The sequence below is a fragment of the Panicum virgatum genome, chromosome 5N (genome assembly GCF_016808335.1).
Source record: "Panicum virgatum strain AP13 chromosome 5N, P.virgatum_v5, whole genome shotgun sequence".
Lineage (NCBI taxonomy): Eukaryota > Viridiplantae > Streptophyta > Magnoliopsida > Poales > Poaceae > Panicum > Panicum virgatum.
This window is the reverse complement of record NC_053149.1, coordinates 15,220,864-15,328,469: the sequence shown is the minus strand read 5'-3', so window position 1 is coordinate 15,328,469 and position 107,606 is coordinate 15,220,864. Positions and strand designations below refer to the sequence as shown.

The window sequence follows — 107,606 nt, the reverse complement described above, 5'->3', positions numbered from 1 at the left end:
TCCAGTGGCAGAGACAGAGGCCTCCGCTCGGGAAAGCGTGTGGGATGTCATCGACTTCGTAGCTGCTTATTTCAAGCGGGAGCCTGCAGATTCCTGAGCTGGACCATCACAGCAGGCGAACTTTTGTTTTTTGTGTTATGCAAAAACTTTATACTTGTTGAAATTTTAATAGAAGAAAATTTAAACTTAGCTGTTTGTCAGTTGCTCTGGTTTGCGGTATGTAGCACCCCGGCGCCCTGGCCCCCTGGTAGATAGGTTCAGTTGTTAGAACCTATCTGCCATCGGAGCCAAAGAAGACGCTCCGGACCCCCGTATGAGGTTGGGCAAGTGTCCTTGGGCATAGGTGTAGCATAAATTACAAGTCGAACGAGCGACTGATTCCCTGTTTAGCAGAAAAAACTGCAGAGAGGAAAATCCAACTCGCTAGGATGGTAGTAATGATACTGCAAATTAGCTGTTTGACGCATGCAGAATCGATCCTTGGTGTCTGGCTCAAAGCGAACGCTCCGGGCCCTCTGGGAGACAGGCTTAGTTGTTTTGAGTCTGTCTACCACTGAGACTGGACCTCTATCTGCATGAAGCCTTAAAATGGATGCCGGGACCCCTTGGTAGGTAGGCTCAATGGTTTGAGGCTAACTACCACCAGTCAAGGCCTAACCTGTATACCACTCAAAGTCAAAGCTTAGTAGCAGGCCCGCGGGACTTATTCTGGACCGGCCCCCAAGCTAGTACGAGGTCCGGGGCTCCGCGCAGGTCCAGGCAGCTCAATGCTTGTTAAAGAATGGTGGAGTGTGTTGGCTTAGGGTACGGAACCAGGCTAAGGCGCTACACAGGGCTCCGGACCACTCCAGGAAACAAACACGACTTTACCAGACCTGGCTCCGACGATCCGGACCCTTCCCTAGCAGTGGGTGAGGCCATTTTGTCGTACTCGATCCTTTGAGATATGGAGCCGGACCTGCCGTGTAGGACTTAGGAAGCCAACCCTTGAGCTAGAACGAGGTCCGGGCCCCTAATTACCCAGCTTCGGGTACTAGAGCACTCGTTACAGGGTGGTGGAGCGTGTAGGCTTTGGGTACGGAACCGGCTAAGCGGCTACACAGGACTCCGGACCACCCTAGGAAACAAGCACCCCCTCTCCAGAGCAGGTCCCTAGGGGTCCAGACCCCTCTCCCAGCAGAAAGGGGGTCCGGACCTGCACGGCAGTCCGGCAACTCAATACAGATCTTAGCTGTATCGACAAGAGTGAAAGTCCGCACGGGGGTTAGAGAGGCAAAAGCTCGAGAATCGAAATGCGAAATAAGATTTTGACACAAAGACAGAACTGGGGGCAAATCTTTCCTTTGCAACTTGATATACATGGCTTGCACGATGGATGCCAGAGGCCGGGTTTATGAGGGAGGACCTCTACCGCTCTGGGCCGTGCGTTAATGTTAGCCGATGGTGCGATGGATGCCAGAGGCCGGGTTTACGAGGACAGACCCCACCACTCTGGACCGCACGCTAATTCTATCTTATTACAAAGGAAATTTTCATTTTCTTGCTCTGTCTAAGTGTAAAACTTACGCAGATGCTCTATGTTCCATGGGTTGGGTAGCGGCACCCCTTCTTCTGTCGCAAGGCGAACGCATCCGGGCCGGCATACTTCTGTAACCTTGAAGGGTCCCTCCTAGCTGGGGGAGAGTTTGTTGAGCCCTGCTCGGTTCAGAATCCGCCTTAGGACGAGGTCCCCAGTCCGGAGCTCCCTACTATGCATGAACCGTTGATGATAGCGCCTGAGCGCCTGGTTGTAGCGTGCATTTTGGATTGTTGCTCGCCACCTTCGCCAACGATGCCCACATCGTCATGCCGTAGTTGTTCCTGCATAGATTTGTCAAAAGCCTGGACCCGTGGTGAGCCCAGGTGAATTTCCGGGGGAAGGCATGCTTCAGCCCCGTAAACCAGGAAGAATGGGGTCTCCCTGGTGGCTCGGCTGGGTGTGGTCCGATTGCCCCATAGAACGCACGGAAGCTCATCAACCCATTTTGCACCATGCTTCTTCAAGCAGTTATAGGTGTGGGTCTTGAGTCCCCTAAGGACCTCTGCATTCGCTCTCTCGACCTGTCCATTGCTGCGGGGATGTGCCACGGACGCAAAGCATAGCTGGATGCCGATGTCCTCGCAGTACTCTTGGAAGAGCCTGCTTTTGAATTGGGTCTCGTTATCCGCGATGATGCGGCTTGGGACGCCAAATCTGCACACAATGGACTTGAGTAATGCGACTGCTGATTTTTTGGTGATGTTCACCACAGGGGTAACTTCCGACTATTTTGTGAATTTGTTAATGGCGACGTAGAGGAACCGGTACCCGCGGACGGCCCGGGGGAACGGCCTTAGGATATCCACGCCCCATACGGCGAATGGCCATGAGGGCAGGATCATTTGCAGAGCTTGAGCCGGTGTGTGTATTTGGTTTGCATGGAACTGTCATGCTTTGCAAGACCTTACCAGCTCAGCTGCATCCTGGAGTGCTGTCGGCCAGTAGAAGTCATGCCGAAAGGCCTTACAAACAAGCGTGCGAGATGAGGAATGACCTCCACACTCGCCTCCATGGATCTCCGCGAGCAACTCGCGGCCCTCTCCCTGGGAAATGCACCGCATGAGGATACCATTGGCGCCACGGTGGTAGAGATCCCCCTTTACCACCGCGTAGCGTTTAGCCAATCGTACTATGCGCTCAGCGGACACATCGTCATCAAGAAGGATATTGTCTTTCAGGTAGTCCCGGATCTCGGAGATCCATGCGTCGGGACCTCCCTAAGCAGATGGGAGTGGCTCTTTGAGGTCTCCAGGGTCCTCAACAGAGCACACAACCCAGGGCGGGCACCACAGATTGAATGTCGCCGGGACCGCTAGCTTCGAGGTGCTAGCTTGATCCCCTTCAACCAGTTCGGCAGGCTGGGCGGTAGGTCTCAGCGACCGTCTTTCGAAGACGCCCTCGGGCACGGATGCCCAGGTAGATTGTCTCGCGTTGAGATCATCTGCTGCTGAGTTGAATTCGCGGGGAACATGTTGCAGTTCCAAAGCGTCGAAGTTCTACTCGAGCTTCCTCACGTGAATGAGGTATGCCGCGAGCTAGGGATTGTTGCAGCTGCAATCCCCCCGGACTTGCTTGATGATTAGCTGAGAATCTCCCTTCACCAGGAGCTGCCGGACCCCCCAGAGACAGGGCTTGTGTCAGGCCAAAGATCAAAGCTTCGTACTTTGCCATGTTGTTGGTGGCCTTGAACCCAAGGTGCACCATGTACTTCAGCTGATCTCCGTTTGGGTCGATGAGGACCACACCAGCTCCAGCCCACTGCTTGCGGACGGACCCGTCAAAGAAGAGTGTCCAGTGGGGCTCAGTGAAGACTGGTGTCCTGACTTCCGGCTCCGGGGGTCCGACGTTGAGGTCCGAACCCCCAGAATTGATTTTGGAAGGAGTCCATTCTGCTATGAAATCAGCCAGGATTTGGCTTTTGACTGCATGGCGGGGCTGGAAGTCCAGCTAGAACTCAGACAACTCTGCTGCCCACTTGGTGATGTTGCCCGTGGTGTTGGAGTTGTGCAGGATCGCTCTCAGCGGGTAAGAGGTCACTACGACAAATCTGTGTGCCTGAAAATAGTGGCGCAGTTTCCTAGACGCAATAAGTATGGCATAGATAAGCTTATGCATCTCAAGATACCTGGCATTTGTCTCGTGGAGGACTTCGCTGACATAGTAGACTGGCTTCTGGATGGTCCGGACCCTGGCCACCGGGTCCGGCTCGCCCTTGTCCACCACGTCAGGTCCTTGGGCCCCCAGCGGTTCTGGGTTCCCACTGGGTCGAGGCTCCTCCGGACCCCCTTGTCCGGGGTCCAGACCTTCAGACAGAGGAGTGGCTGCCGGACCCCCATGTCCGTGGTCCGGCTCACCATCCTAGGCTGAGGAGACCCTGGTGTCCCCCTGGCGGGCTTGCTCCGTCCTCTCGGCGACCAGCACCATGCTGACCGCTTCTGCAAACGCAGCGAGATAAAAAACAATGTCTCACCTGGCTCTGGAGCCACCAATACTGGCACTGAGGTGAGGTGCTGCTTCAGTTCCTGGAAGGCTTGTTCAGCCTCTTCAGTCCAAGTGAATGGACCGGACCTCCTCAATAGCTTGAAGAAGGGGAGGGCCCTCTCAGCCAGCCTCGAAATGAAGCGGCTAAGAGCGGCCAGAGATCCAGTAAGCTTCTGGACATCCTTGATGCGGCCAGGAGACCTCATCGCCTCGATCGCTTTGATCTTGGATGGGTTTGCCTCAATGCCTCGATGTGAGACCAGGAAACCCAGCAGCTTCCCTGCCGAGACGCCGAAAATGCACTTCTCGGGATTCAGCTTCGTGCGCGTGGCGCGCAGTCGGTCGAAGACGAGGGACAGATCCTCAACTAGTGTTGACTCTACCTTAGTCTTGACTACAATATCATCGTCATACACCTCAACTATATCTCTAATTAGATTACAGAAAGTTTTGTTCATAGCTCGCACAAACGTGGGTAAGGCATTCTGCAGACCATATGGCATGACAATATAGCAATAAAGTCCATCCACTGTTACAAAAGAAGTATGTTTCCTATCCTCTCTAGACATCTGAATCTGGTGGAAACCAGAGTATGCATCTAGGAAAGACAAAAGGCCACACTCGGAGGTGGAGTCCACAATCTGATCGATACGTGGAAGAGGATAGGGGTCTCTAGGACATGCCTTGTTGAGGCTGGTGCAGTCGATGCACATCCGAAGCTTCCCGTTGGCCTTTGGGACGACGACCGGGTTGGCCAACCACTCGGGGTGGTGGACCTCCTCGATGAAGCCAGCGTGTAGCAGCCTGCGGACTTCTTCACGGATGAAGTTCTGCCGCTCCACAGACTGCTTCCGAAGTTTCTGGCGTACCGGCGTGGCGTCAGGGTAGATCCTCAGATGGTGCTCGATCACTTCCCGGGCGATCTCGGGCATCTGTGACGGCTCCCAGGCGAACACGTCCACATTTGCCTGGAGGAAAGTGATGAGCGCGTCTTCCTATTTCTCCTCTAGGTTTCTCGCGATGCGGGTGGTCCTGGAGGAGTCCGCTCCGATCTACACGGTCTTCACGGGAATATTGTCCGGATCAAACGGCTGAACCTTAGGTGCCTTTGCGGGCGCCCTGGCTCGCGAGGTGGATGGGTCCTCCTCGGAACGTGCAGCCTTTGCCACCAGAGCATGCAATTTCTCAACTGCTGCGACGGCAGCGGTGCGGTCACCCCGCACGGTGAGGACACCGGCCGGGGAAGGCATCTTCAGGACCAAATACCCGTAATGGGCAATGGCCATGAAGCGGTAGAGAGCCGGCCTGCCAATGATGGCATTGAACGGGAGGTTCACCTCCGCAACATCGAACTGGATGCTCTCTGTGCAGAAGTTCTCCTCGGTCCCGAACGTGACCGTCAAGGTGATGCTCCCTAGAGGGAACACCGGATGTGGGCCCACTCCGGAGAATGGGCGAGAGGGAGTCAGCTTGGACTCCGAGATCTGTAGCTGCTTGAACGCTGCATAGCTGATGACGTTGAGGCCAGCCCCACCGTCAATCAGCACGTGATAGAGCCTGATGTTGGCTATGACAGGGGCGGCGACTAGAGGTCGTACACCAGCCCCGGCCATGTTCTCCGGGCAGTCAGATGGCCCGAAGGAGATGGTGGTGTTCCTCCACCTGTGGTGCGGCCCCGCTTTCGGGACCCCCGGCTTCGCCGAAAGGACCTCTCGGCGAAGGGTCTTCACGTCCCGCCGGGAGACAAGCTCCCAACTCCCACCGTACATTATGTACAGCTTCTTGCGGCGCTCCTCGGTGTCAGAGTCAGAGTTTTCGTGGCTGTAAACGCCCTTCAGCTCCCGAGCGGGGGATTGGTACCCCAGCTCCTTCTCCCCGACAGCGGTCACAGCGGTCTCACTGTCGGAGGCTTTCTCCTTGCCAGACCGCTGGCGAGGAGGGGGTGAGCCGTCCTTGGAGGTCTGCTCATGCCGCCCACTGACCCACTTCGCGAGTTTCTGGATCTCGCGGCAGTTAGCGGCGCTGTGGCGAGCGATGGGATCAACTGGGCATGAACCTCCATTGCCACCTTGCGGGCGCGGGCGCTTGCCATGCGCATTCTGGCCCCCAGCCACTGCCACAGTAGCTGGTGCCGTTGCTGCAGCGACTGGATCGCCGGGATGTGGCTCCCCGCGACCCCGGTTCTTGTTCTTCTTTTTCTTGCCACCACCATGGACGGTAGCCCCGGAGCCACCAACCTTGGCGTCTCCGTCTTGGGGGGCTGAGTGCCATGCGCGGCCCTGGCACACTTGTCAGCCAGGGAGAAAAGCGTGGTAACGCTTTCCACCTCGTGCGTCGCCAGTTTCTCGAGCATCTTCTCATCACGTACCCCCTGACGGAAAACAGTAATGATAGATGCGTCAGAGATATAAGGAATGGTACCCCGTACCTTGGTGAAGTGCGAGATGAATGCCCGGAGCGTCTCTCCGGGTTTCTGCCTCACGACGTGGAGGTGAGCCTCCACACCATGCTGCTGGTACGCACTGGCGAAGTTCGCAGTGAACCTCGCACAGAGCTCCTCCCAGGACTGAATCGTTCTAAGAGTGAGGTTCATGAGCCAAGTCCGGGCTGGCCCAGTCAAGGCTACATGAAAGTATCTCGCCATGACAGCGTCGTTACCACCAGCTGCTGTGATGGCGGTAACGTACACCTGCAGGAATTCCGACGGATTAGTGGTACCGTCGTACTTCTCCGGCAGGTGCGGGCGGAACTTGGACGGCCATGCCACCGCGCGGAGGTGATCCGCCAGCGCAGCGCAACCCACCCCAGCCACCAGGGTGCCCGCCTGTATCCGGGCGTTTCCCGGAGGCTTGGGTGCCGCTGTATCCAAGTCGGCGTTGAGGTTGCGGCCCTCAATGTTGAGGCGGCGTTCTCGCGCCCTTTCCACGGAGATGCGGGCATCCTCACCCGCGCGCTTGCGGTTGAGCTCCGCCCGTAGGTCTTCTGTTTGTGCACCCCTCACCGCGGGGGAGCGCACGGATGCCGACGCACCGCCCTGACGCCGGTGGTAGGGTACCTCCGCATTGCCAGGCGGAGGTCGTTGCCCAGTCCTTGTAGAACTGGGGGAGGCCTGAGCCAGATGGAGGAGACGGTCAACGTCGTTCCGCCACTGCCTCATGGCGTCTGGCGAGGCTGCAGCAGCCGGAGGGTTGCGAAGCAACTCCCTAGCTGCCGCCAGCGCTCCGCCGCTCGCAGCTTGTGAGGGGGCCCTTGACGGGCGCCCTGACTCTTGCCGACGTGCAGCGCGTGCCGCTGCCGACAGTGGCTGCTCCACGGGCATGGTTGCCCCTGGCGCAGGAAGGCGAGAGGCGTGTGGCGCGGATGACGCCACACCCTCCGTCATCTCCACGTCGTCGTCGTGGTGGGAGTGCTCAACCACCCGAACCATGGAGATGGGGAAGAGATGAGCTAAAACTAGCTAAAGCACCCCTACCTGGCGCGCCAGATGTTGTGGTGTGCAGACCCACAGCCGGGCGGCGTAGTGCACCCGCCTAAACCCAGAGGGTGAGTACTCGGGGTTAGCTAGGATTAGCCCAATCTCGGCGGAAGAACGCGATGAACACAGCAGGTTTAGAGTGGTTCGGGCCGCCGGAGCGTAATACCCTACGTCCACTGTGTGTTGTATTGATTGCGCTCTCAAGAGGTTGAGAACAGGGTGGTTCGGAGTGAAATCGAGCTTGTGTTGTGAGAGTCTTGGCGTGACTTCGAGAGTCCCCAGTGTGCAGCGAGCGCCTCCCTTTTATATCTCAAGGGTGGCGCGTACATGGCCGTTGAGTCCCCGACAGGTGGGCCCAACGATGGAGTATAAAATGACATATTGTACAGACATTATGGTATTGCAGGCGACGGAGATCTCGTTCCTGGATTTCCTTGCTCTGCCCATGGGAATCTTCCATCCGGCATAGCCATGCCATGTCTTGTCGAAACGGCGCCAGGGTGTAGCTTGCGGCGTTGCCTGCAGCGTAGCTGAACGGGTCGTGTAGCTTGCGGCGTAGGCGGTATGATGAAAAGGTGTCGTACCGTCGTATCCATTTAATGCGGCAGACGGGCTCTGCGCGGATGCGGCGCATGCAGCTGCACTGTGTACCTCGGTAATATGCGGTCTACAGTGAGGCCTGACAAAGGCTGCTCCGCGTGCCGCGGCGGCAGAGCACGCCTAACCACCCGCATTGAATGTGGTGGGTGGGAGAGTCTTCCAGCGGAAGACTCGCGCCCGCGCCTGCGGGACACGTGGCGCCCCCAGACCCCGCCCCGGCGGTATGTTGGTTCTACGCGCGTGGGAGGTCCGGACGGACGCGGGGAGGTGGGTCGGAGCCCTCGGCTGTTGGCGCGGAGCTTCCCCTCCTCAGGGACACGTGGCGTCACCGGACCCGTCCCGGAGCGGGGAGCGGGTCCGGGGCCGTTGGCCCGGTGAGGTAAGAGCCTGACCCGTGGGCCCCGGCTGCTCCGCCCCTTATGGCGTAGTTACGGATGACTACGCGAGTCTTGCCTTGCTGCAGTAGGAGTGGATATCCCTGTTACAGGGTGCCGACAATCACCTTCAGGAATAGGAGGAGAAAACGACTATTGCAGAGCTATATGTAAAGATATAACTTTATTCCATCTGATAAATGTTACATCAGATTCCACTAATAAAAATATCAAAGATTCTCATGGCTTTTCTCCCCTACCATATAGGCACGCATAAAAGTTATTCAGTAAAAGATCAGCATCGATTCAAACGGTGCTGAAATGTGTGGGAGGTGTGAAGGTGCAACTACTATCTGCTAAAAATATACCATTAATTTAGAGAAAGATTAACAACGACGGGTGAGAAAGTTGCAGACGAAAAGCAATTGAAAAGGAAAGCAAACCACCGAGGCACCATCCACAGGACTTTATGGCCCTCATCAAATGACAGTTGATGGCTTACACCGATATACATACCAGCAATGAAATGTTTATTTGCGTTTGCAGCTGCCTATTCTAAGCTGCAGGACAGTTAAGTACGGGGGTCCTTCCAAGTTCCGATATATCATTCTCCCAGAGAGAAGGCCGTAATATCTTAGCTTCCAGATTCCAAGGCTTCGTCTCCGATGACTGCGCGGCTATAGAGAAAACCTCGGGCGCTGGCATGCATCAGTGTCGAGGATAAAGATCCATCAGATGGCCATGGATGGTCCATCTTGCAGATTCATCTCGTGGTTTACATGTTTTGCAGCTTGTATTCTCCTGGAGTCCATTGTTTCTGCTCATTCATGGTGCACTCCACATCCTAGCCCAAGGCAAGAAGCAAGGTTCGAGCAGAAGACAAACAGGTTCTGGGAGTACCAGGAACAGAGTAATACTTGGGTGGAAATAAGCACGCCGTTCGACTTGATGTCTTGCATCAATGGTACCTGCACAAAGGTAGGATCAATCGCAAGGAAATCTGCCAGTTTTCCTGTTCATAGTCAAGAGAAGGAAGATGCAAGGCTTGATGAAGAAGATGAAGAGGACAGAAATGACCCAGTCCTGCCCGTAAGGAAAAGAATTTCCTTGACAAGAATGTCAGAGTCATCAGTATGGGTGACAGGCCAAAGCGGGTCGATCTACGAGAGGTTCTGGAACGGGGTGATGTGGGTGATCGCTCCTCATGAACTCCCTACTTCAGCTGGCTATGCCACAGCGACTTTCATTGTGAATACAACTATCCTTGCTCTGTCGGAGGCTGGAATCCTTTACCAGGTAAGTTGATCCTCATGATCTAACAAAGAAGCAGTTCTAGCTTATTCAAACTTAGGATTCTAGTCACCTTAACACTATTATTGCTATGCCATATGTATAGGTCATCCTTGAAATTTTCTCTTCAAGTGTTCAAGTTATGATAAAACAGTGGTTTATTACCTTTTTTTTAAAAACAAACAAACATCCCAGTTCGTTTTGATTATCCTTTTAGAGTGTCCTTAGTACATGTGCTCAAAACTTGAGATACCGACAAAAGAGGAGCAGCTATTGTCATTAAGAGCAGATAAAATCTTAAAGAAGTTGTACAAGAGCAAAAGTAACATAGAATTAAGAGCTCAACCGAAACTAATGAAAATAGCAGAGGATCAGGAAATGTCCAGATTGGGGTTGTACAATCCTCATAAGGCAAAAAGAAAAAAAATGATTGGTCATCAATAACAATATCATGTAACATGAAAAGATGCATGCAGTATTCTTTTTTTTTACACTTGAAATCATGCTATTTGCATTTCTGAGCTATCAAAACATGAGATGAGATGTAATAGACAGTTAGAAACACTAGTCAATATAAGGACACATCCAAGAGAAATTGATTGCCAAAATCAATTCATCAATTGCAATTTAACTCATGTTTCTACATTTCTCAGCTACAACTAAATGAGCATGCCCAGCCTATATGGACAGAGATGACTTTCAACTCTGACCAGCAATTCACAAACCTTGGATCGAAAACACAAAGTCAAACTATGCGTATAAGAAATGGGATTGTATCCAATGACGGGAGGTGAGTATCTACCATACTGGTTCCATCTAAGTACAGTTGTGCATCATTAGCCAGTTAATTTTAATCAGCTAATATGCAATGACTGACAGATGTTTCTTAATCAGGAAGCTTTTCCTATCTATCATGAATGGGTCCCTACTTGAGGTCACAGAAATTCAGCCTCTAAGGTTTGAAGCTTTAAGCCTGCATTGTTGTATTACTCAACCTCATCCTCCTTGCATGGCTGTAGCATCTAACTCCAAATTCATGAAAAATCATATGAATGACGAGGTATAATAAATGGTAATGACTTCCATTTATACTCGTTACTGACTAAAGAACATTGGTATTCCATTTGGAGGTTGAAATTCACACCGAATGCTTAGGTACTAGAGTCAATGTTTTTATACACCATATTTACTAGAGTGAATGTTGTTGTTGCTGTTTAAATTAAAACTAATTGATGGCATCAAACAATCTAAATTTTTCTCTTCACTATGCATACTATCATGACCTACTAAACAGGTTACTAATGCACAGGTGGAATTACCACGGGCGTCCTCCAGGAGGAGATGTATCATATATATCTGATGCTGGAAATTTGCGACCAGGGACTTTGTTCACAGTAAGGTATGCTAAACACATGTTGTTTATGAGCAGAAGGGAAGTTCCTTTTCAGTCTACTTTGTAAAGAATACAGTTCTAGAACGTCCCACTTTGCTCAGCTCCTGTCCTTATCCAAGGCTGAAGCAGTTCTACTTAGCAAATTTGTCACCCCTTCATCTGTGGATGCATTAGACATAAAACTAGAAGACACTGATAAATTAAACAGCACAGATGATAAACATCTTAGACAAGTTCGCACCATACTCACTGAAGTTATTTATCCAATAATAAGTGGCATGGTTGTCAAGAGTCTCTTTTCCATAATCTGTAAGGTATATTTGTTCAAATTGTTGGTCCAATTTTAAGATTGGATAATGCAGTGCAGTTCCACTGGAGACCTATACGAGTTTGACAAAGAAACGAAGCCATCATGGAAAAAGCACATCTGGAGTGAAGAACTAGCAGAACATATTTCATTAAGCTCATCAGCTGGCTGTGCTTTGCATGGTTTGTCAGGGTCTAACTCAGTGTCCCTTCTCTTAATATCCAAGGTATGTTGTATGTTATAATCTGTTTTATCATAGTGAATCCCAGATAATATAGGTGCCTTATGTTTGAAGCCCACTCACAATGTAATCTCTGATCACACACACAAAAAAATCTCTAATCCATGGTGACTCTTACATTACGAGTTCCTGGCAGATGATTTATGAAGCTAATGTACGAAAAAGGAAAAGAACTGCATATCCTTAGTTGGATATCAATAGCAGAACAGTGAAAGTAAATGCCAGTATGAACATCACTATCCACTAGGCAGTTGAACATTGATAATGATTTAAGCTTCATTAAATTAATTACTAATAAGCAAAAGGAAGAATTAATTGAATACTGGAATGATAGGAGTCATAGCCAATGCTTATTTTTCCGTTGCAAGAATTGCAAGAACAAATTTTCCACTTCAATTTGTTAAAGATAGTTATAGATTGGCAGGATGGCATTTTAGTGGAGCGGCGATTGCATAGAAGGAAGTGGAAGTGGGATAAACATGGAGCTCCTATGGGTCAGAGACTCAGTTCAGTTACAGAAGTTAAGCAGGATGAACTCAGTGACGCAACTTCTATGTTTTTTACGACAACCACAGGAAAAGTATTCGAGTATCAGATTCCAAAATATACAGGTACTACTCATTGAAAACACTCATTTATTTGTGTCAAATGCCAAGCAAGTCAAATAAACAAATTAAGATGATATTAGTGTTTCAGAGAATACCAAGGGTTCTAGGAGGAACTAGGTAATTATTTTTCACTAAGAAGAAGAAAGGCTTAATTGAAGCTTAATTTAGATTGAAACATTCGTATATTCGAAACAAACCAATCAAACTGGATTTAAACTTCTTGCATATAGGAGTATATTGACATGGTTTATTTTTTTTACTGGACAAGGTGGGGCTCAAAGCAATAAGATAAGAGGGCAATGGCTGAATCACATGTCCCCTGAGCATGCAAAGGTTGCAAGAAACGTCCGAGGTGTACAGGTTCAAGTTGGCAGAATGATATTCCCACTAGATGATGGTAGGCTTGGGGAGCTACATTTTTCTGGGATTGGAGGTGCTGATTTTGGTCCGAGTCAGCAAAATACCATAAGAAAGAAACTATCAAACAAGTATGAGTGGTCCATCCTCGATGCACCAGAAACAGAAGGTTGGAATGCAGAATATTGCACCGAAGAGCATGGTCCTACCAATTGTATTACTGGAGCAAAGAGTGTAGCTACAGACACTGAACCAAATGACTTGAGCAATGCCCAACCTTCCAGAAGGCGCAAAGTAGAAGAGAAGCAGCACTACTTAGATGTCAACAGACACCAGAGTGATGAGACTGAACCATACAACTTTCTATCAAGAAGCATTGATCTTAACTTCCACATGCGAGTCATGCATGCAGACAGATCACTTTTTCTTATAACTGATAATGGTTTGACGTTTGAATATCTAAACAGCAATGGTATTTGGTTGTGGTTAAGACATGAGCACACTACAGCCATGAAAGGTACGCTAGGAAGCTACAATGGCAGCTTGTATCTTGTCGACGTGCATGGGAACTTACATATTAGAGAAAGAAATGGAGATGAACTGTTGTGGATTAACTGCACAGCAATGAAGAAGGGAAGACACGTTGCAAGTGGATCTCCATGGGATGGCATCCCTGGTCTGTTGCGCAGAATGACAACAGATGACACGCTCTTTTTTGTTAACAAGCGAGGCAGGCTGCTACAGTTCATGGTAGAGTTCAAACACAATTTAATTTGAGTCATGATAGCCTTGTTAGATGAAAAGTTCATATTTGACATTTTCATTAGAACAATTGAAAGCTGAAGATTTGGAACTTAAAAAACATTATGGTTAAGCAGCATTGGTTCCTTCATAGTTCCTCAAAACCTATTTTTAAAAAATAAAAACAGATAGTTCTCTCTAGCTAGCAGTGAGCAACTTAGAAACAATGAACATGATTCATGGTAATGATATGTATGTATGTATGTCGCCCAGTAATCCATAGCACACAAAAGAATACAAAGGCAAAATTTCTCAAATAGAGACAGAAACAAAGAACTCAAGATATGTCAATAACATGAACATCATATAAAATTACTCTGGTACTAGAGTTTAATTTTTCAAGCCAGACACATCATAGACAATCTTAAAACTATCATTGACTTTGTTCTGAAAGTTGGGCCTTCTATTCACAAGTTGATCCTGTTTCATCCATCCACTCTTTCCATGATCTATTAGTAGATGCAGGCAATGGAATAGCTAAGAATACAAATTCAGGCAGTAATAGAAGTCAAAACATGGTAACTCAGATTGCTTATAGGTGCAGTAGGTCAGATAGGAACTAGAGAGATTGAACTTCTCTTATAAAAACATGATAATTTATTAAACACGTTAAATTTCGAAAGCAAGTGGATATATGCCACCATTAGTAAATTGCAACTGAAAAGAACAATTGTACAGGGAGAAATCACAGGATGGATAGAGAATGAGTCGATGGTACATGTGTCTTATTACCTCCATTTACTATTTCCATTTACCATCATTTTTCAATTACAAAGACAATGAGAAAAGAAGTGAAGTTACTATCATATTAATTTTCCAACACAATCCTCTTTCATACTAATTATGTCACTAGTTCCTACTCTTCAACAATATCCATTTAACATAAAACAATTACCAACACGTTACCTCATATTCAGACGCATGTGCAGGTTGCATTGCGGAAATTCAAGTGGAAGGACTGCCACAGCCCTCCTGACACCAAGGTTGCATTCATAGTGGACCAGGAGGTCTTCAGAAGAAACATCATCTTCGTGGTAGGGCGCAATGGCCGCCTGTACCAGTACAACAGGATCACAGAGTTATGGCACAGGCACTACCAATCACCTCACCTGATCCTCTCGCGATCCCCAGGGACAGCCATGCGACCCTCGCCCCTGTCCTTGTCCGGCTCCCTATTCATGATGTCCGAGCACGGGGGCCTGGTGGAGTACCACTTCAGCCCGCAGGACGGGTGGGAGTGGGTGGAGCACGGGACGCCGCACCGGGACGTGACCCTCGTCGGCGCCCCGGGCCCGTGCTTCGACGGTTCGCAGCTGTTCGTCGTCGCCTCCGACGGGCACGTGTACCGGAGGCACATGGAGGGGCGGACGTGGAGGTGGACGTGCCACGGCCACCCGCCGTCGGAGCCGGCCGCCGCGGACGACCACACCTGCGCCACGCCAGGCGCGGGCGCGCATCACACTGACGGCTTCAGCGGGAGCTGCGACGGGAAGGTTTGCACGAATTAAGCAGCGCATTTCATGTCAGGAACCAAACCGCATTGCCCGGTGTGCTGATGGCGCTGTGGCATTTGGGCGAACAGGTGGCGGCCGTGCGGCCGGTGCCGTTCTCGGGGGACGCGGTGGTCTTCGAGCTGCGAGACGGCCGGGTAAGCACCAAGCAAGCAACCTCGCGCGAGCTGTTCATGCATGGATTGCCATTGCATCGAATTGCGATGCATCGCAGGAACCGAACTCTGATTGTTGAGCGCGGCTTTGTCTAATTACTTGTGTTCTCGGCGTGCAGTTGGCGGAGCTGCGGCGGCCGCCCTCCGCGGAGGGGTGCGGCGGGTGGGAGTGGGCCCGGATCATCAGCACGCCGACCAGCGCCGGCATGACCAGCTACTGGAGGGCCGTCGCCACGTAGCCGCCGCCGGCCACTTTGGCTCCGCTGCCGGTCGGAGTACCCGGTTCATATAGCGAGCCGGAGGCAGGGTTAAATTTTCCCACTGGGCGCCTCTAACCGCCGGGTCCGGTTCCGGCTAACCGGACCGGTTAGTCCGGTTACCGGTCGGAACTGGACAAACGCAAATTTGAATTCAAATTTCCCCGTTGAAACGGTTCTAACCGGTATACCGGCCGGTTTGACCGGTTTACCGGTCGGTTTGACTGGTAACCGGTCAAATTCAATTTTTTTTTCTTTTTTTTATTTAAATTCAAATACCCGCAAAGTATACTAAATAAATGTTTGTATAACATATTTTAGTCTAAATGAACCATCCAACCCTCTTTTGTACTATTTTTACATTATATTTGTATACTTTTGTATGCACGTTTTTTTTAACTTCAAATCCCCGCAAACCATACTAAATGAACGAATTTTTGAGAAAATTTGACACCATTAAATTCGTCGCACCTTGAAGTATTTTTAGGAATTTTTTAGGAATTTTTCATTTTTTTGAATTTAAATTTAAATTTTGAATTTGGGCCGGTTTGGTACCGGTCCAAACCGAAACCGGACCGGACCGGTTTGACTGGTAACCGGTCAAACCGGAGCAGTTCCCACCGGTTAGGTAAACCCTGGCCGGAGGTGGTGGAGTTCAAAATTTGAAAAAGTTGAAACAAAGTAGAACCATCGATTTGCCACTCGGAGGAAAAGAACTGTGCTGTGGGCCGTGGCCAATCCGTTCCGCGTGGACCCAGGCCGGTTTCCTGATTAGAATTGGGCATCCCAAGCTAGGAAGCATGGAAGGCTTCAGAAAACTCAGCTTATGTGTATTCTTACATCACACTAGAACCTTCGGCGCGCGACGCGCCCTAGCCCTATCATACAAACAATCAAAAAGCATGTACGAAAATAAAAGACAATCAGCACATCCGAGCAGCTTATAATCGAAGGTGTTTGTTTGGCATTTAGATGATTAACATTACAACACATCCATCCACCTTGCCTAGGTGTTTGTTCGGCACTTAAATAATAAATATTACAGCACATCCATCCACCCTGGCTACTGTACTGATAAGATCCGAGGTGTTTGTCCAGCAATTTCAAACCTGAAATTACAGCATATCTGATCACCTAACCATCCTACCGATTTTTTGGTGTTTGTCCGGCATCTAGAACATCATAATTACAGCACATCCGATCACCATAAATGGCATAACCAGTATCAATAGCTACCAAGCAGCCTACCCGGTAGCTTTTGATACTAACCTGAATCGTCATTGGAAGAGAAACGTAATCAAAATGCTACACACGTTGCAGGCACAGGCTGACGAAGATGATGTGTCGACGCAGACGAAAGGCACTTAAAAGTGGACTGCAACGCGGAGCGACAAAATGAGCATGAGCTTGTCTGCTCATGCCTCCTTGGTGGGGCTGCAAAATGACAGAAGTTCAATTTCCAACATGTATCTACCATGGTGATGTAAAAGAAGCATGCAAAACACGGTGTATGGTCCTCATCTAATGTGTAAATAAAGATTCTTGCCCTATTCTGCTATAATATGCTGGAGATATCCTGGACTACCTAGAATAGCTAGCTCATTCCAGGCTTAGCACATGTATCCTAGGGACATAGAATTTGCAGTGATGGACCTGATTTCAGAGAATACATCAAAACAACTCTGAAATCCCAAATCACTAATATTTATTCACATTGCTGAGCAACATGATTCTTTATCCTGAATAAACAACACATGCTATGTATCAAAACAATTTATCATCTATCACAATTACCATGAAAGCTCCAAGACACTAACAGTCTTGCAGTAGTATAGCAAGTACAGCCACCTAGGCTACAATTTTCAAATTTACATTTAACCTGACATGTCTAATTCACTTGAACATTCACATACCAACCAAGTATTCTAAGAAATTAGGTAGCAGCTAATTTGATAGGGAAGGAGCAGAGAAACCATCTGTTTCATAAACTCAGCAAGAAAAAAATACAGGATGCATATGTCTATATCCATCATTTGGTCTATAAATCAGGAAGGCTCATGGAAGCTTCGCAGATCAGCTTTCAGTTTGTTCATGAGCAAAGGTATGTGAGTAGATATATGACTGGACTACATGATTGGTTTGAAAGGAACATTAGCATATTTGCCAGGGTGTAGAGGCTAAGCCTTTGACTTAAAGGAGAGACATAGAAAGGGCACCTTTGCTGATCCGCGGAGGGTGCACCCCCGCTGCTGCCACCGTCGTCTTCTTCGGCCTCATCATCAATCAGGAGCTTCTTGGCCACGTTTCCTTTGCTCGTTGGACAGGACCTATAAGCAACATCATAAGCATTTGTAGAGAGCCGTGTGTCTATGTGAGAATTTGTAAGGATGGCTAACCTTTTCCTAGTGAAGGGCTTCTGTGGCACCAGAGCACTCTTAGAAGGCTTCATAGCAGGATTTTCAGACTTGTCCTAGGACAACAGACACAAAGGCGGTCAGCAGTGTGTTCTGTAAGCAGCAGCATGTAGTTTATAACAAATTGAGTAGCGTGTACCTTGTTATTAGCTGTGCTCTTCACACTTTGTGGAGTCTACGGTGCATCAGAGGCAGGTAAGGCAGGCCTGACTGGGGAGGCGTTGGAGGCATGGCTAGCATCAGAGCAGGCAGCAATTGGTGACATAGGAAGAGCCTGGCTCTATTGAGAAGCGCTCTGGTGAGAAGTGCCATGCACGCTGGCGGTGGCACCTTCTGACAGCATGAGTGAAGATGTCTGGGATGTTGCTGGCATCGCTGGAATGACAGAGCCTTCTTGACCGACTTCTCCGACCACTGTGTTGACCTGAAGTGTAATGGTGCCAGAATCTGTTGTACTATCAGTAAAGGTTACTATCCATGTGAACGTCTTCTCAAGCAGCTTTGTAAGTTCATCTGGAATGAAGTCAGCTGGGTTTTCAGCCACAAGGGTATCAGCTGATTTCCTTGTCAGTAGCTGAGCTTGCCTCCCAAACAGAATGAACTCAGCATTAGCTGTGTTGTCACCAGCTAGTATGGATAGCTTGAACCTATCGTTGATAAGATCAGAATAAGCAACAGAAAGTATCTGGTCAAGAAGCATGATCAGTTGATATGCAAATAACTAACCTTTGGTTGGGTATCCCAAATTCCCAATGTAGTTGCACTTAGGACCTGTGCACTTGTAGGAATCGCCGTGGCGCTTTGTTGTCTTCATGCATTTCTTGCACGCATTGTACCACCAGTTGCTACCGATCTTCCTTGCGGTGACAGTGACTATAAACTCTGTTTTCTGCATATAGCAACATGAGTCAGAAGAGAATGAAGCTTAGAATAAATTCATGAATGAGAGAACACCCAAAAGCTTCTAATAAAACCCTGATAGCAGAAGGACAGTATGGAAGTAGCATGGAATGCGTGAAGGGTTTGAAGTTTGTACCTGATACTCAAATGGATTGAGATCCAAAATCTCAGAGATTTTTTTTCCTGAGCAGGGTTCTTTTTGGACAGCAGCACTTGAGCCCTCGGACCAAACAATTGGCTTATACCCTGGCTTCGCGTTGTCAGGAAAGAGGAGGTAAGATGTTATCAGAAGCTGTTGAGTAAATACTGGGAATCTAAAAATGTGACTGTCTATATGAGCATAGCACCTAGCCAGAAGCTTCCTTGTGTCAGGAATGTCAGGATTGATGTACCACTTGCAAGGCGAACTCCCAGACAGGGACATACCTCCAAAGCTTTTGACAAGAGTACCAACGAACAGCACTACCTGTGGAGAAGTCTGGCCATCTTTGTGGACTTCATCCGCTGGGAAAGCTGTGGCACGCTCTGACCAAAGCACGACATCTAAGAGGATGTTGCTATAGCATCGATGAAAGGCTTAGTTAGAGATAGCCATCTAAATGTGTTCCTATAACTATTGGTGTGACATGATCTCTAGGCTATGATAGAGTAGCAAAATTATGTTGAAATGGCAGAATGTGAATAAGTATATATTGAGCAATAAAATCACCTTGGTGTCTGTATAGTGATGGTCCTCTTGGTGCTGCTGCCCTGCCTTAGCTTTGTTTGTGTTGTCCCAATACTTGAAATGGCAGCTATGACTCCAATAACATCTATGTGGAGAAACATCCATCGGTTAAACATGGCATGTATGGAGGAATATACCGGTATCAATACTGTAAGATGAATACACACACCAGGACAAGGTTTGTTTACCTGTGAACTGCGTCCTGATGTCAATACGTGCTTGAAGCTGTTCTGGTGAGGCAATTGAGTAGGAATACATTGGGAAAGCAGGAGGAACAGCAAGAACTTCTTCCACTTTGGTCCATTTTGTGAACACAAGCATCTGGTCATTTTCTACTGGCTTGTAGCAGATGTTGGAGCCTCTGACCCGAAAGTAGGAAAAGGTGTAGACACCTCCTTCCTTGACGCGGGTCCTGAACAATTCATCAGTTGGAGGGTAGACCTGAGCATGGATGCTATTACCCTGTTGGGGAAAAAAATAAGAGTTCCATAAGTACTGGTTAACAACAGATAATAGGGACTGAAAGGGTATATTACGGAGCAGATCAGAGCTGCATACCTCCACATCAATGAGAACCATGTTAGCGTGAAGGAGCTTTGTTTCGTTATTAGTGTCATAGAAGTTCCAGAACCTGGAAACGCGAACGCACACGCGATCGCTACAGTTCCCAGCCAAAAGGTTTGGAAGAAGCAGGTCTGCCATCTGCAAAAGACAAGAAAAGAGTTCACTGTATGTGAGCATAGGCAGGCAACATGAACAAAGCATGGGCAGTAAATACAAAGGACACCGTCCAATCAAGAACAGGACCTTAGCAAAATGCAAAGAACCATTGCCTATTGGTATTAGGCATAAATCAGCAAAAGGTGGAAGGGTTTCTTGCACAACAGGCATCTCAAAATAGAAGCATACAAGCCCACAAAATATATGTACAACAAAAGACATTGCAGTGCGAAGGTCTAGGCTGCTGCTGCATCAGCGGCAGCAAGAACCTCTCGATACACCACATTCCGAGTCTGCGATCCACACGTTCCATCATCGTTCTCGATCAAAATCCTAAGTCCGCTTCTAGACGTGGCTCTTGAAATCGCAACATACAACTGCCCGTGCGTAAACACAGGTTTTTTAGATAAAGGCCTACCCTTGATAGGGTTCGGCCCTGGCTTTTATTAATTGTCATCGCATAGCACACACGTACAGGGAACTGCCGGCGCTGCAAAGTGAATGGCCATTTTACATCAGTTGTGTTAAGAGCTGTCCTAGGTATAAGTACGGTATCTCTGACATGCGTCCCTGTTAGCATCACACACTATAAAAGGCGCTGACCAAGTTCAGTAACAAGGAGCCTAGTCCCATTGCAAAGGCCCATACTTTGATTTAAGTTCCGCAATAGCATCACTATGGTTCCTCTTTTAAGCACAAGTTTATGTGTAGGGAAATTATTTGCTTCAATAGAGTTTAGAAACTCAACGGGATACAAGATGTCAAAATCAGGAATCTGCTCGGATGTTTTTGATATGGTGTCGCAGCTTATATATGTCATAGCATCGCCAGGTAGCATGGAGACAATGTAGCTATTGATTTCATCAACCGTTTGGTTATTTGGGCACACAATTGCTCGAGAAGCTAAATACGAAGGATCACGATAGCATCTTGGCAAATCAGGATAGACCTCGGATACAATAGCAGCAACCTTGTCACTCTCGGTGTGAATTAGTAGATCATCAGGAATAGTAACCCATGAGGTCTCGCATTCGTCCCCTCTCCTCTCGGCATGGACAGTACCGTCACCAACGGCTAGGATCCATTCACTAAAGCGTTGCAGCTCATCGCGTTGGTCCCCTTGCAATGAAGGGTCCCGCAGCCGCATGTTGGTATGCAGTTTAAGCAGAACCACATGCTTCCATAGCCTAGAGTTCGTAATTGATGCGCCAACCACAGCTGCACGCGAACCCTTTCGCACCACCGGTAAGATTTGGCGAAAATCGCCGCCAAGAACTGACAGGCTTGCCTCCAAAAGGAAGCATGGCATTGTCAGGTTTATGCTCGGACAGGATGTCTTTCATTGTTCTATCCAATGCCTCGAAACAGCGCCGGTTGGTCATTGGGGCCTCGTCCCATATAACAAGTGATGCTACCTGTATAAGTTCGGCAAGCATAATACCCCTTTTGATGCCACATACTGCAGTTTCAGTTATGTCAAATGGTATTTTAAATCGTGAGTGTGCAGTGCATCCTCTAGGTAACAGCAACGAAGCCACCCCAGATGATGCAACAACGAGCACAATTTTTTTTCAGACCGGAGTTTCGATATAACAGCGTTCCAGAGAAATGTTTTTCCAGTCCCACCATGACCACACACAAAGAAAAAACCAGCTGTCCCGTTTAAAATGCAATTCGTGATCCGTTCGAAAATGTTTTTCTGGTCAGAGTTTAGCTGCGACTGTAAAGATGAAGCGTGCATGGATAGCATCAAAGGCTCGGTATCGAGCTCATCGTTAATTAGTCGATTATCATACAGACCATAGGTTTGTACTGTCAAACTTGGCAAACCATATGTGGCTATGTTCCCCCCACAGTTTGCAAACATTTCTATTAGTTTTAGTATAAGAATGTTCATCAGTTGCTCATGTGGAACAACGTATCCGGGGTTGCCAAGTGCATTTATCAGTCCTTTGCGTATGTCATCAGTAAGGTAAAGCCAGTACTTATCAAATAAAGCACGAACGTTGCCGACAGAGCAGTGAAGCACAACAGTGACAAACAAATGCCTAAGCTGATTGGCTGATGCTGAGACTATAGCCTCATCAAACAACAAGATCCACTCATTGTCACTCTCTAGCAACCCTCTTGCCTTGCATGCCTCTCGGTATGTGTTGTACACCCTACCGTCGAAGGTTCGCACATCAGCGTAGTTTGTCGCACCTTTAACTATCATCAAGAGAATGCGTAAATAGTAGAGCTCTCCAGCAGTTGGATGCACGTAATACATGCGCCCAATTTTGGCACAAGGTGCCCTTTTCCGCCAGTAACGGTCAGAAGCAACCCAAGTCCATTCTTTGGGGAAATCACAATAGGTCAGGTTTCTAGCGCCACTGTATTTTTCATTAGCATCAAACCACGCAGTTAGCATCGTGTTTTTTGCTGCTGGGCTAGAAAGCAATGCTCGCAAATCAGCCCCCGGCTCATAACGGACATGGTTCATTCTAGGAAGATGAACACACATCCGCTCTACTGGAGGTACTCTATAGTGGATATCGTATTCAAAGGTACGCCATAAGGCCTCGCAGACAGATAGGTATCTAGCATCTATGTATTCTTGAATCTCATTGCGCGGAGCCAAGCCAGGGCCAGGAGAGGCGTTAGCTGTTTTCGAAGTAACCTCAAAGTAAATTTTTGCTCTATCGCTTCCCTTAGTGACATATTTGAACAAGTACTTAATCATATTCGATTTATTGCACCATTCAACATTGATGTGGGCATTGTATTTCTTAAGAAGGTTCATGTTGTATGGTACAACGTTTCTATTATCAAGTCTAACACCATTCTTGATCACATGTCTACCGTCTTCCCTACGTCTGTAGATAGTGAAGCCAAAGGCATCTACTATAGTTTCTTCTTGGAAAGCCTTAGGGAAATTTTTCGAGCACTTATCATCCTTCATGCACGGGCATTTTTTATTGTCATTGCCACATGGGCCATGTATCATGAATTCATCAACTAATGCATAACCAAGTGGGTCCAGCTCTATGTTAGGTATCTCTGCACAAATAAAGTTATCAATGGTGGAAGCGTTAAAGTGTGAATCTGAATCAGCCAGCCATACAAGGCAATGTATATGGGGAAGGCCACGCTTTTGGAACTCTACCGTGTATAGAACTGCAGGATTAATAGCGCTGGTTAGGCATGCTAACAAGAAGCATAGAAATTTGACAATAAGTGGCAGATCATATGGACGCCTACCTGCCCGGACAGCGCCAAAGGTCCTGCCCTCTCTTATATCTTCTATGAACTCGTCAACTTTCATATGAAAAACTCGCACAACTAAATCAGATCGATCGCATGGTAATTGGACCTGGCTCATAACGAAGGGCATCAACTATTTCTCTCCATTTTGTATTGCATGTAAAAGTCACAAAAAGATCTGGAGGTCCAAAGACTCTGCATATGGCCATTGCGTCCTGATAGTTCATTACATGGTACCTTCTACCCCCAGTGAAGGTTGCAGGAACAACCGATACACCGCCAACAGAGTCCGCGGAAGTTAAACCTTTGTCAATCGCATCAGCTATTCCCTGAACAGACTCATAGCGCAGTTCCTTTTGGTGGTCAGCTATCCATTTTAGCCTGGAGCCCTCAACAGTCGAATAAAAGTCAACAATTAGCTGATCGCTCAGTCTACCATAACAGGTATATGGATTTGGTTCGTTCAGCCTGTAGTGCATATGAAATCTACCATACTCGAGCATGGTAACATATTTACGTGTAATGCCTTCCTCAGTCTGCATCTGTGTATCTAATGCCAAGGTGGAACCCATGATCGCCATAGGCAAACAGAAGTGGGTACTGAAGGGACATGTAGCATGGGTGCAGGCAGGAAACCCGTTTCAAATAATTGTTTTTAGTATTGACAAGAATGTCATAGGTATATTCATCGGCCGAATAGTCACCGACTATTATAGCTGCTATTTCACCACTTGTCAGCAGATTGTACTGGACATCTTGTCTAGAATTACATCCTAGCAACCTTAGAGTTAGTGCCTGGTCACCTGCATCCTCTAATCGTTCTCTAGCGTATCGAAAGGCTTTCACAAGGCTATTGTGCTCGTCCAACATTTGTAAAAGGGATAGCACTATCGCTGGGTCGGGCTAGTTAGCCGAGCTACCATCATCTTCGAAAAGGGATAGCCGTTTCTGTGCCTCATGTTGAGCATCGTATACGTACAGCTGGACAAATTTAGGCTCAGCACCTCGTGAGGGCACCAAAGAGCCAATTCGGTGGTGGACAACCCCATTTATCTTAAAGACATAAGGAGCAGTACCATTGTTTATCGTTTTATCAACACGCGCACCTAAAGAAGTGAATGCAAACAGGGAATTGTATGATCTTATCTGCCTAAGGAACCGTCTTGAATGCGTATCACCATCGAATTTGAGCAAGCTAGCTAGAGGTGGAGGAGGTTTTTTTGAAAGGTTTTAGGTCAATCTTTCCGGCTCTACAGCAAAGGCTGTACGCAACTTTTCTTTTCGATATGTTCGACGCACTCTTCACTCGTTCTTGAAACCAAAATACAGCACCGCACTTCAGACACTCATCAGATGGGCCACCGTAGTACGATCTGCCTGGATAAGCCTCTACATGAGCGGAAGGTAGGATCAGGGCCATATGGTTAGCAGGTAAAAGAATAAAAAGATGGTCTAAAAGGATAGATGGAAGACCTTTTAGTCTGTCCACATAGGCCTTATCAGGAGGAATTGTCAAAGCAGCAGTAGGATCATTAGCAAAGCATCTCTTATAGTGCATCCTACTGATTCGGTAACGGCGGTTTTGCGTAGCGATGTTTGCAGGGCAGTCCATCAAGGATCGTTTTCCTGATCAGTTTAGTTTAGTAAAGGATCATTGTTGAAGCTCGCAGCTAATTCAATGGATCATGCGTGTGTGAAACCAACTCACTTGTTGTTCTTGGTGGAACCGGAGGCTGGTGAAAGTGATCGGGTGCTCTAGCCTAAGAGGGGGAGGGGGTGAATTAGGCACTAATAAAACTTAGACCTATGGCTCCAACTAGTTTGCACAAAACTTAAACTAAAACATGCTTTCTAGATGTGCAACTAGGTTGTTCTAGTGTGAAACCCCTATCTCAAAAGAGTTTAGCAACCTATAGCCTTTCCTATCAAGAAGCTATTCTATGAAAGTAAAGGCACACAAATTGCTAGTAAGAAATGAGGAAGCTTAAAGAGCGGGATAGGAGATAGCAAACTCTTGACGCGGGTGTTTATCCCGTGGTTCGGTTAGCCACAAAGGCACACCTACATCCACGTTGTTGTAGCACTCACTAAGAGTATTGCTACTCGGCCACCAAGTCTCTTCCGTAAACACAATCACGGTCACCTTGGCCCCGGGTTCCACTAAGGAGCTTCTCCACAAAGGATGGGGCATCTCCACAGTCCCCCGCACAAAGATGTCAGTCGCCTGCTCCACACCAAGTCGGAGGGTCGATGACGTTGCCGGCGAGCTTCACGCTCCAAGGTGCCGGCGCACCAAGCTTTTGTTTTGGTTCGCTAAAGAACCACAGCACAAAGGCTCAAAGCCTTGCAATCACACTCACTAAGAGCTAATCCTTTACACAACACTCTCAAAGTGTGCTAAGGGCTAAGGATATGATCTTGATGCTTTTGTATGGCTTGGAGATGTTCTTGGGTGTGTGTGGGATGTCCAGCAACTCCAGCAATCTTCAAATGGCCGGGGTGAGGCATATATATAGGCCACCAAGTCTTGTAGACATTGCTCCAACGGTCAGCAGAAAATCTGTATATCACCGGAAGAACCGATGCCTCTGGCTAAGGTAGCGTCGGTTCTTCCGGTCACTCATAACCCGAAGTAGCCGTTGAACTTCTGACAGTTGACGCGGTGATCACCGGTTGAACCGATGCTTTGTACCGATGCATCACCGGTTCATCCGGTGCTTAAGAATCTACTCTTGGGCGCTGACGTCATTGCACCGACGCAATACTCCGATGCACCGTCGGTTGAACCGGTGCTGAAGAATCTTCTCCTGGGCTCTTGACATCGTCTCTGGAACATAGGACGCCCAATGCACCAATCCTCCTTTTTGACCCGTCGGTTCATCCGGTGCCCATAAGCTGACTTGGCTTCGATTCCCTTCTGCACCAGAAATCCATAGCGTCGGTTCTTCCGACTACCATCGGATGCACCGATGCCCTTGGCGTCGGTTCTTCCGGTGCTACTGACTCGTAGGGGCGGCCCTTTGGGCCTTGCTACGCCTATCTTTTCTTTCTCTTTGTCATCACTTGAACCTAAAAGCCTGAGAATGGTCATCTTAACAATCATATTAGTCCAAGTGTTGTGTTGTCATTCGATCACCAAAATCACTCGAAATGGCATAAATGGTGCCATGTTCCTTACAGCTGGCGACAAGGCTGGCCTAAGCGCACCAGATATGGCTGGCTGGATGGACCAAACAAGTCAGGCTCGCAGGAATGCCCACTGCTGCTAGCAAAAGCAGGTTCTCTAGAAAAGCCGAAGGAAGGGGCAACAGGGTAAGCAGGCAGGGCATTCTGTAGGGCAGGCCTCCTTTTTTGGGCTTTGGCACGACAACGCGCCGCTCTCTCACTCGCAGACCCAGGCATGGCTAAACAAAAAGAAAAGCAGAAAGCACATAGTTAATATTGGACAAAACACGTGGATGCACTGCTGCTACTCAGATATACGTGCATAGGGAAATGATCCAACATAGAAGAGGGGAGGTCTAAAAGAAGCAGAAGAAGAGGAGAGATGACTGTACATGGAGAATGGAAATCAAGAAGAGAAAAGGTATATATCAGAACCAAGAAAGGGAAGAGGAGTAAGCTAGAGAAGCACAAGGAGATGAGAGAGAACTGCACATAGAGAGGGGAAATCAAGAAAAGGAAAGGTATAAATCAGAACGAAGAAAGGGAAAAGGAGGAAGCTACAGAGGAGGTTTGGCTATCTAGAATTAGAAATGCCCTAGACACAAAACCTATAAAGAAGGCCTACACTGACAGCGGTATAAAGCTGGCACACAGAATTACACACAAGCTCACATGGAGCAATGCCAGACAAACACCTAGGCTAATGCAGCAAGGTAAGGAGAATTACAGGCAAGCCTCACACGGAGCACTGCCATCTACACAAGAGCAAGAAAGGAGGACAAACACCTAGGCTAATGCAGCAAGGTAAGGAGATCACAAAGCTACAAATGGGTCTTTCCCATGTGGGCAGCAGAGCACATGCATTAATAATATCAACACTCCACAATAAAAAACAAATAGGGCATATAAAAGAACAAGAAAGCCAAATAGCAACAACTACACAGAAAATTTTGCGTATAAAAGAGCTGACATGACATGAAAGAAAGATGAACAAGGCGTACCTTCACAACCACTGGTTGCAGCAGCAGGAAAGCAGGGATCAGCCTGTGCCCAGCAACAGCAGTCTAGCAACCATATAGCAGATCACATATAAATTTTTCTTGATATTGACCAACCATATATAAATCAAACTCGATAGGCTAAAGCACTCCAGCAAACTTGATAGGCTAAAGCACTCCAAGTTGTAGCTAGCTTAATCAGCAACCGCCATAATGCTAGGAGAATAAAAGTTGCACGAGGGATCATGAAATGGCAGTCATCTAAGCATGAAAGATACAATTTGGCATGCTGTCTAAAAACTCCATCTCAATTACAATACTTGCCATCTGACTATCCTAACTCACGACAACGACCAGCTGTTTACGTAACAGTAAAGGAGTCCAAGTCTACATGAACACCAGCAGGCAAATACTGTCTGCAAAAATACATCCTAGAGATTTAAACGATGTCCATGACAAAGTACAGACTAAATAAATATTAACAGGCCAAGCTAGCAACAATACCAATAGATCTAAAGAAACAGCCTCATGTTCCCCTCAATGGTATTCGATTCGGCCAATCAAAAATAACTATACCAGAAATTGTAAATCTAGCTCAGAACAGCAAGCACACTAACTCCAAACATGTCAAGCAAGTGCATGCATGGCATGCAGATGTGCAGACATTCAACCTAAGTAGACATCTCTAACTCCATAGAGCTAGAGTGTAACTTCTTTGCAGCATCCATTCAATTTAGACTCAGACTAATACAACCAGCAGAGAAGTGAAACTAAGAAGAGGAAAGGTATAAATCAAAATCAAGAAAGAGAAGAGGAGCAAGCTAGAAAAGCGGAGATGACAGAGAACTGCACATGGAGAGGGGAAATAGCAGACCATATATAAACTTAACTTCATATTCGCAGGCAATATATAAATCAAACTTGATATTTGCAAACTGTCCTATAATAGGCATATAACAAACTTTTAAAAAAGACCACCACAATAGCAGGGTACATGAAGAAAGAAGCCTCAAAGTTGCAAAGGCACAAACTGTGGACACGTCAAAGCCTATAGCCATGAACCCTGAATGCACATGGAGAGGGGAAATAGCAGACCATATATAAACTTAACTTCATATTCGCAGACCATATATAAAACAAACTTGATATTTGCAAACTGTCCTATAACAGGCATATAACAAACTTTTAAAAAAGACCACCACAATAGCAGGTTACAGGAAGAAAGAAGCCTCAAAGTTGCAAAGGCACAAATTGTGGACACGTCAAAGCCTATAGCCATGAACCCTGAAAATCTCAATGCAAAGTTACAAATCTGTTCTATAGCAAGCATATAACAAGTCATTAGAAGACACCAGCACAAGAGCATTATACAGGGTTAAATACACACCAGCGACAATACAATAACCAATCAAGCCATACTGGGAAACATATGAAAGAAACCACACCAAAGCAATTGTTCAAAGATTGGCACAACATAAGCTACACATACAACCACTTGCACAACTTTTGCAGAGGTGGTCCTCAGACAAGCTTTTCCAAACGAAAGATCCACCAAGAACCATATATAACTAAAAAAGAGCAGAGCACTGAGCAGCAAGATATGATAGCTCTCTACGTAGCACTACACATACATCAGCTCCTCACAAACATCAAGCTCAAGACTCTAGGACCTCAAAGACTACGCGATGTGCAGGTTTCCCATCGGCAGGAAACAACAACACAAATGAAATCATTTAAAGAAAGACAGAAGTTTAAATGGACAACGAGTGTACCTTGAAGATCTAGAGCATAGTCGAACCGAAAGGGAAGGCAGTTTCCTAACAGCAGGGAATCGAAGGGATGACGCAGCAACCTAACAAAAAAGCATCGTCATTAGTGAAATCGCTAAACAACCAAGACAAGGCACGACAGTAGAAAGCAAGACGAGGCAGTAGAGGAGAACCAGCCTCTCCCAGCAGGTGGAGCTCCAAACCCTAGGTGATGTGATCCATGGCCGCTCCAGTTCCTGCAGAGCATCAGGAGAAAAACATATCTCAGCCTAGGATGTAGCAATGCGCAAGCAAGGGTAAGATCGGCGACGGCAAGAAGCACATGGGCTCACAGATCCTCAGACTGCGTAGCAGGTGAAAAAGAGCAGCCGGATAAAGAACACCAAGAGAGAAGTAGGACGGAGAAGAAAGGGGGGAAGAGGAGGGAGAGGAGAGGGAAGGGGCGCGGCTCTTATCTCGGCGGAATAGGGGCCGGGTCTCGAGCTCCGGGAGCTGGCCGATGTGACGGGGCGGTCTCGGCCACCGGCTCCGACGGGACGTCGCGGCCGCAATAGAGGGTAGGACGGACAGGCGCCGCCCGAGCACTGTTCCGGCATGAGAGGCGGGGGCCACTGTTCCGGCGCGGGGAGGCGAGGGGATCCAAGGTAGATCCAAGGCCGGGTAGCCGGAAAGGCCCCGCCTCCCCTGCTGCCATCCTCAACAGCCGGCAAGGCCAAGCAGCCGCGGTCACCGCCACTGGGGCTCCACGCGAGTTTGGCCCACCAGACAGCGGCAGCGGGTGGCGTGGTGGGGTGGGGGCACTGTTCCGGTGTGGTGAGGCGAAGGAATCCAGGCGCAGGAGCGCGGGCGCGCGCTGCATCCCGAGGCTGTGCTGACGGGCAGACCAAGGCCGCCCACCTGCTCACCGCGCGGCGCGGCGCCCCGCAGGGCTGGACAGCAGCCACACACAGCCGCAGCAGCCGCCAGCTAGGGTCCACGGGAGGACGCCCCACCAAACAGCGAGCGGAGGCCGCTCCCAGCCACGTGCGTAGGGGACGCGGCCAGCGCGGCCAGTGTGCGGAACCCGACGGAACCGCGGCTGCGCACCCGGCCGCCGCTCCCTTCCATGCCACAGACAAACGGGCTCCACAGCCGGGCGTCCCCACTGACCAGAGACTCGATGACCAAATGCCGCGCACGCCGCTCGCTCCCGCCGCTCCGCCTCGCGGTCTCCGGCCGCTTTGGCTCCCACGCCAGCTCAACGCCAGCCGCACGCAGCCGCTGCCACCGCCAGCCGGGCTCCACGGAACGCAAGGCCCACCGGGCAGCGAGCGCAGTCTTCCGCACATGCCGCTCGCTCCCGCCGCTCCGCCTCGCGGTCTCCCGCCGCTTTGACTCCCACGGCAACTCAAAGCCTGCCGCACGCAGCGGCTGCCACTGCCAGCCGGGCTCCACGGAGCGCAAGGGCCACCGGCCAGCGAGCGCAGTCTTCCGCAGCACGCAGGATGCGCGCGGAGCTCGCTCACACGCCGTGGCACGCGGCGCGCGGCGTGGCGACACGCGTCCTGGAGCAGCCAGGAAGCGCGGACGCGCGAGCACGAAGGAGCAGGTGTTAACAATTTTGATTCTAGCGAGAACTAGTGAGTAACAGCTTTGTGTTAGCAATGTAATTTTATCTTAATTTCGTATGTGCATAGAGTATTTTTCCTGTCATAGGGATTTCAGGTTGGAGGCCACTTAACTGCAAGACGTAATATACATGAAAAAAGATCAAAATATTGTACTGCATTGAGTCTATGAGATTCCTTCAACCCTGCACTAACCGTGTGTTTGGTTGCGGGATCAGTGGGTTGGGTTGGCTCCAACCCTCATTTTGAGAACGGAGCAACCCATCCATTGTTTTGTTGCAGATCTGATTTTGGGGATGGAGTCAACCCATCACATGTTTGGTTGAGGGAATTGGAATACGGGTTGGATGGCAACACTAACTCCGTTAGTGGGCCCCACATGTCAGACTCCTCTCTCTCCATCTCGCCTCGTCCCGCCGCCGCCGGCGCGCCCCGTCCAGCCGCTGCCGGCCACCTCGCCCCCCCCCCGCTGCGCCTCCTCACCCCGTCGCCCGGACCTCGCCACCGCCGCCGGATCCGCGCCCGAGCTCGCCGCTGCCGCTGGATCCGCGCACGGCCGAGCTCGAGGCCGCCGGATCCACACGCGGCACCGGCCCGTCCCTCCGCCCCTCCACCGCCGCGGGCGAGCTCCGCCGCCGCCGCCGGCCTCTGCCACCACAGACGCGCTCCGCCCGCGGGGCAAGTAGGCCGAGGTCAGCGGCCTTTTCCGCCCGAGCTCGCCAGCGCCCACCTTGTCCGCCGGCCCCGCCCTCCTCCGCCATCGCAGCCGGCCAACCCCGTCCGCCGCCGCAGCCGGCCGACCCCACGCGCCGCCGCCAGCAAATCCGCGCGCCACTCCTCCCGCCATGGCCTCCGCGCTCCAGCTGCGCGCCACCGCGCTCGCGTTCGCCTTGGCCGCCACCGCGCTTGAGGTCGCCGCTGCCACGCTCGAGGTCGCCATGGCCGCCGCGCTCGAGCTCCGCGGCGCCGCACTCGACCTCGCGAGCCAGGTGGTGGACGGCGAGGCTGGGAGGAGCGAGCCAAGCGGCGGGTTAGGCGAGACAGGGCGGAGGAGAGAGACGGGAGGAAGACGGCAGTCACGCGACCGTGAGAACGCGGAGCGGAGCGGACTCGTCAGCCAGATTTCGTGGGATGGAGCGGACCCACATCTTCACCGAATATTCCTTTCTTGGGTTCGCTCCAACCCCTGCTACCTCCATCCAAACGCTCCAAAAAGGGGTCCAACCCATCCGGGTTGGACCCCTTCCTCCAACCAAACAGACGGTAAAGGTATTTGGGCAACCCATTGTTTTCATTCTTGGATCCCTTTGGTCGCTGAGCAATGAGACTTTGTTTTTTTTTGAAAAGAAAGAAAGAAAGAAAGTATGGGAGGTGTTGATGAAGCGTTCCAATTTTTTAAAAGAGAAAGGTGAAAATCAGCTTCAACTATACATTATTTTCAAAAACAAAAAACTTCCGATGTACATTACCATGACATTTTGGTGATGTGTATTAAAACAGACGTACCAAATGTATTAAGAGCATCAGTACTCGTCATACTCATCCATACTTTAAAAAATTATTTTATTCTAGTCATCGAAATTATTTCTTCTATATCCAACTCTTCCACATCTATCATACTTTATATTCAATTCTCTATATCAACTACCATCCGTGAGCCCACACGTTATATTCTATTTCTATTTCGCTCTCTATCTCTCTGCCTGTCATCTCTCTCTCTCTGGCCTCTCTTCTCCTCTCCCTCGGTCTTTGTCTCCTCGACGGATCCAGCGGCACCACCTCCCTACTCGACTCGGCGGCGGGGGAATCGACGACCTCGTGCACGCAGACCCCGCGCCGGAGCCAGACTCCGAGTAGCGCGTGGCGGCCGCCTCCCTCCACCCTCGCCCCTCCTCCCTCCATTGCTGCGACGGTCAGATCCGCAGCGGCGCCCCTTCTCCCTCCCTGGCGCGGGACCATGGCGTGCGAGTGGAATTGCGACGGCGAGGGTGCGCTGGCGAAGCAGGGCCGGATTCGCGGCGGCGTCCGCTTCCTCTCCCTCTCCGGCGGCGGAGGCTCGCGCGGAGCATCACGCGGAGCATCGCGGGCGGGCCTGGCAGGCGGAGCAGGGGCGGCGGATCCGCAGTGGGAGGACCAGCTGTGGCGCCTCCCTCCCCGGCAATCCCCAGTCGGCCTCTTCCTCCCCTTCTCTCCACGATGGCGGGCCGATCTCTCCCTCCCCCCTCCTCCTAGATCCCGGTGGCAGCGGCGGAGGTCCACGCAGGGCCATGGCTCGCCCCTCCTCCATGGCGTTTCCCTCCACCATGGCGTGCCCCTCCTTCCTCCTCCTCTCTGTCCATGGCGCGTGGGCGTTGGGGTGAGGGCAGGGCCCACGCCACCTTGACGGTAGCGGGCTCCCGTACATCTGCTCGCACTCGCAGTAGCGGAATGAGAGGTTTCTGCTATTTAGCAGAACCTTTGCAGTAGCCAGTTGCGACTCTTTTCCACTAAGGCCAGTTTGGTTTTTTAAGTTTTAGTCGTAAGTTCCGTGCATGTTTAAATACCAATTAGGAGCACTAAATATAGACTTATTACAAATCTGATTTCATAAGTCGTGACTTAATCACGGGACGAATCTATTAAACCTAATTAGTCTATAATTTGACCACTAATTGCTATAGTAATTATGCATTAATTATACTTAATAGATTCGTCTCGAGCTCTAATTGCAATTTATGCAATTATTTTTATATTAAGTTGACATCGGAACATTCGATGTGATAGCTAATTAAAAAAACAAACAAGGCCTAAACCGGTATTGGAGGGAGCGGTACCTCCTAGTACCCGGTGCAGACAGCCTAACTACTCCTTCGGTAGTTCATGTTGTTCGTGTAGCTTATCCAATAAATATGGCCTAGTATTTATGCTATTTATGCTGACCTACTTTCTCTTCATGTGAATTTCGATGCTGGTTCGACACAATTGAAGTTACACACTCTCCTCTCACTCGCATATCTCTATCTCTACTCTAAAAAAATCTCTCTTCTCCTCTACTCTACTAAAAAACCGTAAGCGGGACGCGGGCGTCTGTCGTTCGTCGCCTTGTGCGAGTCCGTGCTAATCCATCTTCGTCCAGCCGGTAATCAACGTGATTCGTTCGATCCTTTTCGTCCAGCCGCTAAGCTCTGTCGGTCGTTCGATGTTGTACGTCGTCGCCCCCACAGAACGCGCTCGCGCTGCCTTCCGTCATATGGAAAACCCGTAAACCTCGTGCCGCCTCCCGTGTTTATCTCATCTAATTTGTGATCCCCCGCGACTGCCGCGATCCCTGGCTCCCTGCCGTCGGGCGCCGCCGTCCAGTTCTGCGGTCGTGATTCCTCGTGAAGGTGCGACTGCGCACCTCGCGCCATCCCACCGAGCCCCCACTGCGCGTGGCACACCGCACCAAGCCTCCCCACCGGCGGCCGCTTCGTCGCCGACCCGCAGCCGCCGCGCGTCCGCCCTCGCGCCGAGCCACCGCCGGGTGTGGCCGTTCGCGTTCGGGCCGCTCGCCTCCCCACCATACATGCGTTGGAGGAGGTAGACAGGTGGGTGCTCCTTGCTCCCTCGCAGATCCATGATAGTAGAATGAAATGGGGACGACTGCAGTAGCTTGCCTCCGTGCCTCCCCATCATCCTGTCGTGAGCAGGAATGGCCCTGCACAGCCGCATGCCTGATCCTCCTGCGAAGAAACCACCCTGCGTAGCTGCCCGACGTGGAGCCCAACTCCCTCAGGTCACAGCTCATGCGTGCCAGAGCTCAGAGGAGTAAACAGCACCAAGACTCCAAGACGGCACCACCAAGAGGAAGCTCCCATGCTCGTGCTACTCAGGCCAAGGTACCTGATCCCCTTTTGCTTTTCCCCCTTAGATCTGCAATGATGAACTTGTTGTCATCTCTTAGGAGGCCACACAATGAGATTGGATCAAATGGACATCATCAGACCCAAGCAGAGTTCTCGTGAATCGGAGGAGGCAATGCAAAATTATGCATTTGCCTTCCCATGAACGAGGCAACAAGACAAGCAAGCTCTGAAAGAGTTTGATGAAACGAGTTAAACTGCCAAGGTACTGTGACCTTCTCCATTTGCCTTCATGCCCTTATAATGTTCGATGAAATGAGAATGTAACACAAGCCACATTTTAGATTAAATTTAATTGTAATTATGCTTGGTGGCAATTGAAAAAAAAATTGATGCTGCTTCAATTAGGATACAAAAGCATGCATATATGATTAGAGGGATGAATATTCATAAATATTTTCGCTGTAGTATTCAGATCAACTGAATTTTCTAAGCAAACCACAACTACTGCCATGTATGCAATTTGATTGATGGTGATGATGTACTAATTTGTCATATGGAGGCTTTAGAGGTGCAGGCTACTGAATATTTGGAACTGTTTTCATTAGAGTATTCAGACTAACTGAGTATGAAATCTTGGGAAAATAACACACTTATATGCATATCTTTTTCCTTACTGCTGTGACAGAAAAGTTTTACCATGTCACAGTAGTCATCTTGCATATTTTGTTGATTTCTAAAATTTTCCATCTGAACACATGAGTTGCTGCATCAGGGGTGACAGTGTGTATCCTAGGAGCAACTGGCCTAAATTCAGCTGAGGAAAAAAGAAGTACTGGTTCAAGGTATCGTTGCTAGCTCCTTATTTCTATAAAAATAAGGTCATCTTACATATGCTGGTTACATAACTGAACCTTCAGAACCGTTTTGAGGATTACGAGCAAATGAGTTTTTCGAACAAAATACAACTTGTGTCATGTAGGAACTCATGGGCGCAATCACATAGCTTACATTCCGCCTTTTTCTTTGCTTCTATGATGGAAATGTTTTACCATGTCACTACGGTCATCTTACATATGTTGTTGATTTCTGATATTTTCCATCAGAATTCATAGTTGCTGATTAGGTGCGACGGTGTACCCTGGGAAACTGGCCAACATTGAGCTAAGGCAATAAAAAGTTTTGGGCACGGTATTAACCATAGTCAATTCCTTAATTTACAAAATAATAGACTGAACTCATGACCTTTCTTTCAATAGCTAATTTTGTTGTTGCTTCATATGCAATTACCTTATGTGCTTTTGTGTTGCTTTGTGCATAAAAAATAATGACAACCACATGTGGTCATCACTGTTTGTGGCTAAACCTTAATGATAACTGACTCGCTTTTTTTATGGTCGTACAAAAAAAAAAAAACTGGGCAATCAGGGTTGCATCTGAACAAATGTCTTAAGATACAAGGACACGTAAGTGTGAACAATACAATAGATAGTTGCATATTATGCTCTGCCAATTTCATTGAAGGTATGCAAATTGCACCCGTTGGTGGCCACATGACATTGATTTTAAGGACCTTAAGATGCAGAGGGAGAGAGACTGGTATGCAATGATGATCGAAGAGAAGAGAGATGACATGAGCAAGTAGCATCACGAAAGCATTAATGTTTGATGAAAATATGAATGATATGAATAAGAAATATCTTTGGATATCATGTCGTACCTTGGATGGTTTAATTTTTAGTCTATCTTGGGGAAGTTTGCTTGTGGACATCAATGAGACTAAAATACCATGTACCTCCCATATATGTGTATTACTGTGATACTCGTTCTTCGCCCATAGCAACGCACGGGTACGGACCTAGTTTCATATTAACCGTGCCTTTTTTATCACAATATCGGTCGACGGCCTAGTTCTTAATTTTAGATGGGGCGGATACAAGGGTGCGTCTCTTATTGGTCCTGCATTTAGTAGATCCTTTGCTCGTTTGTTTTTTATTTGTAACGAACCAGACAGAAAAGTTGTCGATTATATTAGAAGCAGATGAAGCTCAGACTGGGCAAACAACAAATGAGAAAAAAAATTATAGGATTGGGCATTAGCACGCCCCACACAATATTAACAAATTACTCAACTGAACTTAACATCAGCTGGTTGGAATGGGGCATCAACACAAATGGACTCAATATTTATACACACACCAATATTTATACATCAATCGTATCACACATTTTTATCTCTAGCAACTCTATGTAATGACTAATGGTTATATGGACAGAGTTGCATATAATTCCTTGGTGTAAATCCATCTTGCCCATGTTATTGACTTTATCACACCAAGGACCATCTTGTCGAAGTGCTCAAAAGGTATTACTCTTTTTCCAGGGAGTACTTACGCTTTGCATAATTTATTCAAGGATCACTTGATGATAGCTACCTTGTCCTCTATATATGTAAGTACATGTTTGCATTCATATATTATTTATATCATGTAGTGCTGCCAACCCAACTCATTGCGATGCTATTGCATAAATAGATTGGTATTGTGAAAATGACAATAGAACTCTCTTTGCAGTAGAACAACCACTTAAAAAAAAACTAGGGGGCTTTGTTAAGCTCTTATCTGCAGACAATTAATTTCAAACATATTTTAAATATGTTTATGAAACATATTTTTTTCTCATCTAAAGTTGTTTATTAGTCAACACACTTTGGTGTCACACAAATTACTCCCAAATCTATATACAATAGCCAAAGCAAAAACTTCGAAAACTTTAAAAAATGTACTATCTTGAGTTCTTATGGACACATCCTTTCCACCTTCCTCCCCAATTAAAACTCAAATATTTTGAAATATTCTTCTAAGAAAATTTGTAAGCATTGATAACAATTTTTAAAAAAGATTTCTAATCGATGTGCCCTTGATCACCTAATTACTCGCATGTCTATCATGTGGTGGCATGCCGAATTTAGCACCATGAATTTCCAGATACTCATATTTTCTTTCGTATCTTGGATCATCATCCACTCATTCTTAACCCCCTTACAAAATCAAAATCGTGTGAACCAAACTTCACTCACAATTAACATTCAAAACTTTTTTATTATTTCCTTCCAAAAAAGTGAACCTCAACCATAAAATTAGAAAGCATTCATAATCTTCCACTAAAAAGATATTTTTTTCTTAATATCAGCTCGACTACATTTAAGCATCCATAGCTTTTCAATACAAAATTATTTTGCATGATCATATTTTTATAATATTAAAAAAACTAACATCGAAATAGTGTCTAAATTGAAACAAAGTTTGAAGAAAAAACACCCCGGAGGTTAACGTAACTTGGGCTGTCATCCACTCATTTTTAACCCTTTCCAAAATCCAAACTACCTAACCAAAGTATTTGCCTCACAGCTAACATTAATTGGTTTTCTAATTTCCTTTCCAAACAAAGTGCCTCAACTTGTGAAGGAGCCTATTAAATCTGAAAAACATTTATACTCATTAAGAGCAGATCTCCTCTTGATATGCTCTGACTGTCTGCCTTTCCTCCCCATCCATCATCCACCACATTGAGGGGGCGTTTAGTTCCCAAAAAAAACTTTCTATAGTAACCGTCACATCAAATCTTCGGACATATGCATGGAGCATTAAATGAAGTTGAAAAAATAACTAATTACACAGCATAACTGATTACCACGAGCTGAATCTTTTAAGCCTAATTAGTCCATAATTGAACATTATTTGTCAAACAACAACAAAATGTGTTACAGCACCCAAATCCAAACTTTTTCACCAGCTAAACATACCTTGAATTTTCAAACTTCCCCAATTACCTAAGCACAGAAATGGAAACAAAAGCTGGCAGCAGCACAGCCCCGGCCCGGCCCCGTTTCCTTTCTTGCACAAGGAGCCCAACACCAGCATTGAGACGTGTCGTCGATCTTCTAAATGCACGAGACTGCGCTGATTAGTTCGAATTATGAGTTCAGAATGCTGCAAGTACGGGAACCGCCATTGTTTACAAACCAAAGGCACATTCTTTTTATTGTCTTTTATACGAATAGTATTACGACAAACCGAGAATTTTTTTCTGAATTTTTGGTGAAGCAAATGAGGGTCGGCGGTATCTGGGAGGCGGCCGCCCCGCTGCCGGGCGGCCGGGGCCTGCCGCCCTGCTGCCGAGCTGCCTGGGGGGCTAGCCGCCCAGCTGTCGGTCTTCCAGGGGCTTTTCTGCAAAATTTTTGCAAAAAGGCTCCTGCCACCCTGCAGCGGGGCGACCAGGTCCCGGCCTTTTGCGAGGCTACCGGAGTATATTCCTGTAAATTTTGAAAACAAAAATATATTTTTATAAAAAACGAAATAAAAAATATAAAAATAAAAAACCGCCGAAAATGGAAGCAAAGCCACCGGGGTCGGGGGGGGGGGGGGGGGGGGGGGGGGGGTTTAGCCGGGCCGCCGGGCAGGTGTAGTGCAGGACAGCAGGGAGGAGGACGCTGCCAGGCCGTGCCGCTTGGGTTGCCACCCCCGCCGCTCCGTTGAACGCTCCGGGTCCACCGTGCACCGCGTGGAAGGCTGACCAACCGAGCTCGTCGCGGGCCCACTTGGCGGTGGGTTGAAACTGGTGGCCCCGGTCTACTCAGGGTCCCGTGGTTCTTGGCAGGAGCGCAGCCTTTGGGGAGCCGGGGAGGGGAATCGCGGTGGGCGGGGACATGCAGGAGGCCCTAACGGCTTGGTGACGGCGCCGCGAGGCAACGGCCGCGGTCCGCTCTCTGCACGGGTGTCCTCGCCTGCGGACCGTTGGATGGGCCGAAGCTTCGGATTCCTCGCCTCCGTTACGCTAACGCCGTACCAGACCGGATGGTACGCTCGCACGCTGCGTGGTGGTGGAGGGAAGTGGTAGAGCCTCGTGGTGTCGTCTGCCCTCGGGCGGTACCGTAAGTGACACTGACCGGTGGGTCCAAATGGTACTCGGGCCCGAACCCCGAAGTCAGTAAGGAATCTCGTGGCGGGTAACCGCAGGTGCGTCTCCCGGGGGCACAGTCTCGTCAAGATAATGTTCGCCGCGCCGGCAAAGTTCCTCCACCAGGCACAGCGTGTACCCTGCCCATGACTGGTGGGGCACGCGGTTTCCGGACCCACAAGTCAGTGAGGTAGTCGCTGCGTCCTATGCGGGCTTTAGCGTGCACCGAGGTAATGGCGAGCACGGGGCGGTAGGGCGTGACGAGCCTGCCGCGGCCAACGCTACCCTCCAGGTGTCACCAGATCACGGCCTCCAGCTGCGGGATCCTCACGGACGGCCCAGATCGGCTGATGATCAGAGCCCACGGACGGCCCCGCCGCGGCCGGGCGTAAATTACCTCGCTGCCCTTCCCTCCTCGCCGCGCTGGTACAAAGAGTGGGTGCCGGTGCAGGGGGCCGGCCGTGTGTTCTCTGTTGGAAAGGCGGAGGGGGGAAGCGAAGTTCTCGGAGGGGTCGCCATTGTCTTCCTCCACTGTCTCGGTAACGGAAAACCCCATTCCTCTCGCCCACTCCCTCCCTCCCTCCCTGTAGTAGATGGAAATCTGAGGTTTCGGCCGCGGATTGGAACCTCTGTTCTCGGTGCGGTTGTTGGCGCGGATTTGGGGTTTATTGTCGTGCTGCGGGGTTTTTTGTGGTGTGGGGTTTTGGCCCCTGTTTTGTGGTGCCTCGTGCTTGTTTCTGTGGTTTCTTGTTCCAAGGATCGCGGCATTCCTGTGCATGTTCACCAACGCGCTGGATTTGGGGTTGGTTTCCATTTAGGTAGGGTTTGGGTTGTGGTTTTAGTCCTCTTACCGTGCGTGCGGCAACTTTTTTTTTCCCTTGCGGGGGGGGGGGGGGGGGGGGGCTGGTTGCGGTTTTAGGCCTGTTTATCTGTTGGTTCTCGGTGAAGAGTACAGATGGTAGTGTGCTTGTGCGTGCAACATTTGGGGGGTCGGGGGTTTGGTTGTGGTTTAGGCCTGTTCATGTTGTTGTCTGTTGGTTTCGGTGAAGAGTACAGATGATAGCGTTCCTTGTGCTTGAGGCAACGATTTTTTCTTTTGGGGTGGGGGAGTGTGTGTGTGTGCGCGCGCGCGCGCGTGTGTTGGGAGTGGAGGATGCAGTTTTAGGCCTGTTCGTGTTGTTATCTGTTGGTTCTTGGTGAAGTGTACAGATAGTGTACCTTGTGGTGAGGAAATATTTGGGGTTTCATTGCTTCGGTTTCGTTTTTTCTTCTTCTGCGGATTTTGGTCACTTTTTTACAGTGTTCTAAAAAACGTTTTTAAACGTCGTTTAATCTTGATTAAACGCTGAACGGTGGCCAAGCGTTGCGTTTAATCACAGTGTCGTTTAATCACAACACACATTTAATCATGTTCAATCTACGTTTAATCACAAAAAACTCTAAACCATAGGCAAGCGTTCGCCTAGCGTCTAGCGTTTTTTAGAACCTTGCTTTTTTACATGGAGATGGGGTTTTCTTACTTTCCTGACGGCTTTTCCATCTGGCAGTCTGGAGATATAATAATGTGCTATCATTGTAGATTTCTTTCGTCTGTGTTTTCTTATTGTTTTATTGACGTTAATGATTCTTTTTCATTTGTTAACGAGCAGGATTGGGCAGCGGCTTTGAGCCGGATACAGTTGCCTGGTGAGTACATCAGTCCATATGTTTTACTGTTTCTGTATGAGCATGTCAAAAGGGCTCCTACGCAGGCTCTGAGTTAGATGTTTCTGTATGAGTCCTGCCACTACCAACTCATCAATGGAAGTGTTTTATTTGTTGAAGGTCCTTGTTTACTACTGTGGCTGTAGTTTTATAAATGATTATGTGTTTTATTGTTATAGTTTTATTCAGCCACAGCAATTGTGCTTTGCAGACTTGTTTCATCCTTTACTTCTATACAGCAGCTTTGCCTTGCTGCTTCACTGTATGAAGTATTAGAAAACAAACCCAATGTCAGGGTTAAATGTTACAGTTTCTATTTGCCGAGTGTCATATCTTGTCACTTAAGTTTATGAATGGATTTCACAACTTTTTTTCTTAAATTCTTGTTCATGTTGTGGTTCTGCTGCAATGAGATTCATTCCATGAAAGAATACCAATTTGAATTCCATAGTTTCATGGTTCTGTTATGGTCCTAAGTTTTTACTCGTTGGTAGGCTGATTACCTGTGGACTTTCCTTCTGCACCTTAAGTTTCATTGCTGCTTGCTTGGCTTATGCTGCATAGTGCCTAATCTAATTTGGTTTTGCTTTGCACTTGTTCATGCAGTGAGGCTAACGAAATGGATTCTCACAACGGGGAGGCTGATGACTTGCCTCCTCCACCTCCTCTAAATGCGTGCATTGAACCTCTTAAATCTGAGGAAACAAAGAAGCTGTTGAAACCTAAGAGGGCTCTGATCCCTAGGAAAGGTTTTGGCAAAAAGGGGCAGCAAATAAGGCTTGTAACAAACCACTTCAAAGTTTCTCTGAAGAACACTGACGAATTTTTCTATCACTACTACGTGTGTCTCTTATCCTTGTCTACTATCTTTCTTTTGTTTTCATGCTCATATCTAATTATCAACGCTATTTTCTTTATTATCTTTACCGATTGCAGGTGAATTTGAAATACGAAGATGATACACCTGTTGGCAAGGGAGCCGGCAGGAGTGTGATTGAGAAACTTCAGCAAACCTATGCCACTGAACTTGCAAACAAAGATTTTGCGTATGATGGTGAGAAGAGCCTGTTCACAATTGGTGCTCTTCCTCAAAATATTAACGAGTTCACTGTTGTGGTGGAAGATGTTTCAACTGGAAAGTAATGCCTCAGCTTTTTTTTTAATTTGTACTTATGTACTCTGATAATTATTCGTTATGTTAACTTCATTTTTGTGCTTTCAGGACTCCTGCAAATGGCAGCCCTGGCAATGACAGTCCACCTGGTAGTGACAGGAAAAGGGTCAGAAGGCCTTACAATACAAAGACGTACAAAGTTGAGCTGTCTTTCGCAGCAAAAATTCCTATGAATGCAATCGCACATGCTTTGAAAGGTCAGGAATCAGAGCATACTCAGGAAGCGATTCGAGTGATTGATATTATTCTGAGGCAGCACTCGGCAAACCAGTATGCATTTTTTTCACTCAATTTAGATGGCATATTTTTCAAATTGATGATATTATTTGACAGCTTTCTTTGTAACTGTTCCCTTCTGCTTGTAGGGGTTGCCTCTTGGTTCGTCAATCATTCTTCCATAACAATCCTTCCAACTTTGTTGAGCTTGGAGGTGGTGTAATGGGCTGTAGAGGATTCCATTCCAGTTTCCGTGCCACACAGAGTGGACTTTCACTAAACATTGGTGTGGTTTTATCATCTATCTACAAGCCCTGCTTAATACAATATAGCAATCAGTTCTTTATATGCAGTTGGTGATGTTTGCTTGTGTTATTTGATCTATCTATGCAGATGTGTCAACAACAATGATAGTACAACCTGGTCCTGTCATTAATTTTCTACTTGCCAACCAGAAGGTTGACAATCCAAACAAGATTGACTGGCAAAAGGTAACTTTTTCATGCTAAACGCAGATGCGTTGTGGCGGAATGAAGGTTGAATTCCGTTTCACCATACCTGCAGCTATCTATTATTGCAACTTCGTTTTACTTGTGCAGGCAAAGCGCTCATTGAAGAACTTGAGGATAAAAATAACCCCAACGAATGCTGTGAACAAGATTGTTGGTCTGAGTGACAGGCCTTGCAGAGAAACAATGTAAGTAGCATAATTATGTTTTGTATCATTGTTTGCACTGATGTTTGTTCTTTAAGCTTCTTCAGTTTCATTTCTTGCTCCTGTGTATCCTGTGTACATTTTCCACTCTTATTAAGTACTTGGTAATTTCCATGCTTATGTAGGTTTACACTAAAGCGTAGAAATGATGACAATGGTGACTCTGAAGAGATCAGTGTTTATGATCACTTCGTAAAGAACCGTGGCATAGAGCTCAAATACTCTGCTGACTTTCCTTGTATCAACGTGGGAAAACAAAAGCGGCCATCTTATTTTCCAATAGAGGTAATAATTGTCATTGGAATTCTAATGTTCCTTCTTTGAAAAGCTCTTTTCCCTACTAACGCATTGGTGCTTGATTCCATGTTTTCCAGCTCTGTACGCTTGTGTCTTTACAAAGATACACCAAGTCATTGACTACACTTCAGAGGTCTTCACTTGTTGAGAAGTCTAGGCAGAAACCCCAAGAAAGGATGTCTGTGCTATCTGATGTGAGTTTCTCCTTGGATTCGACTTAGGAAGCTAGTATTTGGTACGGATGTTTTCTTAACTGTGTTTTCATGGCAAATTTGTAGGTACTGAAACGCAGCAACTACGATTCAGAGCCTATGCTAAAGGCATGTGGCATTTCAATTGCTAAAAGTTTCACTGAGGTTGATGGTAGGGTGCTGCAAGCCCCCAAGGTTTGTTATACCTGTTTCTCCTAGTATATTTCTTCCCCTTTTGGTTACAGAACTATAGTAGCATAAATCTACCTTTTTGGTGCAGCTCAAAGCTGGTAATGGAGAAGACATTTTTACACGCAATGGGAGATGGAACTTCAACAATAAGGTAGCATGTCTAGAGTGTAATTTCTCCTTGTTTGTATGCTGATATGAATGGTGTCAACACATACTCATTTGAAATTCTGTTACCCAGAGGCTCATTAAAGCTAGCAGTGTTGACAAATGGGCAGTAGTCAACTTTTCTGCACGCTGCAATGTCAGGGACCTTGTCCGAGATCTCATCAAGTGTGGTGGCATGAAGGGAATTGTAAGTTTGTTTTCTCATATGTTGCACATTTCCACAAGGGCATTTTAATTCACATGCCTGGTATTGCAGAACGTAGAACCACCTTTTGATGCATTTGAAGAGAATCCTTCAATGAGGCGGGCACCTGCTGTAAGAAGGGTGGAGGAAATGTTTGAACAAGTGAAAACAAAGCTGCCAGGAGCACCCAAGTTTCTTTTGTGTATTCTTGCTGAGAGGAAGAATTCTGATATTTATGGTTGGTTATTCTTTTTTCTGTTGACTTCTGTAGCATATTTTTCTCTTTGCATCACTATTGCTATCGAATTTTTTTACAGGACCTTGGAAGAAGAAATGCCTTGCTGAATTTGGGATTGTTACACAGTGTGTGGCACCACCACCAAGAGTTAATGATCAGTACCTTACCAACGTCCTGCTCAAGATAAATGCAAAGGTCTGTTTTCTTTGTGCCTTGATACTCATGGTTTTACATTTGTACCTGAACCATTAGTGTTGATATGCTTACCCTTTTCAATCAGCTGGGTGGCTTAAATTCAATACTCCAAGTTGAATCATCCCCTGCAATGCCTCTTATATCCAAGGTCCCAACTATGATTTTGGGAATGGATGTGTCCCACGGTTCTCCTGGACAGTCTGGTGTACCTTCCATTGCTGCTGTAAGTATGATTTTCGTCATTTTCTGTGCTACTTTTCGATGAAAAGTTTTATCAACTGTAAATTTCTACAAATAATTATACTAGTGTGTCAATTTTTTCTTTTGTTTTTCTTAGGTTGTCAGTTCTCGTGAATGGCCTCTTATCTCAAAATATAGAGCATCAGTGCGCTCTCAATCAGCTAAGATGGAAATGATTGACTCGTTGTTTAAGCCACAGGGAACAGATGATAACGGCCTCATTCGGTTAGATATTTTACTTTTATTTCCTTGTTAGGTTTGGGAAATGTGGTATCCTCTGCCTTATGTTGTAACAACATGGTTTCTCCCACAACCTGTTTGAATTTGATGTTTGTTTTTCAGGGAGTGTCTGATTGACTTCTACACCAGTTCTGGGAAGAGAAAGCCAGATCAAATCATTATCTTCAGGTCTGTTATCATTATAATTTAACTGGTTGCAAGTTTGGTAGCAAATCTTTTTCTTCTGTGAATATCAATCTAGTCTGGTTTGAAAATTTGTTGCTGGTTTCTGCTTTCCTCTTTTTTATTGTAGCACCATGCTGATGTTCCTGTGTATTATTATAGGGATGGCGTTAGCGAGAGTCAGTTTAGTCAGGTGCTGAACATTGAGTTGGACCAAATAATTGAGGTACTACATTAACTTTCTTGGCGCAGTTCGATCTCAAAACTCCTTTTATCCAGGTATCCTATACCGCTTGCTTGTCCATGCTAAAGTAGTTCTATTGTCTTATTAGGCATGCAAGTTTTTGGATGAAAAATGGGACCCCAAGTTCACATTGATTGTTGCCCAGAAGAATCATCATACGAAATTTTTCATCCCTGGGGCACCAGATAATGTTCCTCCTGGTAATTACTTTATCACTCAGCAGTGTGCTGTTGCAATTGTAGGCTAACTTTTGTGTGACCGAATTATTATCTAATAATATCAATGGCTTAATCTGCAGGTACTGTGGTGGACAACAAAGTCTGCCATCCAAGGAACTATGACTTCTACATGTGTTCGCATGCTGGAATGATAGTAAGAATTTTCTGCCTTTTAGTTTCGATTATCGGCATTTGGTGTAGTTCCATTTATGTATTTACTACATAGTTTAAATACTAACTAAAATACCCTCATCCACTAGTCCTATACTAATTCAAATACCAATTTAAACTGGAAGGGCTTTCATATTATCAGTGGTAAAGTTCTTGTAGTTCTTTTGGGCAAAATAGGTGTTTTCATCCCTCAACCTTGTGGGTCATATTCATCCCTAAACTTTAAAATTGCCCAATCTAGTCCCTCAAGTTTTTTTGGTCAAACTTGTCCCTCAACTTTCAAAATAGCCAATCTTCCCTCTAGTTCTATTTATTATCAAACTCATCCCTCAACTTTCGTTTTTCTTTTTATTTCATTTCACTTTTCATCAGCACCGTATTTTCATATGCAGCTAGTATTCAAATATATGCAGTTCACTAATCCATCTTAAACCATCTTGTCTATTTGTTATCATAGTCATTGCCTATATCCATCGCATATATTGTTGATTATGTACACTCAATCTTTATATGTGCAGCAGGTACTAATGAGATGCTGCTTTTTGCAAAACATTTGCTATACTCATTTGTTTAGGCCAACTATTCTCAGATATACTGGGCTGATGGATGTAATCTAAATGCTTAGCTAGACTTATAGGCATATTATTCTTGACAAACTTAATCTGACTTACTATCTAGCTCTCTTAAGGGATTAGTCCGGCCCAAAAATGAAACTTGAGGGACTAGATTGGCTATTTTGAAAGTTGAGGGACAAGTTTGACCAAAAAAACTTGTGGGAGTAGATTGGGCAATTTTAAAGTTGAGGGACTAACTTGACCCTTGAGTTAAAGTTGAGGGAACAAATGGCTATTTTGCCTTCTTTTGGTCCTATAGATGTCAAAATTAGATGGAGTTTGCGCTGCTGGCACCTGAAAACCGGTTATGGCCAACCTAGCATGAAAGCCATTCATCCAGGGGTGTTAATGGGTAACCTTGGTTCTTTTGTTTAGTTTGCTCATTCTAGATTATGCGTGAAAACCATGCTCTGCATTGTCGGATTGTCTTGGTAGTGTTTTGTTTTAAATTGCAAGAGCTAAGTGTGTGCCTTTCTGTATCAGGGAACTACGAGACCTACACATTATCACATCCTTCATGATGAGATAGGCTTCAACCCTGATGACCTTCAGGAGCTGGTGCACTCACTTTCTTATGTGTAAGTACTAAGTAGAACTTGGATTACCTTATGACTTGTCATGGAACTTGCCTGCTGATTTCCAATTCTGGGGCTTTATTCTAGGTACCAAAGGAGTACAACAGCCATCTCAGTTGGTGAGTACCTGGGCCTTTGCTTGTATTTCTTTGACTCTGCAGTTCATATAATTTGCATGGAAATTTACCTTTTGTGTTTACCTGCAGTTGCTCCCATCTGCTATGCACATCTTGCTGCTGCCCAGGTCGGACAATTCATAAAGTTCGATGAGATGTCGGAGACATCCTCAAGCCATGGAGAGCACACATCGGCAGGCAGTGTCCCTGTGCAGGAGCTGCCGCGCCTCCACGACAAGGTCAGGAGCTCCATGTTCTTCTGCTGAGCTGCACATGCTCCGGTGCTTTCTGGGTGGTTGGCGTATGCCATTTGCCATGTTGCTTTTGGTGGATGTTTATGAACCTTGGTAGTTTGGTGACATCGGTGGTGACATGACATCGGGTGGCTTGATGCCCCTAAAATGTTTTCGAGACTCAGGAAGAACCATGTTGCTTTTTGGTGGATGTTTCAGAACCATGGTAGTTAATTAAGTAGGTGACATGGGGTGGCATGATCAATCCCCTAAACTGGTTACGTGACTTCGGCAGACTTAAACTTGTTAGAATGTGGTTGATCGCTATTTGCCATTGCTTCTACCGCTTTATTTGTTGCTATATATGTTGGCATTTGTGTTCTTGGCCCCTCTTGTCCTCAGCCAGAGATTGGTACCAGTGATTCGAAACTGGGAAGTGGGAACACTCGTCTAGACGACTTGTGATATTTGCCTAATGAAATCCAGAGGAAGCTGCCAATAAACTTGAAACCAGCTGACAGCTTCTAAGCATCGAACTTGCTACTTTCTAATATTATCTTGCTACTTTCTAATATTATTCGCCTGGTGGTTGCTATCTGTTCTCATGTTCGCATTTCTGGTTGAAGTACCGTGACAGCACATATCCCATGGCGTCGCCCTTGGTGGCCAGCCTGCCCAACCACGCCGTCGGCACCGTGCCGGCTAGGGCGGGCGTCGATTCCATCACCTGCAAAACCAGAACGATTCTCGGTGAGGCACTTAGCCTTGCGCTCGAGCTCCACTAGACCTCAGCTTGCCCGACGCCTCCCAATGTCCAACTGGCTGCCTGGGCACATCGGCGATCTTCTTGAAAGCTGGCGTTGTAGACGTAGAGACCAAACTTGCTGCACATGGTCGAACACCTATTTCTTGAAGTTCTTGCCGTCTTGATGATGGGTGATCTGGTCCATGGTCATGCCGGCCGCCAGCGAGGAGCCGAGGATGCGGGTCCGGCCCTCGATCACGCCATTCTCGAGCTCCCTGACGTGTTGCTGTCGCGATGCGGGGCGAGGAGCTTGGCATACATGAGGATCGGAGCTGCTCCTCGTCCCCGTCCGTCTTTGTCGCCACCGTCGATCCTGGGGCCGACGGTGAAGGCGGCACCGCCCAGGCCGGAGGTAATTCTCAGCAAGAGATTTGAACAGCATTTGTCGCCGCCGCTACCGTGTTTTACACTTAAATCCGGCAGATTCAAAATTCAAAATCGAATACCACTTTTACAAAAAAAAATCAAAATTCAGAAAAATACGAGAAAATCTAGTAAATTCGGAAACGAAATTGGGGGTAGAAGCTTTTTCCCGACCGAATTTTCGGTTCCCGTTTCTTACACGGGAATTCCCAGATTCTTCCTGTATACTCAAATCTAGCCGACCCTCGGCATAATTTATTAGCTCACAAGCGCATGCTGCATTGCTCCGTGGCCAAGGCGGGACTAAATTACACACCTTCACCATTACAAAATAAAATCTAAAGTAACCCCCTAATCTTCGTATAAATTACTCGCATGTGCCATTATAAAAATAATCCAAATAACCCCCTAAATTTATATATAAATTATGCAATTATATCATTATTAAAGTTAAGTAATCCGCGGGCCAAGGGACAGTCTCAGGTTGACAGTTTCTATGGAGCGTAGCCTCCCAAAAGGTAACGGAGGCGTGCAAAGGTTTCCTTGCGCCAGACGGACATTGGTCCTCGAGTGCAAAGGCAGAAAGGAGCTTGACTGCAAGACTCACCCGTTGAGCAAAGACAAAAGTCGGCCTTAGTGATCCGACGGTGCCGAGTGAAAGGGCAGTCGCTCAACGGATAAATTATAACAAAATATTAAAGTGCATCAAAAGAAAATTTTAAATTACTATTCTATTATTGTTAATATATTATTTATGTTATTGCTTGTATAAAGATACTGCCCCTGATATGTGTCACCATATAGTCATGTATGATGAAAGAGATAAGAATAGCAATTTACAAATAAACGGTTCAATTTAATGTATACTAAACACATATAGAGGTGTGATGCAAAATAAAATCTAAGATAATGATAAATAGGTTTTTTGAGTATGTGTTAGAATATTTAATAAATAAAAGAGGTGTGAGATAGATAATTATAATTATCAACTATAAGCTTTATTTTTATATTATTTCTAACTAGCCTGTGTGGTAGCACAGGTTGATAGGCTAGTACTTAAAAAGGACTGTGATGCAAATAGATTTGCAACTTGGCGAGAAAGGGCAGCAAGCACACCGTAGTTGCTACTTGGGCGGTTGGGCCTCCGTACGGGCTTGTTTCCTTGGGCCAGCTCCTTGGGCCTCATTATTCTACTAATTCCCCTAGCTAGTTGCCGGTTTAGCCCCTCTCAAAAAAAAAAGTGTTGCCGGTTTAGCACTTGGACTGTACATTCACTGCCGTTTGCATTGCTGCTCCAGCAAAAAGAAGAAGAAAGAATTGCAGGTCTGAAGATGAATTGAAACCTGAAACCGTCTCTTGGTCTTTGCTGGAGCCCTGCACTCGTAGTCAAAGGTGCCCAGGCGTGCTGCTCTCCTGCTGCCAAGTCCGGAATGCAAACAAATGAAACCGAGTTAAATATACCAGCGGCCCTCGAACTTGTCCCCAGGTGCCACTTAGGCCCACGAACTCGCAAAATCAAAATCTGACACCCTGAACTTGTTAAGTGGTGTCACTTAGGTCCATAACTCTTCAAGGGGCATGAATATATGCAAAAAAAACTCTTGAGTTTTTTCATCTTCTATATCTATGTCCTCCTCGTCTCTTTCACCTCTCTCTCCTCCCCCACAAGCACCGCCGCTGCCGCCGGAGGCTGCCAGGAGCGCCGTGTCTCTCCGCCGCGGCCCCCACCTCCGCTGCCGGTCGTGACCCCAGTCTCGAGCTCCCCGGCGCCGAGCATGTCCCGCAGCCCCTGTCCTCTGCGCGCGGGGCGGCCGTGGCGCGCGCAGCGAGCGCGGCGGCCGCGGCGGGCATGGCGGGCGGCGAGCGGGGCATGGCCGTTGCTGGTGCTGGGGCACGGCGAGCAGGGCGGTTGTGGCGCGCGCAGCGCGCGCGGCGGGCGTGGCGAGCGGGCCGGCGCGGCCACCGCGGAGCACGGCGGGCATGGCGGGCGAGGCAGACACGGCGCGCATAGCGAACGCAGCGGGCATGGCGGGCGAGGCGGTCGCGGCGGGAGCGGCGAGCGGGCGGGCGCGAGGCGGGCCCAAGCCCCCGCGGGGCTCTTGGCCGTGCCCGCGTGCGGGGTGTGGAGTAGTGCGCGCGAGGAGGGAGATGGGATGAGCTCGGTGCGGCAGAGGGAGGAGGGAGGAGGAGGAGGGGGGCGGCACGCCGCCGCCATGAGCTCCGCCATGGCCGCACACGAGCTCCGCCATTCCATGGCCTCCACCGCGAGGAGGGGTGCGCCGGCACAGAGGAGGGAGCAGGGAGGAGCGCAGTTCCGCCACGGCGCTCCTGGCGGCCTCCGGCGGCAGCGGCGGCGCTTGTGGGGGAGGAGAGAGGTGAAAGTGACGAGGAGGACGTAGATATAGAAGATAAAAAAACTCAAGGGCTTTTTTGCATATATTCATGCTCCTTGAAGGGTTATGGACTTAAGTGACATAACTTAACAAGTTCAGGGTGCCAGATTTCGATTTTGCGAATCGTGGACCTAAGTGGCACCTGGGGACAAGTTCGAGGGCCGCTGGTGTATTTAACTCAATCAAACCTCTCTCTTCACAGGCTTCATTCCTGCTGCTTTTTGGTCGGCCAAATCCACGACAGAATCAACACAAAAGCATGTACTACTTTGACTTCCTTTACAATATGCAGGGACGGATCCAACGGTGGGTCGGGGGGAGTGGGGCTTGAGCCCCCCCGCCGCCGGAGCCATGGAGCCCCCCCCCCCCCTAGCCCCTCCATTAATTTTTGGTGCAAGATCCATGGTGTAGGGGAGGCTGGAGGTTGAAGAAGACCTGCAATTGCAAACGGGCTGCGGACGAGTTGGGCCAAACTGCCAAAGAAATATGGTATGGCGGGTCAATATGGAGGGACTTTACAATACGGAGGGAGTATGCGTCGTCCATGGAGGGATGATGCATGCAAGGCTTGGGATGCACAGTTGCACATGCATGTTTCCTTCAAACTTACACGACCTCTTTCATGTCCAAAAAGAAAAAAAACGTTACAAGAGCACGACCAAGATTGTCAATGCAATACTTCAGCTAAGGACTAGGGTGTACCGAGCCGAGTGCACAGTTTTTTGAGGTCTTATATTATATGCGCTGTTAATTAAGGGTGACCATGGGAGGCTCCCATGTCAACTCATGTCTTATCATTGAATGAAGCATACCAAGGAACGTAATAGGCTATACTACCCTCTCCGGTCATATGTACCTTATGTTCAGACAACAACATTGTTCACATTGCATTACTTCAATCACAATCTTCTGTTAGAACATACGAACAAAACATAATAAATTTTTGATATTATTAGAATATTAATCAAGACTTGAAAATACCATTTTTATGTTGCCCAATGAAATATTCTAAAATTCACGGATGGTGGCGGTTTCAAAAAATTTAACTTAACCTTATGTTGTTGGAAATGTTCAACTATTTGTGACTAGAAGTATTTTTATATGTAATTTAATGGATATTGTATTACTTTTGTTCAGGTAATAAGACTCTTGCACTCAACTTCAGAAGGGAACAGGGTGAATCTCGGCGTTTATGAATCGACTGTAAACTGAATTGACGTTGCACACACTCTTCCTACAACTATTTGCTTCTGTCTCTTTGCAAACTGCAAATAGGTCATGATCTATATCATGTAGGAAAATAAACCAACATGTTAACGTTTGTATGATGCATGTACACCTAATCCGAAGTTAGCTGTATGCCTGTCTGATACAAACAACCTGAGAAAAGTGGAGCTCCGGGCGAGAGAAGAGGCGGCGCGCGGGACTGGCGGTGGTGGTGCGGAGCAGGCGGCGCAGAGCTCCAGGCGATAGCAGAGGTGGCGCATGGGACCGCCGGCGGTGGTGCAGAGTAGGCGATGGAGGACGGCGAAGCAAGGCAGGGTCCTTGCAGCGGCAGCCCGCGCCCGTGGCGAAGCTCGCCCTCGTCGGAGCGCGCCGGGGCTGGGTCCTCGGGGCGGCGGCCCGTGCCCGCGGCGAAGCTCGTCCTCGTCAGAGCGCACCGAGGCTGGGTCCTCGGGGCGACGGCCCGCGCCGGCGGCGGCTCGCGCCGGTGGCGAAGCTCGCCCTCGCCGGAGCGTGCTGAGGTTGGGGCCGAGCAGAAGGGCAGGCAAGCGAGCAGAGCAGAGCAGGCAGAGGAGCGGCAGGAGGGAGCGGAAGGGTGGGCAAACCAGGGTTTCTCTTGCCGACCGGTCGGGCCAAACCGGCCGGGTCTGGTACCGGTATACCGGACCGGTTTGGCCGGAAATCGGTCGGTACCGGTCGAAGTCAAATTTGAATTCAAAATTCGCAGTGCAAACGGTTCCGACCGGTTTACCAGCCGGTTTGACTAGTAACCGGCCAAATTCAAATTTTTTTCTTTTTTGGTTTAAATTCAAATGCCCGCAAAGTATACTAAATGAATGTTTGTATAACATGTTTTAGTCTAAATGAACCCTCCAATCCTTTTTTACTACTTTTACATTGTATTTGTATACTTTTGTATGCACGTTTTTTTTGTTTAACTTCAAATCCCCGCAAACTATACTAAATGAACGAATTTTTGAGAAAATTTGACACCATTAGATTCGTCGCACCTTGAAGTATTTTTAGAATTTTTTGAGATTTTTTCATTTTTTAAATTTAAATTTGAATTTTGAATTTGGGCCGGTTTGGTACCGGTTCAAACCGGAACCGGGCTGGACCGGTTTGACCAAACCGGACCGGTTCCCACCGGTTAGGTGAACCCTAGGGCAAACCCGCGCGAGAATCACGGGAGGGCTGGATGGCGAGTGCTCAGCGTTGTGCATCTTTGCCTAGCAGCGCCCCCAGGATACAAGACGAGGATAGAAAACGATGTGAATAGAATGGCTGTTGGAGGGGGTTTTTTGGTCTTCTTTTCTTTTATTTTTAGCCAACTCACCCAATATACAAGAGCTCTTAGAGATGCTCTAATATGAGAAGACAATGATTATTACATAACCAATATTTCTATTTATTTATTTATTTATTTATTTTTATTTTCACATGACTTCATATTTAAACTCCTGCATACAATAAAATTCAGCAGCTCAAGTAGCTAAGGACATATTGGACATTTGACCACTGCAATCTATTCCTAAGAAATAAGGTGGAGCTGTTTTGCCAAACGTTTTGCAAAACGGCTCCAGCTCCACCAGAGAAGCCGCTCCATCAGAGGAGCCGGAGCTGTTTGACAGGCCCTTACTCCCTCCGTCCCAAAATAAGTGTTCATCTCGCATTTCGAGAAGTCAACAAATTTTAAGTTTGCCTGTATATATAAAAAATAATATTAATATTTGTGTCTCTAAACAAGTTTGTCATAAAAATATATGATGTGATTAATCTAATGATGTTTGTTTAGTATCATAATCATTAATATTTTTTAATATATATTTGGTCAAACTTTAAAGCATTTGACTCCTTGAAGTGCGAGATGTGTATCTATTTTGGGACGGAGGGAGCAGATGAATACAGCCAAGCCTAAGTTGAGAAAAACGTGATATGTCCCTTTCCCATTGCCAACTGTAATTTTCCTAGAGAAGCTGCAAAATGTAAGCCATGCCCAAGGTTTGTCGGGCCAACTACCTGTGCGGTCGAGCTGCTTCTTCAACTTGAGAATCAGAACTCCATGCCGTACAGTTAACGCTGCATGTGGTTCCAAAGTGTTTTTTTTTTCTTTCTCTAAATCTTCGAAGGCCTCTTTCGTTGTGTTCTTAATGATGGCCAGCAGGAGGAGACAGGTTTGCGAGGTGACCACTGATTTCAGTGGCGTACCTAGGATTTCACATAGGGTATGCCACAATATTTTTTCCACTTCTAATTCGGTATAATCCATATATAAGTCGGTAATAGAATTTAAATTTCACCGAAAAATTCGGTACAAAGAATAAAAATTACATTCCAAGTTTTAAATTCAAGAGTTAAATACCGATGTTAATACAAATAGTTCAAACATACTAATTCAAATGAATAAAAGAAGCTACTTCTTGTCTGGTCTACGATTTCTAAACTTCATAAAAGTCTCAATTATGTCATTTTCATCCACCTCAAAGAAAATATCCCGCTTAATGAATGTGACAAGACAATCATAAAAAAAAGAGCATCACTCAATCTATTCCTATATCTTACACTAATTTGCAATTGTCCAATTATTCAATATCTATAAAAAATTAGCGAGCTACGGTTAGAGTTTCACAAATTTCATACTAGAGGATGTGTTTGTGAGGCAATGGAGCTGCCGAGCTAGCGGGAGAGGGCCGAGGCACCGTTGGTCGGCGGATGCATGCGGCACAGCTAGGTCTGCAGCAGCCAGCAGCCCACCGCCCACTGGCCGCGCGCAGCGCGCCAAACGGCGGCAGATGCTCAAGTCCAGACAGAGCCGCTCAGCTGCCCCACGGACGCGCCGACGCGGAGTCACGCCGTCAAGCTGCTCCGCTGCTATGCCTGCGTGAGGGTGCAGCCACGACCAACGATTGATTTGGGTCTTTGATGATTGAGAGTTTTTTATTAAGCAGGGCTCGATATTTTAGGTATGCCGGGGCATATCCGGCCCACCCACTGGGTCCGCCCCTGTTTAGGGGTCAAATTGAATCAAGAGATAGTTAAGGGGGTTATCTAGATTTTAGTCATATATACTCGAGGGGAGTAATTTTGACCTTTTCCTATCCTTAAATCCATTGAACCTCATTTATTAGTCAGCCACCAATTTCAAGTTTCATTTCTATTGTTTTGTTTTATAGAACTATATAATAGGTCGCATCTTGTGAAAATGAGCACACAGTAAGTATAGGGATGTTCCGTTTAAAAATGTACTAACAAAGCCTCTTTTCTGCAGTACAAGGTTCTGAAAATGCACTAACATAGCTTCCTTTTGCAGTTAAAGGTTCTGAACACGTGTCTCGCACTTGGTCCTGAGGTTGGCATGGCTGATAAGATAAAGAAGGTTAGGGAGAAGCTAGAGAATATTTCAAATCATCTTCACCAATTCAGTTTCTCCGTAGGCAGCAGCTCCTATGCGCAACAAGTTCTCGATTAACGTGCAACATCACCAGAGGTAGTAGAACCAGAGATCCTAGGAAGGGACCAAGAGAAACAGAAAGTGATCTCTCTTTTAACAAACCTCGGCAGCTCATCAGAGTTTATTATCCTTCCTATATATGGCATTGGAGGCATTGGCAAGACAACGCTAGCACAGTTAGTTTTCAGTGATATCCATTTCAAGGATCATGAGAAAGCATGGGTATATATCTCCCAAATCTTCGACCTGAATAAAATTACCGGATCAATAAGATCACAATTTCAGAAAGAGCAGAGCCAGCTAACAGACACAGAGGGAGCAAATGTTGATCCACCTACTCGTAAGAACATGCTGATCATTTTGGATGACCTATGGGAGAACAGTGACTTTAAGTTGGATGCTCTGAAACATTCCCTGAAAATGATCGGGAATGGATGCAAAGTGCATGTCATTGTGACCACTCGGGATGCTAGCATTGCTCAAAAAATTCAAACGACTGAAGCATACAAAATAGAGCCCCTATCAAATGAGATTTGCTGGACTATAATTAAACAGATAGTGAGCTATGAAGATAGAGCTGACAAATAAAGGTTGAAGGACACAGGAAAAGAGATTGCCGAAAAGTGTGGAGGTGTGGCACTAGCAGCTCGAGCTCTTGGATACATATTGAGATTCAGGAATTTTGATGGATGGGTCTCAGTAAAAGATAGTGGCATCTGGAATGCATCTTCGTCAGGATACCAAACTTCACCTTATGATAATGTGCTTGCATCTTTGAAATTAAGCTACGTCAGCATACAGCCGTACCTAAGGCTATGCTTTGCCTATTGTGCAATCTTTCCAAAGGGACATAAGATGGCTAAAGATGATCTAATTTATCAGTGGGTTGCTCTTGATTTTATTAAGCCGTCTGACGAAGTCTCCACTTGGCAGCATGGCGAGAACTGCATTAAGCAACTATTGGGGATGTCCTTCTTGCAGCGTTCAAAGTCACCATCAGTGAGTTATTACTTACTCTACATACCTTCTTCTGTTGAAAAGCTTTCCTTTGATTGAAGTATTGAACTTTTAGGGCAACTAATATAATGGGTTTTGCTATGGTGCTCCAAAATGATTATGAACCTCTTAGGAGGCGTAGGGTGTGTGTGTGTGGGCGTGCGCGCGCGCGTGTGTGAATGTGATCCACACCTAGGATATAATATATATTTTGGAAATAGGAAAAAAACAAGGAAAATATCATTCAATTAATTGGCTGTTTTGTTCAAAGGTGACACTTGGCATCGCTGGTAATCACATTATATTATAAAATAAGAAAACATGATGTGTGACATAGTATGCACATTTTTACTTCGTGATATTTAATGAAAATAAAAGAAATATGACATGTGCTATATATGCATGTGACCTTTTTGTTGTAACACCACTCAAAAGAGAAACATGGTATATCTATGAATGTTATATATTTTAAGATAATATGGGACACTATACACATGACAACTCTTTGAGAAACATACATGATTCATTTCATTTTAAAATATGTATGGAGTACTGGATGAATCACATGATGGCAACTTTTTGAAAGACATACATGGTTCATAAACATGGGGTGGCCGCACATAAAGTCAAACAAAATCGTCAACAAACTAGGGAAAATAATAGTCCGCAGTTTGTTGCTGCACTAACCATCCCTAACAATGTTCCAGATTACACTGCATGACGCCATGGCGGCATGCCATGGATGCAACTGAAATAAAGTGAAGTGCCCACGACCTGCATGACCTTTTAATTAATTCATTTTTTATTTATAAATTTAAGGGTTTAGAATTTTGTAGCCGCTTACCTCCAAGGAGGTAATAAGTGTACCTTAGACTGACTTCAACAGATGATGCATAAGCAATTTTGCCTCGCCAAACGCCACTATGCACGCGAGGGAGGAGTTCCAACAGAGGAGGCAAACCAGTGATGCAATCTGCCTTCGAGGAGAGATGCGAAGCAAAATTGCATCGCCTCTCTCCTCAAACGTATCCAGCCTCTCCACCTCCCGCCGCACGTCGTCCGCGATGGGCCCGGCGTGGCGCAGCGGCAGGCGCTTCCGCCGGATCGTCTTGCACGCCAGCGCCTCCCCCGTGGCGGCGTCCTCGCACCGCCGCGTGACGCCGAACTCGCCGCGGCCCAGCTCCGCGCCTGAGCCGGTACCGCCGCACGAAGTCCGGGTCGACGGCGCCGGCGTCGCCCAGGATGGGGGCGTGCTTCCTGCCCTTCTTCTTCCTCTCCTTGGCGTCGTTGTCCGGGGAGCAGCACGGGCCGTCGCGGCTGGTGATCTGACAGGGATGATGGCGGCGGCGCCACGTCCTCCGCGGCGAAGCATCGCTTGGTGGCCGCGATGGCAGAGTAGCAACCACCCATGGTGCCCCGGACGCCGGGTGCTCGCTATCTCCACCCTGGACCCTTCCCTCGCCGGAAGAGGAAGGGAGGGGACGGCGGAAGAGGAGGGGAGGGGGCGGATGGCCGGCAGGGCGAGCGGAGCACGGGGGCGGCGGCACGCAGTTCGAGCGCTGGCGGAGCTCGGCGGCAAGGCGGCGGAAGCGTCGAATGCATTTGCCTCTCCAACTGTTGGAGAGACTAAAAAAATGCCCTGTTTCAACCACTATTCACGGAAGGCAATTTCCATTTGCCTCTCCAATTTGCAATTTTGCTGTTGGAGTCAGTCTTAGCAAGTCCCAAACTCCCAATGCATATTTCTATACCTAGTACTGTGATACATTATTTAAATTGTGTTTAAGTTGTGAAGAGCTAAATCTATTTCAAAGAGGAAGAGGAGGCCACCTATATATTTTTAAATGGGCCAATAGTTTAAGTGTAAAATATTTTGAATATAAGCAGCTCAAAACATCAAGTTTTGTTACTAGAGAAATATATATAGTAGATATTCCCCCGTTTACAAATATAAGCTGTGTGGGCAGCAACATCGGACATGGGGTGTAATTTTGAGTAGTAATTTCAATAAATTCAAGGATAATGAAAAGTTAAAGATTCCATATTACAAATTATTTGTCATCAATATAGTAACATTAGTTTCATGTGTTAGTCTACCTAATTTTACATCTCTTGATATTTGATGGTCAAAGTTAAAAAATATTTGACCAGTTAAAATTATAAAAATGACTTTATAATTATGACCAAAGAACGTGGATTGTTACTCCACTTGGCAAGACTAGGAGTGCGGAATACTGGGAGAGATTATGCTTGCTTACTTGTATTGTGCTGTTCTTTATTTTCCTTATTTACTTGTGGTTGAAAAGATATAATGTTGAAAATTTTACTGGCTTATTGAATAGTAGAATATGTCAAACTAGAAGGTTGACTGACACAAATGGCAAGGCTATTATCCATCGATATCCGAATTCAAACCCATTTGGAGGGGCTCATACCCGTCCATATCTGAGTCTAGATGTTCAGTGTTCAGCACCGTACCCAAATCTTATACTTACAGTCAAATATATATGATGTTGACATCCATTTATATCTTATCTGATATAGCTGACACAATCCTTACCTGAATCCGAATCCAAGAATACTTAATATGCACAACTGGATTTTTGCTTTTCTAGAAATATGTGATCCATACTTTTGATTTTCATCCTAGGAGCATGCATGATAACCGTGTACTCCAAAGATTAGGATGTAGGGTGCAATCTCCCATTTTGCTCACATCCTCCTCCTCCTTTAATACAAAACAAATTGTTGATGAAACAAAGGAGAGAAAAAACTTTGCTTAAAAATTCTATGATAAAAGATGTTGATAAGAAATTAGCTAAAATTTTTGAGAAAACTTACCAATAAAGTTGAGCTAAAATATTTATGTAAGAGTTTTAGCTCAAAACTTAAAAAAATATTGAGGCAGAAATTTAAAATAATTTTTAGAAGTATTTTTTCATGAAGAAATCTCCCCCAAGTTTTTGAGAAATATTTATTCTCAAATTTTTATTAAAATATGTTCCAAAGAATTTTTTCTAGGCATTTTTCTAACATTTTGGAATGCACTTCTAAAATATGGTTTAGAAAATTTTTGCAGAAAAGTAATGTAGTAAAGATTTTAAAATAATCTAGCCTTGTTATTCTTTGTGTCTCTGCGACGGAGATGATGTGGGGTGTGTGGATTGTTATGAAAGGATTAGTGTCCTAAGTAGACATGATAGCCTTCTAATTCATGAATGTCTTATGTGTTTGAATCAGTTGATGAGATTGCAACTTATAGTATAAGGGCACCAAATTAAGGTTAAATTTTCAAAATAGAATAAGTGGTTTTTGTTGGTTGGCTATGAGGAAACTGACAGGACAAGCTGCTTTTGTTGCAGTATGATGGGCAACATGATGAATTGTTCACTATGCATGACTTGGTGCATGACCTGGCAAGATCGATCATGGAGGATGAAGTTCTTGATGCTAGCCGAAAGTGCACTACTGCGGGAAGTAATTGCTGCTACGTGGCAATTGCAGATTTCAGCAAGCCATTGAATACTTTTGTGACCTACCCTGACAAGATTAGAGCTCTTTGTTTACTGGGAAATGGCGGCGAAACTGGACATACTGCAGCTAAATCATTTTCAACTGCTAAGTACCTGCGAGTCTTGGTTTTGGGAGATTGTTCCATTCAGAACTTGCCGTCTTCTATCTGTCACCTGAAGCTGTTGAGGTACCTCAATGCCCGAGGGATGAAAGATGGAACGATTCCCAGTTGTATCACCAAGCTCTCAAAATTAATTTTCTTCAGCCTTCGTGGATCTTCTGCACTTTCAGCATTGCCTGATTCAATAGGAGAAATGGAAGGTCTGATGTATCTTGATCTGTCAGGCTGTAGGCAAATGAGAGAAGTGCCAGAATCATTTGGGAATCTCAAAAACTTGGTGCACCTAGACCTTTCAAATTGCTCTCAAGTTGTGCTTGGGCCAAAATCCTTGGAGAACCTCACTGTTCTGGAATATTTGAACTTATCGGGTTGTCAACGGTTAGAGGAATTACCAAGTTCATTTGAGAACCTTAGAAATCTAGTTCATCTGGATTTATCTAATTGCAGCCAGGTCAATGGTATACCAGCAGCCTTGTGTAGTCTTACAAAACTCCGACATCTGAATCTATCAAGGGAATGGAGGCATTATAGAAACAGTCGAGCACCTCTGCGAGGGCTGCCTTATGCAATCAAAAACCTCAAAGAACTCCGGTATTTGAATTTATCGTCATGCCTCGATAGTATCTATAACTATGAAAATTTCGACACAGTTAGCGAACTGGAACATTACATTCTTCGTTTCCTTTGCATTATCAGTACCCTTTCAAATCTAGAGCATCTAGATTTGTCTCATAACAGTGTTCTTAAAACAATCGAGGTTAGTTTTTGTGACCTCAGAAAACTACATACGCTGGACTTCACTGGCTGCAGTAATCTACATAAGCTGCCGGAAGACATAAGTGAAATGGACAGCCTTAAGTTTCTAGTGATCAAGGACTGCACGTGGTACCTGCGAAGGTACGTGCAAAAGAACAAGAATTTAATCTCGTTGCCATACTTTGTGGTGCATCCTGCTGAAGGCGAACAAAGCAGCAAACTCTGTCTGCTCAAGGATGTAACTCCTCCTGAGTTGGAGATAAGTTGCCTTGAAAATGTGAAGTCCGTAGAAGAGGCGCGGGGAATAAAACTGAGGGAAAAACAAAGTATGATAAAAATGGGACTTCATTGGACAAGAGGAAAGAAAAGATTTGTGGAGGACGTGGATTTGTTACGAGAGCTAGAGCCACCAAGTAGTTTAGAAGAGTTTGAGCTATAAGGTTACAACAGCGGGAGCTTGCCAGCATGGCTGGACACTGCTATTTGCCTCCCTTATCTTGTCAAAGTTACGTTGGCGGGCTTGTCCCAGTGCAGTAGCCTGCCACCACTTGGACAGTTACCAAAGCTAGAATCTCTTGAGCTCAGATCAATGTCCAGAATTACAAAGATTGACAGCAGCTTTTACAGCAGTAGCGTGCAAGCATTCGTTCGATTGGAGAGGCTTTCCTTATCCGATATGGAAAGCCTGGAAGAGTGGACTATGGAATACTTCACTTCCAGTATGGGTGTTGCAGATAAGTTCATACTATTTCCCAGCCTAGAGGTCCTCATAATTCGTGAATGCCCCAAGCTGAGGGTGATCCCATGGCCACTAAGAGTGAAAAGAACCTGGCAGATAATAGCTAGTGACGGTGTGCTATTGCAACGGGGAGAAAGTTCTCCGGACACGGATCGTTCCACCTCCGATGCTTCAGTAGGATGCTTGAGGGTTGAATCCTGCAAGGCGCCTATGCATCAGTGGAAGCTGCTTCACCACCTTCATTCCATCGATGAGTTAACTATTACAAAGTGCGTTGATTCGAGCAGCTCATCATCAGAGATTGTTGTTGGTGGGAGATCCCACCTTGGGTCCCTTAAAAAACTTTCGATGCTCGATTGCAGTCTCATGTCATCACTGCCGCCATGGTTGGGAGACCTCACCTCTCTCCAAACATTAGCAATCATGAATTGCAAGAGGCTGAATAATTTGTCAGATAGCATGCGACATCTGAGCTCTCTCGAGTCACTATCTTTGAATGGTTGCTGGGGCATCCAAGCACTGCCAGATTGGTTGGGTGACCTTGTGTCTCTCAAGAAACTGGACATCTATTTTTGCGGGGGCATTGTGTCTTTGCCGGAGAGCATAGAACAACTCTCTAGTCTTGAACGATTAAGAATTTTGGGTTGCCCCGCATTATATAACTGGTGCAAATTAGACGAGAACAAGATGAAGATCGGCCACATCAAGAAGGTGCGTGTATGTCCTACTATGCTATCGGCTCCATTTCCATTTAGGGTCTATTTGGATAGTTAAAGTTCAGCATTAAACTTTAGCACTTATTAGCACTCATACCCTTACTAAAGTTTTTGATTCTTAGCTAAAGTTTAGCCCACTCCATTAGCATTCCTCTTTAGATAGGCTAGTGCTAAAATTTAGCATGGACATTAGTACTTTCTATTTTGTGATTGAGAGATTAGCACCCTTTTCTATTGGAGACTCTTTCTATTTTGTTAGACATAGCACCAAATATACTTGATATAGAATAAAACATAATGCGAAGGCATAGTAGTAATATATAACTTGAGTCATGCATGAACTGTAATTTAAGCTGGTAGAAGGTTTCGCTTTAATAATGCTAACAGAAGTGCTCTTTATCTATTTTGCAGATTGAGTTCGACTAGTGTAGTAGCAAGTCAGTCAGCCAGACAGTATGCACCGCTCGTGAGGTTGCAAGACTAAGGGCATCAATCAAGGACACGAAGCCAAATAAACGAGTTTCCAGATTCATTTGAACCCCAGGGTGCACAGGAGATTGCAAAAATATGAGCAGCGCATTCTTGAAGTTCTCAGACTCTTGGGTTCTGTTACATTGACTCTTTTTTTTAATTATCATCACCTACACTTTACACTAGACCGATATTGCTATAATGTATTCTTTATCTCTAAGGCTATTCTCAGCGCAAAGTTTCATTCCGTGGTCGTTTTTAGATATTTGAATTGACCAATGAAACTAGGTCTCCCAATGCAAAGTTTCATTTCACGATAGCATATCATTTGAATCTTATATCTAAGTGACAAATGAAAATTGATAAAAATATGTTGAGATGAAACCTAAATCCTCTCAATGGGAATTTCACAGGGCTTTCCAACCTATTAGAAATGATGAGCACCAATTTTATCACGATGAAACTCCTTCATCTCTCTTCTCATAAATTATTTATCATGTCACCATATGAGCTGACTTGGCACCTCATTTAATTAGAACTAGGCGTATAGCCTACGCATTTGCGCGGCTAGTATTGAAAATTCAAAAATTCGCATGTCGTTATATGCTTACTTAAAGATTATATTTTTTTTACCATACATCACCCTGTTCATTATCATAAATTATGTCTTATTGTTGGTTAAAACAACTCAAATATGATCTACCTATAATAACAATTTGATTTGTTGAGCTTTAATAATATTATGCATATAATTATTCTTATTTTTGTTTTATTTTGATTGATTGTTGTTAGCTTTAGTTTTTATTAATAGTATATGTTTGTAGCTGATATATAGCTAAATGTTATTTTATATTTAATTTTTCATAATGACATTGGTGGGTGATTTTTAATTAGGCACAGGGATATTTTAGGCTAATTTTTTCATAATGGCAGTGGTGGGTAATTTTAATATTTCTTTTTTCTCCGATTAACGTGAAAATTTTTAGGCCTTGAGAGCAAATGTGGAGACTTCATTTGTTGGCCAAATAATAAGATAACTAGGTGTATAGCAAAATTTTGCATGTCGTTGTATTCTTACTTAAAGATTATACTATTTTTTTACCATATATTATCCTGCTCATTATCGTAAATTGGTTAAAACAATTCAATATGATCTATCTATAACAACAATTTGATTTGTTGAGCTTTAATAATATTATGCATATAATTATTCATATTTTTGTTTTATTTAGACCGATTGTTGTTAGCTTTAGTTTTTAATAATAGTATATGTTTGTAACTAATACATAGCTAAATGATATTTTATATTTAATTTTTTAATGGCATTAGTGGGTGATTTTTAACTAGGTAAGGGGTATTTTAGGCTAATTTTTTCGTAATGGCAGTGATGGGTAATTTTAATTTTTCCTTTTTCTCCGATTAACGTGGGAATTTCTAGGCCTTGAGAGCGAACGTAGAGGCTCCATTTGTTGGCCAAATAATAAGATAATAGATAGATGAAACCATATGAATGAACGTTCACTGAAAATGATTAAAACAAAATTGATATAAAAATCTTTGACAGGTTAACAAAGATATGAAATGATTTTTTGTTCATCTAGTCATTAGTCCTAGTTGACTGCCATATACACATCCACATACTAAAAGGGTAATAATAAGAAGAAAGATTTGTGTTTCTAACCTTATTCTCAATGAAAACTGTTCTAATTAAATGCCTAAGCAAACATGCCTCTCCAGTCTCCACGATGGGAGCTACCGCTAGGACGCCCTGCTTGAAAACTGTTCGAATCAACCATTTTCTGCTGAACTATTTCAAAGCGCATTTTTTTTTCAAAAAAAAAAATCAAAGCGCACTGTCCTTCACCACCCTCCTCTGCACGACTGCACACGCGAATTACTGCTGGAAGTTGGAGATCTTTTTTGCATACAGTATCTTTTTCAGATAATGGAAAGATTATCGGGCTTCACCCTCCTCGTCGAAGGGGATCAAACTAACCTTATTACATACAGTAGCAACCACACCATGTTCTAACAATAAAATATAAAGCATGCTTATTGAAAGCCAATCCGTAAACTAAAAGGACATCCATCGGATGCGAAGAAATAAAGAGTCGACATCTCCAGCAAACGACATGCCTGAATCGTCCTCTCCTTTTCATCCTCAAGCGCTGCAACTGTGTTCAATGGCGTAGCCAATAAGTTTCCTTGAATAAAACCTGTAAAAAGTTTTTTGGTTGACATTTGTTAAAAACAACATCATTCGCAGAGAGCCAAATCACCCAACACATAGCCGATATACCTTCCAATAAATGTAAATTTGGTTTATAACCCCTTGTTTTAACCAATGATTAAATAAATCATCAATATTTTTTGGTGGTGCTAAACCAAAAACTAAGTGAATAGCACGTTAAAAATATTTAGCGAAGCGCAATCGAAAAAAAGGTGTTGGATACTTTCCTCCTAGTTACAGAAGTTGCACACTTTACTTCCAATCCAATTTCGCCTGGCTAAATTATTTTTTGTAAGTAACAAATCCCTTTTCAAGTACCACATAAAGATTTTAATCTTTAAAGGTATCTTTGCATGCTAAATTTCTTGTGTAACCTTTATACCATTATTAATAAGATTTTTATACATAGAATGTACCGCGAAGGAGCCATTATCTTGTAGGGACTAAGTGAAGGTATCCATCCGCTCTTGTAAATTAATGTTCAACAACATATCCACTAAGCAAAGCCAGTCATGTAGTTTATCCCCCACTAAATCTCTCCTAAAGGAGATAACACTAAGCTGGGTATGGAGGCATATGCAGGTGGTGGGCCATCATTAAATAAATGTGAGGGGGACTAGAAAAGAGAAGGTGTAACATGGAATAAAAAAGATTTCTTATAGTTTAACTTTTACAATTTACTTGCTCTAATGGTGATGTGGACATGTCACTCTGGGAGGTTCAATGCGTATCGGCTGCAGTGATCCATGTAATTATGGACGGGGATTGCACACTCAGACTGTCCTGCAGCGAACTGCTGGCACAGTGATTTTTCTCCCCACTGTCATTTCCACCTATGCTGCTACAAGAACATGCAAAGTAATGCAAACTGGGCAAAGCCTGAAGCCTTGTTTAGTTCGCGTTTTTTTTGGATTTTTGGTACTGTAGCACTTTGTTATTATTTGACAATTAATGTTTAATTATGAACTAATTAAGTTTAAAAGATTCGTCTCGTCGTTTACTATTAAACTACTGCATTTAATACTTCATGCATGTGTCCGAAGATTCAATTTAATAGATACCGTAGGAAAATTTTTAGGAAACATGATCTCAATGAACATTGATCCTTGACATGATCCTACCGAAAAAGATTCTGCATGCGCAAGTATTCACTCAGGGTGTGTTTAGTTGGTGAAAAAGTTTGAATTTTGGTACTGTAGCACATTTCGTTGTTACTTGATAAATAATGTTCAATTATGAACTAATTAGGCTTAAAAAATTCAACTCGTGCTAATCAGTTAGATTGTGTAATTAGTTATTTTTTAACTATATTTAATGATTCATTTATGTATGTGTTCGAAGATTCGATGTGATAGGTACTGTGTAAAATTTTTTAGAACTAAAAAGCCTCAACATAATTGACCAAGCGCCCCAGGGCCAGGCTGAGCCGGGCCCCGCGGTCCCTTCCCTGCCCCGCATTTCAGTGACGAAACGAAGGTGAAGGGGCACAGAGGCAACTAACGGGCATGACTCATGAGCCCAAGCGTCTGGTTGGGTGAAGAAGGCCAACCAGCGGGGCCTTTCGCTTGCTTGCCTATATTGCGGTAGGAGAACACGATCTCTGCCTCGCCTGAAGAAGAACGAGAGGGTTTTGTGGCACCGACCATCTGCGTCGAGGCCGTACGAGTAAGCCTTCGCTTTCTTCCTCGCTCGTCTGCTCGATCGTCCTCCATTTCTCTTGCGAACGATGTGCTCCCCTTCTTGCTTTATAAGCAGCAGCGCCTTCGATTTCTTCGTAATCCCGGCGCAGATCATGCGTGCATCTCTCCTGGATGTGAATGGCGATTCTTTCCCCATTTCTTGTTTAGCAAGCGTACACATGGGCATCTTATCGACAATATATGCAATTCTTTTGTTCCTTTTCTATTTTTGGGGGATAAAATGTATTTTGTGAAATTTTGTGATTGATGAGTGGCCTCAGGTCGACAGGTTATTAGTTGCAGTCTTGCAGATGAAAGCATATGCATGTTCTCGGTTTTGTTTCTGAAGATTTCGTAGTCGCTTTGCGAAAATAATAATTTATACGAAATATCTCTTCTTAGATGGAATCAACCACTAGCAAAGGTGACCCAGGCGAGTTGCAAGTTTCTGAGAGACTCCCAATCTCCAGGCCAGATGATGGATATGGCACAAAAGGGAAGAAAATACGGCTCCTTGCAAACCACTTCAAAGTTTCAGTTCACAGTCCTGATGTTATCTTCCACCACTACAATGTATGTAGTATGTACTGTAGCAGTCCAGTCTGTGTTCTTTTCATTTCCTGAATTTCTTCAAATAAGTTCACACATTGCTTTGTTTTATTGCACGCAGGTGAAATTGATGTATGAGGATAATAAACAAGTGGTTGAAATGGGTGTGGGTAGAAAAATGATTGACAAGTTGCAGGAGATCTATGCCTCCGAGCTCACAAATGTGAGCTTTGCTTATGACGGTGACGAGAACCTATTCACGATTGGCGCCCTGCAGCATGTCAAGAATGTGTACACTGTAGTAGTTGAGGATGTTTCATCTGCAAAGTGACCAATCCACCTCTGTTACATGTTTCTATTATTGCTATGATATTGGGCTATTTGGTCTTAACTGTGCAATTTTTCGCAATTTCAGGGTTGCAACAAGTATGATCCCTGGAGAAAATAGAAGTCCTGGGGGCAGTGACATGAAAAGGATGAAACGTCCGTTCCAGGTACGAATCTTTAAAGTGGAGTTGTCCTTTGCAGGAACGGTTCCGATGGACTCCATTGCCCGAGTCATTCGAGGTCAGGAATCAGAGAACTACGAGGAAGCTATTCAAGTCCTCGACATCATACTGAGGCAAAACTCAGCGAAGAAGTAATATTTACTGTCAAGAACTAATTATACAGTTAGAAATTTGTATTCATGTCACTCTTTTTTATTTGTACCAATACCATATGAAATAACATTGTGAGGAAATTCTCACTTCACTAATCTGTTTGACATTATTGTTTTTGACACTTTAGGGGCTGCCTTCTGGTTCGGCAATCCTTTTTTGACAACAGCCTTTCCAATTCAATTGACCTCCATGGTGGAATTAAGGGTTTGCAAGGATATCATTCCAGCTTTCGACTTACTCAAAGTGGTCTCTCACTTAATGTTGGTATGATTATCATCTAGAGGCCTAACTTATCATGATGTTACAGTTTGAATGACAAAATTATAAAGTGTGTGCACCATGATATTGTTTGATGCTACAGATGCGTCTACAACAACAATTGTCAAACCCGGGCCTGTCATTGATTTTCTCCTGTCCAACCAGGATATCAGGGACATTTGTAGAATTGACTGGGGCAAACTAAGTTACAGCCATGTTGTTTCTTATTGTTTTTCATTAATGTGGTAGTCCTAGAAAATTGTCTTCTACCACATTACTTCCATCCTCTAAGGTTGTCCATTCTTAACAACTTTTCAGGCTACGGATGTATTAAAGAGCTTAAGGATCAAAACCACCCACACAAACGCTGAGTTCAAATTTTTTGATTTGAGTGAAAAGTCTTGCTCTGAACAAACGTGAGACTACAATAGTTTCAGTTGCAGTGGTTTGGCAAAAAAAAAAAAGGCACCTGGAGCTTGCTTAACATTCCTCTCTTATTTAGGTTCATATGGAAGAAAAAAAATGGCAATAGCGCTGATGCCGTGGAAATAACAGTCTATGAATACTTCAAGCAGCATTGGAATATTGAACTGAAACAATCTGCTCACCTCCCCTGTTTGAATGTGGGAAAACCAAAGCGCTTGAATTATCTACCTATAGAGGTATTTGTGAATTGTTGTTCCTTTTGATATTATTTAAATTAAATGAGAGATTAACATGCTCATGTCATTGCGTATGTAGCTTTGCTATCTGGTTTCACTCCAAAGGTACAAGAAGGCTCTTACTGTACTACAGAGGTCCTCGCTGGTTGAGAAATCCCGGAAGCATGCTAGCAAGAGGAAGTCAGATTTATCTTCTGTAAGTTTCAAGAGTTAGACATTTAATCAGCTTACTGCAATAGCCTTGTTTGATTAAATTTGAACTCTTACCATTATATTCAGGCTCTGGAACGCAGTAACTACAATTCTGATGCCATGCTGAGGCGGTGCGGCATTTCGATAGCTCCAGAGTTTGCTCAAGTTGACGGTAGAATCCTTCAAGCTCCAATGGTTGGTTAAAATTGCCCTGGCCTTATTTTTGTACATATTCTTATGTGATGATCATATGATGCAAACGATTTATATCTTATTAAATTTTACGTGTGTTAGTTGAAAGCTGGAAATAATCAAGAACTTATTGCACGCAATGGGAGGTGGAACTTCAACAACAAGGTCAGGGTTCTCTTAGTCCTGATACATGGGCACTTTTCAGTATTAATTCCTGTTTCTGATAGCATTTTCTCTATTATGTTCTTCAGAAGCTCATTGAACCCGAGCAAGTGAATAGATGGGCTGCTGTTAATTTTTCGACGCGGTGGAACGTTCAGGATCTTGTTCAGTGCCTCATTCGTTGTGGTGAAATGAAGGGAATTGTAGGTCCATGTTTATACCTGATATTGTACATGCAAAGTCGTCGACTATACTATTTTTTTGATTTGCAGAAAATTGAACCTGCTCATACAATATTTGAGGAGAGTCTTCAAATGAGGGAGCCTTCAGGGACGCCAGAGAACAGGGTGGATAATATGATCAAGCAGCTTAAGCAGAGGCTTCCTAAGCTTCCAAATTTTCTCTTATGTGTTCTTCCAGTCAGAAAGAACTGTGACATTTATGGTTTGCAGCACTAGCTTGCCCTTTATTTAGTTCCCACCTCATAAACCCCGTAAACATAAAAAAAACGTCACATCGAATGTTTCGACACATGCATGGAGTACTAAATGAAGTATATTTACAAAATTTTTTGCATGGATGGGCTGTAAATCGCGAGACGAATCTAATGAGCCTACTTAATCCATGATTTGCAACATTGATGCTACAGTAACCATCCGCTAATTATTGATTAATCATGGATTAATTAGCATCATTAACTCGCGATTTACAACCCATCTGTGCAAAAAGTTTTATAAATAGACTTCATTTAGTACTTCAAATTAGTAAGATTCCATCGCAAAATTTTTTTGCATTCGAACTAAACACGGCCTTAATCAAGCTAACTTTGTGCTTGCAGACGAGCTTATTATACCCTTATGTGGACTGCAAATTGTTGCTAATCTTGTCAGGGCCCTGGAAGCAAAAATATCTTGTGGAATCAGGCATTGTTACATAATGTTTGGCACCTGAGTATGGGCGCACCAAATTTGATGATCAGTACCTCACAAATTTACTGTTAAAGATAAATGCCAAGGTTTGTAAAGCCATTTGCACATTTTTGTGTTTTGTTTAGCTGGCAACTATTTGAATATGGTTTTTTCTGTCCTCATTTTTCAATCAGCTTGGTGGGTTGAATTCGCAACTTCAAATTGAAAGAAACCATGCCATTCCTCTCGTATCCAGAAATTCAACCATAATCTTCGGTATGGATGTTTCCCACAGTGTTGCAAAAAAGTCCAATATACCATCCGTTGCTGCTGTAAGTTACATACTTTTGCCTGTACTAGCACTATTTCTGTTAATGAACTGCCTATGAAACATTAGGAGCATTGTAACCTATCATTTGTCCATTCATAACATAATGTTGTTTTTGCAAATTAGGTGGTTGGTTCCTTGGGGTGGCCTCTCATTTCAAGATACAGAGCTTCTGTGTGCACCCAGCCACCTAGACTAGAGATGATTGATTCCTTGTTCAAGCCAGAGGGGGGTAAAGATAATGGCCTCATAAGGTGAGTTGCTTCAATCTCCTTTGCTTTATTCAATTAGCAATTTTGGGACCTTGACAACGTCCTAATAAGGTTTCTTGGCTCATTGGAACTGGTATTGTTTCAGGGAGCTACTCTTAGACTTCTACAGAAGCACTAATGGGCAAAAACCAGAACAAATCATCATTTTCAGGTGAGATCCATCTGGATGTAACATTTGCAAATATATGTACTGAGTAAGTTCCAGTTTTCTTTTGTCATTTCTCTCTATGGTTCTTATTATCCTCTATTGTAGGGATGGAGTTGGTGAGGGCCAGTTTAATGAGGTTATGAACTTTGAGCTGGCTCGGATCATTAAGGTAAAAGGACCCTTCCGTTACTCTTGGTGCTCCTACTGATCCTTTTAGAATTATGTATACTCTCGATTTGATGTAGGCATGCAAGTTTCTTGATGATAGCTGGTTCCCCAAGTTCACTGTGATTGTTGCACAGAAGAACCACCACACGAGGTTTTTCGAGCCCAAAGGCCCCAGAGACGACAATGTGACTAATGTCCCTGCTGGTAAACCTCGATTTTTCAGATAAATAGTATTGTCCAATCATTTCCTTCGAACCATGCGTCTTCTTAATTTCCTCGTGCTGAAATCTCAATTGCGCAGGTACTGTTGTGGACACAGGAATCTGCCATCCCAGGAACTACGATTTCTACATGTGTGCACATGCTGGCATGATTGTAAGTCTGTTCAATTCTTTGACGATGCTTCATGCTGTCAATGATGTTATTTGGTGCAATGGTGTTTCGTTGGTTTCTTTCTTTCTTTTTTGCCCCTCTCTTTGGACCTGATTCAGCAATCATGCTCGTGTTAATTTAAGGGGACAACTAGGCCAACACATTACCATGTGTTGCATGATGAGATCGGCTTCTCTCCTGATGACCTGCACGAGCTAGTGCACTCCCTCTCCTACAGTGGCGAAGCCAGGAATGGAAGGCAGAGGGGGCTGGTGACCCTTCTTCTTCCTTGCTCCCTCCCTTCCTTCATCAATGGTCTCCAAAATTTTAGGGATGGCTGTGGGGGGGCTCCATGAAATTTTGGGCAGTAGGGGGGGCTGGAGCCCCCTCAGCCCCCTTTAGATCTGCCCCTGCTCTCCTATGTGTATGCACACAGACACTGCATGTAACCAAAAAAAAAAGAGAAAAAATCTTGCACTCCTCTTATCTGACTTTGCATATGATGTGAACATTTCAGGTATCAGAAGAGCACCTCAGCCATATCAGTCGGTAAGCCAAATCTATTTCTCGCTTCACCATTCTTGAATAAGTGTCACAGGGCACATCAGTCACTCTCTACTCCAACCTGAATTCATCAAGTGACGCCTCGCTGTTTTCCTCCTGCAGTTGCCCCGGTGCAGTGGCGGATGTACACCCCGGGCCACCCGTGCCATGGCCCGGGGTTCGGCCCAAAAAATTGCTGAAGAAGCCCAAAAAATTGCTGAAGAAGAATAAATATACTACTTCGCGATGATACTTGTTGTATATTTTCTATCTTTCCATTATGTTCTCGTGTATCTTTTGAACTTCCATTATGTTCTCGTGTATCTTTTGAACTATGAGTTTGTCGACGTCTGGTTTTTGTCACAATTATATTTAAAACTCGGCCCGGGGTTCAACTCAATCCTGATTCCGCCACTGCCCCGGTGTACTACGCGCACCTGGCGGCGGCGCAGGTCAGGCAGTTCGTCAGGTTCGACGACATGTCGGAGGCCGCGTCGTCGGCCAGCGGCGCCCCTGCCGCAGCTGCCTCGGCTGCATGAGAGGGTCAGGTCTTCCATGTTCTTCTGCTGAGTTTGAGCTGCGGATCGGATGGTGTGGTGAATGGGACAGATTCAGCTTGGCTTTTCCGTTCCATGTTTGAAAGCCAGACAACTATGCTTTTGCTTTTGCACCGAGAAATTTCAGAATTTGACGCTCAATTTGCACGGCTCACTGAATTTGACATCCAATTCGCAAGTCTTTCAGAATTTGACACCGGAGCTGCGAATTCTTTCAGTTTAGGCTTTTCTCATCTATTTTCTCCAATTTCTCTCTTTTACATTTTCTTTTCACTCTCCAAGCCATACGAAAGGACCGCTCCCAGGCCTGTATCGCTCCCTCCCAAGCCTGTATCGCTGCTGCTCTCTCCCTACCGGACCTTTCTCACTCCTGTTCTCTCCCTCCCAGGCCTTTCTCAATCCCTTCGGTTCAGACCACTGGCGCAGCGAGCTGGGCGGCCTGGGGCGGCGCAGGGAGTGGCGACAGGGGCGGCGCAGCGAGCTGGGCGGCCTGGAGCGGCACAGGGAGCAGTGCCGGCGCCGTAGAGCAGGGGCGGCGCAGGGAGCTGGGGTAGCCTGGGAGCGGCGCCAGGAGCTCCAAACCCTAGCTCGGGCTCATGGAGAAGGAGAAGAAGAGCCCGTGCGCAAGGGCCTGGGAGCAGTGTTCACAAGAAAGGAGGAGAAGAGCCCGTGCGCAAGGGCCTGGGAGCAGTGTTCACTTGAAAGGATAAGGCAGGGGCATTTCGGTATTTTCATATGGCTTGGAGAGCGAAAAGGAAATGTAAAAGAGAAAAATTGGAGAAAATAGACGAGAAACACTTAAACCGAAAAAATTCGTAGTCCCGATGTCAAATTCTGAAAGACTTGCGAATTGAATGTCAAATTTAGTGAGGCGCACGAATTAAATGTCAAAATCTGAAATTTCTCCTTTTGCACCTGGTTGATGATGGCTTCATGCTATTTGTTCTCTAGGCGCATGATCGGATCTGATGTCTAAATAACGTACCTTAATGATTGGAGCACTATCTATTGTCTGAATAAATTACGCGTTCAATTTTCACACACTTTTCTGCACCAATAAAATAGAATGAACGTCACATTTAGGATTAGCCAGATCTTTAGAGGCATAGGTAGTAGACATTTATATAAAAGCTAAGATCTGAAACTAATAATCAAAATTCTTTATGCTTGCGCTTTTTTTTGTTACTCTATCACAACACACATCTTAGGGTGTGTTTAGTTAGTGAAAAAATTTGAGTTTTAGTACTGTAGCACATTTCGTTATTACTTGACAAATAATATTCTATTATGAACTAATCTATACTATAAAGGATGGGAAGATTCGAAAACAATTGTTACCCACTCTAACCCACTCACTCCTCTCACAAAGTTTATTTTCAGACCCACATAAAAGATTTTAGTGTTTGACCAAACCTCAAAACACTATTAAAGAAAAAGAAAATGTTTCTGCCACAAATCCAATTCTTTTGTTACCGTGGCTTCTCTTGCCCACCGCGTGTACCCGCTCCCGCGCATCGCTTGATTTGGGGGCGTTTTCCTTTTTTTTTTTCTCGCGAGACGCCGCCTCCCCGCCAGTAGCGCCGCCTCCCCCGCCATCGCGCCGCCCCGCGGCACCACGCGACGCCGCCTTCCCCGCCATCGCGTCTCCTCCGCCGACCGCCGCCTCCCCCGCCATCGCGTCTCCTCCGCCGAACGCCGCCTCCCCCGACGTCGCGTCTTCTCCGCCGACCGCCGCCTCCTCCGCCATCGCGCCGCCCCCGTGGCACCACGCGACGCCGAGACGCCGCCTCCCCCGCCTGACCGCGGGGTAACCCCGTCGCATTCCGCCCGTCGCGCCTCTCCCGCCGCACCACGCGACGTTGGTGGCCCCGCGACACCGCCTCCCCCGACGTCGCGCCTCCTCCGCCGCACCCCACGAAGCCGGAGGCCGCCGAGCGCTGCTGGGGACGGCCGGCCTAGGGCAACGAGCCCCGCTGGATCTCAGATCCTGGCGGCAGGGATCGGAGAGCTCGCGCAGCTCCGGCATCCCGGCAGCGGCGGCTCCGACGCGTGAGTGCATGGCCGAGCTCGCGTAGCTCTGATGTTCCGGCATGTACGTGTTTCGGGGGATTTTTCGTTCTTCACGTTGGAGGCCAAATCCCGCGAGATTTGTTTGAGGAAATTGTTGCTAGGACATTTATGGGCAGCTTTGGCTTGATCCTCTCTCAAATCTCTCACGGATTCGGCTTGGATTTGGAGTTTTCCCCAAATCCGAGTTCTTGGTAGGGTTTCGGTTGACTCCAAAATTCGTGATGGATGCTTCAGCTTTTCGTGAGATTCTTCATGGATCCGTTTGTCCTTGGTGCAGTGAATCTATGGCTCAAGTTTTGCTTCGATTTGTTGTGATTTGGGAATGTAATTTTGATTCGAAGCTTTGCTAGCTTTCATGTTCTTCCCAGTTCTTTCTCCGTCCTTGCGCGCAAGATTATTGGGGCACACTGGTCCGCGGTGGGGGTGCGAGTCGCTCGCTCGGCAGCCGCGCATGGCCAGCTGAGGCGCGCTTGGCCAGCAGCAGGCGCGCGTGGCCGGCGGCTGGCCCTGCTCCGGAGCAGGGCCGCGGGAGGCTCGTGGGCCGCGAGTCCAGCACGGCCGCCGACGGCCTGCGCGGCTCCGGTTGGCGCGTTCCACGCTAGCCTCCCGGCGTTCTTCCCCGTGCTAGGTTGCAGCGGCCGGCACGGGCGACCAGCGACCCCCTGCCAGGGCGGCACGAGGACCGGAGGATGGCGGTGTGGCGACAACAAGCTGTGGCGCTCTTGCGCATCGACCCGTGGCGGCAGCCCGCCTGCTCCGCCCCCAATCGCTAGAGCATAGCGTGTTTGAGAAATCCCCGCTCGCTCGCTGCCGGAGCCGGTCACCGTCGACGCCGAAGGTAAAGGCCTCTTGCTCTATTCTCTATGCTTTATCAATCACTTGTTCATATGGCATACCAATCAATGATTGAATTTGAGCATCTATCTTTACATACAGTATTAATATTAACACTATGTTTTCAGGCCCTATTTTTCAGAGGAGCTGATAGTCTGCCATGGATCTTAGCTCGACATGAAATCCCATGGCTTGATGTTGTTGTTGATCCTTGTGCTGCTTTCCTTGTTTTCCTTGTCACTGGTCTGCTATGTGTGGGGATCAAAGAGGTTGCTACCTTCTCCGATTCAGCAAGAGTTATCACTCCTTTTTCCGAGAATATGGCATCTGATCTTTCCTCTCTGTTTTTTTAGAGTTCATTTGTGCAAGCAGTTGTGACAGTCCTGAATTGCTGTGATGCTGTTTGTTATTATTGCTGGTAGTTACATCGGCTTTCAAACAGGATGGGTTGGCTACAAGGTTGCTGGCAGGTAATGCTAAAAATCCTGGTACTTTGATTTCTTTTTCCTCAAGCCAGCAGGTATTGTACTTACATAGTTACACTAATGATTTCAGATTTTTCCCTTTTGGAGCGAATGGAATGCGTGCTGGGTCAGCAACTGTCTTCTTCGCCTACATAGGCTTTGATTCAGTTGCCAGCACTGCTGAGGTCACGAAACATCCTATTTCCCTTATTGATTTGCCACTTCTTATTTGATGGGCAGTTGGCATCAAATTCAAAATATTATTCCTTCATCTAGAAAGTAAAAAAATAATATTTATCTTATATTAATTTCTGACAGGTGAAAAATCCACAACGAGATCTGCCATTGGGAATCGCAACGGCATTGTCGCTATGCTGTTCCTTGTACATGTTGGTTTCAGTTGTTATTGTTGGTCTCGTGCCATACTTTGCTATGGATCCAGATACCCCTATTTCATCTGCCTTTGCAAGACATGGCATACACTGGGCAATGTAAGGACTGCTTCCCATTTTGCCATGAATGATCTGGTGTGCGTACCATTGAGACTATTCCTGTTCTTGTCTTGTTTTAGGTATCTGGTAACTACTGGTGCTGTTCTTGCTCTTTGTTCAACCTTGATGGGATCTATATTGCGACAGGTATAAACATGTTTTATCTAACTTGCCATTCAAATTTTTTATGTGATTCATGGAAAATGGGCCAAGCAAATAATACCTGCTTCAAATGATTAACTGTAAATTACCCTTGTATTCTGCACCCTTTTGTCAGTAACATCTGAAGGATATTGCCATCTTATCTGGATATAGATAATCAGTTCTGCTTTATTTGTTCTATCAACCAACATATGTATAATGCAACTTTAATTGATGCTGCTATGGATATTTATAAGTCCACTTCGATACTTCCCTCGGCCATGGCGCGAGATGGCCTGTTACCATCATTCTTCTCTGATGTCCACAAGACGACACAAGTTCCAGTCAAAAGCACAATCGTCACTGGCATCTGCGCAGCTTCTCTCGCTTTCTTCATGGATCTCTCAACTGGCTGGCATGGTATGAATTTACAATCACTTATTTGAGATTATATACGAACTTTATCTTGAGGTTCAATTTAATGAATGATCCTTCTCCACATAGAGAGAATATGCCAGATATCATGGCAGTGTACTGCTATATGCATGTGACTATATGAGCATTTAGTGTTGGCACGCTCCTAGCGTTCACTATAGTTGCTGTGTCCATCTTGATTCTCAGGTATGTTCCTCCAGATGAGGTACCCCTGCCATCTTCCCTGCAAGCATCATTCCGTCTGAGCCACGAAAACGATGAGGAAAAGCTGAGGGATACTCTTGGAGATGAGGATCATGAAGAAGGGGCATCTGAGATTAGTGATATTGTAGTAGAATCAATTAAGGACCCCCTTATTGAGAAGCATCTATATGCAAGTATGTCTGTGCAATTGCATGTCTGATTTATTAATATGCTCTAGATTTCTAAGTACGCGTATTTCAGTTAAGGTAGCTAATAAAGCTGCCTGATGATTTTAGGCAAGTTGGATGAGACAAAACGGCGCAAGACTGCTGCTTGCAGCATTTCTAGTCCTCACAACTTCAGCCTCTGCGACATTCTTGCCCTTGTAAGTATGAACAACTCAGCTTATTATGCTAGCTTGCACATCGAACTTTCCTGCATATAAGCGAAACGCTTAACAATCTTGCATATGTCATGCAGCCTGGTGCGATGCTTTGTTTGCGCTTTTGGTGGCCTGCTCCTCCTAACTGGTCTGGGCGTACTCTGCTGGATTGACCAAGACGACGGGAGGTAGATCATCATCCAGTAATCTTCTAACAAAAAGAGAAGCACTGTGTAGATCAATTGAGGTCCAACAACGAGGGGTATGAATCAGCGTATAACCATTTGTCCACTACAACTTCCATTTTCTTAACTATATCTAGCTATCTCACTCCCTTTCATTATGCAGTCAATGAAATACTTTGTCCGGGAAAGACAAAAGTCCATTTTGGAACTGAAAAGGAGACTGGTCGGTATGCAATAGTTAATATGTTTTGTAGCTAGGAATTTATGCTCACTGTCCACTTCATATACTTATGCACTGCAAATTGTTCTCCTAATTAATTTTTTTATCCTATTGCTGTAGAGATATGTGGCAAGGCAAATCAAGTATCGAACCCCAAGATCATGAGGGGCTTGGATTTTTTTTAATGCTGAACAATTACCTGCAGCTTTCATTTGGGATGGCAGTGTAAAGCCCTGAATGAACAATGCTGAAACTTGAAAGTGTATTGCTGTATAATTGTATGTTGTTGTACATATGTGCCACTGCCACTTCACACGAGAAAATAGATTGTCCCAACAGCATGACCCCAGATGTACGTACCCACGACATTTCATGAAAATAAGTGAAATTTCTTCTATTTCTGTACAGTTTGCTGTTCCCTGTTGCTGAGACCTAGAGATAAATTAAAAGTGATGGTTGCGCTTATTTATTTTAGTAGTGTGTATCTGGCTTTGAGGGTGTTGGCCTTTACTGTTCTTGGCACCATTGTCTTATTAAATGCTATTTTGCAGTTTTATTTATATGATTCTGAAGCATCTGCTTTCTTGATTCCTTTTGAATTGCTGACTACAAGGCAGAAAAAATTCAAATACAGATGCTTATGATGAAATGTCTTCACTGGTGGCTTCACCTAGATCGCCTTTCCAATCTCGAAAAGCCAGTCCTGAGATATTTATAATGTTTGAAGGTTTCTAGCTTACCTTGCAACCGCCTTAAATGATATGCATATCTCTATTTCTATGGCTAAGTGTCTTTCTTTTACTTTCAGGTATGGTTATAAATATGTATCTCTACATGCACTGTCAAGCTTGCATGTAATTATTTGAACATATCATGGTACAAAGAGCACATCAATTGCTCTCCAAAACACCTTTTCTCCATGATTTTCAAAAACTAACAATAATAGCTACCACAATTGGATTTCTGAAAAATTTTATTCTGCAGAAAGGATGTGCAGGAATTATTTCTTTCTTATAATCTAGAGCAATTTACTTTTATAATTTCCAAATATTTTATTGGCATGATGATGTAATAATCGACAATGATCGTATGCATTGGATGATGTAAAATGTCGGATCTTTATCCATTTTCTATTCTAGAAAAGGAAGGTTGGAGCATTATGAATACCTTGACAATTTATTTCATAATATATTTTCAGTATGTTTTTCCAGTATTCATTACCATTTTTGTGATGGTTCTCTTTCATCAAATTTATGTGATAAATTGAATCTATCTTTCCTGTTAAAGGGTATACAAGGAGGATAAGCTTGGTAACCTCCATTCCTCCTGTTCATTCCATTTGACCCATCCCATATTCAGATTTCTATCTGATGCAGTTATTATCTTAAACCACGTTAGCTTAAATTATTGTTCATCAATCGTACTGCCCTAGCTTTTATTCATTTTGTATCACGCTGCGAAGACGAGATCTATTCATCGAAGCATATGTCTACAATCATATTATCGTGGCTACCAAATTTCTTATTGATTAGGATATCCGTAAAACTCCGCCTATGCTGACTGGAAGACTATCTCTCTTCTGAGTCGTCTCAGTATAGCCGGTCCCAAACCCGGGTAAAGGAGGAGGGTCGCGTTATGTTTTGGCAAACCAGCATAAAAAATAGCCACTCTAATGGATTTGAAACCCACAAGAAACTTGTTGGGGGCGTAACCCTCTTAGCGACGCGCTACATCGGAACCCGGGTGTGGTGATAAATGGGCAATGGCCGGGTCGCCACCCCCCAAGGGCGCGTCGTATCGTGACCTGGGTACGATGATAAGTGAGCAAGGGTCGGGTCGTCACCTGAATGGCGCGCTACATCTACGCCCGGGTGTAGTGAAAAATAAGCAAGGGCCTTCGCACTTCCCTCGACGGGTGCGAAGGGTAAGGAAGCTAGCCGAGCCAACTAGGATTCGTATAGGTAGCTGGAACGTAGGGTCCCTAACGGGTAAGTTGTGAGAGCTAGCTGATGCAGCAATTAGGAGGCGTGTAAATATTTTATGCGTTCAGGAGACTAAATGGAAGGGTCAGAAGGCGAAGGAGGTTGAGGATACTGGCTTCAAACTTTGGTACACGGGAGCAACTCCGGGTAGGAATGGTGTAGGCATCTTGATTGATAGGAGCCTTAAGGATGGAGTCGTAGAGGTTAGAAGACAAGGAGACCGGATTATCCTAATCCGGTTGGTAGTTGGAGATTCGGTTTTGAATGTGATCAGTGCCTATGCCCCTCAGGTAGGCCTTAGTGAGAGCACCAAGATGCAGTTCTGGGAAGATCTAGATAGTATGGGGTACCATGCCTACCAGCGAGAAACTCTTTATAGGAGGAGATCTCAACGGCCATGTGGGTGCGACTAATGTAGGGTTCGAGCGAGTGCACGAGGGTTTTTGGTATGGTAGCAGGAGTCAAGAGGGGGAGGATGTGTTGAACTTCGCGTTAGCCTACGACTTGTTGATAGCAAATACCGTGTTTAAGAAGAGGGAATCCCATCTTGTGACATTTCGTAGTGGACAACACTCGAGCCAGATCGACTTTATCCTTGCTAGGAGGGAGGATAGACGTGATTGCTTAGATTGTAAGGTGATACCTGGGGAGTGTGTTGTCCCTCAACACAAGCTTGTGGTGACGGACTTTCATCTTCGGGTACGTGTCCACCCGGACAAACGTGCCAAGATTGTGAGAACAAAGTGGTGGAAGCTTAGATGGGAAGCGGCACAAGCGTTTAAGGAAAGAATGCTAGGTGAGGGGCCTTGAGAAGAAGGAGAAGACGCAGATGACATGTGGCTAAAGATGGCAACATGTGTTCGAAAGGTGGCCTCAGAGGTGTTTGGCGTGAGTAGGGGAGGTAAACAGGAGGGGAAAGACACCTGGTGGTGGAACGACGAGGTGCAAAGGGCTATTAAGGAGAAGGAGTGTTCCAAGCGCCTCCACCTTGATAAGAGTGCAGCCAACATCGATGGCTATAAATTAGCGAAGAGGGTTGCAAAGCGAGCTGTGAGTATAGCAAAGGGTAAGGCATATGATGACCTGTATCAACGGCTAGGCACGAAAGAAGGGGAGAAGGACATTTATAGGATGCCTAGGATCCGCGAGCGGAAGACAAGGGACATCAACCAAATCAAATGCATTAAGGATGTGACAGATCGACTGCTAGTGAAAGATGAGGAGATCATGGATAGATGGAGAGAGTAATTCAACAAGTTGTTTAATGGGGAGAGTGAGAGCCCTACCCTTGAGTTAGATGACTCTTTTGACGATACCAACAGACGTTTTGTGAGGAGAATTCAGGAGGTAGAGATCGGGGAGGCTTTGAAGAGGATGAAGGGAGGTAAAACGATGGGCCCTGATGGTATTCCCATTGAGGTGTGGAGATGCCTAGGAGATAGAGCAATAATATGGTTAACTAAGCTTTTTAATCTCATTTTTCGGTCAAACAAGATGCCGGAAGAATGGAGGAGAAGTATTTTAGTACCTATCTTCAAAAATAAGGGCGATGTTCAAAGTAGTACTAACTACCATGGGATTAAACTGATGAGCCATACGATGAAGCTTTGGGAGAGGGTTATCGAGCATCGCCTAAGAAGAGTGACAAGTGTGACCCAAAACTAATTTGGGTTCATGCCTGGAAGGTCAACCATGGAGGCGATTTTCTTAATACGACAATTGATGGAGAGATATAGGGAACAGAAGAAGGACTTGCACATGGTCTTCATTGACCTTGAGAAGGCATATGGCAAAGTACCGAGAAATGTCATGTGGTAGACTTTGGAGAAGCACAAAGTCCCAACTAAGTACATTACCCTCATTAAGGATATGCACAAGGATGCGACGACGTTTGTCCGGACATATGATGGCAACACCACTGACTTTCCTATTAACATAGGCCTACACCAGGGGTCAGCATTGAGCCCTTATTTATTTGCTTAGTGATGGATGAGGTCATAAGTGATATACAAGGTGAGATCCCTTAGTGTATGCTCTTTGCTGATGATGTGGTGCTAGTTGACGAGAGTAGAGCAGGGGTTAATAGGAAGTTAGAGCTGTAGAGACGCACGTTAGAGTCGAAAGAGTTCAGACTTAGTAGGATCAAGACCGAGTACATGATGTGCGATTTCAGCGCGACTAGGCGTGAGGGGGGAGACGTTAGTCTAGATGGGCAAGTGGTGGTTCAGAAGGATACTTTTCAGTATTTAGGATCGGTGCTACAAAAGGATGGCGACATTGATGAAGATGTTAGGCATAGAATTTCAACTGGCTGGTTGAAATGGCGGCAAGCTTCTGGCATTCTTTGTGACAAGAGGGTGCCACAAAAGCTAAAAGACAAATTCTATAGGACAACAATTCGTCCGGCGATGTTACACGGTGCTGAATGTTGCCTACAAAAAGGCAACATATCCAGCAACTGAGTGTAGCAGAGATGCGGATGTTGCGGTGGTTTTACGGGCACATAAGGAGGGATAGAGTCCGGAATGAAGTTATTCGGGATATGGTTGGGATGACACCAATTGAGGAGAAACTTATCCAGCATCGGCTGAGATGGTTTGGACATATCCAACGAAGGCCTCCTGAGGCGCCGGTGTGTAATGGTGTTCTTGAGCGGGTCGGTAATGTAAAGAGGGGTAGAGGTTGACCTAAACTGACGTGGGATGAGTCAGTTAAGAGAGACCTTAAGGATTGAAATATCTCTAAAGAGATAGCTGGGCGGCCGGGGCGACGGCGACCGCCGTGGGCGGGGACCGGGTGCGTGGAGCCGGGGTGGCGGCGGCCATCGTGGCCGGGGGCGGGGACAGCCTGGGCAGTGGTGGCTCGGGCCGTTGGTTGGGGCACTTGGCGGTGGGAATGGCTTGGGCGGCGGCCGCCGCGGCCGCTATGAGCGGGAGCCGGGCACGGAGACGACCTGGGCGATGACGGTAGCGGGGAGTCGGGGACGGCCGCGGTGGTGCCGTGGGCGGGGGCGGCGGGATAGGGGCGGGCGGTGGCTGTGCTGTGAGAGCTGGGAGGGAGGTAGGGAGGTGGGATTGAGATGAAATGGACTAGAATTTGTGTGGCCAGTTGGGCTTTTAATGGGCTATTGGGCTGAAAGTTTGGTTCTTTTGGTTAACCGAGAACTGAACCGAATAAACCGAGAAAATTTGGTTCCAATTCTCAGTTATTTCAGTTCAATTTTCGATTCTCGGTTAAATTTACCCAGCCCTACTAGCGGCTGCATGGGGATGGCGTTGGTGCAAGCGACAAACTGGTTGGGCCACCGCCTAGCTAGAGCCACCGTAGGGTTGAAAACAAAAACGAAAATTTTCGATTACCGGGAACCGTTTTCAAGGTTTTACCGAGATTCTGGTGTAAATGAAAATGAAAATGGCTACCGAAAATACAGAAACGAAAATGGTATTTTTTTCGAAACTGAAAGCGAAAATGATTTCAGCCTCTACCGACCGTTTTCGAAAATTACCGTATTTATGCGGTAATTTACCGCCGGTATTACCGTATTTTAGGGATCCTACCGTATTTGAAGCCCAGCCCAACACATATTTTCTCGGCCCAATAGCTCGCGGGTTTCCCTGCTGGCCCAGCCTTTCAGGTTAACCCTAGCCTCAAAATCCCCCACTCCCCACTCCCTGACCCAGTGAGCCAGTGACCCCCGTGAGGTTGGTTCTTCTCATTCCATTATTGGCTATTGGTTTTGTACTTTGGTATGATAATATGAGTACTAATATATTTTTATATTTTTAGGATGAATTTTCAGAACTGGTCAATGATGATTATGTGACAGGTGATGATGATGACATGCCTGAGGTTCAGCTGTAGGCATAGGCAGCCTGCGGCCCTGCACTAGTACTATTCTTAATGGCATGCTAGTATATGTTTAAGTCTCTATTTGAATTTGGTTAATGATCATGTATGACTATGTCACGTATGTTGTGTGCAACTTTGTGCCATACTATCGTGCATGCTACTATGTGTCAGTTATCACGGATTGGTTCGATATTTGGATTAATATCTTAATCGAATCTTCACTACTTGCATATGAGATGTGTCAAATCATATTGTTAATGTTATGCTCTATTGTTTGATATGTTTATCATTTTTTAAATACTGTTTTGATGGGTTTCGACCGTTATCGATGTGTTCTCGACCGTATATTTCCGTTTTCGAAATTACCGGAATACCGGCACCGCTTTCATTTTCGAAAATACCGTACCGCTTTCGTTTCCGATAAAAAAAATGTGAAAGTAAAAGTGGTGGAGTCTTTCACCGACCGTTTCCATCCCTAAGCCACCGCATCCACAGACCCGACAGACATCAGTGTGGACGACAGCCTTCGCCATTGACCGGCAGTCAACCATTGGCCTTGGTTCTTCTCTAGAATGAGCTAGTACGTACTTTGACCACTAATTACGATGTCAAACAAAGTCAGTTTACAAAATCAACTTCAGAACCCCCGCGCTAGGAACCCTGAAGAATCTAATGGGACCTTTGACCGCACGATTAGAGGACAGTTACTGTAACGCCACTGTAGCAAATCATCGATTAATTACTGTCATTAGATTCGTCGTGAAAAGTTACACCAATTCCTGAAATTTTTTTGCAAATAGACTTCATTTAGGCCACCATCCATGCAAAATTCTTTTCTTGAAAAATGTTGGAATAAAGATAACCAAACAGGACCATTACACTGGGCATAGATAGCCGCGTAGGAACTCCCGTCCCGTTCCCCACGCGTTCTAAGCCAAGGCGACCGCCACCGGAGACCCGGAGCGCGGCGCGGCGGACCGAAGGCGTGGGCGCGAGCAGCAGCAGCAGCCATGGCGGAGATCGGAGGCATGCTCGCCGCCGCCGTCGTCAAGGTGGTGTGCGGCAAGGTGGCGGCGGCCGGCGGCGGCGTGGCCGTGCAGCACCGGAGGTTCCGCAAGGACCTCGAGTACTATGGAGTCTAAGTCTCCTATTTATTGTGTTTTACTGATGTGACAGTATATTTATGGAAGAGAGAGGGAGAGAAATCAAGACTCCAAGTCTTCACGTAAATCAAGAATGAATGTGAGAGAGACAAGTGGGCCATATAAACTAAAATAACATACTTTGTATTGTGAAGTATAATTTCTTGTGATGGAATGTTTGAGACTTAGATTCTATAAGTAGATTCTATAAGTAGAGTCTGTATTGGGAGTGTCTCGAGGGACGCGCTAGAGTCCATCGAGGCGCTGATGGGGGACGCGGAGAGGCGGTCCGTCGAGGACAGGTCGGTGCAGCTGTGCCTCAACCGCCTCACCACTGCCTCCTCCGACATCTTCGATGAGCTGGAGGCCAATGCTACCAGGAAATCAGCTCTGCAGAAGGTACGCACCCTGCTGGTTCATTCAGCAACCAATGAGATCCGTGCTATTACAATTTTAGCGGTTTTGAAAATGAAATATACTGCAGATGCTTTGCTTTTTATGGGGATGAGATACCCAGAATTTCTCTAGTTTTCTAGTGTCTAGTGAGAATTAACATAAAAAGACGTCTCTAATTAGCAGTAAAAAGATTATTTGTTACCTTTCAACCATCATATCTCTTTTAAGGTACGCCTATTTGAAGTTCCATTAATTTGCATTGTTTTTCTTGTATACAAAGAATAAACTATTTGGCCAAGCATCTTGCGCAAATGAGTAGATAATAAAATTCGCAGCTGGGTGTTTCGCTTCAAATATAATAATGCTAACAGAACCTTTTTTTTTTCCTTTCAGTTGAAAGTTCTAAAACTCTATCTCACAGCTGCTTCTAAGGTTAGTATGGCTGATAGGATGAGGGAGGTTAGGGAGAGACTGGAGAATATTTCGAAGCAACGCCAGCAATTCAGTTTCACGGCAGGCAACAGTTCCTATGCACAGCAATTTATTGATGACCGTGAAACATCGTCAGAGGTGATAGAGGTAGATGTCCTAGGAAGGGATCAAGATAAAGCGAAAGTAATGACACTTTTAACTCAAGCCAGCTCCTCATCAGATTTCATTATCCTTCTGATCTATGGCATCGGAGGCATTGGCAAGACAACGTTGGCACAACTGCTTTTCAATGATACCCACTTCATGGACTATGAGAAAGCATGGGTTTATGATTCCCAAACATTTGATTCCAATAAAGTTGCAGAATTTATAAGATCAGAACGTCAGAACAACCAGAGTCACCAAACCAACACACAAGAGCCAGATACTGATCCACCTGCTCCTAAGAATATTCTGATTGTTTTAGATGACCTGTGGGAGAACCGTGCCATTAAGATTGATGAACTGAAACGTTCCCTAAAATTGTTATGCAGTGGACGCAACAAAGTGCATGTCATTGTAACCACACGAGATGCTGAAATTGCTTCGAAAATTCAAACGACTGAAGCATACGCCATAGAGCCCCTGTCATCTGATGTGTGCTGGAGTATAATTAAGCAGATAGTGGGCTTTGAAGATAATGACAAAGAAAGTTTGGAGAATATTGGGAAGGAGATTGCAATGAAGTGTCAAGGTGTGGCACTGGCAGCTCGTGTTCTTGGGTACATGTTGAGGTCCAAGAATTTTGAGGCATGGGTTTCAGTAAAAGAGAATGGCATGTGGAATAAATCTACGACAGTAAAAGACTACGATGATGTGCTTGCATCTTTGAAACTAAGCTATAGCAGTATGCCGCCGGACCTAAGGCTATGCTTCACATATTGTGCAATCTTTCCAAAGGGCCACAAGATGGCAACAGAGGATCTTATTTATCAATGGGCTGCTCTTGGTTTCATTGAGTCTTGTAATGAAGATTCCACGTGGCTGCAGCATGGTGCGGCATCATTAAGCAACTATTTCGGATGGAGCTCTTTTATCATGCTTGGAAATACTTTTCAATATTTTCCAATGCCTCCCAATACCTATGTCAAATAATATTTTTTGTTGATTTTATCATTGAAAGGGCATTGTTGTCATTGTGCATCCTCAAATATAAAAAAAGGCACTAATGCCCGGAGTCCTGGAGACCTGACGCTCGCCCCGCCGCCCTAGCCTGTGACGCCGTTCAGGCCGCCGCCGACGCCGTGCCCTCGCCTGGAGGCCTGGACGCTCGCCCCGCCGCCCTGTGACGCCGCTCAGCCCGCCGCCGACGCCGTGCCCTCGCCTGGCTCCCTCCGCGCTCCCGGACGGCCTCCTCCAGCACGGGTTCCTAGCTCCCTCCGGGCTTCTCCGGCCAGCCTCATGGACGCCGCGTCCCTCCGGGCTCCCGGTGGCCTCCAACACGCGTCCCTCCCTCCGGGCTGCTCCGGCCGGCGTCGAGGACGGCGCTTCCCTCCAAGCTGCTGCCGGCCTCCAGAAGCCGCCATAGCAGCGCCGCGTGAACACCCGGCGATCGGCTGCCCTCCGGTACTCTGCACCGTTCGTCACCTGGACTCATCCCTTCATTAATTTGCATCCTACTAAACCCTAGAATCAGTAAACCGTAATTTGGTTCTATATGATTGTCGTATGATACAGTTAATATTTGATAATTGTTGTTTAACCTGGATGTACGTTTAACAATAGTTGTTTAAATGAAGATTGTTGTTTAACAATAGTTCAGAGACATTCCGTAAATGTTCAGCTGCAGTCCCTAACTGGATGTAGGTCATTCATGATGCCATAGTGAATTCAGTAGTCTTAACTCTGAAACAATTGCCTTAGATTTTTCAGACCTTGGATGTCTCTTGATGATATCCATTTTTTATGGATGTTAGATTTTGAACTGTTCACTTGGTCATTTTTCATTTTTTTTTCTGTTAGCTTCCAAATGGTTCTCCCTTTTCTAAAGGTCCGAATCTGCTTCCTTTCTCAAGGTCTGAATCAACATAATCCGGTGTAAAAGCTTGTTCTGGTTTCACATGCTCTTATGAATAGTCAGTGAACATTTTAAGGTTGATTTGCAATTAATTCAATGTCTTTTTTTATTGAACTGCTATTTGAACAACCGAGACATATCATATATGTGAACAGCATATATATCCTATAGAACTTTCAATCAAGGTGATCTGATCAACATGTGACTTCTTCCTCTAGGCTAGACATGTCACCTTCCCAAATCCCAAGACTCATATAACTGAAAGAACTGCACAAGATGGTTACTGCAAATAATTCCCAAATGCCATAGAGGTATGCTAAAACGTATATACTGTTATATACTCTTTACCTTAAACTAAGTATTGTTGAATTGTTTTGCTGCACTAACATCCACTTATCTGCCTGTAATTGTAATCTGTTTCTGGTTGCAGTACATGATCTTTGCTATTTTGGCCTGTTTGTTTGCCCCCTTGCTCCATGTTTGGCATCATCATTATCCTGGAAATTTGAATTTATAGTATCTCAAACTGCTTCTGCACAACCATGACTGTATAAAGACTTCTTATTATCTTTAATATTTTTATGTGTTTGTGCTTGGTTGGTTACCCTTCAAAGTTGACACCTTTTCTTTTGTTAATATTAGGTCAGCACAGCTATGGTTGCACCAATCGTGGACATGCTGATATGAAGCACCCTGACAGTTCTGTTGAATACATTGCTGGTCACTTGGATGTGGGCTTGCCTTGTGACGGCTTTGCAAAGTGGAGTGACTCTGACGGTGATGATGTTAATATGTATGATTATTTATTTCCTCGGGACTCTTTTCAGCCTCTTTTAATACTTGTTGCTTCGGTGTAGATTACATGTGTTCACCTCCCCCTTATTTTACAGGTGAAAGCTAGGGATGCTGTGTTAAGGCGCCAGCACGAGGTAATGTCATATCTTGTGCTGTATGGTACCATTTACACCGGAGATGTTCGATTCTGGATTGATTATAGTTGTGTATTTTTGTTGTCCTCAAGGCCTTGATCAGGAATGCGTTATTAAGAGACTAATGACGCTCCCTCCGGGTGTAACTATTGTTGATGACTAAGAAGAGTGCTGGAGTGAATAAGCAGCAGAAGCAATATAGCTGTTTCTTGTGATCTTGCCAATCCATCTGTTGTTGTTGGACTGAACCTTCTTGTCATGTAACTGAGAGGTGTATAATTTACTGAATGGAGGGATCTGATAGTGTTGTTTCGTCTCATCCTTCTTGGTGTAGTTGTGGTGCCATTGTAATCTGTACAAGAGCAGTTTCAGTAATGCAATACAATGTAAGCTTTGTTCATTTGCTAGTTTTTGAATCTTATACCATTCTGGCTATAAGCATGTTGCATTGACCAAAGGTGCAACAAGTATTTTACCTCATAGGCTTTGTGAACACTTAACAGGAAATTGTGGTATGGACCAACTATGTGTGTGCCATCTCTGTTATATGCTTTGTGTTTTTTTTTCTGAGTATGCATCTGTATTTACCTACCTGGAATTTTTAAAGTAGGGTGTCATGGAAAAGAAAATTTCAAATATGTAAAAAAATGAAAGAAGGCTTTCATGTAACATCCATGGCTACTACTGGGAGTCGTTGGGGAGTGGTCATGTCCAGGAATTCGGGCTGTGCTACTCTGGTTTAATCTACCTGAAATTTTACCTGCAAAACTGAATCTGTCGTCAAACATAGGTTGTGGAGTTTGACTTTCTGCATCCTACGGATTAGGCAGCTGCCAAACATGTATTCTCGATATTCAGAAACAGAAACCGTGAACAAAAGGTATGGCAGGTAAATCAAAGAAATGCAACGAGGGGGTGCTTGATCCAATCTTTTACCATTGAACTTTGAAGTGCCATAGGTGTTCAAGTATGATATTATGATCTACTGAACACGTGCCATACATCAAATATTTAACTTATTTCTATCAGGACATTCAAAACCTTCTCCCCAAACATGTGCATATTATGATCAGACACGTTATATGGATATGTCACATGGCACCTAACATCAGGCCAAAGAACAAGCCAACAAGCATCATTACAAAGCCACAACAGAATAAACTACACCTACTCCCTGCACTGATCTTGTTAGCCAGGAGTACCAATTGCTTATTCTTCTCCTCCAGGTCCCTCTCTTGTGCCTTTAGGACTAAAACCTTATCTTTATTCTCACTAGACACCATTTCATTGATTTGCTTCAGCTCAGTAATATCCTCCGCTTTGCTCCTCAACTCCCAAACAGCATTACGGAGATCGAAAAGTAAATTCTTCATAAATGTTTTGTGCTCAAGATCAAACCACACATAGAAGCCACAGTCCCCTTCAGTCTATACATCAGAAATCAAACAAATCATATGCCAAGTCAAATGGACATGCAGGAAAGCAAACTAAACTAATTTCTTACCCTTGCTCGGCTGCATCTGTAGTACCTCCGACCTGGATTATCATCACTCCATGAAATCCACCGTGGTGCCTTTATATTGCACATACACACCACTGCGGGCTCATAAGATAGAGGGCCTTCTCTGTAGGGCACCAGTGGTCGCGACCTCAGAAGCCCACGACCACCATGACTGCCTGCACTTATCCTAGAACCTTGCAAATCGACTCTGCCATGCCTGCAACAGAAATCAAAAGACAAAAGGACTCGATTAGTTTTCAAAGGTACCGTAACAAAAGGAACACATCCAATTAACATCTCATGGTATCAAGTTATGACATCTCCGAATAATAAAGATCTTATTGCTGAATTTTGGTACACGCTAGTTAGATAGCAGAAGCTAAATCAGAATTGCTTAGTGGAACTATGAACAGTGTCTATGTGGATGGTCCATTTCCCCCAATTTGGGAAATGGCTATATATATGCATTTGCTAGCCTCTCAGGCCAAAAAAAAGACCCAATTTGAAATTCAGATAAACTAAACCAAGAATCTATAACTAAGCCACGCAGGCAATTAACGTTTCATCCATTGTTCTGGTTGCCATATGGTGAACAGAACAAAATAAACAACTGTAGTGTGCCAACCTGAAACATTTACGTATGCAAGTACTTGTACTGAACCATGATATAGCAATGCATGCCTTTAGGTCACAAACATCGCCAATCCAGGGTCGTTAATTAAACGAGATGAAGATTAAAATCTGGGAAAAACGTACAAAGTTAATAAAAAGCACAAAACATAACTCGTCGTGTCACAATAGTGAACTCTGAACTGAATGGTATTAGGAGCAGCAGTAAGCTAGTAACTAGAAAAACTTTTTTTTTGTGACTTGTAACTAGAAAAACTGCTATGTTGTTCAGAATAAACTGTCGGAACAAAACTCAAGTTTTCACATAATGAAGCGATCATGGTGTTCAAATCATAATGGTTACAAAAGAAACCATGCTATTCTCTAAAAAATAGAAACCATGGCACTCGCAGTAATACCATGCCACAGTCCACAAGCAGTATGTCTTAGCTTTTAATATCGAATTTTCTCTTTACAAGAAACTCGTCCCTGAATATGAATATGAAGAACGCCTCTGAATTTTTCTTTCAAACAAAACATTACACTGATTCTTAAAGACGTTAAGTTACTGTGAAACGTGCTGCAGGCCTGCCGAAGCAGACAATCTACATCTGGTTGAATTTAACCGGTCACGAAATAAAACTTATGCCTCTGCTGATGATGCTTGACAGCGGGAAACTGCAGTAAAATGCAAATGGGGAGGAGGGGGGTGAACGTGAACCTGCGCCGCCCAAAGCTGCTGCCCCACCTTGCCGCCGGAAGCCACAGCTGCCCTGCGCCGCCTCCCACGCTGCTCGCCGCCGCGCTCGTTGTCTTCCTCCTAGCGGCGCTGCACCGGCGGACCACGTGTCCGAGGAGGGGCACCGGATCCTAGGCGCCCGCGCCCGAATAGCTGCCGGTCAGGCGGCGATGCGCAGATCGAATGCGGGATGACGAACGAACACAACCCTAATAAGAATGAACATCTTTTTCTTTAAAACAAATATTCATCTCACTATAATTCTGAAATTACATTTTTACCCTTGATTACAAAAAATAACTACGAAAAAAGAATTACCATGAATTTCTAATCCTATTAATTTTGGAGGCGCGGGGAGGCATTTCGACACATATGGCCCCAACGTCCATAGACATAACTAATACATCCCGACGCCTCCTCGTTGATGTCTCCCAATACCTACCCTCAATTGGGCCCACAAATCATAGACACATGAAATGCCTCACAACGACTCCCCAAGCATTGTAAAATTTCTCTTGGGGATGTCCTTTTTACAACATTCAAATTCCCCTTCGGTGAGTTATTATGTACTTACTGCATACTTTTATGATAAAATTGATTTCCTTAAATTTCATTTGGACTTGTTGACCCTTGGCCTACAAAACCAGAAAACTTGGACTATTCAAACTATTAAAACTGGAGCTCTAAGGCTTTCTCCAACCATTCCCCCCATCCAACTCCCCCCAAACGTACTATTTACTATATTTTACTACCTCCCTCCAAAAGATTCCTCCCCCTATAACTCCTTCTCTCCAACCATTCCCCCATATATATTCCCTCTATATACTATCACTCATTAACTAACTATTTATTTATCGTTTTTGAATTTTAAAAAAATCATACAATATTTGTACTGTCATAATACGCATTATCATCATATTACGGAGCTCAAACGAGATTAATATCATGAAGAAACAGTGTGATTAGAGATATAGGGGGAGTTGAAACTCACTCTATATATGGAGGGAGTTTCAACTCCTCCCGTATATAGGGGGAGCTGTGGGGGGAGCCGTTGGACCGCTCGCTCCCCCCAAAGCCCCCCTACGTAGGGTGGGGGGCCTTATACGGTGCCCCGTTGGAGAACGCCTAAAGGCCTTAGTCTATTGAAGCTGGTTTGCAGCTGACATGGCCATGGTCCACTTAAACTTCATAAAACAAATAATTTAAGGGTTTATCTCCTTATCAGGTGATTGATAATTAGCTATTCACATTTTCTAGATTTGCTTTTGCCTATTCTGTTTTGTTCCTGTATCATTTTTCTTATAAAGCAAGAACATTGTTTCTTAACCGAAATGTTCACAAAATAAATTATCAGAACATTTTGTTCAACATGAACAATTTTAACATGAAACTAAAACATTTTTTGCTCGAGTGGAACATTCATAAATTCACAACATATTGTTTATTGAGCCAAATATATATTTTCTTGAGCAAATTCTTTTTTCTTAAATGGAAAATTGTGATTGGCATGTCTAATAACAAAAACTAATAAATCAGTTTGCCCTATTTATTTCACACATGCTGTGCTCGTCATCACTATCTTCCTCCCCTCCTGTCTTGGTTTCTCTCTCCTGGCACATGATGCAAGTAAAGTTTTGAGTCCTAAACTCAGAATGAGTGATCAGGTTTTCTTTAATTCAATGTACGGCCAGTTCTTAAACTTTTTATGGAGTGTCATCTAGGTCCATGAACTTTGAAAATGCAAATCTGGGTCCTTAAACTTGTCAATGTGGCATCTAGGTCCAATGTCACCAAAGTGCCCCTATAGTTGATGATGTGTCAGTGTGGAGATCTCATATTGGGTTTAAAGTCAAAACCATAGCGGTATTGTTTTCAGCATTTGGACCTAGATGTCACACTTTGTTAAGTTAAAAGGGCCCCAATTTGTATTTTAAATTTACGGAACTAGATGGTACTTCATGACAAGTTTAAGGATCCTCCGGGCATTTCACACTTTTTAGTGGGTTGTGGCGTGGCCATTAACCATGAGGCACATGGTGGTTTTCTCAATCTCAAGATATGTCAGTTAACTTTCTTGAAGGTGCTCGGAAGAGTATAGCATTCTACTTAGGCAGAAGATAGAATGTCCTTCCTTTTTGGAATGGAGGGAATATTTTGTAATTAACATCCTTTTGCACTGTGGCTATCAGCGGAAGGGGATTGTCACTTGGCTGCTTGTGGTGTTTTTTCATTTCTATCTTCCTTATTTCTCTGTGCAAAACATACTGACTTATTGAATGTTAGAATAGAGGAACCTCACAAGACCTGAGATTTGGGTTCAGATAACCTTTTGATTCTTTCATAACGTTCATGTTCGAGTCAGTTAGTTACACATAAGTACATAACATCCAGAGGTGGCAACTTATATTTAATGATATTTGAAGCGCACCATCTTAAGGGTCAATTTTTTTTAATAGAGTAAGTGTTTTATTCTACTTAGTATCTCTTTAGCATCTGCAAAATTATAACTCCCCCGTACATACTATTAGATGTCTATATCTCTGCAACTAGCATAATTGGCTATATAAATATATGAGGAAACTGACATGACATGCTACTTTAATTTTGTTGCAGTCTTATGGGCAACACGGCAAATATGTGACATTTTTCACTATGCATGACCTGGTGCATGACCTCGCAAGATCGATCATGCGGGATGAAGTTCTTGATACTACTATAAGGTACAATGCTAGAGGAAGCAACTACCGCTATGTGTCCCTTGCAGATTGCACGAAACCATTGAATTCATTTGTGACTTATCCTGATAAGATTCGAGCCCTTTGTTTTCTGGGAAGTGCCAAAATTGGACGTGATGCCGATGGATTCTCAGATGCTAAGTATCTGCGCGTGTTGGATTTGGCAGAATGTTCAATACAGAACTTGCCATATTCTATTGGCCAGCTGAAGCTGTTGAGGTATCTCCATGCTCCAGGCATCAAAGATCGAGTGATTCCTAGTTGTATCACCAAGCTCTCAAAGTTAATTTACCTTAACCTTCGTGGATCTTCTGAGATTTTAGCACTGCCAGAATCAATTGGAGAAATGGAAGATCTGCAGTATCTAGATTTATCAGGTTGTGAGAAAATTAGGAAACTACCAAAATCATTTGAGAAGCTAAAAAATTTAGTTCATCTGGATTTATCTGATTGCCCTGAAGCCAACGGTATAGCAAGAGCCTTGAGTAGCCTTACCAAACTCTGATATTTGAATTTATCAAGGGAAAATGAATGGATACATCGTGTAGACAGTGCACCTCTTCGAGGGCTTCCAGAAGTGATAGGCAAACTCATTGAACTACGGTATTTGAACTTATCAAACTGCGAGTATTATATCTTTGGCCCTCAAACAATGGTATCAGAAGGTGAAGAAAACTCAACCCCAGTTGGTAATTTCCATGACACTATGATATCAGAAAGTGAAGAAAACTAATACCCTTATATTCAAAAAAAGGAAAATTCAGGTCCTGTTGGTAGCTTCCTTGAAACTATCAGTACCCTCTCAAATCTAGAGCATCTAGACTTATCCAATAACATGGACATTTATTCTATACCCGATAGTTTCTGCAGCCTCAGTAAGCTACATACACTAGACCTCACTCGCTGCTATGATCTAGAAAGGCTTCCAGAGAATGTAGATGAAATGGACATGCTGAAGTTTCTAATTGTGAAGGACTGCAGACTAAATATGTCCAATCTGCAAAGCAACAAGCATGTGATCCCATTGCCCGATTTTGTGGTACATGCTGCTGAAGGTGAACATACCAGCAATCTTATTCGCCTTAAGAATTGTAACACCTGCCTCGCGGACGGTCCGCTCGGGGTTGGCGGACAGTCCGCCCAGGCAACGCCCAGATATTTATCTGGATGGATGTGGGACCCGCCTATCATTCCTCCTCACTTCGTCCAGAGCCGAGCGGAGCTCAAGCGCTCGCGCCGTCGTCGCCCCCTTTCCGTCGATCTCCCTCCTCCGGCCACCAAACCTTGATTCCTCGCGCGAGAACCTTCCCCGGCACCTCCTCCACCTTCCCAAATCCCCAGTCCGGCTTCTCCCCGGCCGGAATCGCCCAACCACCGCCGGTCACCATTGGAGGTGCTTGAAGCTTTGCTCCACCGTCGATCTGCCTCTCCGGTCGTCCTCCGCTCGAACTGACCGCGGGAATGGATTCGTGGTGAGTTCCTTGCGCTCCCCGGTCTTTTTCCCCTTTCGTGGTGTGTCGCCGGCGCCAGTGAACGGCTGCCGCCGCACTTGCTGCCGCCTGTGGCGCGGGTCAAAAGTTATGTATCGCGGACGGTACGCCTGGGAGGTGCGGACAGTCCGCCGGTCAGATAGATTTCGTCCAGAGACGATGTTGTCTCTGGTGGGGTTCGCATGATTGAGCTGCGGACGGTCCGCTATTAGAGAGCGGACAGTCCGCCTTAGAGTTTAGGCTTTTGTCCAGATACGTTGCCGTCTCTGGTGGATTGGATAAGTGAACTGCGGACGGTCCGCCAAGGGGAGCCGGACAGTCCGCCGGTAGGATTAGAAATTGGTCCAGAGACGTTGTTGTCTCTGGTGGGTTGGCATAGGTGTATTGCGGACAGTCCGCTAAGGGTGAGCGGACAGTCCGCCGTATAGATTGAAGTTTGTCCAGAGAGATAATTGGTTTTGGTGGGTCGGTAGAATGGTACGGCGGACGGTCCGCCACTTGGGCGCAGACAGTCCGCATGGCGTTCCAGTTGAAGTAAAATAGTTACATTATTGAGTTGCACTAATTTATTTCATATGCATACGTGTAGCATCCGCAGCTGAGGGCGCCGTCTGACCCCAGCTTTGAGCAGCAGCCCGAAGGCAAGCCCCGGTGCACATCCTATTAATTTAAATTATGACACTTATATATGTATTTATTACTTATGCATTACGTTTAGGAGTTGTTTGAAACCCTAGTTGCATGAACCATAGGTGTCCTTGAGTTGTACTAGTATGTATAGGACGATAGAAATGCTATGCTAGATAGGGTTCGGTAGAAGTCGAGTAATTCTTGGTTACTCGCGAGATATAGGATAGTTTTATGTTTCCAGATATGAGTTACTAATTTATGGATGAAAGTCTTGGAATGAAAGAAAGAATAGAATCTGAGACCGGGCGGGAGAAGTGTAGTTCCGCCTGTGTCGGTTAAGAACCGAGCCGTTGTTGGCCCTGCTGATCATGTTTGGACTGTACTAACCGCATGCCGGGAGTAGGAGGAAGTCGAAACCGGTAAGCCTAGTACTGCCTCGCTTCGAAAGTACAGAACTTCATCACCACCCCTTAGGGCGAGTCGAGTAGTCGTGGAGAAACGGGATGCATATGTTTACTTTTGGTGGTCTCTCGTTGAACTCGGCTGACTATATGAAGGTGGGGCAGTTCTGTAGTTCGAGGTGGGGAGGGGAAGGGTTGGTGCGTGTGGTCCGACGGGGCTAATGCGTGCCGTGTTGGTTAGGTCCACCTTGCAAGGTTAAATCGAATCGATTCGCCGTCAGTCGCTCTCGGATATGAGCACCTTGGTCACTGCGTCGCAGCGTAATGTTGTGATGGAATAATGGTTATACCTATGTTGATGAACATATGATTTACTATTTATTGCTCCACTATGTTTGCTCTAGATTTGATTATGCAAATATTAGACTATGTTAATTTATATAGAACTTGGGCTAAAATAAGGAAAGTGAGGAATTACTTTAGTCGTTGTTTTCTGCAAGATAACCACCAGCCAAAAGCCTTGCATGTCTAGATATGTGGGCTAAGTTATACCCACTAGTCGGGTAAGCCTTGCTGAGTATTAGTATACTCAGGGTTTGTTGTCACAATTATTTCAGGACACGCAGACGTAGACTTCTGTCTCTGCTGCGTCAAGTTCATCCGTCGGGATGCAGAGGGATGGGAGGTTGCGGAGCCAGATGTTTAGTTAGGAACCTTCCGAGGTTACACTTTTGGTAGTTGTATGCCCTTTCCTCTACTCGAACTCTAATTTCGGTATTGTAAAGTTTATGAACTATGGATGCATTCAAACGGGGTTTGTAAAACTTAAGGTGGAATCGTATGTATATTTGTTGTATTTTCAAATATGTGTCGTGCTTGTACCATCTGCGCTCACCTTCGCGTGGGACTATCGGTGATGTTTCGATCGGGACGTGAGTTGAGAAAGTATCGCCAAATTAAGCCGTTAAGCTAATGCGCCCAATGTGTTCAAATGACGGCCATTACGCTTAATTAGAGTTTTAATTTGGCGGTTCTGTCGCCTCTCCTCTTGAGTTGGAGTTACGTTGCCTTAATAACGAGTCCGTAGAAGAGGCACGGGCAATAAAATTGAGGGAAAAGCAAAGTATGATAAAACTGACACTTGCTTGGACAACAGGAAAGAAAGGATTTGTGGACGACATGGAATTGTTGAGAGAGCTAGTGCCACCACGCAATTTACAACACTTTGAGGTAAGTGGTTATAACAATGTGATCTTTCCAACATGGCTAACAGACATTGCTACGTATCTCCCTAACCTTGTCAATGTGTCTTTGCGGGGCATCACCCAGTGCGGTAGCCTACCACCACTTGGTCAGTTACCGAACCTAAAAAGGCTTAAACTCGTGGCAATATCTGGCATTACAAAAATTGACAGAGGCTTCTGCGGTGGCGTGAAAGCTTTCACTCGATTGGAGGATTTTTCCATGTTCCGGATGGAGAGTTTGGAAGAGTGGACCACAGCGTACTCCAAGGGTGAGGGTGGTGTTGCGGATCAGTTCATGTTCCCCAATCTCAAGCAGCTGGAGATATTTGGATGCCACAAGCTGAGGTTGAACCCACGTCCACCAAGAGTGAAGGGAACCTGGCACATAGAAGAGAGTGACGGGGTGCTACTGCAATGGGGAGAGAGTTCTCCATACACTGATTCTTCCACCTCCTCAGCTTCACTAGCTTGCCTGCTCATCAAACATAGCGTGGCGCCTCTGCATCAATGGAAGCTGCTTCACCACCTTCCTGTCGTCAAGGAGTTAAATATTCAGTACTGCAATGATCTGAGCCTGTTCCTTACAAAAACTTACTCTGCTCTGCTGTGATATCACATCACTGCCGCAATGGTTGGGACACCTCACCACTCTCCAAAAGTTGAGAATCCGAAGTTGCCGAAGCCTGAATAATTTGCCAGAATGGTTAGGTGACCTTGTGTCTCTCAAGGATCTGAACATTTATGATTGCCATGGCATCATGTCTCTGCCGGAAAGCATACAACGGCTCACTAAACTTAAACGTCTAACCATTCAGGATTGCCCTGCACTAGAGCAGTGGGGCAAATTAAAGGAGAACAAGAAAAATATTCGTCACATCAAAGAGGTGCGTGCTCTACTACGCTATTGGCCTTATTTCACACTTACTATTTCCACTATCTAGTTCTTTTGTCATCTTGAATGGAGTAATTATTTCATGTTATACTATCTGCATGGAGTCTGACAATAAAAAGAATGCATAGATCAACAAATGTGTACGGAGTATAAACATAGCAAAAAACGTATGTACGAAAAATACTATATCCAAGTAAAGTAACAAACTAGGATCATATTGTTACTAATTGTGGTTTTTTGGAGTCTTAACTTTAATGATTATGAGATAAGGTAGGAAAAGAGATAAATCCTAAAAATACTTTCAAATCTTACTATCCTATTACTACTAACTAGTAAGGTGCACGTGAGTGCCGCACGTGTTTTGGGAAAAACTTTTTGAAAACTTATTTTATAAACTTATAACATATATATAGTAGTGTTGATTTTTAATTTAATTAAAGTATAAGTAGAAATTTTGTAGAACCTATTGATGAAACTACAATTTATACTAAAATAACCTAAGTAGATTGCACATGCATGTGTTTTTAAATAAAACCTTAATAAAAATCTAAAACTATCAAATTTGGACAGTTTCATTACTAACATCTTTCTATTTTGTTTCTGGAGATGGTGATTTTAAAACCATTATTTTTGCCACCTATTTTTGTTTTGCTGCTTGCACACATAGATTAGTTAAGTATGGTTTTATCAGGTGGAATAGTGGATTCACTCGTATTGTTTTCCAATATCATTGTCATGTCATAAGTACAAATTTGTGCCTCTAAAATTATTGTATGCCCATAAGTACAAATTTGTGCCTCTAAAATTAATGTATGCCCATACCTATTACATAATAGTACATCATATCTAATAATATTTCTCCCAATATATCAGCAAGATACACCAATCTTTAGTGTGGAAAGTTCATACAGAGGGTACCATAAACTTTCTATATGAGTCCTCTTGTGTTGATACTGACATCTCTTAAACAAGTTTCTGAATGATGCCAATGAAAAGATAAATCTAGTTAATAAGTACAAGAACCCTTCTGTGAGAAGGATGTTGTGATTTCAGTCTCTTCATGATGCTTATTTGTGGCTGGAGATGGCAATCTTAAAATCATTATTTTTGCTACACCTTTTTTTTGTTTTTGTTTTGCTGCTTGCACTCATAGATTAATTAAGTATGGTTTTAACGTGGAATAGTGGATTCACTCGTATTGTTTTCGAATATTACTGTAGTACAAACTTGAGCCTCTAAATTAATGTATGTCCACACCTAGCACATGATAGTACATCAATTATTTAGATGTTTAATAATATTTCACCCAATATATCAGCAAGATACACCAATCTTCAGTGTGGAAAGTTCATACAGAGGCCACCACAATCTTTCTATATGAGTCCTCTGACATCTCTTAAATAAGTTTTTGAATGATGCTAGTGAAAAGATAAATCTAGTTAATAAGTACAAGAACCCTTATGAGAGAAGGATGTTATGGTTTTAGTTTCTTAATGATGCTTATGTGGTTACAATTTTTTTTCTCGAAAGCGCAGGAGAACTGCGCATATTATATTTAAGAAGAAAGAAGGGGTACCCCCAAGGGATTACAGATATAGAGGGACTGAGGGACTGTAACACTCCCTAAAAGTACACGAAATATCTCTCTCTGCTGAGCAAGACCAAAACTTGACCAAACAAAAAACTCCCTAAAGCTAGGTGGTCGCAGGGGTGAGAAGGGAGGAAATTCCCTTAGCCCTAGCGATAGACCAAAGCTGCAGATCCTTCCCATCATTGCCCTGTTAATGTTTCCATTATTCTTATCTTCAACACTTGTGATGAGATTAAAATCTCCAACCACAAGACCAGGTCCTTGGCAACCAGCTCTTAAGTTTCTGATTTCTTGTAAGAATAGGATCTTATTATCATCACCTTGAGGGCCATACACGCAAGTCAGCCACCATGGTTGCAAGTCGCTGGTAGAAAACTGAGTGGATACACTGTACTGATCAATCCGAGAGGCCTGTGCCCGATCCAGACCATGTCGCCAAGCAATTAAGATCCCACCACTTGCACCAACCGAAGGTAGTTGCACCCAATTGGTGAAATCTGACCCCAGCATTGAAAGGATAGTACCGCGAGAAACAGCAGCCATTTTTGTTTCTTGCAAACAAACTACATCAACCCGACAAGAGGTAACCAAAGTGCGAACTGCCTGGCACTTTTTTTTCACTAATATCACTAAAATAAACAAAAACACAAGCATTAAGAAATAAGAAAAATATAGAAGAAGACTATCTCACTCTGGCAGGCACATATCAAGCTGTTCTTGGAAGGCTATTTGACATGCCGTTGGAATCTAACTTGCTGCAGCGCCAAATGTACCTACACATTGTAAGAGATAAACTAAACCATTGAACATATCCAATTTAGTAAAAGCAGCTAGCTTTCAGTAATAGAGGCAAGCTGATATCCCACCATTCTTAAATAAGCCATGACTTGCTGGTACTTTTTAATTCTTAAACTTACCATTATTCCAATAGAAATCAGTGGCTCTTTCAGAGTAAGTGAGCAAACAAATGAGTTCTGCAGCAAAGCCTGTAATATTATGATATTGCATAAAGCATAATTTACTCTAATTAATGGAATGGAGCCTCGACAAATTTGGACAAATAACTACCTTAGAGCACATGAACTTAATATCTGTTATATTAACATATTAATCAGATTTTGCAAAAGATACATTAATCAGATGAAAGGACCAAGAAGTATTTTTGGAACGTATATTGTCGAGCATGAGAACAATATAGGATGAAGATAATACACAAACGTGATCACAGGAGCACGTGATTTGGTGACTTATCAAATGACCTGTCCACGACGACCAAAAGCTTCAGGACCGTGGCATCCTCGAACTCCTTGTGCAGTGCGTTCCTGCACCAGTGTGTTGAAGGACACCAAGTTTAGCTCAGGCATTATATATGTAGCAAAGGACACCAGGTTTAGCTCATGCATTATATCAAACACCCAACGAGCATGTAGTGTCCAACCATGGGACCCTGCCATCCCAGTTGGCCACGGATGCTCGGATGGTCCTAACTCGACTGCAGCGATGGCCTTATCCAGGTGCTGCTGGGCGGTGTGAGCCATGACGCAGGGACGCTGGCTGGCGGTGCATGGTCGACAGCGTAGCTTGGTGTCCTGTGAGCTCGCGAGATGGTGGCGTAGGCCCACTTGGACGACGCGAGCAGACCGGACGAGGCAGGAGGGGGAGGTGGCGGCGCACGGCATCGAGCGGGAGGAGAGACGGAGGAGGCCGAATAAGGCGGGAAGGGGAGGAGGCTGTGGCGGAGGCGAGCGCTGGGGCCTCGGCAGCGTCATGGGCGACCGCGACCCACAGCACGAGCAGCACGGGTGGCATGGACCGCGGAGCCACGCCGCTAGGTCGGGCGACGGTGACGGTGGGGTAGCGCCAGGATGGGAATGGGCCAGTCCGGACCTGGCCCTATGGCGTAGGTCACGAACCGATCCAATCTATCAATTGTTTGTGACATTGTTGGTCCAATAAGTATGATGGATTGACCCATACATAATTTATATTATACTTATATTTATTACTAAAGCGAATAAAGTTTCCACTCAAATTTTTAATTTGGTACATTGGTTTGGTCCGCCTATGTTATTGATAGGTGCGCCTTAGTCTATTTCATCTGCGAGTCGGACCAACCCCTCCGTTCACAACTCCGTCACGTAGATCCATACAATTTAACACACGAGTACCAATATGTATCTGATACTTATACTAACTTTGTCTATATCAATACACGAACATTATTATCTATTTAGATATATATAGTCGGGTTTGCCTTTACAGCTTTTGTTCTCTCGGGTTTTGCTCCACGAGCTAGATGGCGCTCCGTTTCATGCAGGCCTGACCGGCGGAGGACCTCGCATACCGTAGGTTGGAACAAGGCTGCACCCACCTCCACCAGTAATCCCAAAACCAAGTGATGCCACCAGGAAGTTTTGCAAAGCCTTCATGGTGGTACCGATCGAATTCGTTGTGCCCCTTTGATCCCTTCTGTGTCTGTCAATAATATATCTAGATGATCATATCTAGCAGCTTGCTCTCCCTTGCCGTTTCTTCTTTTGAATCCATTGGGTGAATGCATGTTTCAATTGGGGATCCTATCTATCCCAGCGTAAATTTCTTCACACCTTATCTTCTTCAAAGTGTTTCACAATTGACTTGGACAATTGTTTGATGGTGTGAGATTGTTAGATGGTGTGGGATGGTGGGATTGTTTTGGGTCGACCCATCTTACCCATTGGGTCGGTACGCTCCGACTTCTATGGACCCTTCTGTGATATGAGGCCGGCCCATGTGGACCATTGGCCTTACTCTTTTGGGTCGGGCCAACTACCCATTGGGTTGACCCGGCCCACTCCCATCTTGAGTTAGCGCTAGCGGCTCCGGGCGACGGCGAGTTTGGGGAAGCGCGCTGGAGCATGATAGTGGGAGGGTAGGAGCCGATCTAGTTCAATCAACTGGCGCGGTTTTGTGGTGAAGTGCGTCGGTCAACGGCTGCGGTACGCGGAAAGTATGGTTACACGGATGGGTACGCAAGGAGCCGGTGATAAAAAGAATAAGTTTTAGGCAGAAATGCTCTCTAACTTGCACTTTTTATGGATATGCATTTCCTCCTACCCCCTCAACTCCGACACATGGGTCTAATGTGAGGGGTAAGGTGGACTTGATTTGAGTGAGAAATATTTTCAATTGTTTTTAATCTTTATAGTATATAAATTAAGGCTTTGTGTATGCCTCCATGTTAATTCCTCCGAGTGAAAAATATTAATTCTAAAAAATCTTACAAAAATAGAAACACTTATTTGGTAACTCTAATAATCATTGACAATCATATATAGTCACTGGATCCAATTTGCTTCTAAATTACCGCCATTATGAAAAACAACTTGGAGTAACCCCTGAATCTACATCTAAATTACCCACTTCTCCATTGTAAAGATAATATGAATTAATTCCTCATATAAATTGCCCACAAATCCCATTGTTAAAATAAACTGAAATAAACCCTTAAAATCTACATCTAAATTACCCACTTCTCCATTGTAAAGATAATATGTGTTGCCTTTTGGACAGAGAAGAATGAGCGAGAGAGAGAGCACAGAAGCTCTGCTGAGTACATATGAAGTGGATAGATACATGGGCCTTATGGGCCTTGATATTCCTAACACCCCCTCCCCCTTCAAACTCAAGGTGGAAGCGGAGGATCTGAAGCATTGAGTTTGAGCAAGTGAAGACGATGCTGCTCTCGAGTTTGTGCTTTGGTGAACAAATCTGCCAACTGCAGTTCTGATGGCACATACTGAAGAGCAATTGTTTTCTGATGACAGTGAGACCGAGTGAAGGAGGCATCAACACCAATATGCTTTGTAAGTTCATGCTTCACTGGATCATTGGCAATATGTATAGCTCCAGTATTATCGCAAAGAAGAGGTGTGGGAGCATCAGAGGAAATGCCAAAATCAGCTAATAACCATCGAAGCCATACAATCTCTGAAGTGGCAGTGGCAAGTGCTCGAAGTTCTGCCTCTGTACTAGACCGTGATATAGCCGTCTGCTTCTTAGACTTCCATACAAGAGGAGAAGAGCCAAGAAGAATGCAATAACCAGTGACAGAACGATGATCTGTCGGATCACTCGCCCAAGTGGAGTCGGAATAAGCATGAAGACGAAGCGGACTATCACGAGCATAAAGCAAACACTGAGATGACGTCCCCCTCAAGTATCTCAGCACACGAAGCAAATGGCCAAAATGAACTGAAGTAGATGCACTCACAAACTGACTCAATATATGGACTGCATGAGCAATGTCAGGTCTGGTAACAGCGAGATAAACAAGGCTGCCCACAATATGCCTATATCGTGAGGGATCCGCCAGAGGTGTACCATCAGTAGGACGAAGTTGCAAGTGAAGATCCATTGGTGTTGCAGCCGTCCGATTATCAGTAATGCCAGAACGAGTAACAAGATCTTGTATATATTTGGATTGAGAAAGGTAAAAACCCTTAGGAGAATGCAAGACCTCAATCCCTAAGAAATAACTGAGAGGACCCAAATCAGACATCTGTAATTGCTCACCAAGTTGCTTCTTGACATGAGAAATGTGTTCCACATCATCCCCCGTAATCAACATGTCATCAACATAGAGGAGAAGCAAGGTACAACCTCGTGAAGATACATGAATAAATAAAGCAGGATCATTATCACTCGGTGAAAAACCAGCAGCCCGTATCACAGAGACAAAACGCTCAAACCAGGCACGAGGAGCCTGTTTCAGACCATATAATACACGACGAAGGCGACAAACATGTCTTGAAGGTGCATCAACACCTGGTGGGGGCTGCATATAAACTTCTTCATGTAAATCACCATGGAGAAAAGCATTCTTGACATCCATCTGAGATATAGTCCAAGAACAAGAAGCAGCTACTGCAATTAGAGTGCGAACAGTGGTCATATGAGCAATGGGAGCAAATGTCTCATCATAATCAAGACCTGGAGTTTGCTGAAAACCTCTGGTGACCAAACGAGCTTTATATCTCTCAATAGAACCATCTGATTTGGTTTTGATTTTGAAAACCCATTTGCATGTGATAGGGACAGCATGTGACGGCAGTGGAACAAGATCCCAAGTTCCGGTACGATCAAGGGCAGCAAGCTCCTCAGACATAGCAAGCTGCCACTCTGGAATACTAGCTGCTTCCTGGTAAGTGGATGGCTCAACAATAACAGCACTCACACGTGGAAAACCCAACTTGTCAGGAGGCTCAATAGTAGTGCGATCCCGTAGATGATATCGTGGACCAGCCTGTAATTCATCAGAGATAGCACGTGACTCCTCAATATTGTAAGATCCATCTAAAACAGGAGCATCCGGACTGGCCGAAGAGGTAGGACTAGGCGTAAGCCCTGTGCGACGACGAGTGTACACACACGTTATAGGTGGTTTCGAGGGCGGAGGTGGTGGTGGTATGACATCATCACTAGATGAAATAGGAGGAAGAAAAAGAAATGATGTGGACTCTGTGGGAGAATATGAGGACTGAGTAGAAGGGTTACAGAAGAAAGGACGATTCTCAACAAAAGTTACATCACGAGAGATATGCATGCGACGAGAGGAAGGATCATAACAACGATAACCCTTATGCTCTGGACTATAACCTAGAAAAACACATTCAACGGACTGAGCAGTCAACTTAATTCGCTCACGAGGTGCAAGTAAGACATAGCATGTGCACCCAAAAACTCGGAGATGGTCATAGTTAGGAGATATACCAAAAAGAACCTCACCAGGACATTTGCCAGCAAGTTTGGAGGAATGTTGCCGATTAATAAGATAAATAGCAGTTGAGATAGCTTCTCCCCAAAAATGAGAAGGAACAAAAGATGCAATGAGAAGTGTGCGAGCAGTCTCTATAAGATGGCGATGTTTACGTTCAGCAACACCATTTTGAGCATGAGCACCGGCACATGAGAGCTGAGCAAGGGTGCCCTCGGAGGTGAGAAACTGGCGAAAAGCTGAAGACAAGTATTCACCTCCAGAGTCAGAATGAAAAACTTTAATAGCGGTGGAAAACTGAGTGTGGACCATGCGAGCAAAGGACTGGTAAATAGAACACAATTGGGATCGATGTTTCATAAAGTAAATCCAAATGTATCGAGAATGGTCATCAATGAAAATGACATAATAGCTATGACCATCCTTAGAAGCAAAAGGCGAAGGACCCCAGACATTTGAGTGAATAAGATCAAAAGGTCGAGCAGAATGAGAAGTACTACTAGAATATGGGAGTTGTACTTGTTTGCCAAGCTTGCAACCCTTACAATGAAAGCTAGAATCA

The 107,606-nt window shown here is 45.3% G+C and overlaps 4 protein-coding genes, 2 long non-coding RNA genes and 2 pseudogenes across 9 annotated transcripts; 6 read left to right on the top strand and 2 right to left on the bottom strand.

The window, feature by feature from the left end:
- The first annotated feature begins 8,999 nt into the window (after nucleotides 1–8,999).
- Nucleotides 9,000–31,141, top strand: LOC120673490. 2 transcript variants are annotated; one of them, XM_039954338.1, is made up of 12 exons: nucleotides 9,000–9,805; nucleotides 10,453–10,589; nucleotides 10,694–10,756; nucleotides 11,109–11,198; nucleotides 11,560–11,725; nucleotides 12,165–12,351; nucleotides 12,617–13,455; nucleotides 14,424–14,999; nucleotides 15,089–15,154; nucleotides 15,292–15,474; nucleotides 16,075–16,274; nucleotides 30,969–31,141. In XM_039954338.1, the coding sequence occupies exons 1-10, from the start codon at nucleotides 9,245–9,247 to the stop codon at nucleotides 15,409–15,411; spliced, it is 2,805 nt and encodes a 934-aa protein (XP_039810272.1). In that variant the 5' UTR covers nucleotides 9,000–9,244; the 3' UTR covers nucleotides 15,412–15,474; nucleotides 16,075–16,274; nucleotides 30,969–31,141. The 2 variants fall into 2 exon arrangements, with proteins under 2 accessions (XP_039810272.1, XP_039810273.1); XM_039954339.1 differs by having other exon boundaries at nucleotides 9,008–9,805; nucleotides 14,436–14,999.
- On the bottom strand, nucleotides 17,648–18,098 carry LOC120673491. The gene is made up of 3 exons (XR_005674668.1): nucleotides 17,983–18,098; nucleotides 17,826–17,899; nucleotides 17,648–17,756 (listed from the first exon to the last, which is right to left on the bottom strand). It is a non-coding gene; the product is annotated as an uncharacterized LOC120673491 (long non-coding RNA).
- Nucleotides 31,142–34,001: 2,860 nt separating the features above from the next.
- On the top strand, nucleotides 34,002–48,197 carry LOC120673489 (protein argonaute 4A-like). 3 transcript variants are annotated; one of them, XM_039954335.1, is made up of 27 exons: nucleotides 34,002–34,829; nucleotides 34,895–35,058; nucleotides 35,569–35,638; nucleotides 37,070–37,158; nucleotides 41,402–41,438; nucleotides 42,063–42,297; nucleotides 42,393–42,595; nucleotides 42,679–42,900; nucleotides 42,996–43,132; nucleotides 43,240–43,337; nucleotides 43,446–43,543; nucleotides 43,687–43,846; nucleotides 43,936–44,052; nucleotides 44,137–44,244; nucleotides 44,330–44,392; nucleotides 44,480–44,593; nucleotides 44,663–44,828; nucleotides 44,908–45,023; nucleotides 45,109–45,246; nucleotides 45,361–45,488; nucleotides 45,606–45,671; nucleotides 45,828–45,891; nucleotides 45,998–46,109; nucleotides 46,208–46,281; nucleotides 47,396–47,490; nucleotides 47,575–47,606; nucleotides 47,694–48,177. In XM_039954335.1, exons 6-27 carry the CDS (start codon nucleotides 42,076–42,078, stop codon nucleotides 47,867–47,869), a joined length of 2,709 nt encoding a protein of 902 aa, XP_039810269.1. In that variant the 5' UTR covers nucleotides 34,002–34,829; nucleotides 34,895–35,058; nucleotides 35,569–35,638; nucleotides 37,070–37,158; nucleotides 41,402–41,438; nucleotides 42,063–42,075; the 3' UTR covers nucleotides 47,870–48,177. The 3 variants fall into 3 exon arrangements, with proteins under 3 accessions (XP_039810269.1, XP_039810270.1, XP_039810268.1); XM_039954336.1 differs by lacking the exon at nucleotides 37,070–37,158 and having other exon boundaries at nucleotides 34,290–34,538; nucleotides 34,641–34,829; XM_039954334.1 differs by lacking the exons at nucleotides 34,002–34,829; nucleotides 34,895–35,058; nucleotides 35,569–35,638; nucleotides 37,070–37,158 and adding an exon at nucleotides 40,176–40,291 and having other exon boundaries at nucleotides 47,694–48,197.
- An 18,943-nt stretch (nucleotides 48,198–67,140) lies between these two features.
- LOC120673487 (protein argonaute 4B-like) lies at nucleotides 67,141–68,264 on the top strand. Its single transcript, XM_039954333.1, has 3 exons — nucleotides 67,141–67,279; nucleotides 67,696–67,866; nucleotides 67,964–68,264. Exons 2-3 carry the CDS (start codon nucleotides 67,696–67,698, stop codon nucleotides 68,171–68,173), a joined length of 381 nt encoding a protein of 126 aa, XP_039810267.1. The 5' UTR covers nucleotides 67,141–67,279; the 3' UTR covers nucleotides 68,174–68,264.
- Nucleotides 68,264–72,837, top strand: LOC120673488 (annotated as a pseudogene).
- Nucleotides 72,838–76,025: 3,188 nt separating this feature from the next.
- Nucleotides 76,026–79,831, top strand: LOC120674596 (annotated as a pseudogene).
- A 5,681-nt stretch (nucleotides 79,832–85,512) lies between these two features.
- On the top strand, nucleotides 85,513–89,864 carry LOC120674595 (putative disease resistance protein RGA1). Its single transcript, XM_039955754.1, has 7 exons — nucleotides 85,513–85,628; nucleotides 85,860–86,043; nucleotides 86,434–87,505; nucleotides 87,635–88,077; nucleotides 88,747–89,321; nucleotides 89,419–89,457; nucleotides 89,550–89,864. The coding sequence occupies exons 1-4, from the start codon at nucleotides 85,513–85,515 to the stop codon at nucleotides 87,721–87,723; spliced, it is 1,461 nt and encodes a 486-aa protein (XP_039811688.1). The 3' UTR covers nucleotides 87,724–88,077; nucleotides 88,747–89,321; nucleotides 89,419–89,457; nucleotides 89,550–89,864.
- A 509-nt stretch (nucleotides 89,865–90,373) lies between these two features.
- On the bottom strand, nucleotides 90,374–92,512 carry LOC120673486. The gene is made up of 3 exons (XR_005674667.1): nucleotides 92,289–92,512; nucleotides 90,962–91,175; nucleotides 90,374–90,884 (listed from the first exon to the last, which is right to left on the bottom strand). It is a non-coding gene; the product is annotated as an uncharacterized LOC120673486 (long non-coding RNA).
- Between the last annotated feature and the right edge of the window lie 15,094 nt (nucleotides 92,513–107,606).

What these genes read in the sequence shown, in the direction of transcription:
- LOC120673490 (XM_039954338.1), top strand. Translation starts at nt 9,245, where the DNA reads ATGGCCATGGATGGTCCATCTTGCAGATTCATCTCGTGGTTTACATGT. An exon ending in GCAGGCTGCTACAGTTCATG is followed by an intron (nt 13,456 to 14,423) that starts GTAGAGTTCAAA and finishes CCTCATATTCAG; the next exon opens with ACGCATGTGCAGGTTGCATT. An exon ending in TCGAGCTGCGAGACGGCCGG is followed by an intron (nt 15,155 to 15,291) that starts GTAAGCACCAAG and finishes CTCGGCGTGCAG; the next exon opens with TTGGCGGAGCTGCGGCGGCC.
- LOC120673489 (XM_039954334.1), top strand. Translation starts at nt 42,076, where the DNA reads ATGGATTCTCACAACGGGGAGGCTGATGACTTGCCTCCTCCACCTCCT. An exon ending in GATGGAACTTCAACAATAAG is followed by an intron (nt 44,393 to 44,479) that starts GTAGCATGTCTA and finishes TCTGTTACCCAG; the next exon opens with AGGCTCATTAAAGCTAGCAG. An exon ending in GAAGAATTCTGATATTTATG is followed by an intron (nt 44,829 to 44,907) that starts GTTGGTTATTCT and finishes ATTTTTTTACAG; the next exon opens with GACCTTGGAAGAAGAAATGC.
- LOC120673487 (XM_039954333.1), top strand. Translation starts at nt 67,696, where the DNA reads ATGGAATCAACCACTAGCAAAGGTGACCCAGGCGAGTTGCAAGTTTCT. An exon ending in TTATCTTCCACCACTACAAT is followed by an intron (nt 67,867 to 67,963) that starts GTATGTAGTATG and finishes TATTGCACGCAG; the next exon opens with GTGAAATTGATGTATGAGGA.
- LOC120674595 (XM_039955754.1), top strand. Translation starts at nt 85,513, where the DNA reads ATGGCGGAGATCGGAGGCATGCTCGCCGCCGCCGTCGTCAAGGTGGTG. An exon ending in AGGTTCCGCAAGGACCTCGA is followed by an intron (nt 85,629 to 85,859) that starts GTACTATGGAGT and finishes TTCTATAAGTAG; the next exon opens with AGTCTGTATTGGGAGTGTCT. An exon ending in GGAAATCAGCTCTGCAGAAG is followed by an intron (nt 86,044 to 86,433) that starts GTACGCACCCTG and finishes TTTTCCTTTCAG; the next exon opens with TTGAAAGTTCTAAAACTCTA.